The sequence below is a fragment of the Dermacentor variabilis genome, chromosome 2 (assembly GCF_050947875.1).
Source record: "Dermacentor variabilis isolate Ectoservices chromosome 2, ASM5094787v1, whole genome shotgun sequence".
NCBI classification, from domain to species: Eukaryota; Metazoa; Arthropoda; class Arachnida; order Ixodida; family Ixodidae; genus Dermacentor; species Dermacentor variabilis.
In genome coordinates this window covers 136,362,017-136,484,066 of record NC_134569.1, presented here as the reverse complement: position 1 = coordinate 136,484,066, position 122,050 = coordinate 136,362,017, and the positions used below count along the sequence as shown (strand labels likewise).

The 122,050-nt window shown below is 46.0% G+C and overlaps 3 protein-coding genes and 1 long non-coding RNA gene across 8 annotated transcripts in view; 2 read left to right on the top strand and 2 right to left on the bottom strand.

The window, feature by feature from the left end:
• The window catches only part of LOC142570456 (potassium/sodium hyperpolarization-activated cyclic nucleotide-gated channel 1-like), a 53,989-nt gene extending 32,216 nt beyond the window's left edge, over nt 1-21,773 (bottom strand). Inside the window, exons 1-4 of the mRNA XM_075678841.1 lie at nt 21,732-21,773; nt 19,106-19,269; nt 15,740-15,909; nt 7,092-7,372 (exon numbers count right to left, since the gene is read on the bottom strand). Coding sequence (XP_075534956.1) covers nt 7,092-7,372; nt 15,740-15,909; nt 19,106-19,269; nt 21,732-21,773 — 657 coding nt within the window. The remainder of the gene's footprint in view (nt 1-7,091; nt 7,373-15,739; nt 15,910-19,105; nt 19,270-21,731) is intronic.
• A 17,142-nt stretch (nt 21,774-38,915) lies between these two features.
• On the bottom strand, nt 38,916-71,672 carry WDR79 (Telomerase Cajal body protein 1 homolog). 2 transcript variants are annotated; one of them, XM_075682073.1, is made up of 10 exons: nt 70,887-71,672; nt 70,652-70,766; nt 69,881-69,969; nt 68,322-68,412; nt 67,085-67,217; nt 64,927-65,013; nt 57,645-57,763; nt 53,999-54,102; nt 45,463-45,612; nt 38,916-39,030 (listed from the first exon to the last, which is right to left on the bottom strand). In XM_075682073.1, the coding sequence occupies exons 1-10, from the start codon at nt 71,111-71,113 to the stop codon at nt 38,961-38,963; spliced, it is 1,185 nt and encodes a 394-aa protein (XP_075538188.1). In that variant the 5' UTR covers nt 71,114-71,672; the 3' UTR covers nt 38,916-38,960. The 2 variants fall into 2 exon arrangements, with proteins under 2 accessions (XP_075538188.1, XP_075538187.1); XM_075682072.1 differs by lacking the exon at nt 38,916-39,030 and adding an exon at nt 41,871-42,165.
• Nucleotides 71,673-71,826: 154 nt separating this feature from the next.
• Nucleotides 71,827-106,138, top strand: LOC142572750 (integral membrane protein 2B). Its single transcript, XM_075682074.1, has 6 exons — nt 71,827-72,080; nt 79,096-79,257; nt 84,831-85,001; nt 93,445-93,657; nt 94,369-94,519; nt 103,660-106,138. The coding sequence occupies exons 1-6, from the start codon at nt 72,000-72,002 to the stop codon at nt 103,782-103,784; spliced, it is 903 nt and encodes a 300-aa protein (XP_075538189.1). The 5' UTR covers nt 71,827-71,999; the 3' UTR covers nt 103,785-106,138.
• A 2,361-nt stretch (nt 106,139-108,499) lies between these two features.
• On the top strand, nt 108,500-116,319 carry LOC142572748 (uncharacterized). Of its 4 annotated transcripts, none has more exons than XR_012826138.1 (4): nt 108,500-108,725; nt 108,805-108,880; nt 111,879-112,031; nt 116,125-116,319. It is a non-coding gene; the product is annotated as an uncharacterized LOC142572748 (long non-coding RNA). The 4 variants fall into 4 exon arrangements; XR_012826139.1 differs by having other exon boundaries at nt 111,937-112,031; nt 114,776-116,296; XR_012826137.1 differs by having other exon boundaries at nt 114,776-116,296.
• The last annotated feature ends 5,731 nt before the right edge of the window (nt 116,320-122,050 follow it).

Here is a 122,050-nt window from a genome sequence, read left to right as displayed (position 1 = left end):
AGACGCTATAGACGGTTGAGTAGTCGCTGCAGTCCGTTCGCTCACTAAAAGTTAGTTATCAATTTTTTTTATTTAATGGTTTCGCCGTAAACGCTGTAATAACAGTATTAGAGAAGGACGCTGCAGGAGGCAAAAGAATTTACGCTATTTTAAAATCCCCATTGGTTCTTAAGATGTATGTCGACGAAAATTTTCGCTTTCGCACACAAACTAGGCAGACGAAAAGCACTGGAAGCAGCGCCAACGTGGTGCTGCCCGCCTCGTTTGTTTTCATTAACGCCAACGGGTTTTCCCGCATGGGCACACCTCTTATCGTTATTTTCTCTCAAGTTTGTGTATCGGCGACCTATATACCGTCGCTTGCGGTTCAAAAGCGCGATAACGGATAGGATGTCTCAGCAATTCATTATTGCAGTGAGCTGCCCTACGTCAGGATGGCGTCGAGCATAACGTCGGAGGTGCTTATACGGCTCTGTTTAAGCGTCCGGTTTCGAAATCAGAGGGGAAAATACAAAATTTTGTCGACGAATATCTAAACTACGTATGGCGTCTCTAAAATTGCGTCAATCGCTCTAGCCTCGGGCAGCGCCCTGCTGCATTACTGCCATTGCAACATGCTTCTTCAATCCAGTAACTAAACACAATTAATTAACGATTTTAGTTAATCAGCAAACAGACTGCGACGACTTACTGTCCCCCTAGCGTCCGCCGAGGTGAAGGAGACGAGTGGTGGAGGAAACATCTCATTGGTTGAACCCTGCTGAACATTTTTAAAAGGTGATTCCATTAAAATATATCACCCTGTATACGCTTATGTACCCTACCACAAGAAGACAATAGCATAAGTGCTGAAAGGGCTTCGCAGAGGGCACTAGAGTTCCTTACAGGTGACGTGATTTTTCGTGCTCCGAACGTACATGTTCGTTGGGAAGCCGCTATCTTCTAAGCTGAGGCGTGCGGCTCGTTGTGATGGCTTGTATTTGCCTTTTTTTTTGTTGGTCTGCAGCAAATGATCTGGCAACAGAACTTGCATGGAATTCCTGTTAGCTCGTTTAATTCCGTCTGTGCGCTCGGTTGACAGCTTTCCGCTCTACGTCACCATATCGCTATTTGTTCTATTATATTGAACCACCCGTAGATATTCGCTAATGTCACGAGGAACACCAGCCAAGTCCTGTTCACACGACGAGACACGCACAACATGCACAACACGCACGCACGCACGCACGCACGCACGCACACACACACGCACACACGCACACACACACACACACACACGCACACACGCACGCACGCACACACACACACACACACACACACACACAACACACAACACACACACACACACACACACACACACACACACACACACACACAGGCACACACGCAAAGACGCCGAATCTTCAAAATATTTATTTTCTAATGCGCACTATCTCTGCGTTCTAAAGTGTAGCGGCCATACCATAACACCCCCAGAATCATATGAAGGTACGCCATGTATTTCTTTGTCAGATAACTGCATTGAGCGCTACGATTTTGTTCTAGGGTGTATAGTGATTATAGCTATCGAACTACGTGATCTTCGACGACAAGCATGCTGGCAAGAGCCCTCGTCAAACAATAACAGCTGTAGGTTATTAGTGGTACAGTGCGACGCAGCACTGCACCCAACCGAGTGGCATGACCGATAAAGTCCAGGGGCAGAATTATCGACGCTTTTCGTTCGTAAGTGCCTTTCGACACTGGCCACTCACCTGTGCTAACAATACGCCCAGCATACGGATAGGCTAGACTATGCTCTTGTGAACAATTCTATGCAATTCTTCTGAATACGCGCTCTGTAGTGAACTCCATAGAAGTTGAAAACATCGTGCAAAATTCGCAATGTTTTCTTGGTTCGCAAGCAATATTTGTGGTTGTCAGGCCACCTTATCTAACAATATGTCTTACATTGGGACTAATTGGAATTCGCACTTAAGAACAATTTTAGTATAAGATCGTTTTGGCGTAATGGTTCTGCGGAAACCCGCAAGGTAGAAGGAACTAAATAATAAAGGAAATATGAGGCAGCCACCCAAACGTAGCAATTGCTACAAAGGAAATCCATACGGATTCCTTGAAAGAAAAGCCTCGCAGTTGAAGAAAAATCCGACCTTTGCTTCCAGCTGTCGATAAATTCGACTTCGCCCTGCCTCTGCTGACCGCCTGGTTAGCTCAGATGGTAGAGCGGGTGCCCCGGAAAGGCAGTGGTCCCACGTTAGAGTCCCGGATCAGGAAGAATTTTTCTAGCGTAGAAATTACTGCGTTTGGGTGGGTGTCTCATTTTTTCTTTATTAAGAGCGTTTTGTCCGTAAGTGCTTTTTTGTCATTTGTCGGAGCATTCCGCAAATTTATTTGTCCAACATCAGGATTGGTTGTCATTTCCGTTACGCACAAATATAGCGTAATAATTTTTTTGTCAATACGAGGATTGTGACCAATTTTACGAAGTTTTTTTCTAAATAACTGCTGTTTACTATTGCCCGGTCTCCTCCCTAATATTATCCGGTATCTCGATTGACTGACACCTGCTATAACGAACACCTATTAAGGAAGAACATTATTATAATACGGGTTCTGGGGACGACTTCATAAAGTTTTACGTTCGTAAATGGTCTTTGGCCCACCTCCTCCTCTAATATAGGTGCAGCATCAGCAATGCCAGATTAAAGAATTTTGGGGCCCAGGGCTCGATCTACCTCGGGACTCGAGTGGTGATGGTGGTGGTGGTAATGATGATGATGATGATGATGATGACGACGACGACGACGGCATTGTGATTATCTGTAAAGTTGTTAAGTATTTACACTGCTGTATGTACCGCCTCCTTCTTTTTCAATTTATCCTCAGATGAAAGGTTATTTGCCTATACATATGATCGATCAAAGGCATCATGTATCTCGGCGTAACGTCCGCAACATTTTTTCTGCTTTGAGATAAGGTGTTTCTTGGTTTTTTTAGGGTTGTTATGTAATGCTTGTTGTTTAACGGGCCCGTCACTATCATTTAGCCATGATGTTAGCCACAAATCCACCAATCGCTCCATCGTCATCACTGTGGAAGGAGAAAACCATGTGCTGTGAAGCAACAAACATTTTAGTACTTATGAAAACAGCGCGAAGTAACAAAAGGCAAAAGGAGGCCTAGAAGAACGGCGCTGTCTAGTCCTCTTCTTCAGCTTTTCTTATTTTGCGCTGTTTTCACAAGTGTGGAATACCAACATGTCCAAAGTATGGTTCCTTTGAAATATTTTTGGTATGCATGGACATGTTATATTGCTACTCATACATGGCATATGTGGCAAATACCAGAAAGCGCATGTACAACTCTAAACCTCATACGGCATTACATGTTTATGGCGTGCATAATTCTGACAACCATTTTAGAACTGATGAAAGAGACAACGCAAAGGCTCAATAACTTTTTACCGCAGTCATCATTCGAATAGAATAAACAGTAGGCTCGTACGTGACACTTTATATTAATCACAAACAAAGATAAAGTAATGCCACTGCAGAGTAGCATAAACAAATATCCCATTTAAGAATGCGTCTTGTGGCTTTTGCTACTCACAAACTCTGATATTTGCTCATAAAAAAAATATTCATTTACGGTTCCTGTTCGATGAACACAATGGCTAGGAAATGCATTCTTCTAACAACGAAGGTGGACCGCAGGCAATTCCTAATCAAAGAAATACTTTAACATGAGAGTTTGGTTTTTACCAATTTGAGACTGGAATACTCCAGTAAATGCTAAAGACAATACATATATTTAAAAAGAGCCTAAAATTAGTTTGCTTTAATATTTCTAGCAGGCCACGAGCGGTAAAATCTCGCATTGTGCAGCGATGCATGTTCTACCTCAGCACAAAATGTGGAGTCAAGATCGGCTCTGCATATTTCGGATAATTCGTAAGCCTGCTTGATGAGCTCCGCAATACATTCAGAAGCTTCCTTGAGAGCTGAAAACAGCTGAACTTTTTCGCTACGGTTAGTGTACGTAGCCTTTCGATCACCCAATGCCCTACTTATTTTATCAATAGCATTTTACGTAACTATATTGAAGAGAGAGAGAGAGAACAACTTTAGTGAAAATGCCTGCAGAGTCGGTTAGGCTCCCTCCACGCAGGGAGGACCAGCTTTTACCGCGACGCGGCCACTACGTCAGTCTCGTGCATTGTGCTCCTCGAGGTCTTGGTTCCTCGCTACTTCCGCGGATCCGAGCATATGGAACTTTCTTGTGGCCTGAATCTCATGGCTTTCGCCGCTCCGTAAACTCTGTCGAGGCGCCTCACATGCGTTCAGACTTATATCACTTACGGACACTCAGTTCATTTGTCCTTCCCTAAAAAACTTACCTAGCGCGAACAAAGCCGACATATACGCCTAAAGAATTATAAATTCAACAGCCGTTGAAAGGCCTAAATCAGGCCTCTCAAGCGCCACACTGGTCTTGTCAAACTACTTCAAAACCTCCTTCCACAAAGCTACAATGAAAGCAGTTTCGAGCTTCGACAGCTGTTCGCGGGGAGATTGTGCGAGAGGCGAGTGTTACCAGTTTCCTTTCATCTTGACGCAGAATACTAAGACAGACGTCCATAAGTCGGAAATTAACAACAATTCGTTCGCACGAGTCAGCATACCGAGGCCACTTCGTATTCGACAAACTTTTCAAAAAAGGTTTCCCACACTGTTCAATGCTGTTCAGAAAGTAGTCCCAGCGCTGGGGAAAAAAACACACACAACTTCTTGCATTCAGTAAAAAAAAAATATTGGCTGTTTTGACACAACAACAAAAACTGCGAACATCAACCAGGTTTAAAGATTTAGCGCAGCAATCTACATAAATTGCCAATGGCTTCTTCTTTACGTGCGCCAGCGGGCCCTTGTATTTCCCTGCCACGTTGCTGGCGTTGTCGTAGGAATGGCCTCAGCAGCTTTCCATTGAAATGCTGTTCTCCTGACGAAGAAAACGCATGGTGCCAGGTATTCAATCTTGTGCTATTCAATTGGTACAAACCCAATGAACCTTTTGTGAGCGTCACTGTGTAGCCTGCATCTGAGGACAATGGGAAGTTGGTCAGCGTGGGAATCGTCTGGCTTGGAATCAACAATGACAGAGTAAGCTTTGACTTTTCTCCTCAAGAACACGTTTCCTTAGGATATATACCGTCATGTCAACAACAGCGCTGCAGCTAGACTTGGAAAGATTAGATGTACGTATTACGTAAGTACATCATTTGCTGTAAACCAATTATAAATATATTAATCTACTGGTGTTGCTACCAAAAAAGTGGAGGTGAACCCTCGTCTCTTCTAAGGGAAAATGCACGAGAGGAAAGCCCCTTGCGGGCTCTTGTCGAGCAAAGGAAGAAAGCCTCTGTGCAGGTCACCTCCTCAGACCAAATATTCTTTACTTCTATTTCGGCTACTACTAAACCTTTTTCTAAATAATTCTTGCGGTAGATCACTCTCTGGACGGCATGTTACAACTTCAAGTGTACAATCAAAATTTACAACGGAGCCCTGGTGAGGGCCTTTTAACATTGTGGAGGGGCCCGTCAAGAAAACAGTTTTCACGGGGCCCCTTTGCAGTCGTGAGCACGGGGCTACAGCCCCCTTAGCCCACAGGCCAACCCGGCGCTGAGCATAACAACTGTCTGGAATTCGGTCGTACACAACTCTAGCTTTAAAAAAAAATTGTCGCCAAACCTGATGCTGGACCTATCATTACCGAAAGCTGTCGGTAAATGGCAGAGCGAACTTACAAGCGTGGAGCCTTACGATGCGCAGCGCAGGGAACTGATGCGACGCAATGGAAGATCACTACAAGAAAACACAGCAGTGCGTTGTGGTCCCTTTTTTTGATATCGCATCAGTAACTTGCGCTTGCGGTTTAACTATGCATTACGAGCAACTAATAGAATTTTCAAGTCTGTTACAGAGATCAGGGCCCGTACATGCCCCCAACCAAAGAAAGAATACAGGAACAATGTTCTCCCGCTAAAACTGTTCATGACGCTGGACACGTTGTTAGCGAAATCGACGGGACAATAACAAACAGCCCTTACGAACAGAAAGCTTGGTGAGTTAAGCCCTTATAGGCCATATCATAAGAAGCCAACAAACAAACTTATGGGCCGGTAACATATAAGAACTCGCTTCGCTAGATCCATTAATTACTTGTCCGCCATTCACGGACGACCGATCCCGGTGATAACGTTGGCGGAGTACCGCTCTGACCACTGACAAAGGGCGAAAATAAATACAATGACAATGGATTCGTTACATTATCCCGGCTTTGGGCCCTTGACCCGTGTTCAGAAACGTCATAACGCAAGTATTGGTCGCAAAAGCGGCTCTCACCAATCGTGACGCTGAACATATTATCGAAGGCGGCTAGCCAAAAAAAAAAAACACACACACACACAACATATATAAATTAAAAACTGTGAATTCGGCCCCTCACGTTTGAGAGTACACTGGACAGTGCTTTGGCGGCAGGCCAGTCATTGCACAGCGTGTCCCTTGAGGCATAACAGCTCCCTTCCCCCTCCCCCTACCATTTGTTCCCTAGAGACATGGCGGCACTTCAGCGCAGATGGAATTGAGCAACCGGTTAGCTACAACCACCACCCTCCTCCCCTTTGCTGTCGTCCCACTCTATATGTCTTGATGAGTTCCTACCTTTTGACGCTATTCCAGATCCACGCCTCTGAGCGCAATTATACTTGATGTTTCGTTGAAACTAGGTAATTTGTTACTGATACCGCATAAAAATGAGCAGCGCGAAACATACCGAAGCGAGAGCATACACCAGAAGATGAGGAAGAACAACGATGACTGCGTGGTTGTCGGGTGCAAATAAAAAAAAACGAACGTTTCTTTAAATAAACCGTAGTTAAAAGCGCTTCTCGCTTTGCTGCCTCACTGATTGCCGCGTTGTGTTCGCGCCCTCTTCGTCTTTTGCGCCGCTGAAAAAATTCTGCAAGCACACGCGCGTTGCCTAATGCCCTCCCTCGCGCCAAGAGTGGGGGGAGGAGGACTCACATAGTTTTGCTCGACGTTGTCCAGGTACCGGACGAGCCTGGTGAGGCGGAGCAGCTTGAGCAGCTTGAGGAACTTCGTGAGGTGCAGGAGGCGCACGGTCATGGCGAACGAGGCGTCCCCTTCGTCGGCCTCGTGGTTGAACAGGGTGAGCATGAGGGCAAGTAGGTAGTCCCAGGGCAGCGTGGACACCAGGTCGATGAGGAAGAAGCCGCGCAGGTAGCTGCGCGCCACATAGCCCGGGTCCATCACCACGCGCTCGTAGTCCTCTTCCACGATCACCCCTGCACGCGAGCGCGCGCGCGAGCTCAGAGACGCACTGGTATAAAGGCGTGCGTGCCTGCAATAGCGGATGGCGTGTAGACGGCGTCCGGTGGTTGGCGTTGGCGGCGGACCGCCGTGCGTGGCAGCGACCTAACGCAGTAACGGGGCCCGTATTCGCAAAACGTTCTTACGCTAGGAGTCTTCGTAAGACAAGATGTCGGCCAGTCGAGACGCTGGGCGTGTCGTTAGCCGAATTCACAACGCTTTTCGTTCGTAAGTGCTCTTTGCCATTTGTCGACCACCTTTGTTATTATGTCCAACACCGGGAGTGGCTAGAATTTGCTCTTATACGAACGCTTCTGTATAGCGTAAGAACTCTTTGTGTGTGTGTGTGAATACGGGCCCTGATGTTTCGCGTTACAACCACACTAGACAGTTCTATAGGCGAGCATCGCTTATACGGTTCAGGTTTCACGCGCTATGGTACCGCATAGCACAGAGCTTCCTGCATGATAAACGTACTGGACGGAACCCTGGCGTTGCGCTCCTTAGGCTGCCATGGGAATGATGGGCTTATTCCACGAACTTGTTTAATGCTCGTGCTCCATGCTTTACACTTTATTGTGACGTTATTTTATAATGCTAACACCATTCTAAGTTCCCAAACGCTCATACTTTTCTAAACCCAGAAAAGATAATGCATCTCTGTGTACGTGCAACTCATAACGCAATACCCTGTTAAAAATTATCAATGAGTGAATTCACAAACCCATTTAAAGCCAGAAGGCAAGTTCATGTACTGCCCGTAATTCCCAACATGGGTGCTATTTCTGACATGGTCAAATTACGTCATATCGTCAAATTCTGTAACGGCGACCTTTTCAACCGATCGGAGAGGTTCAGAGGGCAGCTGCGGCCTCTCTTATCGGCTGCAAATGCCGCCATTACAAAATTAGACAATGCGGCGGACATTTTGCATTATACATTACGAACAAACTAATTCATGTTTCAACATGTTGCGTAGAAATAAAAGGTTTTCACCATATGTTACATATCATATGTTAAAACATTATTTTGGACATATTGCGCCACATTGTAAAATTATGCAATGGCGGCATTTTGAGCCAATGAAACTGGTCGTAGCTGGCCTCTGGGCCAATCGGAGGCAACAATATGGTGAATTTGACATCGTGGGGGAATGGTTACCAGAATATATCACTCCTGACTGAACCGCCATGCTTGCAACTCCCGTAAACACAAGTGCCAAAGTTAATTCCCTATAGTAGTTTTTGTAGTAAACTATGCTAAAGAACAACTTTGTCGGATTCAGCATTTTTCGGCGAGCGCGTCCCATAGAGACACATTCAACCAGTAGTCAGCTTGGCTGACATAATAGAAAGCTTTAGCGTGTCTGGTATTCGGATGAACTCAGGCGGACTGGACGTTTTACCGGATGAGCATAGGCGCAAACGTGAACGGTCTGCACGGTGCAGCCACCTGGTGGCCCAGAGCTCCATCAGACGAACACAGAGGTAATATTGCAGTAACGAAGTGTGTTCTACTTCGCTACTGGTGGAAATTATCGGCAGCGGCGTAATCGTGTTGCAGCCGAAAATCAACACCAGCAGTGAAGTAAAATACACTTGATTACTGCAATATTATCTGTGTTTGTCTGGTTGAGCTCTGCGCTGCCAGGTAGCATCACCGTGCAGTCCCCCATATTTACGCCTCCGCCCCTCCAGTAAGACGCCCAGTCCGCCTGTGTTTACCGAGTATCGGACAAGCTAAAACTCTCTAATGAACCGAAGTGGACGCAGCATAGCACTCTCCGCTCTGTCGGCTCGGGATCTGGGCGAGGTAAGCGTTAAATGCCTTCCGCTGCCGTCGTGAGCGTTATGCGCACGCGCATAAGAGTTCCCACCAAGCAGTTATGTGCAGCTTGCAAGGATACACTGGTCTGAGTGCACGGAACGAGCTGTAAACGCTCTGCTAAAACTTCCCATTTCTATTCCTATTAGGTTCACCGCATTAGTGGAAGAGTCCGGGTTAATTTGGTCCAGCCGAAGTTTCTTAATGCACACAAAATTATTAGTGAACAGGTGGTATTGCATTGCGCGTCCAACCAATTGGTCCAACGCGACCTCCAGTGGCCGGAGGTCGAACTCGCTACGGCACAACACTACGAGTGAACCCGGTGGAAGCGTAGATTACGGACTATGACGTATAAGCCACTCGCACTCTGTGCTAACTCAGTAGATCCACAGCGTCGACGTCTTAGACAGCGCGCGCGTGCTGTATTCGGTCGCAGCGTTACGAAGACACTTAGACACATTTGCACCATGGTGAATAAAGTTAAGTAGTCATTAAGCAGCATTGTCGTGAATAATCATGAATAACTGACGACAGGCTGGGTGACCCTCTGTTACCGCCCTGTTTCGAATGAAATGGCTGGCTTATAAAGCATCAACTTTGTCATAATCACCATCATCGTCATCGAGGCACGTAGACCACGTGCACAACCCTTCTGTATACCCGTGCATGCCATTTGTGGAAACATACTCATGTAGTAACGTATATGTTGACATGTGATTATTATACATGGGGGCTGTGGAGCATATGGGGGTTGTTTTCGATAGGCTGTAGCTGGGATCCCACAATTTCACTCGAAAGGCAAACAGGCCTTCCCATGAGCTTCTCGTACCAAGCGCCACTATTTCTTTTTCTTAATTAAAACAACAGTTACTTGGAGTATGTGATATGACAAGAAGTGGCTCCGACAAAAGCAACAGCGGGGAAAGCTAGGCCTGAATAATGTAAGGCAATTTTATGCCAATGCTATTCCTTCTCGTTCTTCGTCATTGATCTGAGGGGCGCTCCGCCCACGTTATCAGCCGGATCGGCTCGCCGTCAACGGTAGATGACAAGAAATGAATGGAATCGAACGAATGGAAATCTCAGCATGTGCGGGGCCTATAATCCCTCATGGGGCAATAGCGCGATAGAGGCGCGGAGTACGGTAGGCATAGTTCCGCGCGGACGCAGCAGACATTTCTGAGTAGGGCCGTCGAAAAAGAGGGGGAGGCCGCGAGCATGTGGCAAAGGCAATAAGCATCGATAATATTCATTTCTCGAGAATACGAAAAAATATTCCTATCATCCGAAATTTATCTGACTTGTAACAATCAAAATGACAACATCAAAGTGAGTGAATTTTCTTATCTAAATTTCTACCTTCCTCTCAATGTCGTTGAGGAGATGTTTCCGGAATACTTAACAATTCGCACTCGTATCTTCACCTAAACGTTGCCGCTGCTGCACGTACTCCACGCGTATCGCAGCTGGATGCAGCGAGCGCTTTTCGAGTGCGCCGGTCATTGCTAGCGTTATGCACGATCAAGAATTCACACGCTGACTTCGTAACTGCGCGTCGCGACTCTAAATTCGCATCAGCCGTCGGCGCACGGGATAACGCTCAAATCATCCCCAACTTAACGTACTGTACATATTCTGGGCCGGGGGCCTTTTTTCTTTCTTTTCAACATTCGTATTACCCGGGAATTCGGATCAACTATGTTGGTATATATTAACACACGGTGAATTCAAAACACTGTCATTAGGGAAACGAATACTTCGCCAATATGCTGAAAGCCGCTTCCACCGCACGTGCGCACACAAGCACGCAAACACGGGCCGCGTGCCTGAGTAAACCTATATATGGTTCCCTGAACTTTCATACTGCTGTCAAACCTTAACCAAAAAAGGCATCGCGAGTGGACAGAGTGTAAGGTGGCAGCTGCCTAACGTGACTGTGACATGAACTACAGAGCGAGTATCAACTTACTATCCCGGGGCTGAAGACGACGAAGACGTTTTGATTGTTTCCTCAGATTAGACTAAAGTAGAAAAGCGATCACACGGACTACGGCACCATCTTGCACGCTGTGAGGGCTCACGATTCGGGCACATTCGTAAACAAGCGTTTTATATACTCGCGGACAACTTTCTGTGGCTATGAAAGGAAAGCTACAGAGGCAAAGCGTGCACAAGTGAGAGCGCTTCTAAAAAGAGTCCCGCGTTTTAATCCACGTTAGGTTAGGCCGAGGAAGAGAAAACATAACCACCTTATTAGCTACAGTTAAATAAGACTTAACAGACTACTGAGGGTAAAAGTTTCCTTATTTTGTGGCTTTTCCTTTCCGCGTCGGGGCAAACGCGACACCGTCACACGTGGATGCTGCGTCGATTCAGCGTCTGTTCCGAGCAACCAAAAGGACTGTCAACGCTGCCGTACTACTTGGCGCGTAACACATGTGCAGCAGCCACGCGCCCGTAGCTCCCTCCCCCACCCCCTCCTCATAGCCACAGAAAGTGGTCTGTGAGTATAACAATGAATTTGGTGGAAGTGCGTTTAATATGGCTTGAAGACTCTTTCTCAAATACGAGTTGCTCAAGTAAAGAAGCACTCTGATCAGCTTATTTTGATAAATCGTAATAGAGCGTCAAGATTTTGGGGCAATGACATACCGTGGCACCGACCGCTGCCAGCGCCTGAATTACGTGTAAAGCTGTATCACGTGCCGGAGCATCTCATTCAGCTCCTTCGCGTGCTTTTGTTTTTATGCGAAGCATATTACTGGAGCTCAACCCAGCTCCTCAGGCGCGGCGGTGTCGCCTTCAATACCACGTGACACCGTGACGTCACGACAGAGGAGAAACGGGGCTCCAAAACGGGTCGCTCGCGGCATTGCGGCGGTATATAAGCAGCTGCGCTTGTTTCTAGGTGGCTTTGACTCAACTCTTGCAAAATGGGCTGGGTGGGAATCGAACCAGGGTCTCCGGAGTGTGAGACGGAGACGCTACCACTGAGCCACGAGTACGATGCTTCAAAGCGGTACAAAAGCGCCTCTAGTGAATGCGGTGTTGCCTTAGAAACGAGCTGTTTCTAAGGCTCAGGCGTGCGTCGCTTGCTCAGGCGCACATTTCGTTGCCGCGCCGAACGCTGCGTTGCTCGACGCTCACCGCGTCCAATGCGGGGCGCGTAGTCGCTGCGCCGTAGCCCATTGTCTTACACCCCTTGGCGGGTCTACGGGAACGCTGTCGCGTTCCACTCTTGAAGGCGAAGCAGAGTAACGCATGAGTTGTTTCTTCGTCTAGCCGAACCAAATATAGCCAAGCAACAGCAGTTCACCAGGCTAAACAGTGGTTCAACAACTAAAATAAAGCCTAGTATGCTTCGCATCCTGGGCTTAACCTTAGCTAAGCCACAGCCATTTTTTATACTGCCGCGGAATTTTGGTTTATTGTAGCAGTTCTACGCAAGAATGTTTGTTTTTTGTTTTCACTTAGGGCATTATATGTCGTACGAGAATACCCCGTATTTCTCAGTTCCAATTTGGGCCAGATTTTGCTCTATGTACTATCGCATACATAGAGAGCATGGTAGCTTCTACACAAGCTCACTGGTAGTTAAATCCCAGTGCAGATATTAAAGCGAACATATTCCTCTACGAATTAACAAGTTCAATTCGAAAAAGTGAAGCAATAGAATACGTAAAGCTAGATATATGCGACAGACGCGGCCGGTCACGCGCGTAGCACATGACAATCTCGCTCGTAAATTTACTGTCCTTAGTTATGTTTGAGCATGTTGAATTGGGCATGGGAATTGAGCAGGGCAGGGCAGGGAATTGAGTTGAGCATGGGAATTTATTGGTATGATTTATTTTTATTGCGATACCAATCATATGGACCCTCCAAGCGAATTTCTGCCGTCGCCGTCGCCGTGAGGTTCCGTGTAAAGCCCAAGGGCAATAAAATCACCACGAGCCGTATGCCCTATGTGCGAGTAAAAGTGTGCGAGGGTGATCCGGCCATCGCGGCTCAATCTCGCACACGAAAGGGAGGAAAGTGAGGATGAAGCGCGCCGTCTTCCGTCGTGCGCAAGGCTCAATGGGGAGGGGGAGGGGGCGCGTTCTACTCCGGGCCGCCCGGAGTAGAACGCGCAATGTAAAACGGGAACACGTTCAGCCGTGGGTAGGAAGGGGAAGGCGCGTTCTACCCCGGTCGGCGCGGACGGCCGCGCGCGCCCGCCCGGGCCGCTGTGTATTGAAAGCCATGTGCGACGGGGACACAATCCGCCGTGCGCTGTGTTTCCGCAGCTTAGTTCGCGTTGATGCGAGAAGCAGCGCGAAGGTCAAATCACTCTCTGCTGTTGCCACGCTTCCTAACTCCAGCGTTTCGACAGCGAGTTTCCGCGGTCATCGAGGGAGAAGTGTTCATGTTTGCTTGTGCGCGCGTGACACCATGCTTGTTAATTTAGTTAGTATGCCTATGTTTACAAGTATATACGGCCGATAAAACTACTATCCTTACTTCGTGTTGCTATCCATTAATTTGCTATCACAATCAATGCTTGGCCTTTCGGGCGAAACTGCGACTTTTTTTGCACTTTCTCGTTGACAACGTAGACACACACGTTCGATTCAGTCAAATCTTTAGCCTTCTGCGTACCATGAACTGCGGCTTAATTATTCGTATAACTTTATGCTAAGTATCTTCCTAACTTATCTTACCAGCAATATCTATTGTTAATAACTTTTTGTAGTGGTTTACTAAAAATGCATCGTTCGTATACATGCAAACTCTTCGGGATCAGCACGGGCCCTTATTAAACTGCATAAGAAGTCTATCGTACTACACATTTGTGTCTCGTTCGCATGCACCGTATACACGATGAGACGGACGATGGAACGTGCTGTAATTTTCCTTACTTTAGCGTAGCAGACATGCGAAGAGAACAACAGAAACAAGAAGGAAGCGCGAAGCTACAAAGTGAGGTGGGAGGTGGTCATATTTTTGTTTTGTACTGCAAAATCTACATGAAGTGAGCTCCTGTTTGTATTATGTAGTAGTCGAAGCCGTCTTTATTCGCACCGCTCAAGAAAAAAAAAACTCGTACAATTTTTGTTCGACTCCGGTGAACGTTATCACCAACTGGAACCCGATCGCGCCTTGAACGCTGACAATATCTCACAAAAAGATTCATTTACTGGTACAAATATTGCGAGAACCCATTCGGGCTGTCGAAAAAATCTATGCAGGTTTATTTTTGCATGGGCTTTTGCGTCTTGTCGGTGCAACGTTCTAAACGAGCAATCTGATCAATACAGAAAAAAATCCCTGTCTCGGCTGGATACAATACGCGATGAGCGTATACTACAAAGCATCTATAATCGGATACAACTTTAGAAAAAAGAGGAGGCCCCGCCCAGATGACCGAAGCGCGACAGCCGACTGCCCCCGCGACTAAAATAGTCCCGCTCGAAAAATCGTGCTCCTGAAATGCGCAATTCTTGGTGGCATAAACAAAGACTTTTGTATTTTGGTGACTGGTTTAGTAGAGCTCTCATGTGCTACAGCACATGCCGGATAGCGACAGAAAAATAACCCCGTGCCTTCTACAACGCTGCCCGTCGTCTGCTCCTTAGCTTCATTGCAAGTGACAAAAGTAGAAAGAGCAGCTCTGCATGGCTTTTGCGCTTGTGCGCATGTACATGGCGTATCTACTACTCGTTTTCCAAGCTTAAAATGGATCAGTTGCTATTGAAAAAGTACTTATATAAAACAATGCACTTATCGCTGACGCACACAGCTGGCGCGACTTGACCCAGTTCGAAGCGCGGGCGGCCATCTTCTTCGTCGGCGGGGTCACCGGCCGTCCGGCTCATGACGTCAGCCCAGAGTGCGCGCCCATTGGTGGATGCTCGTGTGCATCCGCGTCGGAGGAGTAAACGCCCCTTTTTTTTCTAAAGTTGTATCCGACTATAGAACGCCTCAAGCAACTTTTTTTTTCTGTTCTAATACGGCATGCAATCAGTATACTATTCAACCACAAGGGGCAAAGTTTGTGAAAAATGAAAATAAAATAAAGCTGCTAAATCGCGCGGGAAGAAAAACAACAATAGCCGCGCACGCTCTCGCCGCAGCGAAGCGATATGTCACGTGATCCAACTTTCTACTTAAGAACAAAAAATAATTTATGGGGTTTTACGTGCCAAAACCACTTTCTGATTATGAGGCACGCCGTAGTGGGGGACTCCGGCAATTTCGACCACCTGGGGATCTTTAACGTGCACCTAAATCTAAGTACACGGGTGTTTTCGCATTTCGCCCCCCATCGAAATGCGGCCGCCGTGGCCGGGATTCGATCCCGCTACCTCGTGCTCAGCAGCCCAACACCATATCCACTGAGCAACCACGGCGGGTTTTCTACTTAACGACTGCAGCGCCGGCTCTTCGAGTGCTGGTCCTCGCGTCCACTGCAGTTAGTTCCAGGTTTAAGTGCAGCTCGACGAATACAGTGAGACGTCCGCGAAAGCGCGACGCACCAGTTCTAAAGTTGAAAACGATGTCCGCGGCGAAGACGGCGTCTGAGACGAGGCTGAAGAGCATCCACTGGAAGATCTCGTCTTCGACGCTGCTGAAGTAGGTGGCCTGCACCGGAATGAGCACCACGTTGGACACCACCAGAAGCACCATCGTCATGTCCCAGCGAGCCCTGCGCAGGAAGGCGGTCAGACATGATAAAAACATTGATGACACCTTCATTTATATTACTCGTTTTATTGTGTAAAACCATTAACCTCTTCTGTGACGAATTATGACTGAGTTTTCTTAAGGCCTACAAACTTACACCGGGTGTTCCGGAGAACACTTTCAAAAAATTTCTTTTTAAACTGCCTGTTTCAGATAGCACAATTCTAGTCCATAAGCTGGTCTCCTCGAAGAAGCGGACATTACTTACATAAATAATTGAAATGCATAATCGACTAAGTAACAAAAATTCACTAATTAAGTTTTAGTGAATTAGCTTATGGCACATATTGCAATTTACAAATTCTAGCCCGGGAGTTCGCAAGGCGGATCCACTTGGAAAGAATTCTCAGGATGACACCTGTTTCGCGATATTAATCCCCAAACATTGCGGAGAAATGCATTGGCGTTCCATTAATTTGTGCTTCAATGCATAAAACGACGTTTTGTTAAGAAAGTAAGTGGAACGACTGTGCATTTTCACCACAAGTTTGACGGCGCATGTCTCGTAAATGGTGTCATCTGCACAATTCGTTTCAAGTGAATAGGCCTTGCAGATTCGCCCGCTGGAATTTGTAGATCGCAACACGTGCCAAAAAGAATAGCGAAAAGCTTAATTAGTGAATTTTTGTTAATTAGTCGCTTATGCATTCCAATTTTATGTGCAAGTAATGTCCGCCTCTTCGAGTAGATCAGTTAATGAACTAGAATTGTGCTATCTGCTAGAAGCAAGTAAAAAATTTTGTTTCTGAAAGTATTCGGTGAAACACCCAGAATATTTCTCTAAATTTACGACGCAGACATTACGGGGGAAAAGTTTGGTTCTGTTGTGTGAATATTTAAGGCAGATCAAGTCACTCGTTGCAATTACAAATTTTCGTTATTAAGGATATTGATCTGTCATAGATAATGCATTACATTAAGAAAAGAACTGCTATATTTGTTACAAATGTGCTGGTTTTTGTAGAATTAGGTACCTTCTGATGCAAGAAAAAAAAAACACGCAATTTCAATAGCGGTGCATAGCAACTTGTCGGACTCGTCAAATCTGGTAGCTAGTGCACCTGTTAAAATATAATTACCTGCAATACGGTCCTTACAAAAATGACTTATGACATTGTTTTTGGTTAGCATCGTGTTACGTTTACACTCAGCGCTGTGTTAAAGATTTTTATCCATTTATTGGTGGGAGCATTCAAAACTAATTTGCGTCTCTGTATGGAGTCACCCTGCTTGCTATGTGTGGTCAAAGGCTTCTGGGTGGGTCACGGTCCCTTTGACGGCTATTAGTTCGAGAACTACAGGGATATAGCAGCAAAGTTTCAGTTGCTTCGTGTGCAATAATGTGAACTAAACCGTCGCAACATTTAGCGTGTGTCTGCGGTGCTGAATTCATAGGCGCATAACGCAGACCATAGAGTGCAGTGTGTGCGTCTTGGTCAGTGAAGTGACGCTTTGTTCCATTAATGCATTCGCCTGCTAGCCGCTCTACCGGCGATTTTGGAAAACCAGAACGAGAAACCACGGACGCGCAAAAGCATCACTTGAGCAGTGCTCACTGACAACCATGCTTTCATGAAGAAGAGACACGCAAACCTTACAAACAGGAAGCCGGCACATAAGAGCAATTCATTTAGTTTGCGGCGCACATGCCCAACATAGCCTGGCGTTAACTTTAAGCCCCTGTCCTCACACCATCGCAGGATGCATAGTTGGCTCTGTGCTGCGTTTTCGTGCGTTTTATTCTTATTTAGAACCCCGTTAGTGCATATTTAGGGGAACATGAAGGAAAGAAAACGTATGATACAGAAAATGTAACATCCCGTAACAGCAAGCCAACGAACTGCTGAAAGTTCTCTCAGAGCTCGTTATGACGGTGCTTATCGCGCCAGCGTTCTGACAGTGAGCACTCGCGGTCATCGAGAGAGATTTGTTCATGTTTGTCTGTGCGCGCATGACACCATGCCTGTTCAGTTAGTGAGATAATGTTACTGTAATTTACACGGCTTATAAACCTACGTGCCTTACTTCGTGTGTTTGTCTAACAACTTGCTATCGCTATCAATGCTTCGCCTTTCGGGTCAAGCTGCTACATTGTCGAACGTAACAACCGGGAAGAAGAACGAAACAGACGGGAAGATAACGCACATGACGAACATGAAAACTAAGTAGTACCGGTGCTTCAGAGCGCAAGAGTTTGGTAACCAAAACAAACGGGGACGTGCCAACGAGGTTCTACATATACATTTGTGTACGTTTTTAAAATTATTTTTCAGCAAAGCGTAATCAGTAGTAAGTCTTGCTTATATGCCCCCATTTATTCCGTTTTCCCTTTTATTTGTGCGTGCTTCTTATACATTTTTTTTTCCAGTATCTAACTTTTGATTTTGCCAGAAAGGAAATGCCTTGCGAGACGTCCGAATTTCTCTCTCAAGATGAACTCTTCGCATGCACAAGCTCACGCTGCATGTTAATGCAGAGTATACGAGGTTCCTGGTCACAAGACAGTTCGCTGAAAAACGTAGCCTGCGGGTCTTAGAAGCGATGCTCTCCATTCCTTGTGTTACTTGAGCGAAGGTTCGGTCGCGTCAGTCGATTTCAGACAACTTAGACAAGTTATAAGTGATGGTCGGCGCGCCTTAACACATGACGTCATTCATGAAGTTCCATACACTTCGATGGCTGATGAGGGCACAGCTTTTATGTCATCATTTTTTTTTTGTACATAATGCAGTGGGATGTAGCAGGAGTGGCATTAGAAGTATAGACAATACAAAATGCAACAGAAACAGGCACAATAAAATCATTCCATCATACATCGTTCCTACTGATAGTATAATTGCTCAACCGGTCTAAAAAATTATTTAGTTGCGGTCCACGGACGTCAATCGGCAAACTTTTCCGTTGTTCGCAGGACTTTGAAAAGAGAGAAAACTTAAGATGCTGGTAGGCACATTATAACATGCTAGCTTTAGCTCGTAACTTTTTTCTTTTTTCCACTGCACGGTTTTCGATAGTCCCTCAGCCTTTTTCGCGTGACGACACGGCTCAAAGCGTGCTGGCCCTTCCCACCTCCCGAAAGAATTGTTCAACGCAGGCTGCTCTCCCGTACACTGTCCCAACCATGGGCACCAGCCAGATCTGACGGCCACAGGGCACACCTGAATTTTCCGTAGGGGTGTATCATCCAGGGAAGCTGCTCGTTCTCCTTACTGATGGCTGGCTGCCGAAGCAGCGCCGACGACAGAAGCGGATGCTCGGGAAGCAGGAACAGCTCCAGTTGCCGCTTCAGATGCTCGCGTTTCTCGATCGCATTTTCGTCCTCCTGCGAGGGTGCACGGCGTCGAAGCCCGATGAACGCGCGTAAGCCTCTGATCGACTACGAGTCTCTGCAAACAGGCGGGTGCCTACATCATGACTATAGTGTACTAGATTAGGGGCTGATGAAGAAATTACGGCCACTGATCAAGTCAAGGTGAAAGAACACACAGAGGCGTTTCGGGACCCGTACGGGTTCCTTGATCACACTATGAAGAACACACAGAGACGTTCCGGGACCCGTACGGGTTCCTTGATCACACTCATAGTGTGATCAAGGAACCCGTACGGGTCCCGAAACGTCTCTGTGTGTTCTTTCACCTTGACTTGATCAGTGGCCGTAATTTCTTCATCATCATGTTACCTGACCAGACGAACATTCGTCGAACTCTTGACTAGATTAGGGGCTATAATCACGACCGTGAACGAACAATGGCGGCACTTCCGCTTCCGTAGCTGACGCTTGACGGTATAGACTCAACTTAAGCAACTAATTACTTAGGCAACTAATAAATACATTGGAGACACCAATGCATGGCTGCCGAGTTCGACGGAACCAGAGCGAAGACGCGTACTCACCCCTGTTCACTCGACGCGGTCTGTACTGAGCTGTTAACACTGAAATGTACCAAACTATACAGGTCTGCGCTTATTATTCCTGTTCGTGGAGTAACTGCGACCACTACTATAGTTAATCAGGATACACGGAACGAATCACCTCGCTGCCATTATGGCGATTCGCATATGGAATCCCCTGAACATTTTTGTCTGTATATATGACGGACCAGGCGCGTGCCCAGGATTGTTTTTCAGGGGGGGGGGGGGGGGCGGCAACCCAGGGTAACTTTTCTGTGCAAATGAGGCGGGAGGGGGGGGGTACCTTTACTAGTGTATATGTGAATAATGCCCACCGTTCGCCATAAAAACGCGTAAACCCGCAGAAGAGAAATGAAATAAGGTGTACCTCACAGGTATACGCCTGTGAGATAGACCTCTCCTTTGCTTGGCTAACAAGGATTCACATCAAACGGACTCGAGTAGGAAGAACAGTGCCAAGAACAAGTAAGCAAGCGAAAGTGTAAAATAAAGATTTCTAGTAACGTTTTCTTTAATTATCTCTGGAAGAAATACAGATAAATATATATTTTCGGAACAATCACAGTTCTTTTGGGTCCATCGTTTGCTGCTCTACCAATTAAGTGCCAAAACCGACTCGTATTGTTATTAGGGAAGTTGCGTAACGATGCGTGGCTGCCAGGCAGTCCCGTACAACCGCATAGAGCGCAGGACGCGGCTGTTCTGGACGTACTGCGCCCACCGCGGAAGGTTAGAAAAACACCCACGTGAGCATAGCTAATAAGCGGCTATACGTCAGGCGGTAAGACTGATAACGGTAGAAGCGTCATTCAGAACACATGGAGTCATTCTCCACTTCAGCATGCAGGCATCGTTTTCTCTACTTCTTCTTAAATAAAAGAATGTTGATTCATAAATAGTTCCACAAGCAACGGTTAAATTTGTTAATTTTCGTTTTTCTTTCCTGTTTGGCTGTTGCCTCGGCTCTCTCTCCCTTAGTAGGTGGCTTAATTTCTCAACTCCTTGCGACTATTGTTTCCAGTTGCCAGTTTTTCATGAAAAGTGCTGTACAATTACGGAAAAACCAGACGAGGTAACAGGTGACATTCATATTCCTTATGGAGCAATCAAACGACGGACACCGACATAAACAAGTACTAAAAGGAATCTACCTAAAAGATGTTTCGGCTTCCCTACGGAAGCCTTGTTCGCGATGGGTTGAAGGAAAGTTCACGGAAGCTTATGTATAACTTCAGAACCAACAGTTTCGAATGCCCTTTCCGAGCACACGGATGCAAGGGGCCACAATATTGACTGGGATCGCTCGAGATATATCGGCCAAGAAAGAAACCTGCAATCGCGGCTGTATCTGGAATCACTGGAGATACAGAAAACACGTCACACACTCAATCGAAATGAGGGAATCCTCCCCCTGTCATACACATGCTGCTTACGTCACGTCCTGAAGTATACATAAGCCTCCGTGAACTTTTCTTCAACCCATTGTGAACAAGGCTTCCGCAGAGAAGCCGGAAGATCTTTTAGATTCATTCCTTTTTAGTACTTGTTTTGGTCGGTGTTCGTCGTTTTATTGCTTCATGCTTCATCCCGACCAGGCGGGCTTCGTCGAACTTTTGACTTCATATTCCTTATGTGTTTAAGGGTTATTGCGGGGCTTGATCATGGACGCTGTTTCGCATGATCTTACTGTGCACCTTATCTAACTTATATCACGGGTATATGGTTCCGAGGATATGTCAGCGTCGCGTCAAGCCGTCACTCGAGGAAATTAAGAAGCAAAAGGAAAAGTCACCTGCTGCCGTAGTGACTGGCCGCACTCTGTATGGGCTCCGCATTTCGAACCATCAACGAGCGGTTCCCCTACCTTCTCACCACTGAAAATACAATCAAACGACGAAGCTCGGCGAGCGGCATCGATCGAGCCCAATTTCTCCAAGATCTGGTGAGATCCTCACAATTTATTGGCTTTGGAAGTTTTGGACCACCGACGCTGCCACGCTGAGCCTTACCTGCGTTCACCTCGCCAGCCTAGACGTGGGCGCGGGTCCTTTGCCACGCCAATTTATTCCGCTCAGATGGAGACCGACAGCAACCGCTCCCCTGACACAATGGACTCCGACGCTTCGTCCGGTCAGGCCGAGGAGGACACCAACTGGTTTCTCGTGGCTCGGAAAAAGAAACGCTTAGCAGAAACTACTGCGAACCTGCCGCCTCCTCCGACACCCGAAGCACACCGCAAGACGAACGCGCGACTCCCGCCACTGCCTGTCGACGACCACAAGATTGTGTTCCGCCCGAGAGACGGCCTGAACCTCGGTGCGTGGCCTCATACTTCTGATGCCCGAGCCATCGGCATAGCAGCGGGGCTGGACAGCGCCGTGCTCAACGAACTCATCATTCGCATCCGTACTGAGCAAGATCTTGCGGTGCTCAGCACACCGGACGAGAACCTCGCGGCACGGCTGCAGAAAGTTCGATTCATCTCCATGGGCCTCACTCAACACGCCGTCCAAGCGTACGTAGCCGCCCCAGACAACTCCTGCAAGGGTGTAGTCTCAGGCCTTGAGCCCAGCACCACTACGAAGACGCTGCTAGAAAACCTCTGCTGCTCAGAAGCCCCGTCTTACACGCTCGCATGATGGGACCTACGAATATGGCCCTGATCACATTCTCCGCACCCACGTACCCACTACGTCCGTATGTACGGAGCAGAACTCCGCTGCCACGTATACCGACCGCGCCAACAGGTGTGTAGCTTGTGCTTGTCGATGGGCCATCGGGTGGACGTCTGTCCCACGCCCGACAAACCCCGTTGCCCGGCGTGTGGCATCTCAAACCCACCGAAGGAACATGAGTGCCCGGCCACGGCGGCCGCATTTCGATGGGGGCGAAATGCGAAAACACCCGTGTACTTAGATTTAGGTGCACGTTAAAGAACCCCAGGTGGTCGAAATTTCCGGAGTCCTCCACTACGGCGTGTCTCATAATCAGAAAGTGGTTTTGGCACGTTAAATCCCATATTATTATTATTATTATTATTATTATTATTATTATTATTATTATTATTATTAAGGAACATGAGTGCACACCTAAATGTATTCACTGCAACGGCGCTCATCCCGCTACTGACCCTCGCTGTCCATCGCGTCAACTGCCGCAACACAACAAATCGCGCGTGCTTCGTGAAAAAAAAAACATAAGGACCAGCGCCCCCCGCCCGGATCAGCGCAAGGCCAGCCTGGGACGACGACTCAGCAGAGCGCTCAGCAAAATATGACCCAAGCGGCAACGAAACCGGGGAGCTCGGCGGAGAACACCTGGACTACAGGACGCAGCCGCAGTCGCGGATCACCCGGGGATCGCCGCCAAACTGACCGGAGTCGCTTCAAGGGCCACTCCAAGGGCCGGACTCCCAGTGCCAGCCGTTCGAGGGACCGTGGCCATAAAGGAAATGGATCTGCCAAGAAGGAGCAAGCGGTAAGCTGGGCAGCGCAGTTCCCACCTCTATCCCCCTCTCCACATCTCCACACCCCTTCAGTCACACAACACTTTAAGCCCAAACCCACGCCGCAACCCATGATGACCGACAATGAGCCGCATCTTAATGACTCTGCACAAACCTCTCGCACCGGCTACTGTACGCAACATGCACTGAACGAAATGGCCGTCTCTCTAAAGACCGAATTGGTTGCCATAATGCAGACAGAAATGCAAAAAATGAAGGAGCTTATTATGGCTGAAGTCACAGCGCCACTTCAACAGCTAATACAACAGGCCCTGCGACCTGCTGTCCATCAGATAGTGGCCGATATTAAACAACAAATAGCGGCTGCACTTGGCCAACTTTCGATCCCTCCGCCTTCATCCAAACGCTCCCTGTCCCCTTCACGTGAAACACAAAGATCACATCCTTACCTTCGTCCTGCCCGATTACCGTCACCGGACCGAAAACCCGCCTCACTGGGCCCGGAACACTCACTTCCCGGCACCTCCCAGGCCGATGAGCCGCCACCCGGACAGTCCCCAGGTATAAAACACACACAAATAATATTTGATTATGACCAGAAACCGTCAAGGGACACGCGCTACCTCCCAACTCCTAAGCGTGTGGCAATGGAATTGCAGGGGTTACCGCCGGAAACGCGGATCCCTTACGCAATTCATCGCCACACAGCCCCATACCCCCGATGTAATAGCGTTGCAGGAAGTGCATTGTACTCCTACACATCCCGGCTACAACACATACACAGACACAATAAATAGCAACACACCGCACCTCACAGCCACATTAGTGTTAAACATTTGACCGTTATCGAACACACCCTCGAAACCTCATCCATACCGCACGTACTTCTCGAATTGGTCCCGCGCTCTCGCTCCCATAGCAGCCTGTTTGTGCTTAATATCTACAGCGCATCTAATGCGAGGAAGCATGAGTTCGGACATCTTTTTGCACATCTGTGCAAGGTGGCTAAACAGATGGTCATTGTAGGCGACTTCAATGCCCCGCACCCGTCCTGGGGTTACCAAACATAAACACCGAACGGACGCCGGCTTGCTCAAGTTCTTTCATTCCATCGCATGACTCTGCTGACAGAACCAGATCAACCAACACGATTAGGCAACAGCGTAAGCAGAGACACGTGCCCTGACCTCATGATGGTCAGAGGGGTAGGTCAACACTCTTGGAGCAATCTCGTGGAGAACTTAGGCAGCGACCATTACATTCTAGCTACTGAACTGCAGGTACAACCAACACGCACTCCTGAACGTACTGTTAAGCTAATAAATTGGGACAAATTTAGGCGTAATCGGTCCTCCCTAGCTCCTCAGGTCACCCTCTCCCTTCAGGAGTGGATCAAAAACTTCAAACTGATCTAAAAAGTGCAACTCAACACATCACTGCGACAACAGAGACACCCGATGTGGATCTCCATTTGCTCCATCTATGGTAGGCCCGTAGAGGCCTGACCCGGCGGTGGCGGCGGCAAAAACATAATCGGAAACTTCGTCTGCGTATCGCCCGCCTAACTACGGAGGCAGATGACTACGCGAGTACCCTCACTAACAACAATTGGCATAGCCTTTGCGATGCCAATTGCAAGGCGATCGCCTCAGCGGCACGCTAAGCACACCTCGGACCTGGTCGCTACTCCGCGCATTATTAAACCCTACGCCAACCAAAATACACGCTAGCAACAGAGTCCGCACCATCCTCCACAAATCAGGTCTCGATGACACTACTTCACACTCTACAGCAACGCTACATTGCTACAGGCGCCCGCCCCACCTACAGAGACTACCCACACATAGACGCCACCTCCCTGGACGCCATCTCCCTAGACGCCCATATTACAGAAGCCGAGGTTAGGGCAGCCTTACAGGGCATTAGGCGCAACACTGCACTCGGGGCTGATGGGATTCAATACACACTCCTACGCAACCGAGATGATGGGGCCATTAAAGACTTAACCGCATTCTACAATGACCACTGGAGGAATGGCACGCTTCCACAGGAATGGCGCCATGCGGACATCATACTAAATCCTAAGCAAGGCAAGCCACTGTCCCTCCAGAATCTCCGACCTATATCCTTAACTTCGTGTGTAGGTAAACTCTTCGAGCGCGTTGTACTTTCGCGGCTACAACCCTTTCTCGAAGACAGCCAATTCTTTCCAGATACACTCTTCGGCTACCGCCCTAACCTCTCTACGCAGGACATTTTGCTGCAGCTTGAGGAGGACGTTGTGGATGGCGCCACTGCGGCACAGGCCAGAGCTATTCTGGCACTAGGCCTCAAGGGGGCTTTCGACAACGTCACCCACGACCTAATTATCGACAATCTGGCTTCTTCCCAATGCGGCACACGTACCTATAATTACTTCAGAGCTTTCCTGTCGAACCGCACAGCCACTGTTGGCATAGGAGAGCTCCGGTCGGACGTCATCACACTCACAGGTAGAGGAACACCACAGGGCTCGATCTTATCGCCCACCCTCTTCAACGTGGCTATGGCTAGGCTGCCCCCTTACTAGACCAGATACCCATCATCCGGCGCGCTCTCTATGCCGACGACGTTACGATCTGGGCAACCCAGGGATCCGACCGGGCCATCCAGGATGCTCTTCAGGAAGCTGTGCGTGTCTTGCAAATCTATGCAGCCACGGGAGGCCTTGCCTGTGCAGCCGAAAAGTCCGAATTGCTCAACGTGCACAGGCGGCGCCGCAGAACCGACGAATCCCCTAATATCTCCATGTTTTTACACGGCAGCCCCATCCGTCAGGTAGCTAGACTCCGTATCTTGGGCCTCCACATTCAGTCTGATGGCAAAGCCTCGCACACTACGCACCTTTTGGGTGAGCAGATAGCACAAGTCGCACATATGATAAACCGCATTACTAATCGCAGAAGAGGCCTTCGCGAGAAAGACGTCCTCCACATAGTACAGGCTCTGATTATCAGCCGGCTCACCTATCACCTCCCCTATCACAATCTCACCCTTGCTCAAACTCAGAAGATGGACGCCCTTCTGCGGAAGGCAGTGGAAGCGGCTCTTGGGCTGCCTCCACATGCTTCCACAAAACGGCTTCTTCAGCTTGGTATCCACAACACCGTAGGCGAGCTTTTGGAGGCTCATCGCAATGGTCAGCTCCAACGTCTCAGACGCAGACGTCAGGGCTGCGGTATATGTACTCTATCGCCTTGGCTACCCTGTCCCTGAGACACCCACACACGTCCCACAATATCGCCTCGCTCCTGCTCTACGCGCTAGCATACAAGTAGCTTCGATTCCCCGCAATATGCATCCCGAGCGACACGCCGGCCGTAGACGCGCCCGAACTCAGGCCCTGGCACGCATTTTTAGAGACCGCACCACAATTACACCGGTTTTGTACACTGACGCGGCCCGCTACCCAGAGAGGCGGGCCATATGTTTAGCTGTAACTGACAATAAAGACGCGCTTAGGGTGTGTGCCACAGTTCTAACAACGCACAGCTGCTCAGCAGAGGAAGGGGCAATAGCCCTGGCCGTTGTCCACGCCTCTACCCTTCCCGCAAAAGACACCCCCATCACCATAGTGACAGACTCGCAGGCTGCCTGCCGGGCCTTCGCGCAAGGACTCGTGAGTGCACATACACATCGAATTCTCTCCTCTGCCCCCCCCTCCCACGTTACACAGGGTGCGTATCGTCTGGACTCCTGGACACGCCTCTCTCCATGGTAATGAACGCGTTAATGCGGTAGCCCGAGGTCTGACTGGCCGGGCACATCGGAAGAGCTGTCCAACCCAGACGACGCACCACCAGAGCCCCTAAAGTACAGCGAGACGCTCGAGTACTACCGACAAAGTCACCATAACTATCCCCGTCCTCATCCTTCGCTTAATAGGGCAGATACCGCTGTCTGGCGGCAACTGCAGACCAATTCCTTTCCATGTCTCCACATGCTACGTATCTTTCATCCCACCCTATACCCTTCCTATTGTCGCCACTGTGTGGCCAAACCCACGCTATACCACTCCATATGGGAATGTCCTAACCCTTCAGGTGCTCCTCCTATACCCAACCCTACCCTTTCCTCTTGGGAGTCTGCGCTGCTCAGCACAAGCCAGCAGGAACAGCAACGGCTGATCCAGCGGGCTCGCGAAGTCGCGCATGGCAATAGAGCCCTGGACTGAGGGCCCCACTCATCGAGGAAATTTTCTACCTGCTTTGCGAAATGTTTATTCTCTCTCTCTAAACACAAATGGCGTTGTCTCCGGCCGCAACTCGCTCCACGAACATACAGGCCAGCTGACTGTGAATCGAATCTCTTTCCTGGTCCCTGGATCAGTCTAAACAAAGGTTGAACTAACGAAGCAATAGCGATGCGCGTGACCGTTGTAATAGATGGTGACAACTGAACGCATGTCGAGTTAATCGTGCGGGCACCGAATCGATGTGAAAACTGGCCTTCACACCCCAGGAGATGCCGATGACTACCGCCTTCTAAAACGAGTGAAAAGGGCAGCAAAATATTGACCGCCGAATAGCTGTCGAGTCTCAAGATTGATTTGGCGGTGCTTTAGCAATGTGTGTGAAGGGTGGTGGTGCGGGTAGGGGAGGGGGGGGGGTAATGCCGCATAGTTTCGGGGGAAGGTGGAGGAGGCTCGCGAACCCCCCCCCCCCCCCCCACCCCGGTACGTGCCTGTGATGGACTCTCTGGAGGCAAACTCTCGCTGGCTTCTTCGTACAGTCAAACATTGTTTTGCATGGCGGAATCGCATGCGTATCGTCAGGCTTGAACACTGACTATAAGTACTGGCAGGCTCGTTCATAATCATCGTGTCTTCCGCTAACCAACCGCTTTAGAAGTACTTCAACGTTCTATAGGAGCAAAAAGTTGGCAAAAACAAGCGTCTGTCAGCTTTATTCAACCACAACGTATTGATAAGCAAGCTTACGCACTAGTACGTAGAGATTGTGATTGAAAATAATGCATACAAGAACAGCAGGTCAATTTTCATAAGCCTTATAGACCCTCGCGCTGAAAATATTCACGTGTTTTCACAAAACCTTCATACTGTGGCTTTATGGGAAACTATCATGGAGGTACACATAACCGTTTAGGAGGATGTTGGTAAGCTGCGGCGAGATTCACAAATATTTTGGTTCGCAAGTCTTTTTTTTTTTCCATTGGCCGGTCGCCTTCACTAATTGCATGTCCAGCATCAGGATTGCTGGAATCTGCTCTTACAAACAATCCTAGCGTACGGGCCCTGTTCTTCACTGGCGAGCGCTTGCCGGATCATCATGAACTTGACTATTCTCTGGCGACGCCCTTGACGCTACAGAGGCCATTCCTTCTTGTTTTATTTTCTTTTATTTATTTATTTTGTATTATTATTAACATGTTTATTACTTTTTTTTGTCGGTGATGCTGTCCTATCACCGGCAGAAAAGAAAGATAATTGTGAAAGCGATACCCGGTATCTGAGTGGGGCGCGACTGCGCTTCGTCACGAAATCCAACAGTGAGCTCTGATCTTTAGCGACGTCTCTGGCGGCAAACCAACAGCCTGGATATACAGTATACACACTGCCGGCTACTGGTCACACATCTATAGGCATACCTCAACTCCAGTGCCTTGGAGAGAGCCGAGCGTGACGTTGGAGGTGGCCGTCGTAGTCGCCGCTCCTCCACGTGTAGCCCCTTGCTTGGCGATGGGTGCGTCGAGGCCATGCTTGAGGAACTCCTTGACGGGCGGCCGCGCCAGCTCCACTGTCTGGCTCAGCAACGGAGCCATGTCGCACAGAGACGGCTCGGTCGCCGTCGAAAGCCGCCGCCGCTTGACCAAGCTGCGGCTCATCTTGGAGGTCTTGGCGGTGGCTTGGGCCTCCTCGTCCATGACTGGGTCGTGCGGTCAGCCGAAGAAAATGGCGCGGTTGTTGCCGTTGTGGTTAGCCGAGAAGCGTAACGCCTGCAGAGGGACGGGTCTGCTTTCTTCTTCATCTGCTTCTCACCTTCACGTGGCATGTGCTTCTTGCCGCGGGCACCACCGGCGAGCGATGTTTGTGGCGATAGCAATTTGTAGAAGTGGTGATTATGACGGCAACAATATCTACTGCATGATGATGGATGATTGGGTTGTTTTCTGGTGGCATACCCCCTTTGGAACGAGGCGGCGACAAATAGTCACCAAGCTGGCTTTGTCTTATCAAGTTGTACTACATTTATTGCAGTCTAATATATTGCGGCATAAAACCTGTACATATAATGTCGCGTCATATGGTTTTCTAAAGCACACGTGCGGTCCTGTTAATGGAATAGCACATTAGTCCTTGTTGTTTTTTATTTTCTTAATTCGCGCTACACAAAATATAGCTTTCCCGGCAACGCTATTCGAAACTCTGACGGTGCAGTCTGAACAAGAGCACGTACAGTATATATACGGCGCTATTTTCTTCTGCATTGACGAATAGGTGAGCATGCAGCTCCTCTAAATATACTACGCCGATCGCTACGTAACGCGACGTAACCCAGAGCCTTTGCTATGTATATAAAGAACGAAGGAGGCCTTGACAACTATGGGACGCGTTTCGACATTGTCTTATTAATGTATACAGCAATGGTGCGCGCGTGTGTGTGTGTGTGTGTGTGTGTGTGTGTGTGTGTGTGTGTGTGTGTGTGTGTGTGTGTGTGTGTGTGTGTGTGTGTGTGTGTGTGTGTGTGTGTGTGTGTGTGTGTGTGTGTGTGCGTGTGTGCGTGCGTGCGTGCGTGCGTGCGTGTGTGGGTGGGTGGGTGTGTGTTGCGGGCACCACGATTACGCTGCAGATAAGATTACCTGCAGATAAGATTTTCAAAGATAGACGAGTTAATCGTCGATCACAGAGAAAAGGAAACCACAGGACGAGCGCTCGGGTTCGGGTTCAAACTATATAAGCATTCTAACCAAGCCCAACGCCACGCGGCCGCACCTGCATTCGGTGCATGGCAGAGGCTGGCAACCAGAGGTTGACGGCACTCATCTCATATACGACACGCTATACCCGCATTTCAAAGCGTTGATTGTGTAAGATGCGGTGCCTGCGACGTTGGTGCACGTACATGCATTACGCGGCGCGCTCTTCTTTCGTTCCACCTTTCGTTGTATTCTGAGAGATCAGTGGGTTCGTGAAACAAATGCGTACTAAAGCGAAAAAAAAGGGTGAAGCCCCCAGAGTTAAGGCGATGCTCATTGAATGCCACGTCGTGGAGGGCTGACTAACAGGGCACGTCTCCTCCGCACCATCGCGGCATTACTGTTGGTTGTCCTTGTCATGATTGGGGGCTCAATCCCATCGCTCGTGATCCGTTGTCAAGATTGGAGTCTGGCATGAATTCGAGGGTAGCTGGCCCATGCCGTCGTCCAACTTATCCACGCTGAGGACGTTGATGAAGGGAAGTACTGCTTCTCATCGAGAACGAGGAATATGGGTTTATTTACAGTATTTACATGCAGTTCATCAGTCTAGCATGACTGCGAGAGTAAGTACGTCAGTCTAACACGACTGCTTGAGAGAGTGTCTCAGTCTAACATGACTGCTTAAGAAAGTGTGTCGAGCATCCGCACAACAGCGGCTTATAACCACTCGTACCCCCCTTGATTCCAAGGGGACGGAAACGTTCGTCCAGTCATTGTAAACACGCCGCCTCTCCCCGGGACGGCTTACACACACACACGCACACACACAGGTGCACGGTCCGGAGCCGACGTCAGAGAGGCTTCGTAGAATTCAGAGCTGACCCGGATAGCGCGTCCGGGTAGCCATTGTCTTGCGTCTTGGTCGGCGCGTGGGAAGGGGTCTCCGACGTGGTTCCCGCGGCAAGTCCCCCACTCATAGCAGATCAGGTCCGCGTTGGTGGGTTCGGTAACAATAGTTGGCCCGCCGAGCTCATTCAGTCACAATGGCGATTTAGTGACGCCGTGGCTAGAGGTTTGCGGCGGCACTCTAGGAAACGTTGACGTCCGTTGTCGCACCTGGCTGGCAACACTTGCAGTTCAGCTGGGCCGTTCTTAACATCCTGCACAGGGCATACGGTATGTATGGTATGGCATGGTATATTAAAAGTTTGTTCAGTTTCTTCGGAACGCGTCAGCACGTAGCAGGCCCGATAGTCAGCCCTAGCTGTGCTTCAAGATCGGGGCTACTTAGGGCAGCCTCCCATTTTGACGACGTGACGCGTCGCCGTCATGTAACGCGGAGCTCCACCAGAGCATGTGTTCCAAGTTAGCTAGATCTGAGCATAACTTGCAAATATTGGTCGATTGTATGTCTGGATAAATTCTGTCTAACAGTGTGCGGTTAGGGTATGCCCCGACCTGGAGTAACCTGGGTGTTAACGCCTGTGGTCTGCCTAGTTTCCTATGTGGCAGAGGATATCGTTTCCGTCCCAAGTAAAAATGTTTGGCAAATTCGTTATACGAGGAGGGAGGGTCCCGATTGTCCAAAACCTCAGCGCCACGCCACCCGGTAGCTACGCGGTCGACGACTCCTCGCGCTGCTCTGTGGGCCGACTCGTTGAAGTTTGGCGGGGCGCCCTCGATATGCCCCATGTGTGCGCAGAACCAGGTAATCGTGTGCGGCTTGATGTCCCTATCCCGTAGAATCCGCGAGATCTGCTCCGAAACGGTGCCCTTGGCGAACGCTCGGACAGCCGTCCTCGAATTGATGTGGATCTTTGTCCTTCCGTCATCCAGCGGGGTTAGGGCTATTCATCATCTGCTACGCCACCTCGGTCGACTTCGTTCAAACCGTCGTAGAGTTCGACATTTTCCCATCATGATCGATGCCCACCGGTACGAACGCCGTCCTGTCAGGGTACTGGGCAGCATCAAGCCTCGACCAGTAGAGCCTTGGCCCTAGCTCGTCTCCGACCCGCGACGTGTTCGGGATGAACGTTGCGTGGAATTGGAGCGACGATGGTGCTTTTCCACTGGTCCCGAGAAGAGACCGCAGAAGCAAGACTTGATTTCCGCCGGAGGAACCCCCAGCTCCCGACGAATGCTCTTACCCGGTTGGGTTGGGTTGGGCTCACCGGGCCCTCTCCTGCGCTTCCGCAATCTCTTTCAGCGTGTTGTGTATGCCGAGACGCATCAGTCTCTCCGAGCTTGCGTACATGGGGAGCCCGAGGGCCCTCTTATAGTCTTCCTGATCAGCGTGTTGAGCTCGTCCCTGTCCGGCATTTGCCAATTGTTCATGGCCGCCACGTAAGTAAAGTGACACATCACAAAGGCGTGCACCAGACAGTCTCAAGAGATTGTCCTCTCCAATAAGTCCCTGCTGCCGGTTGGCACCTCTCAGTATGAGTCGGATTGCATTGTCCGTTTTCTTGGCTAGTTAAGGCGCCGTCATGTTATTGCAACCGTTCGATTATATCGTTATACCCAGGTCCCGGAGGGAGTCCACCCTGGGGATGATACCGCCCTCATTTGTCAGTAGAGCTATGTCGACGTCCTCTACCGGCATCCAACCCTTCAGTTTGGACCCCATTCGTCTGTGCCTATAATGTAGAGGTTCTGATTTCCGCAGTGAACACCGAAGGCCGGTCGGCTTGAGATATTCTTCCGTGATCTCGATGGCTTCCCGCAACGCAGCCTCCGCCCGTCCATCACGGTCTCCAGTATACCGAATGGTGACATCGTCTGCATAGATTGTGTGATTAATGCCATTGACTTCGGAGAGTCTCCTCAACAGACCTATCACCTATCATGGCAAGGTTAAAGAGGGTCGGGAATATGACAGACCCATGTGGCGTCCCTCTGCAACCCAGCCTAACCGAGTCCGAAACGAGATCTCCCGCCCTGAGGGTGGCTTCTCTGTCCTCAAAGAACGATCTCGTGTAGTCGTTGAAGCGCTTGCCCAACGCGAGGCTAGAAATCTGGTTCAAGACAAAGGAGTGGAGAACGCTATCAAAGGCCTTCTCCATGTCTAATCCGAGTATGGCTCTCGTGTCCCTCGTGTTACGGTCAATGACTTGATATTTGATCACCTTCATGGCGTCCTGCGTTGACAGTCCTGCCCGAAAGCTTATCATATTGTGCGGGTAAATATCCCGGTCTTCCAGGTGCGTTGGCAAGGTGGCCGAACACATACGCAATCTTAAACAGGGTCCTGCACAGGGTGTCGAACCGAAACTTTTCCCGGTTCGGTAGGGTTCAGGTTCGACTCCAGAGCAAAACTTATAACAGTGTCAAACCGAGTCAGAATTTTGTAAACCGGTCCATTTGGGTTGCAAATGGATTCGAAGAAAAAATAAAATCGCATGCCTCCCGTTTTCGCAAAAAGCGCGCGGTACAATTGAATACACTAGTTCCGCTTGGATTAGAACTGGACTATGAACCGTTTTCTTTTGCACGGGCATTAACTTTAAAAAATCACAAGAAATGAGGCGCCATGCACAGTCGTATACTGTGTGTGCGCGCGCGTTCGTGTGTGTGCGTTAAATAATTTGAAATGTCGAAACAAGGAGAATGTTGTGACTGACGACTTCCTTCATATTCCCAATATCAACATATGCCGCAAAGCTCTTACTAAGAAGTTAGTTCATGTAGTTATAGTTAAATTACTGAGGTGATTGCTTTGTTTTATTGCGATATAGCGACTGTATGGCCACTCAAGGTGCATTTTTACCGTCTGACGTTCCGTAAAAAGTCCAAGAGCGATAGCACCGTCGCCGCGTGTCGTATACTGTACGTACGAGGGGAGCCCACGATCGTACGTGGCTCAAACTCGCGCGCACAAGGCAGCAAAGCGGTCTGTTTTCTGTCGCGCGCGAGGCACTGGCGGGAGGGGAGGGAAGGCTGGCCATTGCGTAAGGTTTCAATGGTTCTGGGACACTGTGGCTTACATGAAAATGAGCTCGCTGACGCGGATGATGATATGTGGTGTTTAATGGCACAAGGACCAGGTATGGCCAAAGAGCGCCATGCCAAATGGTAATTTTAACAACGTATTGTGTATGGCGTGGACAGTGAATTTATCATGGTAGATGTGACATGGCTGTAAAAAGGCCTAAAAACTGTTGCTGTAAAATATATAGGTACTAAAATGAAGACACTGATTAGTTAGGGACATGGGCGATGGCAATTGGGTTTCATTGAAAACATGATGGAACAAAGCAAAACATAACAGTGACACGAGAGATTAAAGAGAACCCTTGAATAGAAGGGCTGTTAGTCGTGTGCTAAGATTACCTGTACAAATTATTTTCAGAGTATCTTTTTCTGCTAAAAACTCTAAGACAAATTTCAGGTTATAAAGCGGTTCATCGCTAAGAAGAAATGCAGGGTGAAGAGGTATATTTTCACGATATACAGAAGGGAAATACTTTTTCCTCTGTGTTTCAATTGCAGGGCACTGAATAAGAACATGCAGTACTGTCAGACTATTGCCGCACTTACTACAAGCCGGAGGATCGCTCCCAGTCAAGCGATAACAGTGAGTACCGTATGTGTGGCCTATCCTTAATCGGCAAAGAAGTACTTCCTTGTACCGGGCTGCTTTCCCATTTATCCAGTTCTCCAGTTTTGGTTTTATTACGTGAAGCTTATTTATTGCTTGTCTATCCCACTCACCTTGCCAATGATTCCTCAATTTATGGCGTAGAAAAGGCTTTGAGTCCGTGGCAGGGATGGGAATACAGTATTTCCATCTGTGTCGCTAAAAGTTACTGACGTAGTGCTTTCGTCAGCTTCTGCGTTCCCTTTTATACCTTTGTGATCAGGTACCCAGCATATGACAATCACTTGATTGCAGATATATACGGAGCACAATAAGTTATACAGCTAATTCAAAACGGAATCACACAATGTCGCCCTAAGAGCTGGCCATTGCATAAGGCTTCAGTAGATTCCGGGACACTGTGGCTTACATGAAAATGAGCTTGCTGGCGCGGAGGCAAGGATGCCCCACATTAATGCCACGCCAGTGTCTATCCCATTTTCACAACCAGACATTAATGCCCCAGTGTACATACTCCTGCGCGATAAACCGCACTATATTGGGCCTCGCTAGGTCATCGTCATCACCGCCTTCATGAACTTGACCCAGAGATGAAAATACGGATACCGCCGAACATGAAAAGGTGTAAAGCAAGCTTGCTGCGCAGATTACAACTAAATGTGGCATTCACCCGGTGCTACCTACATGTCATTGGCCGGGCGGACAGTCCAAATTGTGAGGAATGCGGTATTCTTGAGACGACAGAACACCTTTTGTGCATCTGCCTGCGATTTAATACAGAGAAAATTGCTGACAGACATCTTGTCAAAATTTGTCATTGGACCATTAAATGAAAAGATCCTATCGGGACATTTGCCTTATCCTCGTCATCAGCCTGATAGTCTGAAGGCTCTGAAAAAATGTTTGTATGAGAGCGGACTGGGCAAGATACTTTGAAGAGTCTTGGGCGAACAAGATTTTCACCACTATCTTCATCCTCATAATCAACGTCGTCTCTATTCTTTCTTTCTACACCCTTTCCCCTTTCCCCAACTCCGAGTAGCAGGTCAGAATATTGATTCAGGCAGACCTCTCAGCTTTTCTATCATAATAAATACCTCTCTCTCTCTGTTATCGCAATTCATGTTTCGTCTTTCGGACAAAACAGCAACTTTTTTCTTGCAAATGATGTCTGCCTGGGCACATAAATTATCTGTAGCAACGTGATTCATGAAGTATTTGTGAGTTTTTTTCTTAAAAGGTGTCAGAAGTAAAATAATAAAAATACTGTATAGACATGTCAGATTTGTAGATTCACAAGGTCTTCGTGGTGCCCTTTAAGGCTATCAAATTAGTTTTCAAATGCGAGTTTTTCAAATGCGACAGGAGCCCTTGTAAAAAAAAAAAAACCCTTATTTGCCAATAGGCCAAGTTCTAGCTTTGAGCAGGTCACTTTAGAGGCTGATTAGTGGTTTGAAGCGCAGTTGAGGAATTCTGGCATCAGTGTAGTTGCAGGGTGGGCAGCTATCTGATAGAGAAAACATGCACGACACAAAAATTTCGTGTCAGTACTCCTCTGAAGTTGCTCGAGCTTGTTGCTCACATATACCTGTAAAAAATTAATATACCTCGCATAACGCTTAATTGATCATGAATTACATGTTAATTTTTGTGAAAATGAAACAAGCTGCCTATTTCTAAGAGAACATGTAATATGCACGTGCACGCCTCGTCGATGATGCCATTCAACAAGGCGTGCGGCCAGCACGTCCACCGATACTATATATAACAAAGTGCTGCATGAGTGGAGGTCTGTCTGCGGCAGCTGCTGCTATGAATCGCTCCCATGCATCATCCACGCGTTACCTCTCGTGATCTCCCAATTAGCGAAGCAGTCGTGCCACACTTCGCTCCGTTTGCAATGTGCCGCATGAGACAGATTGTCCACGCCAGTCAATATATCGCGAAACAAAACACGCATGAAGCTGCGCTAAAATCTCCCGTCAGGGAACGTCGTAATCGTCGGTGAATTTTTTCCGCATTAGAAGCAGCAGAATTTTGTTTTCCTACTCCATTCACTCCAAACACCCGAGTTCGGAGAGAACTACGATCTGCCATATGTGCACGATCGGTACACAGAAATATCGCTCCACTTCTCCTACTTCCGTAGAGGTGCACTACAGGTGAGCCTCAAACACTTGCTATTTGGGGCGAGCACTTACGGAGTCGCCATGTGTCGGAAGCACCTCGCTTGCGTAGTATGAGGGATAACGGGGCGCGCTCCTCATATATTTGGCTATCGTCGCTCAATAGAAACACCACATGGGAGCCCTCCTGGACATTTCTGTAAGTACTCTCGAAATGAAGGAAGTTTTTCACTGTCAAAACAATAATCTTGGGCTAACAGGAAGCACAGAATGGTTTACAGACACTATCTCTTTACCGAATATGTACAGTGCACACTCACTGCTCACGGTCGGCGCGATGGAGTTGCCCGAACGTTTTTTTTTTTTTTGCGTGAAAGGTAGGCAGTTGCTGAGAGCAAAAACCATGTAAAATATGTTCTTAAGTGGGCTGTCTGTGTAACCAAATGGAACACAACAGAATGAAGCCTCAATGCAGCAATCGCACGGGTTCAAGGTGACCGACTGCGCGTCGGCATGCATGTCCACATACAATGTTTCGCTTTCGCTGCGAGCGCGTTTTCGCACCATGCCGTAGGCTTTAGGCTGCAGCATGTGAGCACTTGACCATACACAAACAATCATTGTTGCGTGGATGCTATCAGCGCTGTTCAAAAATAATTTCGTTATAACTATAGGGACATCGAAGCTTACAACGGCGACTTGCGATGTTCCATCGGGACGATTCCATCTTTGTGTTTCTAATCTCTTGGACGTTTCAGTATAATTCTTTTTCAAGTTGCATCGTACTGTATGTATATCGGTCTTCTCAGTGAGCAATTACCCGCTGCTTCTTTTTGTCAAGCCTGTACATTTCGTTCTTTGGTGCTACACAAGCATGAACATATATGTCGTGCGTTTTTTTAATGTGCCTTTTCACCGTTCCCTTTCCATTCCAGTGAACTTGCATCTCAGTGTGCGCTTACTGCTACTCACTGAACATTCCAACTCCAAAGTCATATCAGAAATCATCCTCACGGAAGTGCTTGCTGCACACCCGAGTAGTAGCTGACGGCTGCTTGCCAGTTCTAATTTTCACGATCCGAGCTTCCCGCAGCTTCTTGTGCTGCAGCTACATGTGAAGGCTGACACCGGGCTCCGTTCTGTACTTCCGGCACTGCGGCACCCAGCCGTGTAGCCTACCATGTTGGACGCCTTCAAAGGCAGCCACTACCCATTACAGTGCTTTTAAGTGCTGTCAAGCGGACACCGGAAGTGGAAAAACCTCCCCACTTAATCAGAACCGCAGCACAGGTGGGACTTTAAACTTTTGCTTTCAGCTTGCTTCAGCACTTTCGAAGCAGCTGACGCGACCGCTGTGACCATGTGATCCCTCATATCACGTCCATGCCGATTGAGGCACCAGCTTTTCCAGTGGTGGAGCTTGCCCCCAATATCGATCATCTGTGAACTCTCGATCGCCGGCTGTTTTGCAAAGCACCGGGCACCAGGCGACAACACTATGAAAAGCTTGTTGTTATGAACAGGCATAAAGTGCCTCATAAGGGGTGCCCAAGCAATCCATGGGACAGGAGCAGTTTGGGTGCCTCGCTTGCGATTCAGCCTGCCACAGTGGCGGACATTCTTCTGGATAGGCTGGCCAGCAGATTGAACTTAGGTGGCATTCTTTGCAGGAGACGGCTCTCGGGACGACTTGGGGTGAGAAAGCTAGTGGCATCCGCAGCGTCGATCAGGTCCAGATCACCTAGTTTGTCGGGCTGCCCCGCACCTCCACCAGTTTGTCCATGCATATATGTGGCTCCTACGCACTATGGAGCAGAATTGTTCTTGTTGTCACCTTCAGCTTATGTGGGACATACTCACGAGGGGGAAATTGGCCATTCACTCAAGAGGAATGAATGAATGAATGAATGAATGAATGTGAATGAATGAATGAATGAAAAGCTTGTATTTCGGCAATTGTTAGAAGAGTAAGAGCAGTTGTCCAGACATCTTCAGCACTTTCTTTCCTTAAGGACTGGTTTTGTCCTGGCATTGAAGCTCCGTGAGGTGGCTTCTTGCGGCCTTCAAAAGTGGAAACAACAATCAACATTGTTCATGTCGTCTTTTATATGAAAACAGTTTGAAAGTGAGCGCCTGTAATGAAGATTACAATTGTGGAATAAGCACGTAAAACGTGTGGTAATATGCAGGATATTAATGCTTGCAACAATAGATGGTGGTGTCCTTATCCCATTCATGTGTCTGCTTATCCCGATGCTTACATTCGACCTTGTCACTAAATGAACATTCTGCAGCTACGGCGCCCTGTGCAGATTTTCCTTCGACAACTGCACACGCATTCACACCTGCCAACTCTCCAAATTTGTCCAGGAGACTCGGAAATTCTGGCCAATCCTCCCAATTGTACATACACGGCTATAAATCTCCTGAAAGAAACTGCTCCAACCACACCACAAAAACTGATTATAGAAAAGAAACCAAAAAAGTTGCAGTTTCGCCCAACAGGCGTAGCATTGAGTGCAATAGCAAATTATTAGACAGCTATACGAAGTAAAGTTAGTGGTGTTCCTGGCCATATGAACTGCTGCAAACATTCACTTACTAACTAAATTAACAAGCACACTGTTAGGCGCACACAGTCAAACATGAACACAAGTCAATCGATGACCACAGGCACTCGCTGTCAGAATGCTGGTGTGATGAATGAGCTGTAGTAGTGGCAAGTGAATTACTCTTCATGCTTCCTCTCGCTTCAACGCGAACTAGGTACGCAAAACACAGCGCATGTGAAACCATCACCTATATCGGCTGCCTAGCCTTTGAACCTGTAGTGTCCCGAGCCTTTTCAGGGTATCTTCTTAAAAACACAACTGGTGCCGATGCTAACGGATTAACTTATTTCATTTGCACAGGAGTACGTGCATACCGTCATCCATGCTCTTATGTACCCATTCCAGGTCTGGCCCTCCTCTGTGTTTAATTACAATTAAAATAAATTGCAATATGCACCATAAAATAATTTATAATGACTTATATTTTAATTAGTTCAATATGTGCTTGGCTTTCTTGTACACGTAATGTCCGCCTCATTCAATAATCCAGCTCAAGGTCTCAAGATTACGCTTTTTGCCACAGGCAATTTTTTTTTTAATTCCGAAAAAATTTAAATTATTATACAGTATGTGCTAGGTAGCTGGCCAAAGTCAGATTTAAGTCTAAAGCGTTTGTGTGTAGGCCTAACTCAGTTCGCTTCAGGTCTAGACATGTGTTGAGAAGTGCGCTTGAGGCTAAGGTGCAATATGCATTGGATTATGGCTGGTTCTCTTAAGTCAGCTTTACCGTCAGACAGTAGTGTTATGCGGCGAAGTATACTAAGCAAAGAAAGGGGCCACTGCCACTGCTAACATGTATCGGTGTAGCTGTGCATCGAAGATCATTTTGCCTGATCCAAGGCTTCTCGTTCGTGAAAGCTGTTCATAAGCTCTTGCCTGGTTACGCCCTTGCTTGCTCGCCCACCAAATGGATCTGGAAACTTCGTTGCGCTGTCCACATTACTCCACACTTGTCATCCTCCCCTTGAGACCTTGTGGCGTACTGTGCCACGACCTTCTGTTAAAATGTCACTTCGACGGATGAAGCGCACGAAAAATGACACGAACGAATACAAGAAATGGACATCAAATTACACCCCTTTCTTCTTGGAGTCGGCATCATTTTTTTAGCTGTTTATCTGTTGTCGTGAAGTTCTTTATTAACTTGCCCAACTTGTCACTCGGTCACGTATATTTTTACTTCTTTCAGTTACTTCTTAAGCTGCGCTGGAATAACACATACCAACCAGAACCAACCACGCCGCAGAATCCCCTTACTCTTACATATCAAACCCCGAAAGATGCATTTAGGACCATAAAAGTGTTGCTGAACCCCAGTAACTTGATGGCTTTGGCATTGTGCTATTGAAATCGTCGTTGGTTCGATCCCAGCAGCAGCGGCTGCATTTCGATGGGGTGAAATGCAAAAATGCCTGTGTAGGTAAACACACGTAAACAACAGTTATGCACTAGGAAACTAACATAGCTCTGATGTTGTTCTGAATTGTGTATGATAGGTGTGATGTAGAGGAACCTGACTATGACTTCAAAGAAAGGTGGTTGATCAGCTAGCTGGTATTCCACTAATCTTGTTACAAGAGCATATATCTGAAAACAGTAATAGAGGACAACAGACAAGGACGAAATTTTGACAAATAAGCAATACACAATGACCGTCGCTTTTCTTTTTTTTTTTCAAGATCAGTAAAAATGCAATACGCATTTCTGGTGTATTTTGAAAAAAAACTGTCAAAAAATATCTAGGTCTAAAAATGAGTCTGCACTTATACAACTTTTTAAAAAATTGTCATTGTGGTTAAGACATTAAGGAAAGGCATCAGACTTCCTGTGAAGCATGTCCATGCACACTATTTTTACTGTATTCCTTTGTTAAAAAGTGCAGAGAAAAAGTAAAGAAAGCAATCATCAAGCAAATCTCTATTTGTTGATTTCTTTAATGTTCTTTTATTAAATGTATTAATAATGCCTGCCAATTAGGATTTGTGTAGATGAGTTCTTCCCATACTTTGTGAGCATCTTTTGTTGTCATTAGATGTTCCTGTAAGTGACTTAACTTGTTTAAATACATAGAATGTTTATGTCCAAAAGTAGACTATTGCCTGTGTTAACTGTTAGCAAAAGTTACAAGAAAGATCCCAAACTTTCAGCTGCCAGACAACGAAAGCCCCGATTTCTCACCGGCTTTCATCTTCAAAGACAACACCAGATTTTTACTCCCTGAATTATATAAAAAATGTAAAACCAGAAAACGAAGGACCCTAACGCATACACAAGAGAGTACAGAGAAACTCAACAATCAAATGCCATTTATCTTGCAAAACTTTTTATCTACAGTGACAATAAATACAGGCATAGACAAAAAGCAGGGCTCAGGGTGTGTAGAAGGCAGTTCTGTGAATGGCAGAGTAGTTATGACAACTGTTCAACATCCTGTGGTCTGTCATCTATAAGCCAAAGTCTGAGAGAATTGTCCACTTTGTCTGAATCGTTAAAGGTAAAGAGAATGTCGCTGTCGTCATCTGAAAGCTCTGGAAATTTTCTCTGCCCCGAGGTTGTGGCATAGATTGGCAATGTTGGATGGAGGCTGCAAAGAAGAGCATAAATGTTAATGAGGCTAATTGGTGTTACATACCAGGATGAATGTCATGCTACAGAGGTTACTTAGGAAAAAGAAGACAGACAGAAGGATTAAATCAAAACAAGGTGCGCAAACTCTGTTGCAAACTTTGTTTTTATTTTGTCTTTTTTATGCTTTTCGTTTCTAGGTAACCAGGTGCAGCAGGAAAGTCCAAGAGGGTGCGCTAACAAAGATTTGCTTCAAAACGAAACTGCTCACCACTCCACTCCACTCCACGCTCATGCCCATGTGGCAATGTGTAGTTGGGAGGCGGACGCACTAACCGATGCGCTATTGTGCAGCTTTGGCACTTGGAAATTAGTGCGCAATATTGTGTGCCATGCAGATAGACTCTGAGAGTAGTGGTATACCGTATTTACTCGAATCTAGGCCGACCCCGATTCTAAGTCGACCCCCTAAAGTCCGAAGCAAAAAAAAAAAAAAAGATTACCTTGAATGTAGGCCGCTAAAAAAAAAACCGAGGACAGCGTTCACAAAATGCAAACAGCACTTATTGAATCTGAACGTGCAGAGCTCATTCAACGTCGTCGTCGCTGCTAGACTCGTTGCTGTGTTCCTTGTCACTATCACTTTCAAACAGTGCACTATCTTCGATACCGTCAAGTGCATTAGATATGCTGCACTTTTTAAAGGCGCGCACGATCAAAGTACCTGGGATGTCTTTCCATGCTGCAGCTGCCGAGCCCGCCAGCTGCGATAGCGATGCACGTTTGATGCCGCCCGTTGCCATTAGCATGTGGTCTTCGTCAGTCAACCAGTCCGTGTAATATTTCCACAGATGATCCTTAAAAGGTTTGTTGATGCTGACATCAAGTGGCTGCAACTGGCCCGTCATGCCGCCCGATATGACAGCGAGGTCTGTGCTTGCTTGGGCGAGCGCAACCTTCACGTTGTCGGTCAAATGCCCACGGTAAGAGTCGACGACAAGGAGCGAGTTCTTTGCCAAAAAGGCTCCTGGACGCAGTTGCCACACAATCTTAACCCACCCTTCCACAATCACACCCATCATCCGCCCGTTCTCATTTGCCCGCACAATGACATTTCTTGGGAAAGTTTCTCGAGCAGGCAGTGTCTTTCTTTTAAATATCATATAAGGAGGGAGTTTATGTCCATCAGCTGTGCAGCACAGCATCACAGTTGCGTGCTGCTTCTCGTAGCCCACAGGGTGCACCTTCTCCTCTTTGGCACTCTTTTCATTCAGGGTGTACGCCACTGGCATATCAAAATACACAGCCGTCTGGTCGGCGTTGCCGATTTGCCCAAGGTTGTAGCCTGCCGCTTCTCTCTTTCGCGGCACGTAGCATTGAAAAGCTATCAGCTTTTCTTCGAAATCGCTTGGCAGCTTCTGGGTGATTGAAGTGCGACGTAGGAGGCTGAAGCCGAAGCGCTTCATGAATTTCTGAAGCCAGCCCCGGCTGCCTTTGAAATCCTTTGGCGTTAGACCTTGCTCGCTCGAAAGTTCCCTATCTTTCGCTTGGAGCACTTCTGCTGTCACTGGAAGGGCAGCTGCTCTCTGCGTCCGAACAAAGTCGGCCAAAGCTGTCTCCACTTCGTGGTGACGGCCTTTTTTTGGTCCGCTAAATGCCATCCTCGTTGCGGCGCACGCAAAAAGCTGTTGTCGTTCCCTCCAACAATAGACGTTTTCTCGTCGACGCCGAAGTCCCGCCCGGCTTGAAGGTTCGACGATGCCTCTGCAACTATCAACTTTTCGCTTGAAAGTGGCACTGTAGTGGCATCTCCTGCTTGGTGCCATCGCGATAACACCACGCCGCACACCGATACGGCAGACACGACACAGGTCAAAATGGCAACCTTGCCTGTGTACAGTTGGCTACTGGCATGGCTATTAGCAGCTGCGATACTGACTTTTCTAGAGGGCACTAGCTGCGCACCATATTTAGCAGTTTTAATGAAAAACTGGCGTGTTCTTTAAAATCCTCGAATCTAAGCCGACCCTACAGTTTGGAATATGATTATTTGAAAAAAAAAAAAAAAACTATCGGCCTAGATTCGAATAAATACGGTATGTATTTTGGATGTCACAGCAGGCAATACTGTATTGTACGATGATGATGTCATGTGAAATTGCAAAGGATAAGTTGTTCTAGAGAAAATGGCAGTGCCTACTTTGAGAGCATGCTGTCGTTATAAACAAGCTCAGAGCCAGAGGAATTGCTGAAGTCTGCTGATATACATATATTCTTTTCATTTCTCACCTGCTTGTTCGCAAGAATTATTGAAGGCAACCATTAGTGTTTACAGCCTCTCTCGCTTATGTCAAGTGTGATGCACAAGTAACACTGCTAATATCGTGCTGTGGCTTTCAAAAGTGGGTAGCATTGGAACGATTGCCATGACATTATGGAGAAAAAAAAAATTAAATTATGGGGTTTTACATGCCAAAACCACTTTCTGATTATGAGGCATGCCATAGTGGGGGACTCCAGAAATTTTGACCACCTGGGGTTCTTTAATGTGCACCTAAATCTAAGAACACGGGTGTTTTTGCATTTCGCCCCCATCAAAATGCAGCCGCCGTGGCCGGGATTCGATCCCGCAACCTCGTGCTCAGCAGCCTAAGACATTATGGAGAGTTATGATACTTTAATTTCTCACGCATCATACCATGGTGTTCTGCTACTGGGCATGAGGCTGTAGGAGGTTTGCTTCAAGGTGCTATGGTGACATTATAAAGGGGGAGCAATGCAAAAAATGCTTGTATGCCAAAATTTTGGTGCACATTAAACAACACCTCTAGATGAAAATAATTTGAAGCCTTGGACTAGAGTATCTCTCTCAGTCCAATTGTGGCTTTGAGACATAAATTCGAGCCAATTATTGTTACGTGTTTCCCCCTGCACCACCACAATTCTTTTGAGGCTAACAGAGATGCCTGCAGCTGCTCATGAAGGGAGCTGGGCAATAAATAGGTAGTGCGGTACAACTTGTACAGCTGCTCAAGTTCCAAGAGAAATTATCTAAACTAAAGATAGCAAGCAGCTGTTGCCCAAAATGGCGTAGTGCATCCATTTTGACGGCATGTGACGTGTGCAATGGAAGGAACGTCATAGATCAGCCACATAATACCAACTTCATAACCTTCCTCTCGTAACTTTCCTCAATCATGGATGTTAGATAATACAGCATGCATGTAATAAAAGCGCTAATGGTGTTACAGTCAGCTACCAACTGCACTGCAAGTACAAAGTGGCTTCAAGAGCAAGCATTTAGTGACTACCTCACCTGATGCCATTTACGCAGTCATCATGGGCCTTGAAGAGGAGGCCTGGTTTCTTGAGGGGCTCACAGTCCTCAAGTTCTAACGGCTCAACTTTAAGATCCCAAGCAGTGACGATGCCATTACTGTTCCCTGAAATAAGGTAGTTTCCGCACCTGAAAATTTAAAGGAAAGCAAGTCTATGACCACATCTGAAGCCAACCTCCGTTTTGTGGCTGGAGCTCAGGCCAACACAAAAGCAATATGTCTTGTAGTGAGTAACAGAATACAGAATGAGGAAGAACAAAGCCACCAGGGTTCATATCTAGCACATTACATTTCATTTTCCATTCTTATTTTCACATCATGCGTCAGGCCGAGCGACCAATCCCAGCTATAAGATTGGTGTAGCGATGGCCGAGCTATGTCTGAGCCAATTACAAAGGTCAAGAAGAATGAAAAATTATGAAATGAATCACTTACAAATTTGGCCCCTGGTAAAGTCATCTAAACTTTACACAATCTAAGAAATAGCATGCTTTCATTTTTGCCGTCACTGTGAAAAATGCCCCCTATCTTCAGACAGAGTAAAATAAACTGTTATGACACAGGACATGAAGCAGTCCTAATTCAGGCCAATCTACAAGCAATGACTGTGTTCATTCTGTGCTGCACCCCCTTTTTATACTATGTGCATTTTGCATGCCCTAATGATGTACAGTTGAACCCACTTATAACGATACCGGTTTTAACAATATATCAGTTATAACAATGAGAAGCTGCTGCACCGTGAACTTTTGTTTGTTTTTCATGGCGAGAAAACTCGCTTACTACAATGCCTCGATGCCGCATTATCGGTTATAACGATGAAGTCTGGCTGCTGGGTGTCCGAGCCGAAAAGTAGTGAAATTCGAAATCCTTGAAAAGAAAAAAAGAAAACGAGAAATTCGAGCCGCTGCACGATGGCCTTCTGCTCCAACAGCCGTTGTGCGCCTCTCTCCCGTTGCCCCTCCACCCCTCCAAACATGAATGGGCTGCACCCATAGCTCTACGCTGTGCCACCCTCCAAAACACGAATTGACCGCGTGAACTGTGCTGCTCCCAGATTGCTTGCATGTTCATGCTTGATTGCTCGCTGGCTCCTCATTCAGCGCAGTTCTGCAAACTGCTTAATCGCTCGCGTTCGGCTTTGCTGGTTGCATTGAAATCGTTCCTGGCCACGTGGTTTCTCAGGCCCATCCGACTCGCCGCCGAAATGGAAGATGGCTGATCTGCCCACTGATCATCGGCAATGCACGACGTTCTTGGTGAAAAGAAAGAGAACTATATAGATTTGGAAACTAAGTGCTTCTAACCGATGAAGCGATCGTTGCGAACGTGCTTGCATTGCATAGAGACAGTGATGATGGCAGCGATGATGGCATAGGGCAGGCTGCCTCAACGTTATCCTCAAAGTAAGCCTGGCAGGTGATTCAGTCCCATCTGGGGCTTCGTTTACGCGAGGAACCATCTGCTGCACTACGTGGAGCACCTGGATGCCTTGTAGAAGGATGTTGGCAAGCTTCGCTTAAAGCATGCAAGGCTGATGGTTATATAATAGCGTGTAAGCAAGTGAGAAGTACGTGGCAAGATGCTTGGGGTGATCTTGCCTCAGTGTTTCTTCTGGATTTCTCAAGCTGACAGGCTGCTGCGGCAACCTTCTCGCATCCTTTATAAGGCCCCTTGTGGGGCCACCAAAGCAATGCCTCGGCGGTGCTCGCATATCGCTTGCCACCCGTGACCTCTCTTCGCAGTTGTTATAGCAGTGCCATTCTTTAATGTTGACAGCCGCGGCTTGATACATGCGATCGAAGCACCGAGGAAGTACTCAAATGAGTGAACACAATCAGCAGCTGGATGGAGGAAGGTGGTGGGGAGAGGCACTGGCCTCCCCACCATTATAGTTTTCTCAAATCACCTCTGCCATCCCCCTATTTTGATGTTTTCATACAACCTGGTTATAGCAATTATCGGTTATAACAATTCTAAAGGTGTTTATTTGGCAGAGCTCGGGAGCAGCGCAACGTCGACGGGCAGGGCAGTCACAGCTTCCAAGCACGAGAGCCGTTGCTGAGCAGGAGCGCTCGACCGACTAGCGTTTAGAGCCAGTAGCGCTGAACCCACGAGCGTCTCTTCTACAATCTCTTCGCTACAACCACCCCCCGGGAGCGAGAAGGGAGCCGTCCGGCGACCTAAGAGCTCGTCACTATGAGCGGGTCGTAGTAAGGCTTTAAACGGTCGACATGGACAATGTCTCGTCCACGGCGGCGCATGTCTTCAGATGGCTCAACTGGTTCGATGACATAGTTTACAGGAGATGCGCGTTCGAGAACACGATAAGGGCCTTCATACTTAGGGACCAGTTTTGATGAGAGGCCATGAGCAGTTAAAGGGACTGAGAGCCACACGAGCGCTCCCGGATCGAAGGTGACCGTGGCAGTGGCGTCACCGCGAGTGCTCCTCCGGCGCTCTTGATCATCGGAAGTAAAGGCCCGTGCGAGGTCGCGGCACTCTTCTGCATGTCGGACCGTGTCAGAAATAGGGACGTACTCGGATGCATCCGGCCGGTACGGAAGAATGGTGTCGATGGTGTGCGAAGGGTGTCGACCATACAGCAAGAAATAGGGGGAAAATCCAGTGGTGCTCTGCGTAGCGGTATTATACGCGTAGGTGACGAATGGCAGAATGGCGTCCCAGTTCGTGTGGTCGGAGGCAACGTACATTGAAAGCATGTCGCCGAGCGTACGGTTGAAGCGTTCTGTGAGGCGCAGTTCTTTGACGGACGTCGGTTTAGGAAATTCAGCTACGGCACGAAGTTTGGCTGGATCGGGAAGGATTCCATCCTTCGAGACGACATAACCTAGTATCATGAGCTGCCGCGCTGCAAATCGGCACTTCTTTAGGTTCAGTTGAAGGCCAGCGTTCGCTAAGCAAGTCAAAACATGCCGTAGGCGTTGAAGGTGCGTGGTGAAGTCAGAGGCAAAAACAACAACGTCGTCGAGATAACATAAGCACGTGTGCCACTTCAAACCGCGGAGGACTGTGTCCATCATGCGTTCAAAAGTTGCTGGCGCATTACAAAGTCCAAACGGCATGACGTTAAATTCGTATAAGCCGTCGGGTGTGACAAAGGCTGTCTTCGGCCTATCAACGTCAGCCATGGGTACTTGCCAATAGCCGGAGCGTAAATCTAGAGATGAAAAGAATTCTGCTCCTTGTAGGCTATCGATGGCGTCATCAATTCGAGGCAGCGGGTATACATCTTTGCGAGTGATCTTGTTCAGGCGGCGATAGTCTACACAGAACCGTACCGAGCCGTCTTTTTTCGTAACAAGGACGACAGGGGATGCCCATGGACTGTTCGAGGGTCGGATCACTTCGCGGCGAAGCATATCGTCCACTTGCTCATTAATCACACGACGTTCCGTGGCCGAGACGCGATATGGTCGTTGCCGCAATGGCGGTTGGGAGCCAGTGTCAATATGGTGCGTGACAGCAGACGCCCGGCCCAAGGAAGGTTGCTCGACATCAAAAGAAGAACGAAATTCTTCTAAGATGCGCAGAAGCTGCGAACGCTGAGGTGGGGTGAGGCCATCGGCAATAGATGAATCGAACACACCTGTGGGCAAAGGGTCGGACGTCGCGAGAGAACCGAGCGTGTTGTAACAGGCGCAGGACGTGTCTTCGGGAACATCCGTAATTTGTACGGCGTCGATCACTTCCACGTGGCCAAGACATTCGCCTTGAAGCAGCATCACAGGGTATGAGAAGGGGTTATAGACAAAAATAGCTGTGGAGCCCTGTTTGACGTTCACAGTCGCAAAAGGCAGCAGCAGACGTTTTCGAGTGTAAAAGCGGCCTGATGGAGAAAGTAGTGCGATGGCGTCAGAGAGGCTGCTGCAATGCATTGATACAATCACTGACGAGTTGGGAGGAACGTTGGTGTCGTGTCTGACGACTAGTTTGTTTGCAAAAGAAGCATTATCGGCAAGCGTCATATCTGAGATCGGCGACAGTTCTAGTTCGGCCCGTGCGCAATGAATGACGGCATCGTGGCGGGCGAGAAAGTCCCACCCCAGGATAACTTCGTGGGAGCACGAGGAAATCACAATAAATTCGACGGCGTATACAACGTCCTCGATGAGAACACGAGCGGTGCACGCCGCAATCGGGTGAATACGCTGTGCGCCTGCTGTGCGGAGGGCGAATCCAGCAATGGGCGTCGTAACCTTTCGAAGGAAGCGACAAAGCTTTGCGTCCATAACTGATACAGCGGCTCCGGTATCCACGAGGGCATATGTGCGCACACCGTCAACTAACACGTCTATCACATTGGTCGGGCTACGTTGAGGACTTCCGCGTTTCGACGGCGTCGCAGCCCTTGCCTCATGGACTGCGACAATTAGTTTTCCTCATCCCGAGCTTCGGGACGAGGCCGCATCGGTGATGGGGAGCGTCGGCGTGGAGAAGTTGAGCGGCGGATGTTGGCGGACCGGCGGAATGGTGGTGACGCAGCCCGAGGTTCGTCGTCGTAATAAGGGCGCGGAGAACCCGCCATAGAACTTGGCCCATAAGGTGTAGCGCTAGGTGACTGCACGCGACTACAGTAGCGTGCGACGTGGCCTGCATAGCCGCACGCAAAACATATTGGTCGATTGTCCGCTGTACGCCACCGAGTCGTTGCGGCAGGGCCCATCCATGTGGAAGGACGCGTTGGACGTGGCGCCTGGTGAAGTGATTGCATAGCAGGCTGTTGTCGGGGCATAGCGAGGACTTCGGCGTACGTGAGAGGTCCCCGTTGAGGGAGTTGTTGAGGCTGGGTGACGACTTCCGCGTAGCTGAGTGGCACAGCCGTCGGGATCTGTTGGGGCCTGGCCATGACTTCGGCGTAGCTGTGAGGCGCAGCCGCAGGAACACGCTGGTGGTGCTCAGGCAAAACCTCGTGCAGCTCTTGCGCTATGACGCGGCGAAGCGGAGGCGCAAAACTTGGCGTAGGCGCGTGTACCGACTGCGGCTGTGCAAAATCCATCAACGAGAGTTGCCGGGCAACTTCCTCGCGGACGAACGCCTTCATTTCTGCGAGCAACGCTGCCTGGGTGGACATGGCAGCCAAACCAGCGAGGTGTTCGTCACGCGGTAGAGATCGACGGGTCAGTGACCGCTGCCTGCGGAGTTCTTCATAGCTCTGGCACAGTGTGACAATTTCAGCCACAGAGCGTGGACTTTTGGCCAGCAACATGTTAAAGGCGTCGTCTTCTATGCCCTTCAGTATGTTTCGGATTCGATCAGACTCCGCCATGGTCGAATCGACTTTCCTGCATAGATCCAGGACATCTTCGATATAACTGGTGAATGTTTCGCCTGGCTGTTGAGCTCGTTCTCGCAAACGTTGCTCGGCACGCAGCTTGCGAACAGCAGGGCGACCAAATACATCGGCGAGGGAAGTCTTAAATTCCGACCATGTCTGGAACTCTGCTTGATGGTTGTTATACCACAAGCTGGCCACTCCAGCGAGGTAGAACAGAACATGGCTCAATTTGGCTGCTTCATCCCACTTGTTATGGTCGCCTACCCTGTCGTACGCCGTGAGCCATTCGTCCACGTCAGTGTCGTCCGCTCCAGTGTAGATAGGAGGGTCGCGATGACGAGGCACCCCGGGACACGCAGTGGGTGCAGGAGGAGGCGTTTGCTGGGAGGCGTCTTGGGGCATGGTAGATGGTAGGGTACGGGACCGGAGTTCCAGGATGATCGTCTGAGGTTACCCCGCACACTCCACCAATTCTAAAGGTGTTTATTTGGCAGAGCTCGGGAGCAGCGCAACGTCGACGGGCAGGGCAGTCACAGCTTCCAAGCACGAGAGCCGTTGCTGAGCAGGAGCGCTCGACCGACTAGCGTTTAGAGCCAGTAGCGCTGAACCCACGAGCGTCTCTTCTACAATCTCTTCGCTACACAATGAAATTTTCGGGGCATTTGAATATTGTCATAAGTGGGTTCGACTGTACTCACAGTGCAACTACAATTATACATTCAAGGGGCCCTGGACTACATTAGATTGAGTCAAGAAATGCACTTCGAATTAAAATAGACCATTTCAGAAACACTTTGCCACAACAGAGTACTTCAATGCGTTCAGCAGAAGTGAAGTTCAATCAAAGGTCGCCTATGATCCCCTTCGCAGTGCTCCCGCTCCTTCTTCACTTGCACTGCATGGACTATGGCGGAGCAGGGTGTGCCCACATCGTACCGCCTACTGAATGTCACCATGGAAGGCAGTCCAAATTTCATGTTGGATGTTCATGTAGTTGCCACTATTTACAATTCTGGAACCTGCGATGTGCCAAATGCTGTTGTCCTTAGCGAGCCGCAGTGTGCCCAGCGAGCGGACATTTCGAAGCAGACCACAGCTACATGCCACTGTAGTGCCTCTGCACAGTGTTTTCTTTGTGCATGACAGAGCTTTAGTGCACGCTTGCACTCATATGCTCCAGTCTGGCTGGCTATATGGTGTGGACCAGCTTTGTTATGCACCAGCTAGACCGACAGATAGTACCCACACCTAACTTGCGCATTTTGAAGTGCTATCAGCAGCTCAATACGAAGCAAAGTCTGCCAAGGCATCAAGCCAGGAGCTGGCAGGAGTGAGTGCAAGCTGACAAGCGCGTGTGTGGTCTGACCTTAAGTTTCACGTGGTTCGAGGCTACTTGAGCATTCAACAGTAGTCTAAATTAGCGAGACCCAACGGCTACGCGACCGATAAGCAAAGTAACTAAACTTTAATTCTTACGCGGGGAGCCGTGGCTGAGCATGAGCAGACAATAGTTGGCTTCTTCTGAGAAAGCTTAATTCCTATCGAAATTCTAAAGCAGATTTTCACTTACTTCAGCCTGCTTATTAAACTGCGTCGCTAATATACACAGTAACAGCTGGAAGAAGCACACTGGTCCAAACACCCTTCTTGACTGGCGTCAGCTTTTGGCCAATAGCAGCTGCACATGAGAACTTGCTATGCGACAGAATAAAGCAGCCAGAAAAGAGTGAGGAGAAGGCTTCTGTTGAAAAGAGAGTGTTCGAAGAAAAAGGTGACTTCATGGTCCGCTTGCAACCTCCATGCTCCACGCACAACAGCAAAATTTGGTCGAGATGTTCACAGCAGCGCATGCTATCTATGGACTGTGTTTTTTCACCACGCCCAAGGGGTGATTCAGGACCTCTTCTAAGTTTTATGTCATCTCCAAGATACAGTGTTTAGTTTAATAAGGCTACACCCAGCAATCTTTCAACACAAGCACAAAATAAAGTAACCTAAGAAGTTGTAGCGGCGCGACTATTGCCTCCAAAGGAGGTGAAGAAGACAGGCTCACATGCAGGTAGTGTGAGAATAGAACACGCTTGCACGCTCGACCTGGGCGGCCACAGTGTTGGCCGCTCCCGAGGTCCCGTTGTACCATGGCTGCCCGGCCTAAATAAACTGTGACTATGGTGGCTACCTGTTTGTGCCACCTCCCACAGTTTGGCAACCCGGACAAACGAGCTCATCCATGCCAGCATCAGTGCACCGACTCTACCAAGGCGAGTGATATGGCCTCGCGCAATCCGGCAGACGTCCTGGAGTTGTAGGGTGCCTGGGAATTCTACATCAACATGCTGTACATCTGGTTCATCCAGCTGGACAGCCACTTCCTTCTCAACAAAATTCCAGGCTCCGATTGTCAATCCCGGCCCCAATGTCTATGCAGACTTACGGGCAGCCATCCTTGCTCACTATGTCAACTCGAGCGCTCAATCCACAACAGCTCTCCCCAGTTGAGCTGCCATGTCATTCCGTGTCTTGCCGTCCCACATTGCCTGCATCCACCCATGCCCATCGTCAGCCCCGGCATCTAGAAGAACCTGCGGCAGGTCGTGATTTCGAACTACACACTGTGGCTGTGCCTCACTTACAACCTACGCTGCCGGTGCTGCCTTGTACACTTCTCTCAGACTGCGTGAACCTGACACTACCAACGACCACACCATCTGCACACTTTACCGGGACTTTACCATCAAACTTTAATTCAATCGAGCTTTGTATAAGGAGGGAGGCCCTGCAGCGGCGTGACTATTGCCTCCAAAGAAGGCGAAGAAGATGGGCTCACGTGCAGGTAGCGCAAGAATAGAACATGCTAACACCCTCGATCTGTGCAGCTGCACTGTCGGCCGCTCCTGAGATCCCACTGCACCACAGCTGGCTGGCCTAAACAAACCGTGGCTACAGCAGCTACCTCATCGCGCCGCCTCCCACAAAGTAAAATTTTGAACAGGTAAGGCCAAGCTCAGGCTCAAGCGTTCTCACTTGAAATATATCGCATCGCTAGCACTACATAAGCATTGCATTTCTTTATGGTTAACCAAACTACTGCAACAGATAAAAAAGTGTGCAACCAGAAAAAAAAAAAAAACAGAAAATGAAAGAAGAACATGAAGTCTAATGCACCTGCATTTTTAACAGAGAGAACAGAGCTCAATTCTGCCAGAACAACCCACCGGGAAAGCTCGAAGTACATGCGCTGGTGAGTCGTGACAGTCCTTTTCATGCAGTACAACACCTTGCCCAGATTACGCAGGTCCCAGCAGAGAATCTCTGTGTCCTACAAAAAATAACACCATTAGAATATCAACAGCAAGAGTAAAAGTGGGATGGAAAATTACGAGAAAGAAAAAAAGACGAAAGATGGAGAGGTCAAATCAAACTGCTCCTGGTGTAGTGAGGAATAAAGGAGATGGAAAAAATTACGGCGACTCATCTCACGATGACTGTAGATGGTAATGCGATTAGCATTCAAGCAATGTAGCGGCACACCGTATTTCTCAAGTGACGTTTATTTAACATCTGTAGTGGTCATTCTGAGACTTCTGTTGCTATGGCTATATGCGACATACTCCAGTATCGTCACACTTTGCCATGGCACTCACTTGCCCAGGTCGCTAATGAGCATGGCGGCATGACGATGATGGAATGACGTTGATAGAATGTGTGGGGATGCGCAACTCTCACGCTTCCCCTAATGCTGTTTTCCCTGCATAGCCCCTGTCTCCTGTAATCTGGCTTTGCCGTGTGGCTTTACAGTAGCGGTCGATGTGCTTGCAGAGTAGTACGAGAGATGGCACGAGTGTTGCACTGCTACCGCCATATAACGGCAGGGTTAATTGAGCAAAAAAGGAAGAAGGCTGTTCCTCTTTGGCTCGGGGGTTGGCAAGTGGCATGGACGTTCCGCATGCTTCTGCGATCCATGCTTCTGCGAGACCACCTCGCGAGGCCTTTTATTTTAACCAATTTTATGACATGAAAATATGTACAGTAGCGTATAGACCCTTTTCACGGTGATTATGCGGGCACTGACATGTTCGATCACACAGTGACGCACACATTGTTTGCCTCAGCTGCCTCCTTTGCCTCTGTGTTTACAATGGATGTGCATGACGCCAGTATGGCTCAACAAACCTCTATTTTGGCAGATATTGTAGACAATGACTGGGAGGACGACACGAAACTTTGGCCACAGCTTCAGAGGGCATTTAAGCGCTTTCGGAGCTCACTGAGTGTTGTCCAAACGGAACGAGCAGTGTATATGGTACTTGTACTTAAATCAGGGCTAGAGATGTATGCTAAGCTATCCATATCCCGCTTATCAATTAAATCAGGATCTGTGTGTTTTGCTCTGCATTCTCCATTTGGCAAATACTGTGAAGCAGCAGCTTGTCATGTTTCTGACTCAGTAATGTTTCTTGGTGCATTTACTATCTGATTGTTTACTTTCTGCCTAATCGCTCGCAGGAGTGCTCAGTTGCCACAGATTTGTTCTTGCTGAGCACAAGGCCTGAAACGTAGATGTTCTGTACTTTGCAATAGCTTTGTAGCAAGGACGTATTATTGTTAGTCATTCGCTTACTCTGAGGACCGTCACCAAACGTTCAGCTTTGAACATTTGATCGTGTGCTGTCGTGCAGTCGCTGTCACCCATGCTTCGGCACATTGACTCAAGTGTGTACCCATTAACTTATTCTTGATACACTGTTGATATAAGGGGCGTTAGTTTGGCTAGTGAGTTGGAGTGGACGTGTGTAGACAATGCACGGAAAGCTTACGAGAAACTTGCGAGAAGCTATACTAAGAAGCAGCACTGCTCCCTTTGTCACTGTGTGATGAGTGGTATTTGCTGTTGCTGACATTCTGGGACTGAAGTCCTTTCCTTAAAGGTTAGCGATACAATGCTGCCGGAAAAGTGAACTTTTTTATCCTCAAATAAGAAAAAGCCGTGCATCATGAAAGGCCAGCAACACAGGCAGTCCTTATGTAGCATTGGTCTGTGAACTTGGCCACATAGATTCATTCCATTCCTTAAGATGTGAGTCACTACTTTTACAGTCAATCACTGCACGCATCTTCTCTCTACCGTTCCACATTTTGCAGCATGAATGGAGCACAGTGAATTAATGAACAACCAGTTGCATTTTTTACAGCTCATCACACAGTAGCAGGGCAGGAGCGGTAATGGTTTCGTATTCCTGAGCTTTTGCTGAGGCAACATGCGGAGCACCACCAAAAGTGGCATGTCGTTTCTCTAGAGCAAACTGCTCCTCGAAAGGGCACACAATTACTGTCACAATGCAACCAATATGTGTGCACACATACACAACAGCGTTTACTGTGCATTCAAGGAAGGTTGTACAATCCAAGTGTCTTTAAAGGGACGCTAAAGAGAAACATTAATCACTAATAATGTATTCTTTCAAACTCTTCCCATGTGGTAAGAGTTTCACTACTAAAAGAGGAAATGAAGGCCAAACTTCGATTTTTTTAAAATTTCGCAATAAAATGCCAGTGCCAGTACGTCAGTGTGATGTCACATAACTCAAAGTACTTTCTCATATTTGGGTCATTGTAGTTAAGTAAAAAAACTAAAAAAACTCGCTCATCTCAATTTCTCGCTCTTTCATCACGCTACTATATCGTCCATCTCATAAATACAAAATTAACTAGGCCTAAGGTGCCGTCGAAATCCATGACATCATGGCAAGCTGAAATGGGAACTTCAAGGCAGCATCGCTGCCCGTCTCTTGCTTTTGTGTAAATGTGCGGCAAAGTGATCAAGCACACGCTAGGAGGGAGGGGGGCAGGTAGGTGAGCCCGCTGGGGGCTCCTTCCTGCTCCTTTTAAATCAGATGGGAAAGGAGTGCGTGCACCACTCTGCTTGCTCCGGTTCGATCTTGGCTTCCCATGCACCACTTCCTTCGTCATTTTTACAGCTCGTGACATTATGGCAGTTAGCCACGCATTGAACAATGCCTTTGGTTAAGTTTGCCTTAAAAGCGGTCCATGGGAGTGACAAATTCGGTTTGAAATAACTGTTGGGTGGTATTTGGAAGCTTTTCGCAATTCGTGGGAATTTTTCACTATTCAAATGCACTGAACTTTGTTGGCATCAACATAGCACTTGGAATTATCAGCCAATTAGAATTAAAAATTTCAAATTATTGGGATTTCACTGTATAAAGCAAGACCATGTGAAAAGTTTGTGTCAGGAAAATGAAGCTCATATGAAAAAAAAATATATTATTTATGCTGTAATGAAAGTTGCCTTCACTGCATGTTTTGGTTGCATGTTCAACATTTCAGTCCTCCAACATGCTCCTTGAGCCAAGTGGTGTTGTTTACATGCACCGAGCAATGAAACTAGCTCAAATTGTTGGGCTGCATGAAAGATAAGACCATGCTGGAGGAGCTGTGCCCATTGTTCAGTCTGTTTTGCAAGTATGCCCTTGACAAGCTCAGCTAGTCTTCCGTATGGAGAGGGTTAAGTTCTATTCTTCGTAAAATAGCAGCAGAAATGGCTTACGGACACCAAGACACATTAAAGAAAATTAAATTATAGGGTTTTACGTGCCAAAACCACAATCTGATTATGAGGCATGCCGTAGTGCGAGATTCCAGAAATTTTTACCACCTGGGGGTTCTTTAAAGTGCGCCCAAATCTAAGTACAAGGGTGTTTTTGCATTTCACCCCCACTGAAATGCGGCCGCCATGGCCGGGATTTCATCCCGCGACCTCTTGCTTAGCAGCCCAACACCATCGCCACTAAGCAACCACGGTGGGTACCAAGATGCATTAGGCAAGCTGAAAAAACATGCCTTTCTGCCCCCGCTGTAGAGAAGCTGTCCATCAGGCGAGAAGTTCAAATGCGTCACACCTCCATGGTGACCAGACAAGATGAACTGCAGGACCCCATCGGATTCACTGTAGACAGCCACTAAGGAAAGCAAGTAAGATGGCGGTTATCTCCAATACAACGAACACATAATAATACTGCACACATGGCCAAAGTGGATGCAGCTTGCCGAAGAAGCAAATGCTCCAGCGTGCAAAGCCAGATTGTCCCACACAAGACGACACAACAAAAAAATGAGAAAGAGCAGCCCTGTTTAGCTGCTGTTGAGTTAGAGTACACATAAAGATTTAAACAAGTCATTTTGGAAAATTTGCAAAACTTGCAAGGTGACCAATTTTAATCCCAGTTGTAATTATAGTGCTTCCCACCCCAGTGTAGCACTAGCTCAGAGCCACTTTCAAAAACATCACGCTTTTTACTGATAAACGGAGCTTTCTGATCCTAAACCTCTTCCAATTTCTCAAATAGTTCTGAGTTAGCTACCAGATAATGCACACACACTCTTGTGTTGATCTGAATTCCAATCTTAATCCAACAACTTCCCCAGACATCGAAGAGCCCAGATAGGTGCTACATTGCTAGCAGCTACAGCCATTTGTAAGGTCACAACTGCCAGGGAAATGCTACCATGTGACATGGAGCCATCTGTGTATGAGATAATGAAATGCGTGAGTTCTACTATGTGATCTGCTAGGTGAGCATTTGTTTCAAATCAACACACCCTAGCACACATCTCTAGTTTCACTAGTGTAGCAGCAAATGAACCAGAACTTCCATGGTACTTTGCAACACCTCTGTGAGCTACATGTGAAAATGTTTATAGTGACACGGCATGGAGAAGCATGTTTTTCTCATGAAAATTTGATTTTGCAAAATGCAAGCATGAATAATGCGCCTGCTCTAGGATTTCAGTAACTCTTCCATGACAAGCTGTGCAATTTAGTATAAGAAAAGAAGAATAGATGTGCAGTATGATCAACTTTTAAAAGGAACACCAAATTAGTTGTTTATGAACGGCTAAATCAGCTGTGCACAAAACACACTAGCTTAGTGGCTACAGGGGTTTTGCTGCTCTGCCTGGGATTGGTTTACACATATGGTTGCTTCAGTCATTGTTGCTAAAACAGGTGAGGATGGTTCAGATACTGTCACAAAGTACGTGCACTTGTGTCTCTCTCAACATGGCTGCCGCAGTCACGGCACCACTTATGCGAAGGTGGGGAGCTCTCCTATTGTTTCTTAAATTGCCTGGCCTATTTGTCATGTGAGTAGCTGGCGCACAGCAAAGGAGAGAGCGGGGAGGTCATTTCGAGAAATGGCACAGCGGCTTGGAAGTTGGGGCAGTGTGGTGGTGCATCTGGGACTCAGCCGAAGATCTCCAGGCCAGCGCAGTAGTCAAGCAGACCAACATGCAACTTAAGTCCATAATCGTTTTAAGCAGCAAGGAACCAGCAGGGCAACACTTCTCCAGTTGGGTGTCTCGACGAGCATGTCTTCGGTTGCTGAAGTGCTGGCTTGGTATCAGCGGATCACAGTGCGCGCTTCCCAAGCCGAAATGCAGAGCCACTTTCAGTTGACTCGCTGGCAGTGTCAGCGGCGTCAGTCAGTCGCTGCCATCCCTTCGCCGTGTAACATTCCTTTGCGCCTATGCGCTGCTTCCCACGACCTCCCGATAAGCAAGGCAGTTGTGCCAAGCTACGCTCTGTTTGCGGCGGCTGGTGCAAAATGTTCCGCATGAGACGGATTGTCCGAGGCTCACAGACGGTTTATATTACAATATAATCCGTCTGCCTATATAAATAGTTTTTTCTTAGCCAGTTCTTTCTGAACCATGAGCGAGGCAACTGATGGAAGGCCACTGCTGCTAAACAAGCTGCCCGAGCAGAGGCACAGCAGCGTCGCCGCCAGAATCCAGAGTTGCACTATGTCGACTCAGGCATTGGCGCAGCAAGTCGAGCATATATCCATCTATTTCTCCGACCACAAAACTTCCTTCATGAAAATCAAGAAATGGCACATAGTGGAGTGTTTCTTGAAGAAGGAATATGTGTGAAGAATAAAAGGTTGTCTGTAACTGTACATACATGTCTTGCTTGAATTCTTTGCCTCGCTATATTGAAAAGCCGAAACAGCTGAAGAGCTGCGCTCAAATTTCGCGTTAGGAAGTAACGTAATTGTTGGCAATTTTTCTTAACAATGTGTAATCTTACGTTTTAAGTAATCATTCCATGTTGTTTTTGTATAGTGTTGTGTTTGCCAAGTGCATTGTTGTGTGCATTTTTTGTATTTCACATCGCTCATAAATTCACATGTGGTGGGCACTGTCGTACATGCCACATGAAAGTGCCTGTGTTGTTTGTTACCCTCACACCTCCGGCAAAGCTTTTCATGTTCGTGTGCATTTTGATTTACCATGTTCTGAATGATCAGTCATGCAATTTCTTTTAATTAAACTCCCGAGTGCTTTGTGGTGCAGAATCCAGCACCCCTCTAATGACAAATTTAGTTGCACGTGGCTCACACAACTTTTCAAATGTTTCAGTAACTCCATGCTTTATTGACAGTTTGACCTTCAGATACAAATTCGTGTTTCACAATTACACGGCAGAGAAAAAAACATGATCAACATAACTAATTTTTGCTTTGTCCTTCCACGCTTTTTGGGACAGAGCCAGGACAGGGCCTTGGCTCATCTTCCTTTTTCCACTCCAAAATTTGCAACTTCATCTCAATGTGGTATTTACAAATCCAAGTTTCGTCACTCATGATGACCCTTTGCAAGAAGTTTTCCAATCAATGCAAAATTTTTTTCGTCGCAGCTTTCACTCAGGAGTCAGAAGTTTTGGCAACATTGTGGCATAAACCTTTTTCATTTCCAAATTTTTAGCCTAAATCTGGTGAATCGACGACTTTCACAAATAAGGTGTTTTGTTATCATTCTAACAATAATTTTAGAATCAGTGAGTACAAGAGAATGAACACGATATAGATTTCCATCTTTGTACTACGGTAGGTGCAGGGGCACCCTTGTCTTGGATCATCCTTGAGGTACGCTTCATAGCCTTCCCAAAAATACTGGATCCATTGAACACGGTTCTTTCCTTTAGTGCATCCTTTTCATAGACCATTTAAAGCGATAGCTTGAAGGGCCCCGTTGTACAGTGAGCACGCCATCTGCAGCATTCAGTGCGAGTTGACCACGTTGACTGTGAGCAAAATGTGTCTACCAATCACAGTGCGGCAAACACCGTATTTCTACCAATCACAGAGCAGTACGCGGCACGTGCTTTCTGCCAATTATAGCGCAGCATACTACATTTCTACCATCCGTGGCAGCAGCAGCGCCGTGGGGGAAAGAAAAAAATAAAGAACCAGAAAGCTGACCTTCGTGCATAGTGTGTTCACCGCAAGCGTTTCCCGGTAAAGATAATGGTTACATAAGCTGCAGTTGCCGGGAAATGCGAGAAGCAGTCAGGGACCCTTTAATGCTATCACTTTCCACTCTTAAAAGGTGAAGCTTAAGCGCCTCCCAAGTATTTAAGCTATTAATGAATTTTTGCATCATTCTTGCCCAATTTCACGAGAAATTTCATACTGATCGTTTGCTTTGTCTGTTCGCTGACCTCCATTTTGACAAAGGCTAAAAATAGGTTGCACAAAGAAGTACACACAAGAAATTCTATCTTGTCATACAGCAGTTAGGTATGACTGATACCCTCGAGGTGAGGTCAACTGGGTCCTTACAATTAGAGATAGCGATGCTGCTACACCCTCTCCCACTGTTTTGCTGACTCACTGTATGAATTTGTCAGACAAACCTCATGGATGAAAAAATTTTTTGGTTGTAAGGAAAGTCTTTGTTTACGAACGGCAAATTCTGTCGATGTGCTGAATGGGCTGGGAGCAAGCTACAGAAGTTTGATCTCAATCCTCTTTTAAAGATCAGCTGTGCTGGCATCTTTCCAGTTGCTGAGCACACATTCGAACATTACTTTAAAAAGATCTGGCCAAGTGCAGTGTAATGTCACCACTTCGTTCGTGTGATGAGGCTTGTTTCAGCTCATAGACAATGTGCTCCGCTAGCCCATTTCCAGTTGGGTGATAAGACGTGCTAGTCAGTGAATTGTTGCCATTTCGCTGGCAAAATTAATTCAGCTCTGGAGACAAAAGCTGAGCTAGCCAAGCATCTGACCTCATGCTCCCTGGTAAAGGCATCTATATTTACAAAATGTTGCCTTCAACTGGTCTTGCAAAGTCCAAGTGGAGCATTTCCCAAGTCTACATTGGGTGTTCCCAATTCTGTTATGGTGCTTTTGGCTTTTCTTCTACAGCTTGTCTCAAAGCCAATGGAGCCAGTCATGCATGTAAGAGCTTAGGAGATGCTGAATCTTTATAAGTTTCGAGTTTTATAGGTGGTCCCTTGTAGCTGTTCACATTGTCATTAAAAAAAAAGAATGGCAGCATGCTTTTTAAGTACAGTAGTCACATTTCTGTCACAGTGAATTGGATGAGTGTTATTTAGTGAGACGCCAAGTGACTGGAACTAGCTGCGGCTGAGAGATTAAGGCCTGTTGCCTTCATTACAACTAGTGGCAATGCACGCTGCAACTCTGAAATTTACTTTGATAAGTGCTGTACCCAAAACATAGAGGACTTCAGCTGACCGTAGTCAGAAGGCGATGTTGGTTTGGATGAGAGTGGACATATTTTTAGTCCCCACATTTCTGAACACCTGTTCACTTATGAGTGAGTAGGTGGCTCTTGGATCAACCCTGGATGCAAGGCTTATGCCTTCAACTCCTGAAGAGACCATGAAAAAGACCATGAAGAGGTACTCACCTGATTGGGCAAGTGCCACAACATTCGCACACTTTCACATTTTGCAGTGTTTTCGGGATGCTCCCGCTTTCCTATAGGATGCATCTTGCAATGTGAAGCATGCTGCTTGTTAGAAAGTCATGCTTCATTCTTTCCATTTTTTCTTTTTTAGCAGACTTGGTCGATGTGGCCTCTCTTTGTCTTTGCACAGAAGCACCACCTCTCAAGTGTGTTATGAGCAGTCCAGCCTGCTGTGTTCAGTGTTCGTCATAACAGAAGCAGAGCCATATTGACAGTGTGTTCCCAGTGTTATAGTACATAGATGACTTCGCTGCAGCCTTGTTGATTTCAAATGCCTTGCCTTTGATGTGCTGTTGGTGGACCTCTGCATTCATTCTCCTCTTGCATTGCAATGTCAATGGGCTTCTGGAAAGTGAGGCTTTCTTTAGCAAAGTCTCTGCTCAACATTGCCGTCTTGGAGTCAGCAGACAAACTCGTTGCCTAGCATGATGTCAAGTGGTAGCATCATTTGTGGTGAAGGATTAGAACTTCACTGTGTTTGGTCCAACTGTGACTTTTTTGCCATTGGTGTTGGAGTGCCAAAATTTCACTTGGTTGCCAGATTCTTTGACCCTGCTATGAAAGCTCTGAATAGACTCATCCAGGAACTGGTCCTGACATTGTAAGTGGCATCTGCGGTAGAGTTTGGAGGGCTGTGGGTCAAAATGCTGCCAGAAGAGGGAGGCCACACAGTAAAACCTTGTTCATAAGTTGTCAAAAAAAAAAAAAAAACGACACAAGAAAAAATGCACTAACCAGGAAAATGTACAATCCGAAGCCACTAAAAAATTTCAGGCCCTACTGTAGTTGACATCTACATAATCTGAAGCGTTGCGCAAATTGTTGCAGCATAAGACACCGAAGCATGCTGAACTGGTCGAGCTTGGGCGACCCAAGAGACGCATTGGCATTATAATGGCTTTGGCAAGCCTCCCCCCCCCCTCTGTGTGTGTGCTCCTTGAATTCGGCCAGTCAGCAGCTTCTTCAGGGTAGGGTATTTTGGTGGGAAATTATGATGTTTCCATTTGGTGAAAATCATTGCGGCACAATACACTGTCATGAGTTCAGCTTGTGGGGCTCAAACGACTAAAGACGCACTTTGGTGCTTTTCTACTGCGTAGTGTTTAAAGACAGTGACAGGAAAGCTAAATAAAATCAAGGTGGTTGGCAACGAAGGAGTATGATGCCGCCAGAAGACATGCTTAGTCATTTTCCTATTCCGTAATGTTTAAAACGGCGAGAGGAGAGTGAAACGAAATCGACCTGGTAGACTAAGCCAGAAAAGGATGCCAGCTGAGCAAAACACAACACCCACTTCACAAATGCAGCAAGGAGCATCAGTGTATTTGGGTTATTGCCAATTGAAAGCATGCAGTACGCTTCCAATGGCACTACACCACGCATGCTATGGAATAGATAGGTGAAGACGCTTATCGCAATAGGACTGCCAGCGATAGCTGTGAATGCGAGTATGCAATGATTTTCGAGATTGGCTGGTAGTACCAGAAGAGGAAGTCAAGTGCATGCCAGCATTTGCACACGACACAGACAGGCAAGTATGTGAGGAAGCTGCCACTGCAGATGTGTAGTACATACCGTCCCACATACCTCACGCCTTTTCTAGTTCACATGGGATCTAGTGGCTGGAAAACATACCATACAACCGCAATTTGGTGATGTGCTGAAGATTAACAAATAAAAAAGAAGCCTAGCTTCATGGGTCATTTTTTGTGTTCTCAGTCACGAACGTTGAGGCTGCAAAATCATACAAAACACGATCATGTTAACGGGGTTCTACTGTATCAATAAAAAGGGATGGTGTTCAGCGTTTTCGGTGCCACCACGCCTTCAATGTCTCATAGGTGGAGGCCTACAGAGCGTCAGCAAAATGGCACGCTTTGAAATGTCCTATTTTATGCAGTTGTCTTCAAAATTAAATTTGACCCCTGACTACAACACCCAAACAGATGCAGAAAATTCTTCAATAGAGCATGTGTGTTGCCACAGAGACTACAGTTGTAGGTAGGCTATGTGCACAGCAGCTTCTTCAATCTCATCGCCAATGTTACATCTTTCAGAAACGTTTTATTCAGCTATACACAAAGTGTGTTGCTTAGCTGCTGCAGCCGTTCTAGTTGCTTGAGTCACGGGAGATTTCAATGTTTCAGTGGTGCGTGCAGCTGGAATTCAGGTTATAGATCACTTCAATCGAGGGCTGCAATGAGCAAGCGTGGTGCTGGAACCTCAGGGTATGTAAGAAGAGAAAGTGATGCCAGCTTGCAGTGTAGCACATTGGAACTGGCTTTATCATCAGCTAAGCTTTCCCTTTAAAAATAGGCCGTACTGTACATACAGGAGGTGCATACCTGTCTTACAGTAGGATCCAGCGGCATAGACACCAAGTGGGCTGAACGCAAAACAACTGATGATGCCAGGTTGACCCATCTTCTTCACTGCAAGAGGCAGAAGTAACACCACACACACTAAAGCAGAGCGGTAAACAAGAAGTCAGTTCATCCTCTGAGAGCCAACAATGTAAATATATGGCGCCATGAACAAGTTCCAAATGGTCGATGCCATGTATTTACATTACTGTCTGTATGTATGGAAAACACGCTACTTTTTCAACTCTCTGTCGCCCAGCAAGTGATGCCACCCTGTGCAGATACAAGACATTTTTTTTCCCTCCGTAGTCTCTCCATTTTAATTCCACGGCTTCTTTACGCTGGTGCATCAACAAGCGCTTGCGCATCCATGCATGCTCGGTAAATAGTTTTGGTTTCGTCTCGCAGGCTGTTTTCGTTTGCATTGCTCGCAAAAACTGATGTCTATCTAATTCTCTAATCTCTCAAAGGGTCACTGCTAGATGCTCACTTGTTTATTGCTCACAGGGGCGCAATTTCATCTGTTTGCAGGTGGATGCTGGTATATACAAACGATGCTGCCATGCCTGTGTTTCTTTTCTCAAAACTCATGAAACCCTCGTTGGTGATGGGAAAAACAATTACGACAAGTTTCTGATTCATTTGGTTTTTCTGACGGCCACAGAACATTCAAGTTTTCTTGCATGGGCTCAGACACAAAGTTCGATTACGCTATGGACATGCATGCTGGTTGTTCTTCTGCGAATGAGTTGAGTGGCAATTCCTTTGATATGGCGAATCATGCTGCATTGGAATATATTCCAGTGCGTCTACCATTTTAATTCTAAATATAAGTACTTATGCAAGCACATCTGTATTGATGCATAAAGAACCTATGGAAAAAGAATTGTCACTTTATGGTCACTCTAAAGAAATGTGATAATTTTTTCTCGAAATACGTGACTCGAGATTTTAAATCGGCAATAAAAAAAATTGACCCCAGGGGGTCCCACACGGCAAAAGAAATTTAACCTCGAAGGGTAAGTAGGTATATTATCATACACTACATATCCACAAGAGGACATGGATGCCATTAAACAGCTTACTATTTTTTCCTACGAATTCAGGTAAATTTTGGTCTGCTCGAGATGTCTGAAACTTAAGTGAAGAAATGCCATTGGTATTCTACTTAAAATCCTGCCAGGACGCCTTGCTTGCACACTGTGGAACAAAATTAGGTGTCACCAATACACGCTGCGGGAAATTTTGGGGACAGTTATCTTGAAAGTGGCAGAAGTCACACAACTCCTACAGGCGGACATTCTATGGACAATGAACCAGATTCAATGCCAAAATTGCATCACATTCCCTTAAGTAATTATGTAGGAAGCTAATTGGTGTTAACTTATTAAGGTCTTTGTGGTAATTAGTGCACAATTTATGGTGAATGACATAGCTGTAAATCTGGTCCACCCAAAAATTTTTCTATTCATATCCCCCCTTTTTTTTTTATAATGGGAGACAGTCACTGAAACACCCATCACATCAAGTTGCAATATCTTTCTACTAAAATACCTTGAATAACAGTAAACCTAAGAACCAGGACAAGTGGATGAACAATGTTAAAGCAAGTTGGAAAAGGCAACAAGCCTAAATACTCTCATCATGAGCTAAATTTGTCACCCTGCAACCTCGGGCATTTTAATGTGCGCCTAAATATAAGTACACGAGCCCCTTTCTATTCTGCCTCAATCAGAGTATGGCCACCATGGTCAGCGATCAAACCCGAAATCACGTGCTCAGTAGCAGAATGCAACATTTTAATTCTTGAATGATGTAGCAATAACTGGACAACAGACATAGAGGATGGAACAAGACAACTTCAGTTTCTTTTTATAAACTGAACAATGACTACATTCCAATAAATGTCAACATTCCCTTTTTGAATGAAAGTCTCCGAAAGCAAGACCTGCAGCTGATGAGTCTTTCTGGGATTACTTAAAGGTAATTCAAGCTTTCAAAGCTAAAATAGGAAGGCAATTCAAACATATTGTATCCAACAATCTCGGTTCTGTTACCAATGTTTGGCTGGAGCACGCAGAGGTCATAAGCATAGAGTGGCTCTGCAATAATATCCAAACAAGGGAAGGTTGCAAGTCACCATTTGTTGGCCGCTCCTCGAAACACCTCCCTGGCCTGGCCACGTCGAACACTCGCACCATCTTGTCAAATCCACAGTACAGCTTCTCACCAAAACTGTCAAATGCTATACTGTGCGCTGCCACGGGCTCATCCTGACAAAAAAAAAAAGAAAAAAAAAATCTAGTAAACTTTAGAGCAAAGACACTCTTACAAAATTATGACAGATCCAACATACTTTTTGGAATCAATGTTAAGCAAAGCTTTCTTGATTCATTTTAATTTATTGCTACACAGACACATGTGTGCAATAGTATTTTATTTCTTGCTTCTGTAGTTGCTTATGCCTTCTGCTTATATGTAAACACACAAGTTCACATGGTCGCATGGCATGCGATGTGGATGCAGCAATGACTTGCAGATGATAATGTACAACCATCACCTATCTATATGCTATCAATGTGATGATATTGTATTGTAATATTGTACTGACTTTGGAATCAGCACAGTTTTGATTACAGGATAGGCCTAGTTTACCATTACACTGCCTCCAGATTGGCCCACTCTACTCATCAGGAAATCAATAGAAGAGACAGGAAACACACACAAAAAAATTTAATTATGGGATTTTACATGCCAAAACCACTTTCTGATTATGAGGCACGCCGTAGTGGGGGACTCCGGAAATTTCAACTGCCTCGGGTTCTTTAATGTGCACCTAAATCCAAGTACACGGGTGTTTTCCCATCTCGCACCCATCGAATCCGCCATGGCCTGGATTCGATCCTGTGACCTTGTGCTTAGCAGCCCAAGGTGGCCCAATTACTATTATTACTGTTTCTTTCTGTAGCCCACTCCTGTAATAACCCTGTCAAAGGGGTTGACAGTATGTAGAAATAAATAAATAAATAAATTTAAAGGTAGCAAGTGATATCACACCAGCCAATGAGGAAATGTTACTACATAATGCAACCACAGAGACCAAGGTCTGCTTATGCATAATCATAAAACGTATGTCAAAAATTGAGTGGCATGTGGGCAGAGCTGAGAGCCACTGTCTGAAATCACGAGCAGAGACAAAAATCTGCTTATACTGAGCTTCTGTGGATTAGACATAAAACTCTGAAAATGTCTATTCTTGCTTACGTGCATTTCAACGTAACATATTTAATAATGCGAGTACAAGAGAGAGATGAAAATTTGGGAGGTTCCTTGTGCTTGCCCGATACTAGTGGTTATTTAAGAGAACCCATTCCTACCAGGTGATTATATGACCTGTAAGAGCACCGCAACTCAGCTGTGTATGCGTCCCAAAGGTGGACAGGATTTCTTGTACTTGTGCTTGCAAAGCTGCGAATAAGTGCAAAACATTTCAGAAGCATTTCAGCTTGAAAAATAAAGCAAAACATGACAATGGCACCTCAGATTACTTTTGCTCTGCAACAGCTGCATTACTTGGAAAGGGACACCTAATATAAAGTAGCAAGAACTGAGCAACCCATAAACAGATCAGTCGTGGCAACTCCTCTGTCGTGTACAATTATATGCCAGCCAATAGTGGGGGTGAGTTAATGCCAGTGCTTGACATAAGTTCTATTTTCTTGCTTAAAAGAGCATGCTTTACCAAAGTAGTATGTCCGCCATGCTCTATCAATAATAGGTTGCTCTAGTTAACATGGTTTTTGAGTATAAAGTTCCTTTAGCAGATGCAGACTTTGCACAGTCAACACTTATGCTTCGCAAGCATTTACGAGCAAGTCACTGGAAAACTCTGCTTCTGCCAGTTGGAGAAGCACAAAGGTATGTGTTTTTGTTATGTTGGTGGTGGCTGTACATCAGTATGGCTAGTGATGAAACTATCATGCCTATGTGAAAAGCTCACAAGCTGTATACATTTTTGTAACTGTTCCGTTCCTAACTTACTCTGCATATACACAATGTGCAATGCCCTTTCGTGACAACTTCCTTCTTTGCCTCAACTGTACAGTCCTCAGTGATCCAAATGTGATAATTGGACTGCATGGTGGCCAGCACTTTTTGCACCACTTGTGATCACTGGAGAGCCATATGCAGTAACAATCTATCATTACGGCCCTCACTTCTACACAATACCATAACACGTCGGCTTGGTGCCCCAGTGCTCATCAGTGGCACAAGGAGCACTGGCAGAGCTGTGTTTCCTGCCGACTGTTGTAGGCCTTTCTCATTTGCTAGCTTATTGAGTGCGTTTCCTAGCAACGCTAGCGGCCTCATTAGCCATCTTCCTCTCTTCTCCCTTTCCACCTCTTAAGTGAGATTCCTGTCTTCATTCCCTGTATCAATGGCAGTAAACTTTCAAAGCTTGTGCCACTGCAGCTGTTTGGGAAATGTATGGATGAAGAAGGTTAAATAAGATTATATACAAGGCTGCATCACAGATGCAGTTTTAAATGTTTGTCAAACACTATTGCAACTGCTGATGTATTTAAATTAAAAGTCCCCAATGCAATTTGTCTGGCATTTGAGATGTTCCATAACTGCTCCCAATGCTGTAGGGGCTGCAGGCTCCCTTCGAGGTACGTTGTACATTTTTTCATCATATCAGAATTGAAGCTTAATGCAAGTGTATTGTATCAATGGGAAACCAAAGAAACTTCAACAAACATTACAGACATTCCCCAAACAATTGGGTGTATCAGAAAATTTGGCCTGAATCGGCCTACAAAGGGCACCTCCTGTAAAGGCTTTGATAACCTCGCAGTATTCAATGACCACTGAGACAGCAAGTGTGGTGCCAGTATGTATATAAAGCATGCTCGTAATGATTGCTGGCACATACCAACAAGTTGCCGGATCCGAGGAACTCATGCCAGGGAACCAAGCATAGTCATATATCAGGCCACTTTCATTGCACTTGATCACAGGAACCTGGAAGCACAACTCCAATCACCTAAAATATTCCTGGTAGAAAACAACTACCACCCCAACTACTTTGGTCATGCAATTCAAGAAGAATTAGCATTAAAGTGAGCTAGAAAGCTGCTGCAGTTGCATTGGCACCTGTATTGCTGTCAAGCACCTAAAAAGGCAAGTTGAAAGCTGCTACTGCATTTTGCTGAAACATCAGTCAAATGTGTGCACCTATGTGTTTAGGTTCCACAAGCAGGGTCTCTGCATCCTAGTCAAGAACTGGCCACCTCATTAATGAGCAAGAAAGTATAATATTCAAAGACAAAACAAAACTGCTGGATCTTGGTTGTACCACAGCATGTATGGAGGGCCAATTAGAATGGTTCCTTTATCTCCTATTACATCTGAACATGGCACACAAAAGATGTATAGCGTAGGAAAACAATCTGAATTTTACACACGTTCACAATGTGTAAACAGAAGCTATACTTTTGCATGAAGCTTTATGGTGTGTTGAAATCAGTGTAGCCAGAAACTTAGATAAATGTGCGGCACTGTAACTCATTGTTCCAAAACAATCGCAACTGACAGTGTAAAGTTTACAACAAATATTATGAGCACAAGTTTTAACCCCACTAACTTTGAATGGTGTGAAGTAACATGAAACATGCGGACTCAGAGGCATGGTTTAATATGTCACCATTTCTTCCGCTTCATTCCAGTCAATCTGCTGTTGGCACAGGACCGCAGGAAGGTTGAAAATCCGCAGACAGCGATCGTCGCTGTTTGTTAAAATGCATGATCCATCAGGAGACCTCCATGAAGAAAATGAGAAGAAAAAAAGCGACCGAGTGAAGTACCACCACTTCTGTTCAGCTTATGCATAAGGAACTATGAGAGAAACGACGAGAAAAATATAAAGCAAACTAGTTTACCATTTACAACCCCTTGTGATGCACTTAGAAAATGCTTTCCACGCACCGCACACTTGAACGGGCTTTATGCAGTAGTTGAAGGCTGTTACAACTGTGTTGGTCAGACAGGTATTAAAGTCACGTTCCGGGCTCTCACTCGCAAACAACTCGCAGTCCGAGTTATCACCAAGCGCCGTGGGGTCTGTCTCCTCCACCACCAAAGGTTCATCAGCCATGCTTCTGTTCATCAGGGCTTTCGTAATGAAGGGTCTAATCCATCGAAGGGTTTTACGTCCACCACCGGACGTACATTCGCACAAGATTCCCGCGCCTGTGCACTAGGGTCTCCTCGGCATCTCGTAAAACACGCGCTGCTTACTCGACACACGAAATATTCGACGAACGAATTCGCTGCTGACAATCATCGCATAGCGCTCTCCCACACAACACTACTTCACGCTTCTTCGGAAATGAGCGACAAGTATTTTACCATAGTTGCTAATGTGCCTAGAATTCTAGGCAGTGTAACAATTCACCGTAATTTTACGGCAGATCCATTCATATGGTGCATGGCTCGTGCGCATGCGGTACGTCGTGTGAGCGTGTTAGTGTATCCTGACGCCAACTACCAAATTTCAAGTATTTATACTATTTATACATCTTCATAACAGTTTACGCGAGGCATTTTTTTTTTCATTTGCCTACTTACAACGCGTTTAATGAGGGAAATACAAAAATGAGAAACTTGGAATTGTAAGATTTGGATCTACTTTGCGCAGCGCACGTTAGTTGCAAAGCGTTGCTGCCGCTCATAATTCCCTACATTTCCCCATGTGCGCTAGTCTCGGTACATTTCTCGGTACTTAGCGCCTCAGCCTCCCGCGGGCAGACCCAGCTTCTTCAACCGCGAAGCACCGCGAGCGGAGTGTTCGGCGTAGTGCTTGCAAAGCAAAACCAAACAAATCGAAGCGGAGGACTGCCGCCGTCGGGCGCCGAGAGTAGAGTTTGCGCGTTTGCCGTACTGCTGGGCGCCGTCGATAGCGCATTTACTGCTGTTGTGCGTCGTAACCCAATCCTTCCGATTCGTTGCTTCGATAATCCGTGTGCCGCACTGACAGCGGGCATCATCGCAAGATGACGATCATCACGCAGCCTTTGACGGAAAAGAAGCTGGCCAAGTCGCCACAGGCCAAGCCTCTCGTTCAGCACGAGTCGGTGAGTTAGGCTTACGCTAAAAAGGATATCGACGCAGTTGCTACCCCGGTTGTCGATATGACTGGTTTTCGCTTCCGCTCTGGCCGAACAGACGGAGGAAGTGGGTGCGCGAGTGCACTGGGTCGGCTGCGCGTTATCCTCGCAAACACGCACGAAGCGTCAGCGGTAGCAACTGACTGCGCTTACGTAATGCTAGGAATGCACTGTTTGTTTCGGACCAGCGCAATTCGCGTTGTCGTTTGTCGCTATGCTTGGCGCGTCAGGCCAGTCGCCAATGTTTTTTCACAAAGTTTACGTACAATTGAGGCTGCATCGAAAAGTAAAGGCAATGGCAGTTTCCTTTCGGAGTGGTTTCTGTTGTTTCGTGTTCGCTTGCATTTTATTAGTTTCTTTCTCCCTTTTACAGCTGTTCTTTCGAGCTCTTCTCTTTTTCCGTTGATTTGTCAGCCTTTAAAAGCGTACGTAGCTGGCGTCACCAAAACAACAAAACAATTAAAAGCATTTGTTCTGCCTTCCGCGGCACGGTATCGAGTTGACTATTCGAGGTTTCTGCCAGTGCGCGTGGTGCAGAGACGGTTTCCCTGCACTACTCCGAATACACCGGCACGTTGATCAGCAGGAACTGTCTGCGTAGTCTTGAACCCGGCACTTTTGGACTGTGGCCCAGTCCGCCTCGGGCGCCGCTCTTTTGACTCCACTGCATTTGTAGCGCCTCTGCGGCGAAAACGAGGATGCCTCAGAGGTTGCTGCCTCATTCGTGAAGTATCACTTATTTTGAGAACAGCAGGAGTTCCGCGATGCTCTGCTGCTGTTCGTGCCGCACTGCTCGCGCCACGGCCAAAATACCGATGTCGACAACGCACGGTCGCCGGCGTGTTGCGCCCTTGCCAAGAGGACATGCCGTGCACGTATTTCACGAAGCGCTTGCGATATATCTTTTTTGCAACACTCCGCATTGCAGATGAGGCTGCCGGCAACGTCTGCAGCTTTCGAGAGCGCGTGCAGCGCGCCATATCACCGACTTGGCGCTCGAGCGTCGTGAATGTCGCGGTGAATGCATGCAGATGGTTCGTGTCGTTGAGGCGTACGAAAGGGCGGATCGCGTTCAAGTAAACGCTGTGCGGATAGTGTGATCAAGCGCTCTGGTGTCTTAAGCGGTAGCCTCAAATATCAGCCTTGGAAAGCTTTCAGCTGCGCGAATCGACCCTGCGCCTAGTCTTTCCAATGAGCAGTCGTTAGGTGTGTAAAAATTTCACGGTACGACTGCTGCTGCAAGTGTCTCATAAGGTGTGCTGTAGGATTTCCGCTTGTGTTTCCGACCTTTGTAGCAAAATAATTGTACATGTCGGACTGCACTTTTTTCTCCTTGTTTAGGTAGTTGCGCATTCGCAATCCTCTGACGTTACATTTAATAAAATCACACAAAGGGTCTACGACAGTTGAGCAAGATGAAATACCTGTATAGACCTTCGTGCTGTTCCTTATACCGGTGTCACATGTACACTTCTGATCGCGATCGGGACCGATCCGGATCGAAATTCTCGACTGCGATTGGCTCTCTCGCGCATTTTGTGCAAAGGAGCCAATCACGACCGCGAAATTCTAACCGGATCGGGCTTGATCGCGATCAAAAGTGCGCCGTGTGACACCCGTATTAGATGACTAGAGAGAATAATGAGTCTCACCAAAACAGTCTGTTAAGCACTTTGCATAGCTGAATATAACCTTTGCATATGTAAAGTTGAGCTGTGACAAACTTTTTTGCCATGTTGAGTTCCAGGATGCCTTCACTTACCAGTGATTAATCTGTTCACTTTATTGTTTTTCTTTTTGTTTTCATTATGCCTATTAACATTTAATGGTATATGAGAGCTGTCATCACAAAACACAGACTGCTGACATTAAGCAGTGGCTGTTAGGTTCTGGAAAGAAAAATATTTTTTTTTAGGAACAGAACAACCTTGTGCAAAGAATTGACATACTGCATGGCTTGCAAAAAAGAAAGCAGACTGTATGCTATTTTCTGTACAGCATCAAACTGTATCCGTGGGGAGTTTCTGTCAAACAAACAGCTAGGACTTACAGTGAAACAGAAAGCATCTTCAGTTTTCTTGTACTTTGGCAGCATATCTGTAAGTGTGAAATGAAAGATTGCCCATTTACTTATATCCAGGTGCCCCTTTAGATAACTCTAGCCAGGTGGTCAAAAGTAATCCGAAGTACCCTGCTATGGCATGCGCCTCATACTTGGATTGTGGTTTTGGCACGCAATACTCCAGAATTTGAATTTGAACTATGTTTATGTCGCTTGAGAACAAAATTGTCCTGGGCACAAAACTTTAGTGCAAGCTGTGTTGCCAACTCGTATAAACATAGGGTATCCAGCAAGCCATTGACCACATGACTTTCTCCAAAACTGATTGTGTATCCGAACATCTGCCAGACAAAATTTACCACATTTGAGAATGGAAGTGTAGTTACAGAAAACCACCACATCTTTAGAGGATCGATGCCATCATTGTCATTTACATTGTGGTCATGTAAAACTTGGAGCTTATTGGCACGGTTTGATTTAAATATGGCATTACCATTCCGAGTCTTGGATCTCTGTAGTGGTTTCTGTGCTTGTCTTTAGTAAGTAAAGGGCACAGCGGAGGTGAAAAATGTGTGGCATTGCCTTAATGTAGCACTTGTACTTTAACTGGTTGAAGGGTAGTAACTAGGGCAGCCAACCTTTGTGTCGTGCTTGGTTAACTAGGTAAAGTGTAATTTTATTGTGTCATGACAATGATCAGTAATGAGCTACATTGCCTGACGTGTTTAAAAGTACTGTATATCCATCGTTGTTTGATGAAGGAAAGTAGTCTTGAGTATGAAGATAGAGATTGTTTGGCAAGAGAATAATAGTTGCAACAAACATGATGCTGCACCTTCTTTTTCTCTTAATATTTCTTGCAGCTATTCTCTTTTCTTGTCAGATGATATTTGATGAAATGTAGGACTACCATACTGCTCTTCCTTTTTGCAACTAATTTTGGTAAAGTGAAAGATCAATTAAGCCTTTCTGGTTCTCAAATGCAACTGAGCACCCATGACACAGAAAATTAAAATGAAGAACACGTACAAAGTCTGTGTCAAAAGCTTCTGACATTTAAATGTATAAATTGGGTGCAATTAACTAGAAATTGTAAAATCCTGTTGCATTTCAAATAGTTCTCTCCTGAATCTAATCAATAAGACTGCTCTTTTACCGAAGGAAAGCTTCATGGAACTTTTGATTTGTGATGCATTGCTGCTTTGCTGGTAACTTTTCATTGGGGATGCCAGTAGATCGAAATGGGTGACTTTTAAAGGGGATTTTAACTTAAGACATAAAACGTGTTGTGGAGTTGGCTCTATCATAGTGTCTTAGTTTGGGCCAGTCTGTGAAGCCATGGTACGCCTAGACCAATTATCTTGATGAAACATCCTGCCGTGCCTTCCCTGAACTTGCACTTGTTTCTTTATCACTGCTGCTCTAAGGGCTGTCATTAGTTCCAATTAATAATAGCTAGCGATATTATTTTGGAAGTCATGGCACATGACACTTGATAACTCCGATCAGTGGCGATTTGGGCAAGTTGGTTAGGCATTGCAAAATGGTTTCTATGCTGATAGACATGAACATAGAAAGGAGGTACAAGGCATGTGAAGTGCTTCGTGTGTCCTGTGCCCGCTTTCTATGTCCGTGCCTGTCAGTGCAAGAACCATCTTGCACTTTATAACTGTTGAAAAAAACTTTGTTGAAAGTGCTTCATCATCAAGCACTGTATGAGAGGCAGCTTTTTACAGAGAAGCTGTATATGACTAGCCAATTCATCTGTGCATCCGTCTGTCGGTCGCCTGTATGCCGAAAACTCCTCCGGATCAACCCCATGCACACGCGTGAAAAAAAAAAAAAGATAGAGAGCCTCGCGATTAGCCAACGCCACCTAGATAGCATAAGGCCTATTTACTCCGATCCATGACATCACGCTACATGGCCCAAAATTTCCATTGACAAGGCTGGCGTGATGAAAAGCGGTGACGTCAAAATCACCATTGCCTACTCAGGAGCATCCCCATTAAGTTCTATGGTAGTCGGGCCAGGTAACATAGCAAAAAGGCCTGTTGCTATCTAGGTGGTGTTGGATTAGCTGCACCAGTAGTGACATCGTTGCTCTCCGTCGCAGCCGAGCGCGTGCGCAGCAGTTTCCCTCCGGCTCCGAAATAGGTAGGCCATGCGTCATACGGGAACGAGATCGTGTACACCGTGCCGATGCTGCAGCCTGGGCACACGAACAGGCTCGTGCAGCCGAGCACAAGCAGCATTTGTGTACCGAGGACCTGGAAGCCCACCAAGCCATCGGTTAATGAACTGTCAGGATTAACCTAGTGATAAACACCGGGGCTGCACATTTTAGCTTCGCTGGTTAACCATCTGTGCACAGTGCTTGGGCGATGATTTAAAAAAAGAAAGATTTCTTCCACTTTTGCTCTGCAGCCTCCCTTGATTATAAATTCCCATTTGGTGTTGTAAATTTTTAGTGTATCTTTGTAAAAGGCTTCCAAAGTTTTGTGCAGCGAAAGCTTTAATGAACAATAGGCAAAGATGACAGTCAGGCTTAAGGAACTAAAGTCTCTGGACTGCTGCTCTACATGAAAGAAAAAGGAATATAAAGAAGATGACACATGTAGAGCTGTGTACATGGTGTGTATACATTTCAACTGCGCACTTGCTTGTGCTAACTTATCTATGCACTTTTGCTTAACCCTTTATTGACGAGTATTGCCTACAGGCACCATACCAAAAAAAATTTTTTTTCTTGCCATGTTTCAGTGTTGAGCACGAAGTTTCTTGCTAAATGTCTTCAGCCAACACTGAATGACAGGCAGCAAGTGTCATTTGTTGGTTTAGAGCAGGAACACTGGACAAGGAAAAAGTTTGGCATGCGAATCATTGTCTTGTGAAAGCAAGGTCAGAGGAAACAGGCTGATGCAGCATATCCAGTTGTAGTGGTGCCACACGTGTGAGGTAAAGCAAATGAAATGTACACCTGTGGTTCACATAGGATGAGAGCTGTCTAAACAAATTGAAAATGAAGCCTTAGGTGGCTTGGGTTGAATCCCACTTGCGGTTTCCTGCCTGTTTTTCTTTTTTTTTTTTCATTGCTTAAAAAGATTTTGCTAAATATTTTGTTGTTTTGTCGATTATGCTTATTCTTGATGTGTTCTGCATATTTAGATAGAAATTAAACATTTTTTTCTGGATACTTATATACCTCGTCATTAAAGGGTTAAACAGACAAGATTGAGTCATGTATGATGATCTGGGGTACTCTCAAAGTCACTTTGTTTTGAGTTAAATATCTAACCAGTATGCTAATACTTGACCTTGTAAATTTTGGCCTGGTAAAGCAACCTGCAGCAATATTGTACCAAATATGTCTACACAATTGAATGTTACAGAGCAAGCAAAGATACACTAATGCAATTTGTAGTGGATTGTACATACGTCTACTTTGAGGTCTGCAGAAGGTGCATCTAAATTCAATTTTCTTGCGATATAATCTGGAAAGGTTGCATTCTTTATATTGAGACTATGTATGGTGAAAACCAATATGTAAGGAGCAGTTCAAATCAAAGCAGCAATATCGAAGCAGTTGAATATCGTGCAGCATGTTTCATTCTATCTAACTATGCCCATACTGCGAGTGTTTCCTTATTGAAATCGGAACTAGGTCTACCTAACTAACATGTTAGAAGGAAGCTTTCCCGTCTATGTTTACTTCACAAAATTTATTTCACCAACCCATCTTTAAAAAGTGAACTCGTTTCAGAACCAGCTTGCTTATCAAGACTTGTTGACCATACACATAAAGTTCATGCCGCATTCTGCCGTACAAACCTATTTCTGCACTCTTTCTTGCTGAAAACTACAATATATTGGAACTACCTGCCCCCATCCATTGCCTGAATACAATATCCTGTGGCCTTCAAAGATGCGATGAAAAATTTTCTGCATGTGTAGCTTCAACACATTTGTTTATCTTTGTACTTTGAATGTGTATTTTTTTAAAGCCCTGCACTATGTGCTTTTTGTATATGTGTGCTTTGTTTTTCTTCTTATTTTCTTGATTTCATCCACAACTTTGGATTCTGTTCTTGTTCAACCATGTACCCACCCCAACTGTAACGTCCCAAAGGCCCTGAGGGTAAATAAATAACATTCATGACCACAAAATTAATTTTTTTTTTTACTGTAAAAAGAACTTGCAGAAGGGCAAGTATTTTGAAGGGGGGAAGTGCATAGCAAATATTAGGCGGCTGGGTCAGAAACCAAACAGCTGCTGTAATCATTGCTTGAGTACTGATTTCACATTGGCACACCCTTGACATAATTGTCTGGCAGTGAGTTTGGTGCACTGGTGACAAAAGTGTGTGTGTGTGTGTGTGTGTGTGTGTGTGTGTGTGTGTGTGTGTGTGTGTGTGTGTGTGTGTGTGTGTGTGTGTGTTCATTAATGTTATTGAGAAACATTAGGGAAAACTACTTACTGCTTCTTGGTTTTATTAGTTTCCGCTTTGTTTTCAGATGCTGTTGCTTTTTGTACAGTGCAAGATAGATAGTAAAAGGAATAGTACAGCCACTCTGAAAAGCCATTATGTTAGCTACTGATCTTGTGCAAGTATATGCAGCCTTTCATGGTTGAAGTGTCCAAACTTGATATTGCTGGTAGAAACATTTGTTGCCTCTCTCTGGCAAGGCATCTAATGTGATTGGATCTTTCTTTTAAAAGACATTGGCCACACTACCAAAAATGAGATGCATTCTCAGAATACATTATGGTTCCGATATTACTTATGCAGAAAGGATTCAAGGTTGGTATGGGGTTCATGTTGTCTTTATGTATAATGAAGAAGGCTTGTCCGATAGTTAGAATGCATACAATGTTTTCTGCATTTCTGCCCAACTGACCTTCTTTTCAAAATGCTGCAGGGCAATGAAGGCGATGTGGAAGGCAGCCCTGTGATAGTGACTATGCGCGCCCGTCGCGTAAGCACAACCACAACACTGTGCGTCTTTTTCACTGCATTCCTGGTGCTGGCGACAGGCATCGTTGGTGGCGTGTACCTTTATCGCCAGTTCACACACTACAAGGTTTGTCAGCTTTGCTCCTCCCTTCTTCTTCTTCTTCTTCTTCTTCTTCTTCTTATTATTATTATTATTATTATTAGGGGAATTTGCCACAAGGCCTATGCAGTAAAAAAAATATGAACAAGAAGAGACCATAAAAATGCATGCAGCCCTGTGTGATGCAGCTCAGCTAGCACATTTTCTCCCTATGTTGTCTACCCTAGCCCGGGCTATGTTTCAGTGCTAGGTTGTATGGTTGAACAGTTGCGTATCATATTTCAGGGCTAGGTTGTACAATTACCATCAAAAAGAAGTTAGCCATATTGTGAAACCAGCTTTGTGGTGTGAAATCTTAGCATTCAGAGTGTTAGACTTCATGGGTGCCCTGCATAAATAACAGCACTGCCACCCCAGTACAGCATTTTAATGTGACACTAAGGATCAATGCTCAGTTAGTCAGGTGAAGCATTTTTTTCAAGTCTCCATTTCCATTTATTTGACGGGAGACAGTCTTCATGTCTGTATCCTGCTTCCAGGCACATAGGTAAACAAACCATGCCTACATTTTAGTCAGCATTGCATTGCTTTAAGAATAGTTTGATGATTTTAGGAAATGCAAATAATTGCTTTGAGGTGTTTTGCTTGTAGTTGTGTTTAAGAGTCTGCTTAACTGGATTCAAACTTATTCGTTGCACTTCCAAAATGACATGTCCCTGCTATTCCTAGGAGCACTGATTTTCTGTTGAATTTTAGAGGGGCCTTGGAAGCATGTTTCTTTTAAGCCTCAGAAATTCCTTTGAATGAGTGTGGTGCCCAGTGTGCCACCTCCTGGCTATGCCACCGAGTCTGTATATGAGTATCTTATGGGGTCTGCGAAGCATTGCAGGGCAGCCAAAGTACACATGACAAAAGCATCCATTCATGAAGCAGTATGTCCTGGTTGTAATCATCTGCATTAATATTGCCAGTTTTATCAGCATGGTCTGCATTGAAAGACTGTTGTGGCCCATAGCAACTGCCTTGTGGTTGCACCTCTATCTACCAGTGCTGGAAAGTACCTAGGTGCTACTCATATGTAGCTAGATGTACCTAAAGGTACCCAACAGTCCCTATGTTTTTGTAGTAGTCGCTGTTATGGGTTCTTTCACCTCTCAGATGCATATGTTGTCTAAAGTAGCTGTCTTTCACTACTTGTATAGTTATTTTGGGCAACTCTATGTGTGCTTGCTAAATATTGCTTCAGCACTCATAAAATTAGTAAAACAACATTTAAGAATCCCAGTTCAAAAGACCTGCTTCATAATTGTAAAGCTAATTTTTTTTTGCCAGGCAGTCTGCCAAGCTGGTGGAGACAGTCATTTTCGCAGTCCACACATACGAGCGCGGTTTGCTTGTCTTGCCACAAGGGAAGTGTAGGAGTTGCTCATGTTATGAAACTATGCACAAGTGACAAGCCCCAGCAGTGCAGCTAGCATTTTGCCATCATTTAGATCATGATTGGTGCCACCAGTAGTTGGCCAAATAAGCAGTGCAGGGAAGGAAGCTCACATGTGAATTCAGAAAGGACTTTATTGTACTTCTTTTGGGGTTCATTTTCTTCCCTTTTCTCTCTCTCTCACTCCCTTTTTTCAGGAGCTGTACCATGATGGCTCGTTTTTGTTACATGATCTGACTTAATGACATGTTGAGAATACACAAATATAACTGCAAATACTGCACTGACCTCAACCCTTGAGAATGCAGGCGCTTTAGCACTGGTATTACTAAGCATGCAACGAGTCCTTCCCTCATCCTCCCTCTCTTGTCTGTACACTTTGATAAAGGTCCTCCCTTGGAGGCTGCCCTAGATCTGCCACTGAAATAGTGCGGAAAATCTGATTCAATAAAAGCTATGGAGGTATAAAGGTTGTCCCATGTTACTTGAGCCAAGACTTCAAAGAAAGGCACTTTGGACAGGAATCGAACTGAACGTATGGTGTTGGCAATAAATAGCCGAGAGTAACTCAACCTATGTTTTATTTTTGCCATAAGTAAATATTTAATGACATTTAATTACACAGCTTTTTCGTTAATAGCTTAAGACCGCAAATGTGATACACAAAGATGTCGAGCACATTCATAAACCACCTGTAGCTCCCGCTGATGCCGCAACGTGGTGCGCTTTGGTAGGTGCTTGCAGCGGGCACCTTGCCACCGGCTACAAATGAAGAAAAGAACCAAGTTGGGCGGCACATGCTCGCGGCACAAAACATGGCGTTCACTAGTCTGTACTAAGAGCCTGCTACGCTGGTCGCCGCAGCCACCACTCCGCTTGCCACCTTCTCCCTTCTGCCGAAATAAATGTAGGGATGACCGAACGGCTCGTGGGTTGCCGGCACGACTGCCTACACACCTAATAAATTGTTCTCTACACACTATGTCTCGCGTAGTTATTTTTTTCACATGTCAAAGAAAGCCCGTGAAATATAAAAAAAAAAAATGTGATAAGGTGCTTGTGCACTGGTATTGTGCTGTACTCAAGCGTGCAATAGTTGAACAAGCAAGTGGCCACAGGGAAGTGACGGGGCGCTATGCCCTGTCACGTAACTTTGTTACCTGCCTTTTAATGTCTTTCATTTTTGAAGTCTTGGCTCAAGTTATGTAGGACAACCTGTAGAATGTCTGCTGCCATCTGCATTGCGATAGAGAGACTGCTTGCTCTCCATGCAACAAGCCATTTAACTAGTGACAAAATACCTATAATAAAGTAGGTTCATCATAAGCCAAAAAGTGACAATCATTAATATCAAGCTGAGGTTTCAGGATCCCTTAACGGTTTAAGCTAATGATGACTGTTACCATAAAGCTGAGTTATGTGTTTAGTACTGTGAGCACTGTCTTAATAGTAAACGTAATCTCAAAGAATGCAGCACCAAGGTGATGGACCCAAAAGTGATTTTGATGATATGATTGTGTGTCCATCATGCGCATTATAAGACTGTACTACAGCAAACTAGTAAGGCACACTAACTATAGAGGGTGTTTTTTTTAGGTGCACCAAATTTTTTAAAGATTGCCTATGGCAGATAGCACAGTTCTAATCATTGATCTAAATTACTCGATGAGGCGGCCATTACTTTTAAGAGAAATCAAAATGTTCAATTGAATAATTAACATAAGTATGCTAATTAACTTTCAAATTAATTACTTTATGCCACATATTTCACTCTACTAATTATAGCCGCTGAGTTTGCATTGCGAATCCTCTGGACTGCACCAGTTCCAGGATTTTAATTTTCAAAGTGTTCGATGAAATGCATTAGTGTTGCAGTAATTTTTCTAAGAAACTGTTGTTTTATGCATTGAAGCACAAAAGTAACTGGAACACCAATGCATTTTGGTAGACACATTGAAAGCTAATATCTTGGAACTGGTTCTGTCTGGAGAATTCGTTCCAAGTAGATATGCCATGCGAACTCAGTGGCTTCAATTCGTAAACTAAAATATGTGGTGTAAAGTTATTAATTAAATAGGTAGTTAGTGTAATTATGTTAATTATTCAATTGAACATTTTGATTTCTCACAGAAGTAATGGCCCCCTCATTTAACGAGAACAAATGTGGTTAACCGAGGGGCCCAGTTTTTATTAATCATATTGTAAGAAGCCAACAAACAGACACCAAGGACAACACCAGGGAAATTACTTGTATACTGAGTAATTGAAATAAAGAAATTATAAGTGAATGGAATTGAAAGTGGATGAAAAAAACAACTTGCCACAGGTGGGGAACGATCCCACGTCTCCGCATTACGCGTGCAATGCTCTACCGATGGCCCCCTCATAAAGTAATTTAGATCAAGGGTTAGAATTGTGCTCTTTGCCATAGGCAATTTTTGAAAAGTTTGGTGCATTTAAAGTTAAAAAAAAAAACACCCTATATACTACATATATTGTTTCTAGCCAGTGTTAGAAAAGATATCATTTACAATAATTGGAACAGAGCCTTGTTGCAGCTGGTAACAATAAAAGGTGCTTCCTCATCTGGCTTCAAGCTATGCCTAAGCTTATTAAACAACAAGGTAATCATTCTGAAGTTCATGGCAAAGAGCCATGAAATCAAGTTGTTGCATAAAGCCAAGCAGACAACAGCTGCCCTTGTAATGGTGGCACCGGAGCTCTGTGTTTGTGGCCATTTATATACGTGTAGTATTCTAAGCCTTTGACAATGAAATACACACAGTAGTTATTGTGTTAAAGCGAACTTAAAGGACAGAGTTAGCATTAGTCGTAGACGAAGTGATGTTTCGGCCTTAGCACGTCCTATCTTTGCACTGTTACTCTGTGTAGCTATAACGTGTGCCAGACAGCCTATGATAGCACACATTGTCCGTTGTCATGCATAATATTTACAAGTATTGGGACAAATGCACAATTTTACCAGCGGTTAGCCAGTGCAAACATACTGTTTCAAGGGAAGTTCTCAGTTTGTTTTGTCATTGAACAATTAAAAGAACACTGGCACACATCCTCTGTCTCTCTTTCTTTGAGCTTGCACATTTTCTTGCTTTTTTAGTTATTCTGAACAGCCTCTTCAGTATCTCCAGTGAGCCTAGCCTTCCTAGCCAGGGATTTTGTTTTAGCAAAGGTGTAAGACCACAGTGCAGGCAGTGTGTGTAAGGTAGCTTATTGTAATTTGAATTAAGGTGGTTAATGCTGATGGTAATTGAAAATGATCTTAAATTTCTGGCTGGCCGTCAGTACTTTCAGCACACATTGACCTAGCCTAAGTGAGTCAGCTTCCTTTTGTGAAGTATTACTGTGCAGCTTTAAGGCTTACCATAGAAAATGACTTGCCATTTAAATAGAATAGTTAGACATTAGTGCATGAATAAAATATGAACATGTGAAACAAACCAAATATGGCAAGATGCTCCGATTATTGTGTGGTGATATTATTACAATATAGCCAGTATGTTGCTGATATTGGTCCATTTGCTTGGAATAGCTATGTGGGCAGGTTGGTTAAGCATGGAAAATAGTGTATGCACAAATAAACAACAGCAATAAGAGTACGAAGCTACTGCTCATGGCCTTAAAAAACATGCTTTTGTCAGAGAACTGAAATGAACCACTTGAAGAAAATCTTTGCTGCCATTGGCAAAGTTTAAATGAGCTGTTCAGTCAAGTGACAATGAGTATGTTGCGGCCAAAACTGGGCTGTAAACAGTTGTATAAACAAGGTTTGGGTAGAAGTAGCTATTGAGTGTGTGTGTGTGTTTTTTTTTACTTATGTGTCTATAATCATATATTTTCCTCTTGTAGTAATTGGTTTTGAGTCGAATAGAGCTTGTGATAATTCACTTCAAACAATAATGTGAGTAGTTGTCATTAGAAAATCTGAGAATTCAGCAGAGAAATGAATCATGTAGGCCAGGCAAGTCATTCATAAGCATTCTCATAACTTGACCATATATTGCCAACTGCATTCCTTAGCTGTGTTATAGTTCCTATGCCAAGAATCTTGCATTCACGCATGCCACCAGCAATATTTATGTGCGAAACATCCTAATGAAATTTTATTTTCGTCGTAACTATCACTTACCTCTTGGTTATGCAGGTCCGCCACTTCCGCGGATGGTGTGGTGTGCCATATGTGTCAGACTCCAAGATGCCGCCAGTGATGTCGGGCTCGGAGTTCTTGCGCCAGAGCTCAAATCGTGCCTACGGTTCATCACCAGAAGTTGCCAACTCCATCGTAGACCCTGTTAGGGACAACAACATTTTTCAGGTAAGGTTCTGGGTCCATCTTCTTCATGCAGTTATGAACGTGCATCCACTTGCAAGAAAAGTGAAAACCATTCTGTAATTGGGCTTAACAGCTGGCCGGCCTTTACTATGTTGCAGTAAAGAGTGTTTAATAGTTTTAATTTGTAAAGACTCAAAAGCAAACTGCTGCAAACCTTTGCATCACGCAAGACATACTTGTACTGATAGTGTAAGCTGGACAGAAGGCTCGGTGCCAATTCATGCAAAGTGCAAAGAGATGCATCAGAAGCAGCCCACAAAATTCCATGCTTTTCATACCGAAACTGGGAAATAGGTGCCACCACTGCTGCTCACTGGAAGTGACACAGAGCCAAATCTCGGCACGACCTGAACCAGTGTGCCCGTTCACTGCTTCACACACCTAGTGTATGCTGCACGTGGCTCCACGTACAGGACAACTTTTAATATATCTAAGAGACAAAAAAAAATGAAACTGCTCTCACTGCACCACAAGGGATTCTGGCATTGATGCCATATTCTCGTTAATCTGTGGTTGTGTGGCACACTGCTAGGGAGTGCCTGTTATCCACGACAGGGTATCTATGTAGATGCTGTTAATTAATGATCAGTGTAGTTGCTAGCCTTATGGCATTGCTGCAATTACTCTGGTGACACACTTATCTGCTTTTAACAATGATTTTTGTGAAGGGGTGTGCACAAGCGCTGCGGAAAAAAGGAGTGCTGGACAGGAAAGATGCTCTTTCCTGTCCAGGTCTCCCTTTCTTTCGCAACACTTCTGCACTCCCCTTTGCAAAAATCATGTCAAGCCGACTAGCCCAACAGCTTATTTTCTAATGCTTTTAACAAATTGAGCTCAAGTGAGATTTCATTGCAATTGGCAGTTAAGATGACTGAAACCAACTTCCATTGCTTTTTGCTACTCACTTTTGTAACTGATCCCTGCAACACTTCTTAAACATGATGAATAAACCTACTGAGTCGCTAGACAGGGCCGTTTGTGTACAGGCGCGGCCATTGCTAGCACCACCATTGGCAGCTCGTGAAGCTTTGCTGCACAGGTAGCGATAGGCGGAGCGCCTTGTGCAGCATTCATAACTCGGAGCTGCAAGTACATACAATCAAAATATCAGTGTGCATGGCAAAGGAGAGAAACCATAGCAGTCGACACGCTAGGCGCATTGCCTTTCTCTTTGATTGTGCCTGTGCCATAAGATTTGACGTGGTGCCGGCTTTTGCGCTCCACAGAGCAACACTCTGAGCTCCCGTGTTCCCACTAGAAGTGGCCTCACCTGTACGTCTGAGCCAAATATTCCAGTACATGCAACAGGGAGCCTACAATTCTATTTAAAAGACCTCATGCCTTTTCTTTAAACTTCTTGAAATCCCTGCTGCTTCCATAGCACACTAATTAACTCTATGGCTATTGGCCAGATTCCTCTAGACATGACAACTAAGGAGTGCGTTTTGTCAGGGCCAGAAATGGAGAAATCTTATGATCGATGATGTGGTGGTGCCATTAGGTGGCAGAGAACAGTACCACTACTAACGCTATCTATGGCTTTTGAAGTCAGCTGTATGAACAGACTGATCTTGAAGCTTAGAACGACAGAAAGCCGAGCTAGTTGGTAAGGATTCATAATGCAAAGAGGGGGTAAGGCGTGCAGACACGGACACAAGAGAAGTGGAAAACATGAATGCAGACTATCAAGTGAAGGAACCACTGAGGCGAAAAAAAAAAAAGAAAGAAGACATTGTACAGGCATATGAATGAAGATATATGTCTTATGGTCGAGGCATGGCATATCAATAATGGTGGAAGTGCTTGGGTGAGTCAGCCTTCAATTACCTTACATAAGGAAGAGATCAAATGCCTTAACAGTTACCTCTCATGTAGACAATCACATCTACCCAATTGACACGTGGTGCTACCAATCCAGAGCATGCACAGATGAGTTTTTTGTCTTCTTTCTTTCCTTTTTTTTTCCTCAGTGCTTCCTTCAGTTGATATTCGGCGTTCGTGTTGTCCATTTCTCTTGTGTCCGTGTCTGCACGCCTTACCCCTTCTTTGCATTATGATCTTGAAGGTTGTGCCGATGTCAGAGCTTAGCTTGAGGACTGGTGGAGCAGTGCAAGATTGCTTTGCATTAGCACAGCTTTGAGCACACTTGAAGCATCACAAATTAGAGGAAAGTGGAGAATATGCAGCAAGGACAGCATTTGATTGCCAATAGATCCGCTCTTATGAGATGCTTTAAAGAAAACTTTCTTGCAAGATATTCGCCAGGTGATGTGTCCTCTATTGCTGGACACATTTTGCACTTTTCTCATAAGGTATTGCAGCACCATACCAAGTTAAACATTTGCTACCATGCCCCGTGCCTACTTCTGGAATTTCTATAGTGCTGCTTTTTCCTGCGTGCTCAAACTCTCCAATTGCATCCTACAGACTACAAGTTGCATGTGGAATACAAAGCTAATTTGCTACCTCAGTTTTAGAATTCTTGGGAAAAGAACTTTCTTACTTTTGCTACATTGGTCTGCCATGGTTTAATGTACGTTGTTGTAAATTTGTACAGTAAAACCTCATTAATACGTACCCGCTTAATGTGTAATTGCGGTTTAAACATAGTCGCAAAGACCTGGCCCTCATTGAACCCCATGTATTGGCTGACTGCTTAACCCGTAGTCACTCAGTGCCCACGAAATGGTTAGGGTGTATTATTTTCTTTCTTGTTCTACACGCACAGGCACAAAATTGGCAAAATCTCATGTGTGCAGACGTTCGATTCCCGAGTTACGACACCCAGACGACAGCTGCCAGCGATAGTGACGCTTAAACATGGCCACCGTGATTTAGTTCCTGCTCATACAGCTGTTGCCGATTGCAGCGCACAAAAGTATGGCCTTCAAGATTCGCTTCCGGTAAACAAAGAAGCTGCCAGTAAGGGTGCGAATTCGCTGTCGCCGTCGAACCCAATACAATTTAATTTAAGTAGTAACCGCGCAGAAGCACATTTTTTTTAAAATGCATAGGCATTTCTGTGCTTACCTAGCGAGAAAAATATCTCTCCTTCAGTCCGTCACGTAAGACAACTGCTTTCAAGATAAAGTCCGCAGCAGCAAGCGACTGTACCAAATTGTACCATCACGCTGCTTGTCGCTTCAACGTGAACGAGGCAACGAGAACACAGCACTCAAAAAGCTCTCAGCATAAGCCGCACCCTGCCCATTTTGCAAGTCTCTTTCAAGTGTGGGCCCACGCGCGTCTCTTCAGCGCGCAGCGGCAGTAACGCAGCGGCGGAAACGCAGCGTGCGGAGTTATTAGCAGGTGCCGCCAGTGTACGTTTCGTCACGTTTCATAATGGTTTCGGCGCGAATGGATAAGGCGCTAATGGTGGATCCATACGATGGACTAAATTCATCTTTTCCGTGATGGACGGCGCATCACGTGACTATGCGTCACGGATTCATGCCGTCCGCACGCCGTCGGCGACCCCCACGAGCAGAAAATGCCTAGCTATTTTTCACATCCGGATTCTGGGGGGCGAATGCTGAGGATTTAGCCTAGCATGCTCTACAGTCTGGCAATAAGCGCGGCTTTGGGATCTTTCCGAAACAGCTTCATCGCTGTTGACACCATTCGTGCCTGTTTGCGCGAACTCGCACAATAGCGACTACAGTGAACTTGACCGACGAGGCAACTTTCTTCTTGCATCTCGTGGAGCAGTTCCCCGCGTTGTGGGACATGACTCTCACCGATCACGCGGACATGAGAACGAAAGAGACTATTTGGCAGCGCATCGCCAGCGAAATGGACCAACAGCTCTCAGTACAAGTGGTTTTGCATACTGAGATGCTTGTTGTCGATATAGTTGTTTTGCCAACATTACCTTTTTCGATGAAACAAGTACTCGTCATCATCCAATTCGGACAAAACAGCAGCCATTGCGGCCAACCGTCATTTTCTTTCGATCTACATCTTCATTCAGAGTGAAAAACACGTATGACAAAGTCTTTATTGCACTGATGGCGCCATCTAGAGTGAGTACAAACAAGCAAACATTTGTAACTTATGTCCACTGAGATCCGCTCGGGCCGCCGCAACATCTTCGAGGCCATGTTCAGCCAATACAGCCACTCTAAGCCTACACGCTGAGAATCTGAGTATGGCTTTCGGAAACGGTGCCCACTCATCACGAATACTTTGCTGTCGAAGCTTCTGGACACAAATTTAAACCAAATACAAGCTTCAGCTTGAAAGTTGCGGGCGACACAGTGGATGACGACAACTTGACAGGTTCGAGGCGGACGGCAGTCGCTTCGGGCAATGCCGGCATCATTATTTTTCCGGCGCGGCCGTCTGCTCACTCCATCTGTCGTCTGGATGCGTTCCGCAGCAAGACGGGCGGTGGAATAAGCGTCTGCGGAACAGATTTTTGCGGTATTGGCAGTGTATTTAGGCAGAAAATGTGAACAAGAATGACAGCACTAAGCGTCTGATAAATTGTCTGCAGATTTGAAGCAAACTTCCTTGGTCACCTTTTGTATGATGTTGCAATGTTGTTGAATCCACAGTATTCCCTGGATAGTATTTATGTAATTTTGTGAAGAATTTCTGCAATTTTTTTGCAGAGTACTGTACAGATATAAAGAGAGTGCCCAAGGGCACAAAGCATTGAAGCCGAGTGTGAAGAAGAGAGTCTAATCTCGATCATAGAACAGTGTTGCCAGGAGGTGGTGGCCATAGCATAGATAGATGGGCTAGTTGGCAATGCATTATGCAAAAGCACTGAACGTGAGCATGTATGTTCTGTGTTCCTATTCTGTGTCTAGCGCTCAGTTTTCTAATAAAGTAGTGGCAACTTTCATAGTGTTTGATCCACTTTTCCTATGTATATTCTAGGACAGAAGAAACGTCCTAGGTTGTTATCGCACATTTATAAGCATAACACTGAGTACTTGTAGTTACGCACATGCAGCTCTCTGACATGACAAACATATCTTGTACTTCAAAGCCGACATACTACTACCCTGCCTACTATTGCCTACTGTGGCCCAAGCAAAGTACACTACAGTAAAAACTTGTTAATTCAAATTCTATGGGGATGCTATGCAAATTCGAATTATACAAAATTCGATCTAATGAAAGTCAGAGAAAAAATAGCTTGGTTAAGGTGCGTATAGTCCGATGTAGCATGAGTGCGTGCACACACTTGCTGCGTCACACTGGCGTGAATAACAGTGTTTATAGTTCGAAGCACTGGTGCAGTCAATGTAACCGGACGCAGCCAATGTGGTCTGATATGTCCGAAGTCGTGATGGCTCTTGCTCCATCCATGCGTTCATCGCGCCGACTGCGCCGACCCACAATGCATGGCGCAGAGAAAAAAAATCTTGCAGTTTCGCCCGAAAGGCGAAGCATCGATTGCGATTGCAAATTAGTAGATAGCTGTACGAAGGATAGTAGCTGTATCGGCCTTATAAGCTTGTAAGCATTCGCTTACTAACTAAATGAACAATCATAGTGTCACGCACGCACAGCTAAACATGAACACATCTCACTTGATGACCGTGGAAACTCGCTGAAAATGCTAGAGTGAGGAATCGCGGCTGCAGCAGTAAGGGAGTTCACCTCCATACATCCCTTACTTCAACGCGAATGAAATGTAGCAAGCACAGCGTATAGGAAGCTATCGGCACTACGCGCACTCTGGAAACATCGCAGATTGCTTTGAAAATGAGGCCCGCGCGGGTGCCTGCGTGGCCGCGCCATAGGCAGCAGCTGCCGGAGAAGGGTCCTCCCCCCCATCGTTGTCCCATCTCACCTCCATGCCTCACACGCGACGGGAGAGGGCATGCTTCCATTCCGCCTTCCTTGCTCGCACACACGAGATTGAGCTGCATTCACCCTTGCACGCTTTCGCTTGCGCATACAGCATACGGCGTGCAGCGACAATTTTAATGCCCTTGGACTTTATACGGAACCTCACGGTGACACCAGCGGCAGAAATGCACCTGGTGTGTTCATAATTGCAATAAAAAGTGCCCCCGTCGCTTTTCCTATGGTTGCAGATAGCCGTTCAAAATGTTCAGAGTGGCGCAAGGGTTGGGGATCATTCTGTGCATGCTCCGAAGAGAGCAGCTGACGGCGCGCATGTTGAAGTCTAGAGGGGGCGGAATTTTGGCTGGCACAACGCAAGTGGCATAGCGTGACTGGCCGCAAACAAAGCGCACCGAAAATATAAGACTAAACGCGCCTTTGGGCTGCCGACGCTTGCCGCAGGAACAAAAGCTGAGCTCTAAAATGCACTCGTGAAATACACCACAACCTGCTGCAACATTTGTCTCTGTTGTACTTTCATAGCTGCACTGGCTGCACGCTGCTGAGTTCCACTACACATATAGGTGTCATCGAAACACTTATCCCAGTGATGCTTTCCTTTAGTAGTAGCCACGAATCTCAATAGCCATGCCTTTTGGTATTGCGAGTGCCGATAAGCGTCACAGCAGCCATGTTTCTGACATTACCTGGTGCTGCTCCTCAGCAGAACACTTGTAGAGAAAGAGCATAGCCTGCCTCCAAGATGTCACGTAAAAAAAGAAAGAAAGGAACGAAGAAAATATGCAAAGCCGCTTCCACGTTTTATCTTGAAATTCTTGAGAGAGGGAGAGAAGTGACCTGCAACAGAGAGCGTTGGCCATACCTGGCTAGGTGCAAGTGCATCTCTCTCCAGTCAGGTCTAAACAAAAGTTTGCAGATGGAAAGAGCAAAGCTGCGCGGCCCGTGAAGCGACGCCAGTGTCGCCAATGTGCTCCTGCGCACGAGCACTCTCCCCATCCACGATGGCACGAAGTTCGAATTATCAGTGGCGGTGCGGATTTCAGTGTGAATTAGTGGGGTGCGTTACGTATTGCCTTCAATACATTGTTGTACAGACCACAGTAGCTACTTAGAATTATTCTAAATTTCGAGTTAACGAGTTGTGAATTAACAAGCCTTTACTGTATGTAGCACAAGTTAAATGCTGTGATCTCTGGATAGCATGCACAGTAGAACCTCGTTCATATGTTTTGGAAAAAAAATGCGATGAAAAAACGTAGTAATCTGGAAAATGTTCAATCCAAAGTAACTAAAAAATTTGACAGACTATTGTTGAATGCAAAGCGAAGTGTCACACGGATAGTTGGGGCACGAGACGCCGATGTGCATGAAGCTGGTGGTGCTCCAGCAGCCCGAGACGCATTTTGTTGCTTTCCTATTGCGTGGTGTTTTAAGAGGGCAACAGGAAACTGAAATGAAGTCAAGCTGGTGAGCAATGAAGGATGCCGTTAAAGCGAAACGTGATGCCCACATTGTGCCGCCTGCAGCAGGGAACGGTGGTGTGTTTGGATTATCGCCTACTAAAGGCATGCAGTGCACTACCAATTGCACTATGCGAAATGCGCTGTAAAACAGATAAGTGAAATGCTTATTGCAATAGGTCTGGCGGTGATAACTGTGAACCCGGGCAGAAACTTGCTGGTACTCATTAAGAAACTGTGTGCGCCGTCATTTTCACGTGAGGCAGGCGGCTATATACTGTTCTTGATTGCGCATGCCTCACATCTTTTCTTGTTCACATGGGACTTAACGGCCAGAAAACGTATACGATCGCCCTTTGCTGCAGGGAACAGCGGTGCATTTTGGTTATCTCCTATTAAAAGCGTGCGCTACTCTTCCGATGGCACCACACGCTATGAAACAGATAGGGAAAGATGCTTATTGCAATAGGATTGGCGGTGATATCTGTGAATGTCGCGTGCGGCGACTCCGGAGAAACTTTGGTAATACCAAATTGAGAGACAGACTGTGCGCCGGCGTCTTCACGCGAGACGGGCGGGCAAGTAATGCCGTGAAGCTGCCGCAGCGGGCAGGCCAGCTATGTACTGTTCTCGATCATGCGCGCCTCGCACATTTTCTTGTTTACACAGTGGCCAGAAAGTGTATCATACGATCGCAATTTAGCGAGGCACTGAACGTTCGTGCCAAAAAAATCTTGTTTTCCGGGAACATATAAAATTGAGCGTAACTCTATTGGGTCATTCTTTGTGTTCTCAATTGCGAACGTTGGCACCGGGAAAACGTATTTAACGGGATGGGAACGTATCAACGAGGTTCTACTGTATTGTGCTTTCCCATGCCTCTTGCACTGCTCTAAATCAAATTCACAAAGGATTTGTGTGTTCTTGTTGCAGTAACAAGCATTGCTAGCTTCAGATGACTGTTTAGGCATCTCGTGGAGTCAAAGGCTAGGTCCAAATCAGTTTTGCTACTCTGCACTAATGATTGTCATGTCACTCCTGCTTCCAAAAGTAGTAGTCTATGCCTCTTGTGCTTCCAGTTTCTTCAGAATCTGGATTCATCTTCCATTGCTATATGGTGCTTTCGCTCACTTGATGCGCAGGAACGGTTTGACCTGGACATGGAATATGAACAGTATGAAGAGATAGAGGTGCCCGACTTCTCCCACGGACGACGGGGGCGCTTCATTCACGACTTTGCGGCCAACAAAACGGGTATTGTGGACGTAGAGGGACGTCGGTGCTTTGTGATGCCACTCAACCGCAGCCTTGTCCTGCCCCCACACTCGCTGTTCGACCTGATTGTCAAGATGCGGGTGAGCTTCTAAGCTTTGTGTGGCTTCACATTCTGCATAGCTCAGCTACCCTTATAAAATTTTCGCAATGGCAGCTTACAATTTTACTGCTGTGGAGGAGGCCCCGTAAAATCTGCCATTGGCAGACAGCTTCGCTTAAATTGGAGTGCACTGCACATTTTGTGTATGCAGAAGCACATTTAAAAAAAATGAATTTATATATTAGGTCCATTTTATTGTATCGTATCTTGTAATGTTGCAATATCTAACACTCTATCTTCTTTTGCAATTTTTATGTGCTGTGCAGCTTATGAGTAGACAATGAGATTGTTGAAGATGCTCTTGGTTTTACCCCTTTTGCACAGGAAAAGGCTTAACCCTCGCCGTAACTTAGTGGCTATGGCATTGTGCTACCGAGGTCTAAATTGCGTGCTCAATCCCTGCTGCAGCGGCTGCATTTCCGTGGTGGCAAAATGCAACAATGCTTGTGTACTTAAATTTAGGGGCACTTTAAAAGGCCCCAGATGGTCAAAATTAATCCAGAGTACTCCATTACAGCGTGCCTCATAATTGCATTGTGGTTTTGGCACGTAAAGCTGTAAGATTTAATTTAATATTGGGAAAAGGCTTGCATTTGCCCATAAAATAGTGCCTTCACTAAAAAAATACCTATCTCTTCTGTGAAAAAAAAAAAAAAATCTGTTCCTCGTTTGTTTCTCTTTTGAAACCTAGGCTGGCTACTATGACGTGGACACGGAGATAGTACGTGAGCGAATGCGCGTCGTGACGCCCCCCATCCTGGACTTTCGGGACGTGGGTTACTACATCACCCGTGAATGCTCTTCCCTGCCCACTTATCGCCTCGAACGCATGACTGTGCCAGGTACGTGCATGTCAGGCATGTGCAGGCCTTGGCTGGGATAATGAAAGGTTTAGAATCATGGAATCATGGAACTCAAAGTCAGGGGATACAAACTTTTGGGCATACAAAAGAACACAAAACGAGTACAGACAAACGCGAGCTGGGCAGTGGTGTTTCGGGTACGCAAAGATGCTTCGGTGCAGCATTTCTAAAACTCTCTGTTACTATTTTATTCCAATGCTATTCCTTTTTTGTGCTTCATTGTGGTCCGAGCAGCCCACTACTTACATTATGACCAAGATTGGCCAGCTGTAAGCAGTGGGTGATAAAGAAATTATATAATTCAGCAAAAGGAACTCTTATGTTGTACCAGCCCTGTGCTAACTTCTCCAGGCCTGAATTTAGGCTAATGCAGTAGCCATGCACAGTAAATCAATATTTCAATTGGTAAAGAGCAATGAAATGTGCTCAAGAAAGCAACTCATTATTTTCAACATACTCTGAAGTACCGTATTTACACGATTGTAAGTCGACTCGAATGTAAGTCAACCCCCCCATATCGCGTGACAGGAAAAAAAAAAAAAAAAGAGGGAGCATACCCGAGGGCGCATTCGATAATGAAAATTTATTAGTAGCTGACATGGTCACTGGACTACTCGTCTTCACTAGTGCTGCCGTCGTCATCGTTGCTGCGGTCCCACAGCACATCATGGTCCACACCATGAACAGCACAACGACCGCACCAGGACATCTTGTGGAACAGCAGCCCACGCCGAATGCACCCAACCACACACAGCCGTCAGGGAGGCTCTTTTGACAGGTCCGGTTAGCGTAATTTCGCGGTCTTCTGCAGCCAGCCACTCGTACTCATGGCGGAGCAGGGCCTTAAAATTAAGGCGAAGGTCCGGGCTCGTTTCATGACCATGTCTCACTTCACTGGCAGGGACCGATCACTCATTTCACCGACGTACGCCGCAAGCTTAGCCTACAGCTCTGGAAAGCGTCCAGATTTCTCACTTGCCGTCACAGGGGGAAATTTCGTTTCGCTGCACTCGCCACTCTCGCACCACCCATTCAGAAACATCGAAATTGCGGCCCGCTGCGCAGTGATTTGTTTCTTCGGCGTAAAGGATGGCAGCCCTCTTGAACGCTGCTGTGAACGAGTGCCGAACGATTAGTGGGCCTGGAGCACTCATGACGACTGGGGAAGCAGAGAAGTAGCACATAGCCGGCAGTCAAGTGGAATGCGTCAAACCAATGCCAATGCCTTTCAACAGAGAAAGAGAAACCTGCGAGTGGTGTCTGCTCTTCCATGATCTACCGATACTCCCCGCAAGCGCCGCCGTTCTGAGGGTGTCGCCGCAAATGGGAACAGCAGCGCTTCCATCAACTATTGACGCCTCACCCCCCCCCCTCCCCATGTGTGTTGCATGCACTGTAAAACTCTAAAAAATGTGGAAAACCCTTCTGAAAGCGAAAAAACACGCGGGATAGCAAAAAGATACAGGTAGGGCCATAGAGCAAACATAAAATTCTAACTACGTTGTAGCTCCCGTTGGTCTCGCTTTTTTGGCGGGGCCATGTTTTGGTTTCGATTGTAATTCGACCCCCCCAACTTCACACTTTCAAATTTTAAAAAAGTGGTCGACTTACATTCGTGTAAATACGGTAGCACTTTCAGAGTGCTCTATCGAAGTGTAGTCATTAACAATTTGGTCATGAAAAAAGGAAGGAAGTACTTCAAGGACCACTGATATGAATATTTTTTTTTTTGCTTTATCACAATATGATTCTTCACTTTCTCATTAAGTAAGTATCCTCTCATCTGACAAGCTAAAAATTAGCCTTTGAAAGGTGTGTGACTTTGTGTGTTATGCAATGCGACGACTGCTAGTCATCAAATGGTATCACAACGCACTGGTGTGCCAACCCAGCAGTGTGGTGTTGGGCCACCTGCTTGCAAAGCCAATTGCATTAATCATTCCACATGCCATTAAATCAATGCTTTCATCCTGCCTTATCAAAGCCTTTCGATATTGTGATGCAGTGGTTATGTGGAAGTCTGATTCTATTTTTCTGTGTAATTATTTTTTGTTCCTACAGATTTTTGTCAGCCAGAAGATTCGTAATTTTAATCCCAAACTTGGCGTTTGCTGGATAATTTGAACGTGTCTCGTCAGCACACATGCATCCGACCCACATGGTTAACCCAGCTGTGACCCTGATGGCTGCAGTGTCTGTCTAGGTGGCAATGGGTTACTGTGAATGCATTGTAGACATGGTATCTCCTATCAAAAGTGCCAAATTAAAGCCTGCCTTAGGCTCATCTTAAACTGAAAATGGCTTTTCATAGTGAACGCTTACCCTTATTTACCAGATTCTAACATGTGCCTTTTCCAAGAAAGTTGATTGGAAAATCCCCTGCACGTTACAGTCAAATAAGCATTAACAGCAGCACCCTGGCATCAGAGCCAGCGTCATCACCATTGTAAGTGGGCTCCGGCCAGTCTAGCTCCTACTTGAGTGCTACGGGCACTGTCCAGCCTACCGGCACCCACAGGAACTTCGATGCTACCGACATCAGAGGTACACCTCTGCATGGATGCAAGCACAACGCATGCACACTCGTGTATGCATGCACGTGCGCACACATATGTACACAGTGATAACAAAAACAAACTAAACACTTCATTGGATCTTCCCAACAAGAAGTGCTGCATTCCAGGGTGCTTGATGAGCAGGCAACAAATGGAAATAATAGGGAGTTTAGTGTGTCTAGTATTCAGGTAAATGGAAGTGGACTGGGCGTTTTACTGGACGAGCGTAGGCACAAACGTGAATGACCTTTGTTGGATCTGGAGGACAATCCCAATTGCTGTCCCCCAGATTTTGGACCTTGCTGTTGGGTGCAGGAGTTGGCCGAGGTTGAAGAGGACTTTGAGATGAAAACTGGAGGTTTATTTACATTATTTACAGTGAGAGTACAAAGAAATTAAAAGTCGTAAAGTCATTATGGGCCAGCAGCAACTCAGGCGCTGCGGCCCGTGGCAAAAAGCTCGAAAGAGATGAATGAAGGAATGCTCTCTTGCTGCTCCCGGTCTCTGGCTTTTAACCCCTTTGGTGTCTCGAAGTCTCGCCACGTTCGGCCAATCGGCGAGCCCGCTCAGGTGGCGTCAGTTTTGGCCAATCGGCGAGCCCCCTCAGGTGGTGTCGTTTTCGGCCAATGGTAGGCGCCCGTGCGAATGTAAGTCACACCCGGCACAGAGGGTCGCTCCTTGGGCTCCAATTGTCCGAGGGATTACTTGTCTGTGGTATTGCCTTCCTGGCTTGCAAGTGCCATCACAATAGGCGGATGGGGGGAGACGGGTTGTCTTCGAGCGACCTTTCAGAGCTGCAAAGCAGCTTGGCTCAGGACCCACGCTACCTAGAACCGTACCAGGCTCCCGCTACACTTTCAGGAAGAGTCAAGCAGTGGGACAATAGCTCCACATGTGGCGCACGAGGTGGGGGACGCCAACTTGTTTGGACGTGCCGCTCCTCGGGAACGTGGTAGATGTGCTTCTGCGCTCCTTAATTAGGTGTGACGCAATTCGATGTGACCTGGTGAACTCGAAGGAGGCTCAGGAAAAGGTCCTGTATCTAACGCCTTGCACGGTGCATCCACATGGTGGCACTGAGATCAATCAGACAAAAGCTAATATTGAAGTAACCAAGTGTGTTCTACTTTGTTGCTGGCATACATTTGTGGCGGCGGTGTAATGGTGTTGCTGCCAAAAATTTATGCTGGCTGCAAAATAAAATACACTTGGTTACTGCAATATTAGCTGTGCTTGTCTGGTTGAGCTGTCCACCACCAGGTGGCTGCACCCTCCTGGCCATTCATGTTTTCACCTAGGCTCATCTGCTAAAACACCTAGTCCACTTGTCTTTATTAGAATACCAGACCCGCTCAAACTTTCCATTCACCTGTGCTTATGCTCCAGCGTCTGTCATTGCTTGGTGTTCTCGATCGTGGTTCTTGGAGGATGCTGATTCAAGCTGCTTCGGCTCCAGTTAATCTCTTGTCATCTCCCCTGGCACCTTCTTCAGACACAGGCAGTCTCCTCCGGGTCCTCCTTCCCTTGAGAACGAGGGCAGAGAGGGAGTTTGGTGAGGGTGTACTGTCAACGTTCGATTCTTTTAAATCCCTAGGGATTGCGAGAACATACGAAAAATTGGGCACTCCGAAATAATAAATGCATGCAAAAAAACGCACAGTTCTTAAGGTATTATTGGATGGAGAGGGTCAAGGACAGAATATTAGACTTGTGCAACTCTGCCAGTGTATCACTGAGGGACAGCGGGTGCTGTCAATGTAGCCGGCGCTATCTTCAGCTGAGTCAATGCTGCCTTAGCTGCCTTAGCGGTGCGAAAAAAATCAATCCTCTTTTGCACAGTGTTCCACTTGCACGCGATGGTCTTCGCTTCAATTTCAGCCGTGGTCATATCATCATTACACTGATGACATCATCATCAATGCTTGCGTCAAGTAGGAGCTCGTCGGCTGTGCAAGCGCTGGCTCATCATTCTCGGTGTTGAAGTTATCCGAATCTATCCTTACTTGACGGACGATTTCATCGTGGGCTGACTCCCCACAGAGTTCGAGATATTTGTCGGCATCTGCAAATCGTTCAAAAGTTATCCTGGTTGCAATCGAAATGCCAGTGGCGTGCAGGTCATTCAACACAAACCCAATGGAAAGAGATTTATCACACGCTGTGGTTCTCTCCGGGCAAGGCGGCCATCTAAGTGCCTATGTGAAGCCTGCGTGGCAAAAGCAGTTGTGAAGTGTCTCTTATGTAACAGCCTTCCACGCTTTCAAGTCTGCTGTCCGAAAGCATGCTGGCAGCAGACCTAAGGTCAACAGTGTAACTGTTGCTGCTGTCAAAGCACAGCACCATGTTCCTGAGCACACGTGACCTGTACAGAATCTTCAGATTGCGGATCACGCCTTGCTTCTTCGGCAGCAGGATTGCTGTGGTGTTTGGCCGCAGAAATTCCATCTGTATAGCCTTTAGGGCTTTGGTATGGCCATATGCAACTCAGTTGTCCACAAAAAGCAGAACTTTTCGATTCTGCTCTTAAGACCTTCTGTACAACTTGCGAATGTATTCTTTGAATAACTGCTCTGTTATCCAGGCCTTCTTGTTGGCCTAGTACTGAACAGGTAGGGCTGCCCCCTTAAAACACTGGATTTGTAGATTTTACTATGAAGAGCATGGAAAGCTTCTCGCTGCGCAACATGTTGCTCCTGACAAGGGCGGTCAGCTGCTCTTTGCTGTGTTTGGCGCCATGGCAGGGGTCACCAGGAAATGCAAGCATTTTCTCTGGGAGCATTTCATAGAACAATCCAATTTCATCGCAGTTGAAATTGTTCTCAGATGTGAACTGCTGCAACAAAGACTATCTTTGCATTCTGATACCGCGCGATGGCTGAATCATCGACAGCGCTGCATTCCCTGCACATCTTCTTGAACTTGAGGTCATTGCGATTCTTGAAATTTCTGAGCCCCCCCATCTTTGAACTTGAAGTTCCCAACATTCATTTGAAGTGCAAAAGCCTCCGCCTTTCACTTCAAGATGTAGGCAGAGACTGGGATTCACTTCGCGATCGTGGTATTTAGCCATGTGAAGAGTGCTTTCTCAAGCTATGAGTAAACACCCTGGCTCGCATTCATTTTTTGAGCTCCTGTTGACTTTCTGGTTAGTTCCAAGACCTTCAACTTGTTTGTCATGAACTCCAAAACTGTTTGCTTCGAAATCCCAAACTCCTTGCCCATGTCGACCTGTGACTGGCAACTTTCAACTTGCTTGACTATAGCAGCTTTCTTTTCCATTGTCAGCCTACGATAGGGATTTGCGCGCTTCGAAACCACGGGCGAAGATGACGAAGGCATATTTGACATCATCGCTGTCAACGGCGAATCCTTTCGATGAAGAGCACAGAACCAAACAGCAGGCAGCTTCTTAGCGAATGACAAAGAGAGCGTGCAGTAGCACAACATAATCACACGGCCTGTTACAAAGCTAACCGAACAACATGTGGATGAACACAAAAGGCTACGGCCATAGCTACAGCTGGCTATGGCTGCCAACGAATTGGTGTTAGAGAGCAGTGGTTTGAGGTTCGATACAATGCGATGGCCACAGTGCCACGGCTATTGGATTGGCGTGTGAGAGTTGGGTTCAAGGCTGTGAGATTATCAAGACGGCAGCAATGAATGCTGCTTCAGACCTGGGGGGTATTCTGTAAGAGTCCACCTCGTGGACTGTCCACTTTGGCCGCTGCTGATTGGATGCAGCTGTACGAGTGAGCAGGAGACGAGTGGCTCCAGCCAATCAGCAGCGGCCGAAATGGACAGTCCACTAAGTGGACTCCTACAGAATAGTGTGAAACCTCGTTAAACCGTAGTTGGCCATAGCTTGGAAAAAGTATGTACTATACGGTAGTACTGTTTAACCGAAATAGCATGAGATCGCCCACACCTGTCGAAAATGGAACTCTGAGAGAGTGCGATGAAAGGGGAAAGAACAGGCAGTATTCATTCATTTCGCGTGACAAAAGTGTTATTTTCGTTTGATGCCACGGCAGCCTAGCACGACAACACTGGCCTCAAACTTATTGAAGCTGCATGCCAGCTTTTCAGCCAACCCCCTCTTCTCGGCAAACACTTGCATGGCAGATTCCTTGTTGGCATTACATATTCTCCGTGCACGCGCGCAGTAGTGCTGCAGAAGTCCTGGGGCGCCTTTTTCATTGCCGGGTGCCGGAGTTTGGAATTTGGAACTTTTCGTTTGGAATAGAGTTATCGCGCCCCTGTTCTTGTTCTCTGTTTCGCACAACATGGTCATCACAAAGTGGCAGTGTATGTGTGAGAGCAAGTATAAATAAATTTCACAGTGCTGAAATCAGAGGCACCTAACACACACACACACACACACACACACACACACACACACACACACACACACACACACACACACACACACACACACACACACACACACACACACACACACACACACACACACACACACACATATATTGTTTATTGGTGTATAATCTCGTGTCTTCAGTCAAGGTATTTAAAGCATGTATGAAGTTTGTGTGCTCTTCTAATGTCCATTGGTATAGCTGCATTGTGTGTAAGGATCGATGAATTCACTTCGGTTAAAATTGCTTCTGGGCGTCTTTATCTTGCAGTTCCCTGCTGGTGCCTTTACTAGGAGGGAATCTGGTGATAGTGTCCAGGGGGGTTGGAAGTATTGTGGTTCAGCCAGCGCAGGAACAGTGGGCAGCACATGGATTTTCCCTTCCAACTTCAAATGGCTTTGCAAATCCAATATTTTCAAGAAAATATTGCATTATATATACAATTAAGAGTAGTTATGTGTGTACACAGAAACGTATTGCCTTGCTTTGTTAGAGAACCATGATTGCTTGAAAGCTTGAGAAAGATGAAGCGCAAAAGAATAGAAGCTCACAGACAATGAAGCCAGAGGAAGTGTAGAGAAAATTAACTGTTGCTTTTTAATTGAGCACAGAATAATAGGAAAACGGGAAATGATAGTGGATGCAAAAAAAAAAGAAAAAAAAAACTTGCTACAGGTGGAATCTTTTGCATTTTGTGTGTGGTGTGATGCCATTAAGTTACAAGGCCAGTTGCCCTCCCATCAACTTTCTTGGCTGTTTGTGTATGGGTACAAGATTAGCCCTTGGAGTATAAGCCAGTGGCACTCAAAGGCCGTAGCAGCAGATATGGAACAACCTTTTAGCCACGGGCAATCCATATCTGCTGCCATGACCATGAGCCGCGCTGGCTAACACTGCTAGGGCTGATATTGTACCGATATACAAACACCCAAGAAGGTCGATGGATGTATGGCTGCCGTGGTAGCTTAAATGGTAAATAACCGATTGCCTAATGTGGAAGATATGGGTCTGGCTCCCACTTGCAGCAAGTAATGTTTTCAAACACTTTAGTTCTGCTATTCTTTTATAGTTAATTTTCCTTGTGCTCTCTCTTGCTTCATTGTCTTTTTGCTTCTGTGGTGGTAACTAACAAAAAAAGTCGAGCCCATCAGTTCCTCAAACTCTCGCTCAGTGTTCCATCAAGTAATTCTTGTACGAAACATTATGACCCTGTGAGAAAACTGTGACGATACTGCTAATATATATAGAATGCAGAACCTAGCTTTGTGCTAACATAATGCAAAGAAAGGGTAAGGCGTGCAGATACGGACACAAGAGGGGAGAAACCCGCCGTGGTTGCCCACTGGCTATGGTGTTGGGCTGCTGAGCATGGTCACAGGCCACGGTGGTCGCATTTCAATGGGGGCGGAATGTGAAAACACCCATGTACTTAAATTCAGGTGCACGTCCGGCATTCAGGCATGTCCACTACGGCATGCCTCATAATCAGAAAGTGGTTTTGGCACATAAAACCCCATAAAATAAAAATAAAAAAACAGAGAAGTGGACAACACGAACGCCGACTGAGGCGAAAAAAGAAAGAAGACGCAAAACTCATTTGCGCATGCTCTGGAATGGTAGCACCACGTGCCGGTCTATGCGATAGGCAACTGTTAAGGCATTTGATCTCTTCCTTATGTAAGGTAATTGAAGGCTGACTCACACACGCATTTCCACCATTATTTGTATGCCATGCCTCGACCATAAAATACGTATCTTCATTCCTATGCCTGTACAATATCGTGCATTCATCGAACTCGGGTGTGCAGTTACATTCTTGCCAGTCTTGGCACTGTAAGGAAAGATTAGAAGGCGATCCACCAGTTAACGACCTTTTTTGGTTAACTCCCTACGTTTGTGGTAACAGCAACATACTATTTTATTAAAAGAGATTAGTTCACACTAGAATTTGTTTGCCACTACTGTTGGTGCTTTAAAATTCTTACCCATGTTTAGAGAAGCATTTAAGTAACCTCTTCACTGGCATTGAAATCAGTTGAACAGATCATGCAAAGTGCCTATTGCTGTGCAGGGCCTATTAACGAAGAAAAATCCAGTTATGTTGAGAGCTGGGAACTGCTGTAAAAACACCAAGGCAGTCTGCATAATCACAGCACTATTTTTTTTTTTCTTCTCTTCTTTCTTGCAGTGTTCAAGCGCAGCCTCGGGCAAAGTGATCGTGCCACTTTTGTTGAGTTTGCCGGCAACAAGGTCGGTGAAATCGAAATAGTCAACATCGATGAAGCAGTCGGAGCCACAAGCTCCCAAGCCTGAAACAGCAAAATCGGGATGGTACCTGCCATCACCTGGATATAAGAGCATGGGGAGGGCCGACGGCAGGAGTTAGTGCACCCACTTCTGGAGTGCTGGGCGTTTTTGTCCACAGAGGAAAGCGCCATTGTGGTGGCATATTTTTTGTTCCCCGTTTGTTCTCTTTGTCCCCCCCCCCCCCCCCATTTGTTCACTTTGTAGCAGTTAGATTTATTCCATGTGAAAGCGGCAGCCACTCATGTCGAGCAGTTTCCCTTTCTTTTCCTCCTCCTTTCCTTTCCTCATTTTGTCTTCATTGTTTACTCTTTTTTTTGTGCTGTGGATATTTCTAGGACACTGAGTACTGAATCTGGCAACTGTAGCTATTTTTCTCTTTGCTGTCAACATTTTGAGGGCTATTTACGCTGCTTTGCTACTTTGTAGACTTGTAATTTAGTGCTGAGCCAGGCTCATTTAATAACACATGTGCACGCATTTCTTTTATTCTCTCAGTGGTTGTGCTTTCGTTGCACATATCATTCCGTATTGTCTTCTTTCGCTTGGTATTGACGGGGTATCTAGTCATTCTTACATGAATGGTTTACAATGACTGGTGCAATTGTACGTTGTCTGTAGCTCTCCATCTTTCACAGTGGTTATTTTTCTTCTTTCTTCCCATCACTGTTGAAAAGACTGTGTGTGCTTGAGCTGTCTCCTTGACGTAAGCCTGTCGTCACCGACTTGTTAGCACAAATACGAAAAGTGTCTACACGGCATAGGTAAACACGTACAAAAGATTTATCATTTAGCACTGGCAGTGCTGCTACGTCTCCTCCTCTTTTTGTCACATTTTGTGTGCGCACAAAAGTGCACATGGAGCATGTGGTTCTAAAGGGGGACCGAACACGCACGCCTTGTCTTTCCAGAGCAGTCGGAAACAACACTGCGCACAGTTTAGCATAGGCTTATTGTGCTCTCATCTTAGTGGCTCACTTCGGGAGTATGACATCTTGTGCCGTCGGCTGGATCCCGAATCTGAGCACAGGCACCGTGCACTGGATTGAGTAGGTTCATCGAGGTCCCTCTCTCGATGTCAAATTCCGCATTTTGTATGGTATAGTTTGCAGCAGCACATGGCTCGTATGGGTCTTACCATCGTAGACGATTAAAAGCATACTGCACTTGCTGTAGCGTGCAAACTTCGTTAAAGTTGTTCTCTGGCTTTTTTACAGACCCCCCATATGTGAAATGCTCCTAAAACATCATTCGCTAGGGTGCCGCAGGTGCACCACATGAACCGCTAAGTTTAGTTACTATTTCGGGCATTGCCAGTGCCATGGTACATGTTGAGATGCTTAACGTGCACTTGTAGCATATTATATATATAAATATATACATATATATACTTATTGTATGTATATTTACTCCAGCTTGCCGTGTTTGTTCTGTGTATTTTTTTGGTTTTGTTTCTGTTCTTGAACAGTTATAAGCTTCGAGAACAAAATGTAGTTGCCAAGTTAGCATGCTATGTTGTTGTCTTGCTCAACAATGGGGCAAGTAGGAAAAATAGGAGAGTACAAAGGTGGTGGCGTCCCCCAAACATGTATACATTGTCTGGTTTCGGTGCATTTTGGCTGTTTGTTTTTTGAGAATATAAGTACTCATGGTCTTTGTTCAGGCACGAGTTTATATTTTTGCCAGGTTTGATTGATTCAACCAATGGTTTGTGTTCATACAAGGGGTCGTGGTATCACATGCATGTAATATTTGTTAGTAATGGTTCACAAGAGGACTTAAAGCATCAAGGCTGGTAATCAGTGACTTGTTCACCAATTGTTGACTCTCATGTCCAACAAAGTGACCAACTTGTGCACGTCTCGCGTAGTATTTCTTGAGAGCGATTTCAAAAAGTGACCAGTCGGTTACAACTAGCTACTGCTGTTTTTGAGAAACGGTTGGAACTAGAAAGTGTTAAGACGACGTCTAAGTGCTTGCTCAGCTGTATCACTGCTTTTGTCAATTCATTTCTAGTGATGCCATATTTTCGTATTTTTATGTATACACATTAGTGAGACCATTTTATATTAAGTTGCTGCATTTTTTTTTTTTAAACTTTTGTTGTCATGTCCCTGGCGTAAATGGTGCCACACAAGCGCAGGGGTAATGAGTGTTGTTAAGGTTAAGAAAAAAAAAAGAGTTGCTATTACAACTGCTGCTACTACTTATACTGCTGGTATCGCACATGATACACACTACCACCCTGTACACACAGTTCCACCAACTGCAGTGCATGAGTAAAACCTCTGTATTGTAGTGGTTCCAATCTTTCACAGTGTCTCCTTTCTGATTGGTTAATAAAAGGAGCTTGGAACAAGTGAGATGTTGTCTTCATTGGTGGCCTCTCGGAGGAGCTGGCCAATGCTGTTCCGAATGTCGTAGCGCAGGTACCGTGTCACCACCATGACAAAGAGGTTGAACATCAAGACGAGGTTGGATATGAACACCATTATGATGGACAAATTGGTGCTGTACCTGACAGTGGGGGGAGAATGGAAACAAAAGAACAGTATTAGACCCTTCTGTCCACACACTGACCAATAAAGCGTGAGAAGTCTTTTCATGTTAAGAGTACTATAACACAAAAAGATGCCTGCCTTAACCCTTTTGGTATTTCGCACTCTATGCAAAAGCAAGCTAAATATATCGATATCATGGAAAATATAAAAAAATCTTAACGAAAGTACTAATAAAACTTGACTGCAGGGCTTCCAAATTCTGAGGTTAACAGAGAAAGTGTTCTTTGCACTAAAATAGAGCGATACTGTTATTTTGATGAATGCCTGTGTTGTTGGCCTTATCTTAGTAAGTCATATTCTTTGCGCTGCTTGGTTTAAGTATGGCACTAAATGTTGGCTTCTGTGTGATACATTTCAAAGGAAGGAATGGTGCACAGTGCCGCATAGCAAACTTTGCCTAATGGTTATACAAGAATCATTTTGAGCACATGAAGCATCTCCTTGTGGGCTTTTTGCTTTTAGCAGTGAGTGACATCGACTTCAGGAAGTGGCGAGGCGAAAAGCAGCGACATGTTTGGGCACCTGATGATTTGCATCCTTTGTTGTGAGGCTGTGGTAGGGAGTTCTCGTCAATCAAAGCCTCTGCAAGGCTCGGGTGGAACTATATATGGTTGCCGTTCTTACCAGACACCTTTTTGTAGACAAAGGCATTGAAAACAGTCATAGATATGCCAATATGCCAGAAAACATTTTGGCAAAAACTTTGGCTGGTGCCGTGCTGTCAGGTAGTGAGGATTTGATCGATTTTATGGACACCACCCTCGTGCCAGAGATCGTCTGATCTCTGGTACATGAACGTGGGCTCTCAAAAGTAGATCTACTTGTTTATGTATTTTTTCGCCGTGTCACCTGTCGCGCAACGTGGGTAAGTAAAATATATACACTATGCAAATGTTAAACGATTTTGGAAGCAAGTACTGTGATGCACGAAGTAGGTTAGCTGCGTGGTGCTTTGCTCGAAAGGGAAGGGGAGGAAAAGTAACTGCAGTTGACACGATTACCGCGTCGTCGCGCTAACCACGCACTGGCATCGCTTGAGGCGCATGATTTTTATTATTTTTTGTTGTTGCCACAAACTGTTAGTTCTGGTAGTCTGGAGTGTCGCACATCGAGCGGCAAGCACTACAGTAAAGATACCGCGTAGTCCAAAACGAAAATGTATATTTTGAGCTTGCTCGCAAAGCGTACTGCACCAAATGCTATGGAAATAGTTGTAGCCAATCGGACACGCCGAAACTTTTATCTGCTTTTATCATCGAAAGCCCGCTAAGCTAGAAACGTCAGAAAGTACTAGACAACCTGGTTTTCTCAGTCCGTATGATAGCTAGGATGCGCCCGCGTGGTATGCACGGATCTTTCTCTTGCTTCGCGAAGACACTCAGGATTCGGCCGACGACTTCGAGTTCCTGTTGACGGCCTCGTTGCGAGTGCTCTGCTTTTCCGTGACAGCTAGCGAAGGGTAAGACGAAGCTCAGCAGCGTGACAGCAACGGCTAACATGCCAGTCGCCGACATAGTGTCGGCGCTGGTTGATTAGGAACGCCGATTCAACTCATCCCCGCACCAACTGCACCAGCACGGCGAGACATACACAGCCAGCCATCGAAACACGTCACTACAAAAAGACGAGATCACCAATTGCAGCGCTTCCGAGGAGGCGCTGCCGGGTGATCCATAGAGTCATAGTTTCCTACAAAAATTACTAGAGGGAACTCTGGCGCTGCAGTCGTTGTCCTACCATGGGAATATATATATAGAATGGGAATGATGAGAAGTACATTGATTTGTCTAATCTTCGTGCTTGTGGATTCAAACGTGCTTGTGGCTTTGTATATTACGCTATATAACGCTTATTGTCGTATATTTCAGCGCAATCTATATTCTTCGAAGTGCAGAAGACGCCGGGAACGCGTACAATTGCTATTAATTGCAACGATTGAGCTTGTCCAGGTGTCCAAATCAAAACGTGCCAAGCGTCTCAAAGAACTCGCACGCCCGCGATAAATTCAAAAAGCCGTTTCATTCGCTTGTCGATACATGCGTCCGTGGCTTAATGGTTTCAATGTCAAGCTTCTGTGCTAGAACCCCTGTGTTCGAATCCTGCCGTCGGGCAATGTTAAAATTAATTATTGCGCAATGCAATGTTGAAAATGACGAGTTTACAAAGGAAAGTGTCTGCGTTCACCCGGTCGACGGAACGCAGGCGTTAGGTTCACCCAAACGTCACGTCCGGGATGTCGCATTTATTCTTTGTTTTTCGCGTCCGTGATGTCACATCCGTCTTTGGTTTTTGGCGCCAGAATGGCAAGCTCAAAGGTGAGCTACGCTCAAACAACTGGACAAAGATGTGGATCGTTTATTTTTTGGGGCTTGTGCTAGCGTAAGCTATCGTAAGTACTTCACTTTTCCATTCGATGTGCCTCTACTATGCAAACCTACGCTTTCGGCTGCCTGATACTTCATTTCCAGGTTCCTTACCAGCTTATTTTCCTTGTGACGCATCCCGCGGACCGCCGCACCGATCAGCCAGTGCTACATTGTACTGGTAAGAGCCTTTTTCACAATCACTTAAACGTAACATTACCTGGTTACGGTGCTGCTACACGGCAGAATGTGTAAATGGCAGATGACCCAAGTGCGTCATGTGCGCGCACTTGTTTAGAGAAAATAAAGAGTATTCATCATTTATCTCGCAATGTAAACGCACATTCCTGACACATGGTTCAGGTCTGCCGTCCGCCGACTAAGGGCGGTAGTGAATGAAGTCGCTAAATGAGTGCTTTGCGGCGTCATTGCACGCGCGGGAAACAGCGTTCGTTTACATAGTAATATGAGCCTTTACATAGCAATATCGCTGCGCTGTCAACAGCCATTCTCTGGTAACCTTTCTCCGCAGCGTAACGCTCGAGTGCTCTGTGCAGATGTGACAAAGGTTGTGTATGCGGTCGGTATTTGTGATTTTCTAGAAAGAAGCTTCATTACAAAGTGCATGATCAGGCTGCGTGGTCGTCCATTCTACTAGAGCGGGACAATCAATAAACGATACAAGCATGGACATACACATGCTGTTGCCAAATAACCCTTATGGTGGGTCCATTTAATACTGGTGATTTAATCGTGGATGAAGACTGGGATGTTCTCTTTATGTGCTTGCTTCAAAGTAGGATAAATCGAAACGTGGCCAACAAATTTTACTAGTGTTATAAGGTTTTGTGAGAAAGGGTGTACTGTTGTGTATTGCTTTGTAACGAGTGACTTTTAAGAGTGTGACATTGTCTCCCATCGCACGTGTATATCCCGGCTGGAAGTTATGTTCATGTGCTCAACAGTGCTTCAGGAACCCTCTCAGCGCTTACAAGTTGATAATACAGCCACTTGTGAATTCTGGTCCTAATGTAAGCATTAAGGGGTTTTAGCACTCCTCTTAGTGATAACCTTAGACGTTAATTCTATAGTGTATATTGTTAACTGACAAGCTGGGTCTGGTAAGTTTTACATCTTGACACTAAGAACCTGTGGCATGATGAGTTTGCGCAAAAGAACAGTGTAGGTGCCATCATATATACATTCATTGTCATTCACGCAGACTATTGGAGGGACTCCAATCTACATTAAGTACAGCGCAATCGGCGCCAGTACCAGTGGTTGCTCAATGTGTGGTTTGGAATTTACGCCAGTGCAATAATCAGTACCATCTTCAATCACGCACTGACTGGACAGCGTTATGTGAACAATATCCTTGAAGGAGTGGTTGATGAGTTTCTCAGCAAAGTCCCGCTGTCACATCTTCCACTTCTGCTGTATCAGCAAGATGGGCCACCTGCATGCAGCAGCAGCCGAGCACGAAACTGGTTGGGTGCTACTTTTCAAATAGATTGGAAGGCACGAACCTGTAAATAGGCCGGCTAGGTCACCTGACCTCTCTCCGTTAAGTTTCTTTCTTTGGGGTTATGTGAAAGATTGTGCCGGACGTCAGATTAGACGAATGTCAGATTAGTTCAAGGTAAGGATAATGGATGTCTGCCATAGAATTCCGGCATCGGTCATCAAGAAAGCCACTAAAGGTGTGATAAAATAGACAGTACTGCGTAGCTGCAAAAGGAGACCTATTTGAACACGTCCGCTAGGCTGATGTTCAACGGGGCTTATGAATTAATAGATAGTAAGAGCACACAGTTTTTTTTTTTTTTGTCTGTGTGTGTGTGTGTGCCGACATTCTGATTGCCAGTTCGGCTCATAGAAGCGGTATATTTAATTTCGTGAACGCATTGGTTTTGCCTTTTCTCTACAAGTTGGTCGCTTTCCAGTGTGTTTATTTCGCTTTTATTTGTTGACACGAACCTGTTTTTGCAGCACGTATACACTTTCATGAAAAATAAGACGCTCACTTTATATTGGCTTTGGTCCGAAGCAAGTTTCTGGTGTGAAATATAACTTCGCCCGCACTCTTTCGATGCGGTGCGAGCAAAGTCTGGATTTTGAAACATTCTGTGCCTATTGCATTGCTCTTCACATTTCGTGTGTGGTCAGAGCTGCACTTTGGCTGCGTTATCAAGGTGCTTTTGTTATCATTTATCAGTCGGCCTTGAGAGAGAGATAATAAGTGTGACGTAGAGAGAAAAGAGTAGCTGCGAAGCTGCGAAACCTGCTGTTGGGGCTCCTTCCATACCATTATCAAGGTGGTGCGCTGTCTCTTCGGGTTCGCGATAGGCAATGCAGTTACTTTCAATCAGCTTATTTGAGGGCACTGCTTTATGATGCGGGTGAGAGTTCACTCACATGGTGTTTTTCATAGTTCGTGAGGTTATTTTCCAGTCGGTAAAATTGTACGCAATTAGTATGTGGCTGAAAACACTGCAGTTAGATGTCATTTTGGGATGCCAACAAATGCCTCATTGACACTTTGAAAATTATGAGAGTACTTCTCGAGTTAGATAATTGTAATTACCAAATTAAATCTCAGTAACGAAAGAATTACTGGCTACTACTCCACTTTACTGGAAACAATATGCACTAGGTTTTCTTCGAGTAACGGAACTGTTTTTTTTTTTTTAATCTTAGTGCATGATAGCTGTGGAACACTCTCTCTCTTCATCCCTATACCCCTTTCCCCAGTGCAGGGTAGAAAAACGGACATGTGTCTGGTTAACCTCTCTGCCTTTCCTCTCTTCTATTTCTCTCTCTCTATAATTCACTCAGTAACCGTAATGAAGCCAAGCCAGATTCACTCGAAATCAGAATCAACAGCAGTCATGTGCGGCAGCACTTATGCTCGGACTAGCAGAAAAATAAGAGAGGCTGCAGTTTTCCAGAAAGGCGAAGCAGTGTTAGTGATAGCCAAGGATGCGACAATTACACGGAGGAAGATTGCACCAGCAAGGGGACTCAGGCTGTGAAATTGAACTGTCTCCTACTATGAGGTCTTGTATATACTTAGCGCCGTCACTTCAGTGCTCAAGTCTTCGAGGTCAAGCGAAGTTTCTTGAAGCGCAAGAAATATATATATATATATGTATGTATCGTAAGGAACTGCTTTATTCCAGCCAAGCTCGGACTGCTACCTCGAGGATTAAACTGTGCTGCTGGTGATGATATATGCAGATGGAAAAGATGTGCAGATGATGAAGTTGAAAGTCAGGCATGTGTTGTGCCCATGCTAATTCTCTCTCGCTGTGGAAGCGGCCGCCTGGCAGCGCGTAAGTACTATAAAATGCGTCAAGTATTTGATTTTAAGCGGGAGACATGCACTATCTCTGTGCCACAGCAACGGGAATCGGGTGGCGTTCTAACGAGCGAGACCTGGTAATTGACAGGTGATGTCTGCTCAATGACCGTGGAAAGTCGAATAAAACATGAGAAATTTTTTGCATAAGCCAGGAATGCACACAGGAGTCCAAAGAACTTCGTCACCAGGAGAAAAAGTCACAGCACAGTGGGTCCAGTCATAACGAAACTTGCGAGCGTCCTGGGAGACGCCGGTGTTAAGCGGGGCGAGGCGTCTGCACTCTGCGAGGCGAGACACAAACTGTTCCAAGAAAGGAACTGATGGGGGTACAGGAGTCGAAAGGAATGATATATCAAGAATGAAACTTGGTGAACAGCCATAGATAAAGCAAAAATGTTAAAAGCCAGTAGTACGTTGCGTAGCCATGTTATAGGCGAATGTCATGAACGGCAGGATTGCATCCCCATTCGTGTGGCCAGGGTGGATGTACGTACATCGCAGTCATGTCAGAGAGGGTATGGTGAAAACACTCCGTCAACCTTTTTGGTCTGCGGATGGTAACTGGAAGTCGTCTTGCAAATTGTGTTAGAGGCGCACAGAACTTCTGTAAGGATAGAAGAGAGGAAGACTGCTGCGGTCACTGAGGAGAACGCGCGGAGCGCTGCAGTGTAAGATAATGTTGTATAGAAAGAAATTGGCGATTTCAGCAGCAGTCCCGGATGGTAGAGATGCTGTCTCCGCATAGCGTGTTGGTCTATGGCCATTGCAATCCAACAATTTCTATGTAAGGTCATGGGAAGAGGACCGTACAAGTCTATTCCAACTACTTCAAAAGGCGAAGCGGGACAATGCAGAGGTTGTAAAGAGCCAGAAGGAGCTGTTGGGTTTGCTTTGACAATGAACACAGGGTGCAACATACTTCGCAACGGCTGAAGATGGGCCAGGCCAGGAGCAGCGACTTCATATTCTGTTGTAAGTCTTGTGTTAGCCTAGAAGACCAGTCGTCGCATGATCGTGAAAGGCTTCAAGCACCTCACATTGCAGAGAACATGGTATGACCGGGACCCATTTGTTGCCATCGATCTGATAAATGTTACGATGTAAAACCCCATTGTGCAGCTTGAATTGATTAAGTTGTCGACGAAGTCTGGCATTTGGAGGCGACGAAGAATCTTCCATGCGTTGGAGAATAGTTCAGCAGTATGGGTCGACGCGTTAGTGGGACACAAGGACAGATGGGCTGTCGTGTCTTAGCCATTCGAGGGTTACAATGGGTAAAGCCAATGAAGAGGACTCGGGACGTACACAATCATGGAGAGGTTATGGTGAATCGTCATGATTCGGCAGAGGGTAGCAAGAGAGAACATTGGTGTCTTGATGCTTCTTTGCAGCCCTGTAGGTGACATTGAAATCGTACTCCTGTAGGTGAAGCACACAGCAACCCAGGTGACCTGATAAATTCTTTAGCGATGAAAGCCAGCACAGTGTGTTATGGTCGGTAACGACTGTGAAATGGCGGCCATGAAGACATGGGTGAAATTTTTGCACTGCCCAACAGCAAGGCACTCCTGCTTGGTTATGGTGTAGTAATTTTCTGCACTGGTTAGTGCACGACTAGCATAAGCAATTACTCGTTCGCGGAATGTGTTGTCACATTGCAGTAGAATGGCACCGAGACTGACTGCTAGCGTCGGTGTGAAAGATGGTGGGCGCGGTCGGATCAAAGTGGCACAGTACTGGGTCTGACGTCAGGGCATGTTGCAAAAGCAGGAAAGCATGTTCACATTCGTCGGACGAAACAAAGGGCGCATTACTGGCGAGGAGTTGATGGAGCAGGGACGTAAACGTAACGAAGTTGCATATGAAGTGTCGGAAGAAGCAAGTCCAGGAAAACTGTGCATGTCTTTTTGACGCAGTGGACACAAAATTCGAGGATGGCAGTAAGCTTCTCGGGGTCCGGTTGAATACCTTCTTTGCTGACTATGTGCCCCAGAACTTTGATGGCCTTGCTGGCCAAACTGCATTTGTGTGTGTGTGCGTGTGTGTGTGTGCATGCGCACGTGTGCGTGTGCTGAGCTGCAAACCAGCATTTGCAAGACAGGCAAGGACTTCATCAAGATGTTGCAAATGTTGTGAGAACATGGTTGAAAACACAATGTCGTCGAGATAGCACAGACAGGTTTTCCATTTCAAGCCACACAAGACTTATCGATCATGCATTCGAATGTGGCAGGCACATTGCAGAGTCCAAAAGGCATCGCACTGAACTCGTAGAGCCCATCAGGGGTAGCAAATGTCGTTTTTGCTTTGTCGGATTTGGACGTCGGTATTTGCCAGTAGCCTGGTCTAAAGTCAAGGCTAGAAATATATTCAGCACCGTGGAGTGAATCTAGTTCATCATCCATCCATGACACGGGGTAAACATCTTTGCGCACGATTTTGTTCAGCGCACAGTAATAGACGCAAGAACACACTGAGCTGTCTTCGTGACAATTGCAACGACATGAGTGTCAACAGCTCAAGTGACAGTTGACCCACGAGGCAACAGTTGGGGTTCGATTTGGTTTATTGCAGTAAGCAATGCAGACCCCTCAGAGAAGCGAATAAGGCCAGGGGTAATCAGAATTGCTCGAGATAGGGTATGGTCATAGGGTAGAATGAATACGCCGCCATCCACAATGTTACAGGAGTTGACACCTATAATCTCTTCTCTAGGTGGCCAAAGAACGCAATCGGAAGAGGTGATGAGACAAATGCGTTCTTCGAGGTTAGGAAGAGAACTGCCAGTGGCATCCAGTTGTGTGAGGTGCTGACGACAAGAGATAGAAGCGAACGCCAAAGATAAGAAGTCCCACCCCAAGATGAGTTCATGGGTCACTCACGAAATACCGCAAAAGCAATGTGGTGAAGAATTTAGTCTATGGACACACGAACAGTACACGGTGCGATTGGACGAATAATAACGTTGGCCGCTGCACAAAGAGAAAGGCCGGAGTAAGGCAATTCTTGTGTTTTATAGAGTCCCGAACAGTCACATGGCAATAATCGCCAAGCGTCTTGTAACAGGGAGCCACCTCAGAATTGCACCAAACAAAGATGATGGATGCAGCCAGTCTTGCCAGATAACTACATTTTGACTATTCTGTATTGTTTGCATTTTTTGTGCAAAAGGAATTCTCGCAGAGAGTTTTATCTTCAGTGGCCTTCAGTTGACATCATCTGCTACAACTAGCACATAAGTTAACTCCATAGCACCACTAGGATGGAGACATTGTGTCGTGGGATGCTTCCTTAAAAGTGGACAAGAAGATTCTAAAGGAAAAGTGTGAGATGGTCACAGTAATAACCAAGGCATTTGGCATGGGAATGACCCAGCTATGAAGGTATTATCAGATGTGGACAAGCATATAATACTAAATGGCGCCTTGCACGAGCCCCAAGTGTCAAATGTAATGAGTATTGTGCATTGAAAGGGCCAAAAATGTTTTGTACATGCAAGGGAACACTATGGGCATTTGATAGCAGTTGCTTAGATGTACTACATTAACAGGAACCAAACAAACTCTCTTAGACATAAGCATACAGCAAATTCAAGGACTAGATGAAGCTTCAAAGAAGTAACTGCATTTCATGTAGGATAGGTGTGAATGACCTTTGTGCATGAGATCAGTGACAAAAACACTAAATGAATGCAGTACAGTGTCTGTATCATATCTTGTGCAGACCAAACTAGCCTGGCGTTTCAGCGTTCCTTGTCAGTTCATTTAAATAGGCACTACATTGTTCAAAGTGCAATATTGTTCTACAAAACATAATATGCAAGATGTAGCATGCTAACCCTCGTGGCTCAACAACTACTGAACCGAAACCTCAATGAGAGCTTCCTTGTAATTTTCATCGTAACCATACTTTTGCTCTTGAAAGTGAACCTCTTTAGTGAATTTGCTTGTGTATTGATTTTTCTTTAGGCAAGTATTTTTTATACATGTTAATGTCTCAATCCTGCTTTCTCTTTCCGGAGCTAAACAAAATGCCTCTTATTTCAATTTGATCTTTTGACCTAGGAAGCCATCATCTGGTGCTGTGTACAGCAAGCACATGCTTCGGGCAAGGAGGGAGCCAGCACCATATCAACATCAGCAAGAACCTCGGTGCTCAAAATAAACATTTTCTGTGCAAATAACTGTCTTTTTATACTTCCAGCATGAATTAATAAAGTTTCTTTTGCCTTCACATGCAGGAAGGTTTATAGGAATAAATAGTGACTGTTGAATGCCCAGCAAAATCCTTGAAGCCATTTTACTTGTACAGTGATAAAGTACATGTGTACTTGAACTTGATAGTACAGAAACGAAAGGCAAAGTAACAGGCAAAATGCTTGGGGCAGCAGTCGTATAAATGGTAGATGAACACAGCTAATTGTGCTGTCCAGTTTCATTTAGTTTGACCAAGTGTTGCAAGAATTGCCTTCAGTATGAATCATTCAGTTTAGCCAGCCAAAGTCGAACTCGTACAAACTTTGGAATGTCTGCTGAGAATTTTAGCATAAATGGTATGTGTGCATCCTTCAGCAGCACTACAAGCCCAATAAGGTTTTTGCGTTACTCTCCCCCCTCCCTTAGGGTTATGGCAGTGTCTACTTCAAGTGCTTGAGGGTATTATGGAGAATGACTCCAATTTGCTATAAATATGTGCAGTGTTGATGCAGAAATGAGAAGGCTATATAAATATGCAGGACAAGAGCTCGTAGGCCTGGTTATAAGCATGAATTAGAAATTTATAGACCAAAGGCAATATGAATACAATATGTTAAATTACATCCATATGTGGGAACTGCCCACATGAAAGGAAAGAAAGTGCAATACTTGCAACCTACCAACAGAAACATCAGTCTAGGGAAGGATTCTGTAAGGATCCACTAAGTGGACTATTTCAGCACACACTGATTAGGTAGCGCTCTAAGTTGGTAGAGCAAGCAGCAATCGTCACCGTGGGCTCTTGTGCTCTATTCATTCAGCGTGTACTGGAATGGACAGTCCACTTAGTCAACACTTGCAGACTAGCCCCCTAGGGCTGTGGAAGCACGCAGTATATTAAGCTTAAGTCTGGAGTGCTACCTCCTACTTATGTGGCAAGTCCTCCTGTTTACCTGTTCCTTTCAACTGAGAGCTGAGCACCGCCTAGGTTATGTCAGAAAAAGCAACCAGCGTCCATAGAATTCAAACTATTACTATTTGCCCTATAAAAGGGGACAGTGGAGCCTAAAATGACACTTGACTTGGGCCATATTTTTCCCGATATGCCTGAGAATATTGGGATTTCCCATCAATTTTACCCTTCCTACATCACATAGCGAACAACCTGAAAACTTAACACTGTTGCGCAGAGCGATGAAGGATCAGGATTTGAGCGAGAAAACAACACGACACCTGAGCACAAACTATAAACTGGTTTACTTTTCTGCAAATGAAGCGTACATAAAGCCTACATGCATGCACAGGAGTCTTCTTCCCAGTCTACCTACCTATTGTCAGCGATTATGCTAGTCTGTTTATTGCTGATTGAAATAGACTGCACTGACACATGAGCCCTGAGGTACATCTTGATGTTGTATGCTTCCACGACTTCTGTTTTCCTTTGGTTCCTACTTTTCAGCAGAATCATTGTCTTGTGATAATCACCAGTTGATAGTTTGTGCTCAGGTGTCGTGTGTTGTTTTCTCGCTCAAGTCCTGTCCCTTCGTCGCTCTGCACAACAGCGTTAAGTATGTCGAACCAACTAGCCCACTGCACAATTTTCCTGATGCTGAAAACAATCGTAAACTAAAGTCTGTGAGAAACGATGAAGTGTTCTGTCATGACATACAGATTTATGCATGATCATTTTGCTATAGAAAGATACAATTTTAGTCAATGTTAACGAAGAGCTTCACTTTTAGTTCACTTAAATAATGTGTGTGATGCATTGTGACAGTACGAGGTCCTAGAGATGCTACTGTGGAGATATGTCAACATTGAGCCTGTTCCTGTTTAATCTATGGATAGATGCCTTCACGAAGAGTTGGAGAAACTGCACAATACAATGTTTTATATCACATGTAATAATTATGCTGTGATAAAGTGTACACGCTGAGCTTAATGGTTTAGAAAAGCTCAAGAAAAGGCTCCAGAATAGGTATGATGGATAGGCAACCTTTTATTTGGCTCTCTTCATAGTGAAGTCTGGACGCATCACCTCAGCCACACTTAGTAAAATTTGTGGGCTCGTACTTCCCATGCCTTTACTGCACAAGTTGCCTTGGTGCTCCCAGTCTTGACAGGTAACACTTAAGCACCCTCTCATGCACATGTTTGCTTCAAAGCTACAGTTGCTAACTAAAGTAACTCCCACATGCGATTCTGTAACTCTAGACCTAACTGCAAAAATGCATGCAGTACTACGAGTTTGGCATGGAGTTCACATGACATGTGCACAACTTCAAATTTCGTATAGGCAACAGATAACTGGTAACCTGTTAGAGTAACAAAATGGATGCCAAGGAAAATTCACCCAAAGCCTTAGGCAGGAAAATGAGGTGTTGTGATAAGATAAATAGCAATCACATTTGATCGACTGACTAAAAGCTGGCAGGGGTATTGCATTTGACATGATTGAAATGAGCTGAAGCATGGCATGGTAACTGTGGCAGCCTTTACAATGCCGCACTCTCTGAATTACACTTGTGTGCACCCATATGCTGCAGCGACCAATTGTTTTTATTCAAGAAAGCCAGGTTTGTGGTTCAGCACACATCATACGCTGGCAAACTCACTGATTAGTCAACTCCTTCAGATCATCCGATGAGTCTGAGTGAGCCCAGCTGAGCAGTATTTTGGCGAGTTTGAGCCCGAGTGAGCTCGGCTGCGTAGTATATTCTTATGAGTTCAAGTGAGCAGCTAAGTATAATTTTGGCGAGTCTAGATAGGGAGTTCCGATTATTTTGCCAACATATATATGGTCCGTGTACTTTCGAAATTCAGGTACGACACTTGCGCATAGGTTGGAAATTAAGCTTCTCGACACGTGACTACTGCAGAAATGATCATAGAGCTAGAGAAGAACGATACGCCTTAATGATGCAGCGTGCCGCGCGGGATCCATGTGTGCAGCGTGCCAGTGGATGGGTGCGTGTTTGGGAAATTAAGGGGTTTCGACCCATCCACAGATAATTTCCATAATACCTTTCTCCATAGTGTATTATTGCGATAGCAATTTTTGGACACCCCAAGCGATTTTTCGCCATCGCCCTGATGTTTGGTTTAAAGTCCAAGTGTGACAAAAATTATAGTGCCCCGTTGCATCCCACATGCTGGGGTTAATTGCGAATGAAAGGGTGCGAGGGTGAGCCGAGAAGGATGGCAGCTTTATGTGCGCTGTCCACGTCCCGTGGACAGCGCGCATAAACCCTCTCCTACCCTAGCGCGCGCTAGGGTAGGAGAGCGCGCGACGTCTCTTGCCCGGCCGTGCCCGTGCATATGGCTGTCGCATCACATTTTTTAAAGTAATTTGCGGCCGGTGTAAAGGCGGCAAGCCGACGTGGCTGCTGGTTTCACGAGTGTTGGAAGTAGCGTTATCTAAGTTTCTGACGAAACTTAGAGAACAGTGACTTAAAACAGTGACTTCCTTAGAGGGGCCAAAATTTTGGGGCGTATGAGCGGCACGTATAGTAGAATGCAGTGTTCCATTGTAAAAAAAAAAATTTGATGTAACAAAGTAGAGTGCTGAGTGTTAGGTCTTTGTTACATCAAGGTTCAACAAAAATTAAGCGCTGGAAATCAGCGCTGGACGCATATGCAACTCCTTACTCCACACTGAAAACATTTGAGAAAACATTTTTTTAAATACTTTGTACATTTGTATAAATCCCTACCTGCAGATATTCCTCTGGTTTAGCCTAATTATGTGCTGCCTACTTACTGACGCAGCATACGTATCATTGCGAAATTTATAATTTTTTGCTTTTAGAAAAAGCATCGAGTTATTGAATTTTGCGAACAGAAAAAAAATTGCAACTTCCAATATAGCGCGCTTCCTAGGCTATTAAATAGCTATAATGTTCAAGGAACGTACTGTTTCCATGAGTGGTTTACTCATGCAGTAAGATGTACTGTTCCTACACTTTGTAATAAAAAGCATATGCATCGACACATAGCAGCTGATATATTCTTGCTTATTTTCTCATCACAGAGGTAGATGGGACACATGAACCTATATGCTCACACAAATCAACGTGACCAACTACTGCGGAGACATGGCAACGAATTCTTTGTTTACGTTGTACACCACAAGTGCGAGGTTTGCGCATTAATTTGACTTCATGAAACCCTAGTTATACTACAGGCTTTACGGCAATGCTTGCATGCAGTGCGGTGAAGCGCTCGACAAAACTGCACACATTATATGGTTTGTTTGATATTAACTCGAGATGCAAACGTTTGTGCAGGCAGGCAAGCAATGTTTCCATTCACGCAGCGCACCAAAAGAGCGTGGTATATGCATTGATCTGGTTTCATGACATCGTACTTTTGCCACTAGCTTTACGGCAGTGCTTGTGTATAGTGCTGCGAAGCACGACGGAACTGCACATTATTATACGGTGTGCTCGAAATCCACTCGAGATGCAAACGTTTGTGCAGGCAGGAAACGAATGATTTAATTCACGTAGCACAACACGAGAGCGCGCTCTATGCAGTCCTTTGATTTAATAAAACTCTATTTCTGCCACAGGCTTCACAGCAATACTTGTGTAGAGGGCTGTGAAGCTCGACGCAGCTGTAACAGCATCCCACGGTCCACCCGATTTTTACCGAGTTTGTTTTGAAGGGCCCCTCACAGGCTACATAACAAATTTTGGTTATACGCTGAACGTTGTTACGTGCCCTCTAAGAAGTGTTCTACCGCAAGCATTTTTCAAATTGGTTCATTAACAGCAGAGAGAGAATGATTGAAGTGCCGCGAACACATGATTTCAGGAGGCGAACGTCGCCGCCTATATAAACACTCTCTCGACTTTCCCCGTTTGGCCTGTATAAGCAAATTTCCTTCACTGCGTTCTCCCATACCGGAGCCGAGGGGTCGCGCGGCGGGTATACCCTGCCGTCTTCTTTTTTTCACCGTCACCGGAACACTTCCGGTGACGGTGTCGCGCGAGCTCTCGCGCTTGTCTCGTTTCCTGTAGCGGACGATAATGCGCACTCTACACGAGAACACGTGATTAGCGGTATAAGTCAGTGCCCCAGCACTGAGGCAAACGCGAGAGGATGAAAGAGCATGATCGCAATGCTGGAACACAGTAGACAATGACGTATAGTTTCGTTCTCTGCGCGCGTGCAAACGTCGGAAAAAGGAGACGAAACGGAAATTCATCTCTCTTGCTACAGTGCGAAGTAAAACAAAAGCACCCAGACATTCGGGTTGTATTTTTCATTATTTCTCTAAACTTTAATTAGTCCACTGAAGCAACAGATTCAACAAATAACTGATGCTGCCTTGAATCTAAGTCACGTGTTACTCTGAGTGCCATCACAGCACAGCCTGTGCTCCTATGCAGCAGCACAGTTACGGGCATTCATCTGCTTGCTGCTGCGATAACATTATGACACTTGAACTCAGAGGTACGATTTTTGTTGTGTGAGGTTATAGATAGCCAGTAGGCTACTTGTCTGATGTTAAATGCTATGACCCACTGGCAATCCACGATGCACTCAATGAAAACGTTTTTATGCTGTGTGCGGCGTGACTCACCAGTGACCCACCCGCAAGAATTCTCGCTCTTGTGTTGCCATCTGAGGTTTGAAATTGCAACTAATATATCTTTTTACTGCACTGGACATGGGGTGGCATGTTTGTTTCGGAGAGTGGAGTGGCGGCACATTTCTCAGTTGGGTTTCTTGCAAACTTTTCGCCGCAGTTCTTGAAATACGTGCTGTTGGAATAAGTACCTGCATTTTT

Excerpts from the sequence above, each read along its gene's own strand:
- WDR79 (XM_075682072.1), bottom strand. The coding sequence starts at position 71,113 with ATGAACAGAAGCATGGCTGATGAACCTTTGGTGGTGGAGGAGACAGAC. Across the intron at positions 67,218-68,321 it reads ACAGGTCATATAATCACCTG|GATGAGCCCGTGGCAGCGCA; the intron begins GTAGGAATGGGT and ends TTTTTTTGTCAG. Across the intron at positions 42,166-45,462 it reads GACTGCGTAAATGGCATCAG|CCTCCATCCAACATTGCCAA; the intron begins GTGAGGTAGTCA and ends TCTTCTTTGCAG.
- LOC142572750 (XM_075682074.1), top strand. The coding sequence starts at position 72,000 with ATGACGATCATCACGCAGCCTTTGACGGAAAAGAAGCTGGCCAAGTCG. Across the intron at positions 85,002-93,444 it reads GGGACAACAACATTTTTCAG|GAACGGTTTGACCTGGACAT; the intron begins GTAAGGTTCTGG and ends CTTGATGCGCAG. Across the intron at positions 93,658-94,368 it reads ACCTGATTGTCAAGATGCGG|GCTGGCTACTATGACGTGGA; the intron begins GTGAGCTTCTAA and ends TTTGAAACCTAG.